This window comes from Ovis canadensis, chromosome 1 (genome assembly GCF_042477335.2).
Source record: "Ovis canadensis isolate MfBH-ARS-UI-01 breed Bighorn chromosome 1, ARS-UI_OviCan_v2, whole genome shotgun sequence".
NCBI lineage: Eukaryota > Metazoa > Chordata > Mammalia > Artiodactyla > Bovidae > Ovis > Ovis canadensis.
Genome location: NC_091245.1, coordinates 209,979,830 through 210,124,008, shown reverse-complemented (window position 1 = coordinate 210,124,008; position 144,179 = coordinate 209,979,830).

Here is a 144,179-nt window from a genome sequence, read left to right as displayed (position 1 = left end):
TGGAAACAAAAAAATAGTGCTAGATAGTTTCAGTGAAAAAAGGAGGAAAAATGAAACGTGATACGGTCATGTTAAATCCTTATCTATCAAAATAAGAAGTCCATAGATATCTAAATTTGTGAATCTTGAAATAAATATTCAGTGATCTTGTTGATATGACCTCAGATATGCGGATGACACCACCATTATGGCAGAAAATGAAGAGGAACTAAAAAGCCTCGATGAAAGTGAAAGAGGAGAGTGAAAAAGTTGGCTTAAAGCTCAACATTCAGAAAACTAAGATCATGGCATCTGGTCCCATCATTTCATGGGAAATAGATGGGGAAACAGTGGAAACAGTGCCAGACTTTATTTTTTTAGCTCCAAAATCACTGCAGATGGTGACTGCAGCCATTAAATTAAAAGACACTTAGTCCTTGGAAGGAAAGTTATGACCAACCTAGACAGCATATTAAAAAGCAGAGACATTACTTTGCCAACAAAGGTCCATCTAGTCAAGGCTATGGTTTTTCCAGTAGTCATGTATGGATGTGAGAGTTGGACTGTGAAGAAAGCTGAGTGCCAAAGAATTGATGCTTTTGAACTGTGGTGTTGGAGAAGACTCTTGAGAGTCCCTTGGACTGCAAAGAGATCCAACCAGTCCATCCTAAAGGAGATCAGTCCTGGGTGTTCATTGGAAGGACTGATGCTGAAGCTGAAACTCCAGTACTTTGGCCACCTCATGCCAAGAGTTGACTCACTGGAAAAGACCCTGATGCTGGGAGGGGTTGAGGGCAGGAGGAGAAGGCAACAACAGAGGATGAGGTGGCTGGATGGCATCACTGACTCGATGCATATCAGTTTGGGTGAACTCCGGGAGTTGGTGATGGACAGGGAAGCCTGGCGTGCTGCGATTCATGGGGTCGCGAAGAGTCGGACATGACTGAGCTACTGAACTGAACTGATCTCGATGAGAGATAGACAGACTATCACCAGAGATTTTAAGATAAAATTAGTTTGAATGACTACCACCTGTTAGATGCACTTCAGTGGAGGGTGATAGGGGATAAGTTGGTTAATATTCTTTATTTTTCTTCGGAATTCTAATATTTAACCTTGTGCATATATTTACTCTGAAAAAAACCTGCAACTCAAAGACTATGTAAAACAGAAAGACAATGAGAAAACTATATAAAGAATATATGGAATGTGGTACAAAATGAATTCAGAGTGAAAGCAATAGTCTTAAAGACTATATTAAATAAGAAAGAATTAAAATAAATGAAAAATAATTCAATGCAAGTTAGAAAAATATGACTAAGGAAACCAGAAAGAAGGGGGTAATAATGATACAACAAAGAATTACAAATTAGAAAAAAATAAAATTATAAGTGGATATAATGTATCTGACACTATTGTCAACCACAAATTGGCACTTGCCATTGGCGCTTGTGTCTACAGGATTAAATCATGCGCTTTTACAGATGCTGATTTTTAACACACCCTGAAAGGAGTTCAGAAGGAGATTAGAATTGAGGCACTCGTGCTCAGGAGAAATCTGGCAGAACAGGTCTTTAGACAGATACTTTCAGGATCCAATTATATGAGCCCAATTCTTGTATCTCCTCATATGGAGAAAAGCCCTACAAATCTTCATGGTGAGAACTGCTCCTTGTATCTAACAGAAACCTTCTGAAAAAAGTAAGTACTTGATTGCATCTACTCTCCCTTCACCAAAATCACATATATATATATTAACCAGACTTTATTTTTCTGGGCTCCAAAATCACTGCAGATGGTGACTGCAGCCATGAAATTAAAAGACGCTTACTCTTTGGAAGGAAAATTATGACCAACATAGATAGCATATTAAAAAGCAGAGACATTACTTTGCCAACAAAGGTCCATCTAGTCAAGGCTATGGTTTTTCCAGTAGTCATGTATGGATGTGAGAGTTGGACTGTGAAGAAAGCTGAACGCCAAAGAATTGATGCTTTTGAACTGTGGTGTTGGAGAAGACTCTTGAGAGTCCCTTGGACTGCAAGGAGATCCAACCAGTCCATTCTGAAGGAGATCAGCCCTGGGTGTTCATTGGAAGGACTGATGCTAAAGCTGAAACTCCAGTACTTTGGCCACCTCATGCGAAGAGTTGACTCATTGGAAAAGACTCTGATGCTGGGAGGGACGGGGGACAGGAGGAAAAGGGGACGACAGGGGATGAGATGGCTGGATGGCATCACTGACTCAATGGACATGAGTTTGAGTGAACTCTGGGAGTTGGTGATGGACAGGGAGGCCTGGCGTGCTGCAATTCATGGGATCGCAGAGTCGGACACGACTGAGTGACTGAACTGAACTGATTAACCTTCCTTCCTACACCTTTTTTTTTTTTTTAAAAAATTACTTATTTTTAATTGGAGGATAATTGCTTTACAATGTTGTGTTGGTTTCTACCATATATCACCATGAGTCAGCCATAGATAGATGTATGTCCCCTCCTTTTGAACCTCTTTCCCACCTCCTTCCCCATTCCACCCCTCTAGGTTGTTACAGAGCACTGCCTCGAGCTCTCTGAGTCATACAGCAAATCTCCTCTGACTATCTAATTTTACACATGGTATTGTATATGTTATGGAGCAGTTTCTCAGAGTTATCTGAGGTGCTGTCTCAGGCTGCAAGCCATACTTTGCTCAAAATAAAACTTAACTTACAGCTCAACACTGCATTTTTTTAAGCAGACACTATTTAGAATGTTTCATTTGTTTTAACTTTTTTAATCTTCATAAAAAATACTATGAGGGAATCATACTATTATGCTCATTTTTAGATGAGTACATTGAAGCACAGATAGATAACTTGCCCAGAATTATCTAGTAAACAACACAGGAAGAATTCAATCTAGTAGTGTTCTGGTAAATCCTTCACAATGATTGACAAATAGCTTTGCTTTCACAATTCCCAACCCCGACAAAAAGCCTTGTTTGTAGTGTTTGCAAGAACTTCCACCATGATCAATTTCAAGTTACTGAAGAACAGACATTGAGTAGAGTTGGAAGGAGAGAAACACAATTAGCTTTTATAAGCCTGTTTGAGCAGGCTCCAGCACACCACTGATTGAAATTCAAGCAATCTGGTCCTAAGGATTTAAGTAGAAACCAATATTGATGGCATTCTAAGGATATTTTCATTACTATTATTTCTAAGAGACAGATATTCTGCCATTGTTAGATTGCCAATATTACCATAAACCACTGTACCATCAGTTCAGTTCAGTTCAGTCACTCAGTCTTTGATACCCCATGAATCACAGCATGCCAGGCCTCCCTGAGTTTACCCAACTCCCAGAGTTTACCCAAACTCATGTCCATTGAGTTGGTGATGCCATCCAGCCATCTCATCCTCTGTCGTCACCTTCTCCTCCTGCCCCCAATCCCTCCCAGCATCAGGGTCTTTTCCAATGAGTTAGCTCTTTGCATGAGGTGGCCAAAGTATTGGAGTTTCAGCTTTAGCATCAGTCCTTTCAATGAACACCCAGGACTGATCTCCTTTAGGATGACTGGATATCCTTGCAGTCCAAGAGACTCTCAAGAGTCTTCTCCAACACCACAGTTCAAAAGCATCAGTTCTTCAGTGCTCAGCTTTCTTCACAGTCCAACTCTCATATCCATACACGACCACTGGAAAAACCATAGCCTTGACTAGGCAGACCTTTGTTGGCAAAGTAATGTTTCTGCTTTTGAATATGCTACCTAGGTTGGTCATAACTTTCTTTCCAAGGAGTAAGCGTCTTTTAATTTCATGGCTGTAATCACCAGCCGCAATGATTTTGGAGCCCCCCCAAATAAAATCTGACACTGTTTCCCCATCTATTTGCCATTAAGTGATGGGACCAGATGCCATGATCTTCGTTTTCTGAATGTTGAGCTTTAAACCAACTTTTTCTCTCTCCTCTTTCACTTTCATCAAGAGGCTTTTTCGTTCCTCTTCACTCTCTGCCATAAGGGTGGTATCATCTGCATATCTGAGGTTATTGATATTTCTCTTGGCAATCTTGATTCCAGCTTGTCAGCTTGTGCTTCTTCCAGCCCAGTGTTTCTCAAGATGTACTCTGCATGTAAGTTGAATAAGCAGGGTGACAGTATACAGCCTTGATGTACTCCTTTTCCTATTTGGAACCAGTCTGTTGTTCCACGTCCAGTTCTAAGAGTGGCTTCCTAAGCTGCATATACATTTCTCAAGAGGCAAGTCAGGTGGTCTAGTATTCCCATCTCTTTCAGAATTTTCCACAGTTTATTGTGAATTACCGCTATTATTTAATGCAATGAAACAAGTTATATAGTTGCCAAAGTGGCAAGAGTGACATTTAATTTCAGCCAAGTAAAGGAGGGATTTAGTCAATATACGACACTGGATCACTGGCAAAGGCAGTCAGCTTAGAGCCCTACCTTATATCAAAATAAATTCCAGAGGAATTAAATCCCTAAATATTAAACAAACAAACAAACATGGTTCTAGAACAAAATATAAAGAGAATATTTCTGTAGTTTGATATAGGGAGATTTTTCTCAGCAAGCCACAGAATGAGAGACTGTTAGCGATGTTTGAAAATAAGATAGATGTTTGAAAGTAAATAGATAAGAAAATGTATAAAAAATAAATTAGCAACAAATGTGATTATTTAGCGGCTGGGATTGTATGTAGGTTATAAATCTACATCTATATATGGATACTTGGTGATTTTCAGTTTGTTGTGTTTTGGTATTTTTCAAAGAAAATATAGTTTATGATAGAGGAATACAACCTACAAATTTGGACTGAGTGTATGATTTTCTGGGTAGTATGTACAAATTGAACAAGAAAAATTAGAAAATATAAATAGACCCAAAGCAGAGAAAAGCAGAAGAACTCAACAAATTCCCTCTCTCATTCCTTACTGCTCCATAAAAAGCTTCACGTTTAATATGCATTGGATACTGGTCATTTTAACTTTCAAAAGAACAACTAATTCTTAAGGTATTTATTCAGTTTTTACAGAAGAAATAAGAAAAGTTTCTAATTCAATTTATGTATTCTTTTAACAAGTACTTTTTGGGTATCTACTCTATTAGATTCCAGGGCTCCAGTACTGAATGAGAGTTTCAAGGAGAAAATATAATCCAGAAAATAATAATAAAATCAAGCTATTATCAGTTCAGTTCAGTTCATTTCAGTCGCTCAGTCGTGTCTAACTCTTTGCGATCCCATGAATCGCAGCAAGCCAGGCCTCCCTGCTCATCACCATCTCACGGAGTTCACTCAGACTCACGTCCATCGAGTCTGTGATGCCATCCAGCCATCTCATCCTCTGTCGTCCCCTTCTCCTCCTGCCCCCAATCCCTCCCAGCATCAGAGTCTTTTCCAATATAGTTATAATATCAAAATCAGACAAAGATAACAACAAACAATAACAAAAAACACAGAATAATCTGAAGGATACTGCTGCTAAGTCACTTCAGTCGTGCCCGACTCTGTGCAACCCCACAGATGGCAGCCCACCAGGCTCCCCTGTCCCTGGGATTCTCCAGGCAAGAACACTGGAGTGGGTTGCCATTTCCTTCTCCAATGGGTGAAAGAGAAAAGTGAAAGGTAGATGCAAAATAGACACAAAGAAATCTATTAAATGTTAAGTAACTGATTTAGCAGTATATCAAGAGACAATTATACCAAAGCCAATTAGTTTCTATTTCAGACGTACAAAGATGATGCACCATTGAAATAATAAGTCACTAATAGCATCAGTGGAAGTTCAAAGGAAAAAATATACATGATCTATCCAATATCTGTTTCTTCACTTAACAGAAGCTTATTTAACAAATATTTGTTGAATACTAATTCCAGGTGCTCCACCAGGCAATAGGTATAAAACAGTGAAAAAAATAGAAACTATCTCTGGTTATATATAGTTTACATTATAGTGGGAAAGACAGGGCGGTAATCAAGTAATTGTATTATAGAGTTCAAATGGCTTTGTTAGCAAAATACAGGAGATAACCGTGGGCTACATATCAAAAGTATGTCTCTTGGAAGGCTTGCTGAGCAAAGAATAGGAGCTAGGCAGCAAAGAAGGAAAAAAAGTGTTTTGGGCAGAAGAAATAATTTGGACAAAGACTGCAAATTGAGAGAAAATAGAATACTGCTAGAATGTAGAGGTAAATGGCTGGTGGTGAGAGATAAAGCCTGGAAAGCTAAGCTGGGCCAGAAGACTGAGTTCCTTACAAGCCATATTAAAGAGTTTAGATTTTATTCTAAGAGGAATAGAGGCTTAACTAGGAGGTGACATAATGAGTTTTGCATTTCAAAAATTCATTTGAGCACAAGTATGGAAATGAATTGGAGAGGTTCCGCATCAGCAGATACTTAAAATTTTATATGATAATAGAAGAAAAAGTATAATAGTATTAACTAAAGAGATCCAACCAGTCCATTCTGAAGGAGATCAACCCTGGGATTTCTTTGGAAGGAATGATGCTAAAGCTGCAACTCCAGTACTTTGGCCACCTCATGCAAAGAGTTGACTCATTGGAAAAGACTCTGATGCTGGGAAGGATTGGGGGCAGGAGGAGAAGGGGATGACAGAGGATGAGATGGCTGGATGGCATCACAGACTCGATGGACGCGAGTCTGAGTGAACTCCGGGAGATGGTGATGGACAGGGAGGCCTGGCGTGCTGCGATTCATGGGGTCGCAAAGAGTCGGACACGACTGAGCGACTGAACTGAACTGAACTGAAGGCAGTAGAAGAAGACATCCAGGGAAGATTTAAGAGATATTGAGGAGGTAGAATTGTAAAGTCTTAGTGATGACTGATTATGGAAAGGGGAAGGTAAAGGGAAGGGTCAAGAGAAGTTAGGGTGGCAGTGCCATGATTTGCTGAAAGTTCTCACTGTGTTATCACTTTCTAAAAGTCATAAATGCTATACATTTGAACCTGCCAAATTTATTCTTAATAATTAAACATCAGAGACATGCCTATGAAAATCTGTAACAAGAGAACAATGCCTGTTATTACTATCATTATTTAATGCTGTATTTCAAATAATGGTGTAATAAAGTAGGAAAATGAATAAAAATAACTCCTGGAAGCCAAACAAATATTATCATTATATGCAGATAATATGTCTACATATAAAGAAAATTTAAGTGAATCAAGAATTAACAATCTGTACAATTTTAAATTATAAATTGAATTAAAAAAAATCAGTTTCCCACTGTATCATCAAAAACACAATCAGTTCAGTTCAGTCACTCAGTCGTGTCCGACGCTTGGTGATCCCATAAATCGCAGCACGCCAGGCCTCCCTGTTCATCACCATCTCCCAGAGTTCACTCAGACTCACGTCCATCGAGTCCATGATGCCATCCAGACATCTCATCCTCGGTCGTCCCCTTCTCCTCCTGCCCCCAATCCCTCCCAGCATCAGAGTCTTCTCCAATGAGTCAACTCTTCGCATCAGGTGGCCAAAGTACTGGAACTTCAGCTTTAGCACATTCCTTCCAAAGAAATCCCAGGGCTGATCTCCTTCAGAATGGACTGGTTGGATCTCCTTGCAGTCCAAGGGACTCTCAAGAGTCTTCTCCAACACCACAGTTCAAAAGCATCCATTCTTCGGTGCTCAGCCTTCTTCACAGTCCAACCCTCACATCCATACATGACCACAGGAAAAACCATAGCCTTGACTAGATGGACCTTAGTCAGCAAAGTAATGTCTCTGCTTTTGAATATACTATCTAGGTTGGTCATAACTTTTCTTCCAAGGAGTAAGCGTCTTTTAATTTCATGGCTGCAGTCACCATCTGCAGTGATTTTGGAGCCCAAAAAATCAAAGTCCAACACTGTTTCCACTGTTTCCCCATCTGTTTCCCATGAAGTAATGGGACCAGATGCCATGATCTTCATTTTCTGAATGTTGAGCTTTAAGCCAACTTTTTCTCTTTCCTCTTTCACTTTCATCAAGAGGCTTTTTAGCTCCTCTTCACTTTCTGCCATAAGGGTGCTGTCATCTGCATATCTGAGGTTATTGATATTTCTCCCGGCAATCTTGATTCCAGCTTGTGTTTCTTCCAGTCCAGCGTTTCTCATGATGTACTCTGCATAGAAGTTAAATAACCAGGGTGACAATATACAGTGTTGACGTACTCCTTTTCCTATTTGGAAGCAGTCTGTTGTGCCATGTCCAGTTCTAACTGCTGCTTCCTGGTCTGCATACAGATTTCTCAAGAGGCAGGTCAGGTGGTCTGGTATTCCCATCTCTTTCAGAATTTTCCACAGTTTATTGTGATCCACACAGTCAAAGGCTTTGGTATAGTCAATAAAGCAGAAATAGATGTTTTTCTGGAACTCTCTTGCTTTTTCAATGATCCAGTGGATGTTGGCACTTTGATCTCTGGTTCCTCTGCCTTTTCTAAAACCAGCTTGAACATCAGGGAGTTCACGGTTCACGTATTGCTGAAGCCTGGCTTGGAGAATTTTGAGCATTACTTTACTAGCATGTGAGATGAGTGCAACTGTCAATTCTTTGCCATTGACTTTCTTTGGGGTTGGAATGAAAACTGACCTTTTCCAGTCTTGTGGCCACTGCTGAGTTTACCAAATTTGCTGGCATATTGAGTGCAGCACTTTCACAGCATCATCTTTCAGGATTTGAAACAGCTCAACTGGAATTCCATCACCTCCTCTAGTTTTGTTCGTAGTGATGCTTTCTAAGGCCCACTTGACGTCACTTTCCAAGATGTCTGGCTCTAGATTAGTGATCACATCATCATGATTATCTGGGTCGTGAAGATCTTTTTTGTACAGTTCTTCCGTGCATTCTTGCCACCTCTTCTTAATATCTTCTGTTTCTAAATAAAATTTAAAAAATTCTTTTTCAAAATAAAATTAAAACATGAAATATCTAAAAACAGGTTTAAGCATTAACCAGTATTGATATGAAAGAAATATAAAATTTTACTAAATAAACAGGGATTCATATGAAGTTCTTGAATATGGAAACACCAACAGAAAAAGTCAAGTTTCTTAAATTGATTTATAAAGTTTATATAACTTGATTTTAGAGTTAATCTTGAAAGTGTAAGAACAGCCAGGAAAATTTTTGAAATTTTAAAAAAGAATTCTGATTAGGAATTACACTGCCAGATATGAAAATATATTTTAAAGTCAGGATAATTAGCAGTCTGGTACTGTTACATAATTAGATAGCACAGCAGGATAGATTAGAATGCCTCAAAATATTGCCAATTATATGCCAATTTTAGTGTATGGTGAAAGCAGTATTTAAACTAGAGAGAAAAAGATGGGAATGTGATTGAATAGATACATTTATCTCTTCTCCTTATGAAAACTTTTCTAAAATATCAGTAAAACAGTTTTTAAAAAGCATAGAACTACAGGTACAAATGGATCAGAAGAGAAAGCAAAAGGAGATGAGAAATTATACAAGTTTTGGAAAACAAAACTCAAATGGAGGAATAGTAACTAACTCAGCAAGGGAAGGAAGCTATAAAACCTATGTGCCTGCAGAGAGTGACACTAAAGTGTGGTCCAGACACAGTGGATGGAACAGGAGGACTGGGGCATATCTATTTCCTGAATCATGGGTATCCTCCAACATCTTTCCCTTAACAGCCAGTCAATTATAAACCCCAGGCTGAATAAAAGAGGATTACTTTCTTGGGAAATTGAGAAGAGCCCCCAATGTCAGTTATTTAGACTCCATATCTAAAAAGTTATCTTCCTACTTGATTGCTCTAAAATAAAGCCTACTAATTTAAAAGTTCATCTTTTCTCTCCTTTCCACTAGAAAAATTCCAACCATATTTTTGGAGCCTCTCTTTTAAATGTGCATGATATATTAGAAAATTAAGCAAAAGCTCCAAAAGAGAACAAACAAATAAAACCTTCGGAGGGAACATGACAAAAACAAATACAACCCTGTAATTTGTATGCTCAGAAATATAAGAGAAGACGTTGCATCCATAAAATAGTAATAGGATGATATGTAAAAGGAAATAACTTTTAAAAAATTAAAAAAAATTAGAACAAGAACAACAAGAATAACAGCAAATCAATAAAAGGTTTGTAAATAAAGTTAAGGAAATGTTTTAAAAAAGTAGAACACACCAAAAAAAACCAGAGATAGGGTGTACCAAAGATCTAGTCTTGAGAAACAGGTGTGATCATCATAGGCATAGAAGTAGGTCAGTTGTGTAAGAAGGTATGCCAAGTAAGATGAGGAGTAGGGCACAGAATAGAGCAGCTCACCTATGGTTGCATGATAGTCTACTGTAGATTAATACTGTAAACTTATGTTGCTAAATTATGTTACTCTTGTCAGACCTTAAGGTTTCTCTAGTTTTAAAACTCTTGCAAACAATCTTGCAGTAAGCAATGTTACCCAAAAATCATTGCTTACATTTCAGTTTATGTTCTTAGGACAGATACCAGAACTGCAATTACTTTGAAGTGATGAGGTACTTAGGAAATCAGTTGAATATTTAAATATTTTATGAAATAAATGAGGGTGTGAAATGGTCAAGAAATGATACTGGCTGATCAGCTCTTTCTAGGGATAATGTACTTGTGAAAACAATCTTTTCACACCTTACTAGGAGAAGGTTGGGCCTCTTTCAAGCCTCTCAAATGTTAAAAGTTATTGGAGGAGTATTTGGGGTCATCAGATAGGCCTTAAAAGCATATTCACCAGAAACCTGTGAAGAAGAAACCAAGGGTTCTCTCCACAGCTTTTCCAGGAAGAGAAGAATGGATATGAATTTGAAGCTAAGAACATGGAGGACAATTCAGTTCAGTTCAGTTGCTCAGTCTTGCCCAACTCTTTGTGACCCCATGAAACACAGCACACCAGGCTTCCCTGTCCATCACCAACTCCCAGAGTTTACCCAAACTCATGTCCATTGAGTCGGTGATGCTATCAAACCATCTCATCCTCTGTCATCCCCTTCTCCTCCTCCCTTCAATCTTTCCCAGCATCAGGGTCTTTTCAAATGAGTTAGCTCTTCACATCAGATAGTCAGTATTGGAGCTTCACCTTCAACATTAGGCCTTCCAGTGAATACTCAGGACTGATCTTTTTTAGGATGGACTGGTTGGATCTCCTTGCAGTCCAAGGGACTCTCAAGAGTCTTCTTCAACACCACAGTTTGAAAGCATCAGTTCTTTGGCACTCAGCTTTCTTTACAGTCCAACTCTCACATCCATACATGACTACTGGAAAAACCATAGCCTTTATTAGACAGATCTTTGTGGGCAAAGTAATGTCTCTGTTTTTAAATATGCTATCTAGGTTGGTCATAACTTTTCTTCCAAGGAGTAAGCGTCTTTTAATTTCATGGCTGCAATCACTACCTGCAGTGATTTTGGAGCCCCCCAAAATAAAGTCAGCCACTGTGTTCACTGTTTCCCCATCTATCTCCCATGAAGTGATGAGACTGGATGCCATGATCTTTGTTTTCTGAATGTCGAGCTTTAAGCCAACTTTTTCACTCTCCTCTTTCACTTTCATCAAGAGGCTTTTTAGTTCCTCTTCACTTTCTGCCATAAGGGTGCTGTCATCTGCGTATCTGAGGTTATTGATATTTCTCCCAGCAGTCTTGATTCCAGCTTGTGCTTCTTCCAGCCCAGCGTTTCTCATGATGTATTCTGCATAGAAGTTAAATAAGCAGGGTGACAATACACAGCTTTAACATACTCCTTTTCCTTTTTGGAACCAGTCTGTTGTTCCATGTCCAGGTCTAACTGTTGCTTCCTGACCTGCATACGGGTTTCTCAAGAGGCAGGTCAGGGAGTCTGGTATTCCCATCTCTTTCATAATATTCTACAGTTTATAGTGATCCATACAGTCAAAGGCTTTGGCATAGTCAATAAAGCAGAAATAGATTTTTTTTTTTTGGAACTCCCTTGCTTTTTCAATGATCCAGCAGATGTTGGCAATTTGATCTCTGGTTCCTCTGCCTTTTCTAAATCTAGCTTGAACATCTGGAAGTTCATGGTTCATGTATTGTTGAAGCCTGGCTTTGAGAATTTTGAGCATTACTTTGCTAGATGAGTGCATTGTGCGGTAATTTGAGCATTCTTTGGCATTGCCTTTCTTTGGGATTGGAATGAAAACTGATATTTTCCAGTCCTGTGGCCACTGCTGAGTTTTCCAAATTTGCTGGCATATTGAGTGCAGCACTTTCACAGCATCATCTTTCAGGATTTGAAATAGCTCAACTGTAATTCCATCACCTCCACTAGCTTTGTTCGTAGTGATGCTTTCTAAGGCCCACTTGGCTTCACATTCCAGGATGTCTGGCTCTAGGTGAGTGATCACACCATCATGATTATCTGGGTCATGAAGATCTTTTTTGTACAGTTCTTCTGTGTATTCTTGCTACCTCTTCTTAATATCTTCTGCTTCTGTTAGGTCCATACCATTTCTGTCCTTTATCGAGCCCATCTTTGCATGAAATGTTCCCTTGGTATCTCTAATTTTCTTGAAGAGATCTCCAGTCTTTCCCATTCTGTTGCTTTCCTCTATTTCTTTGCACTGATCACTGAGGAAGGCTTTCTTATCTCTCCTTGTTATTCTTTGGAACTCTGCATTCAAATGGATATATCTTTCCTTTTCTCCTTTGCTTTTCTCTTCTTTTCACAGCTATTTGTAAGGCTTCCTCACACAGCCAGTTTGCTTTTTTGCATTTCTTTTTCTTGGGGATGGTCTTGATCCCTGTCTCCTGTACAATGTCATGAATCTCCATCCATAGTTCATCAGGCACTCTGTCTATCAGATCTAGTCCCTGAAATCTATTTCTCACTTCCACTGTATAACCATAAGGGATTTGAAATAGGTCATACCTGAATGGTCTAGTTGTCTTCCCCAGTTTCTTCAATTTTAGTCTGAATTTGGCAATAAAGCATTCATGATCTGAGCCATAGTCATCTCCTGGTCTTGTTTTTGCTTACTGTATAGAGCTTCTCCACCTTTGGTTTCAAAGAATATAATCAATCTGATTTCAATGTTGACCATCTGATGATATACATGTGTAGAGTCTTCTCTTGTGTTGTTGTAAGAGGGTGTTTACTATGACCAGTGAGTTCTGTTGGCAACACTCTAATAGACTTTGTGCTGCTTCATTCTGTACTCCAAGGGCAAATTTGCCTGTTACTCCAGGTGTTTCTTGACTTCCTACTTTTGCATTCCAGTCCTGTATAATGAAAAGGGCATCTTTTTTTGGTGTTAGTTCTAAAAGGTCTTGTGGGTCTTCATAGAACCGTTCAGATTCAGCTTCTTCAGCATTACTTGTCATGGCATAGACTTGGATTACCATGATATTGAATGGTTTGCCTTGGAAACAAACAGAGACAATTACCCAGTGAAAAATACGGTATTGCTCTCTTCCTGTAATAATCTTTTCTTTATTCACCTGTGTCTAGATCTCATTACACTTTGGCTAAAGCTGCTTTGTTACTCTTTGTTATTCTTTCTTCAAGGCATCTTGGGAAGATGCATGAGCTTCAGATTTACAAAAGCCTGAGGATGTTATTTAGTTCTTCCACTTATTTGATGGTGTTCCAATTATTTATTGCTGAAAAACAAACCACCTCATGAAAGTGCAACTTAGGGTTTGGCAGGGACAGTTTGTCTCTGCTCCACTTAGAATCCGCTGGCCTGGCTGAAAGACTGCAGGCTGGAGTCATTTGAAGCAGGGTTTCTCTATCTCAGTACTGTTGTCATTTGGGTTGGACATTCTTTGTTGTAGGGGACTGTGAATTGTAGGATATCTAGCAGTATTCTGGTCTACTACTTACTAGCTATTAGTAGCATTCCTTTCCAAGTTGTAACAGTCAAACATATCTCCCCAAATTGTCAAATGTTCCCTTCTAAGGGAGTAGGGAGGCAACATTGTTCATGTGGGAACCAATGTACTCGCTTCCACATATGTGGTAGTTGATGATGGCTATTGACTGAGATTTTAGGGGAGACTAGTATGTAGGCTGGAACACCTACACATGATCTATTCAAAGTAATGTGCTTTCTCATTATGTGGCAGCTGAGTTCCAAGGGCAATTATCAAGGTGGGGCTGGGAAAGTCATATTGCTTTTTATGACATAGCACTGGATGTTATATAGCTTCACTTCTATTGCATCTGTTCAACTGAGCAGGAACAAAGCCCATTCTCAATTTCAAGTGCAGGAAAAATAAATTCTACCTTTTGATGAGGGTCTCTGATTTACTTGTAATTGTTGATATTATATATTTGTGGTGGTGTTGGAGAAGACTCTGGAGAGTCCCTTGGACAGAAAAAAGAACCAATCAGTCCATCCTAAAGGAAATCAGTCCCGAATATTCATTGGAAGGACTGATGCTGAAGCTGAAATTCCAATACTTTGGCCACGTGATGCAAAGAACTGACTCACTAGAAAAGATCTTGATGCTGGGAAAGATTGAAAGTGGGAGGAGAAGGAGGCGATAGAGGATGAGATGGTTAGATAGTATCACTGACTCAATGGACATGAGTTTGAGTAAACTCTGAGAGTTGGTGATGGACAGGGAGGCCTGGCATGCTGCAGTCCATGGGGTTGTAAAGAGTCAGACTCAACTGAGCGACTGAATTGAACTGGACTGAACCCTTTCTAGGGCTTCCTAGGTGGCGCTAGTGGTAAGAATTCACCTGCCAATGCAGGAGACATGAGATGTGGGTTCAAGTCCTGGGTCCAGAAGATCCTCTGGAGGAGGGAGTGACAACTCACTCCAGTATTTTTGCCTGGAGAATGCCATGGACAGAGGAGCCTGGTGGGCTCCAACACTCCAGGCTTCCCTGTCATCACCAACTCTCAGAACTTGCCCAAACTCATGTCCATTGATTGGGTGATCCCATCCAACCAACTCATTCTCTGTTGCCCCCTTCTCCTCCTGCCTTCAATCTTTCCTGGCATCAGGGTCTTTTCCAATGAGTTGGCTCTTCCCATCAAGTATTGGAGTTTCAGCTTCAGTATCAGTCCTTCCAATGTATATTCAGGGTTTATTTCCTTTAGGATTGACTGGTTTGATCTTCCTGCTGGCCAAAGGACTCTCAAAAGTCTTCTCCAACACAACAATTTATAAGCATCAATATATTATTATTTATATTATATATTTATATATATATTTATATTATAATGAAAGCTCTACTTCTTAAGGCTCCCAGTGTGGTAACTAACCTCAACTATTCCTGAACTGCAAGGTAATGGAAAGCTTTTAAGAACTCCTGTGTTATTTTAAGAATTGGGTATTCAGGAGGAAGTAGCAACAACTACAAAAGTGAAAATGTTTGACTTGGATTGCATGAATGCAGTTGGTTTTCATCAAGATTGAGCTCATCTATTTGAAGGCACACCTTGTTCCAAAATCTAAGCACAGCTTTCCTGGGGCTACTTGATCTTTATCAGGTTTTTCTTCCACAGAAACCTGCTCTTGCTGAGCAACTTCATTGCCTTCTGGGAAAAGATGTTCTACAGCATAGTCTTCGCCAACCAGAGAATGCTCCCTGGAATAGCAAGTAGTAACTGACGTCTGAGTCTTCGTGCTGGTACATTATGATAAAAACAAGACATCTTCCTGACTCCTTGCTTCACCTTTTTAAAATTGGGTCCAGTCACAAAATATGGGATGGTCGAAATATTAACAGCTTAATTAAGATCAAAGTCACTTAATGGTACAATGGGAAAAACTGACCAAATAAAATACAGCCTTTGCTATTTGTAGAGAAGACCCCTTGGCAGCAGGGATGGAGGGCAATAAGGTCTTGCTCTTGGCTTCAATAGGATTGTTCAACACAATAGGATTCTTAACATTTCACCAAGTTAATTATGCCCTGGGGTTCTAATTGATAGAAGTTCATTTCAAAATAAAGAAAGTAAAAAAAAATCCTGTTTCTAAAAGAGATATATATCGCAAACTTTTATATATATTCTATAACAATGTAAAAATCCAGAAAGAGAGTAATTACTATAGAAAGTGGTCTATTTACTGGATGGAATATAGTATGTTATTAAAAATATTTGTCATAAAAAGCAGGCAATATACTTGGGGATAATGCTAAATGAATTTAAGGATATCTAAAATTATATGAATATTATAATTCTTTGTTCCAATATTGAATAAATTCCACAACAAATACAATAATTACATAATAAAATTCAAATACATTCATACAATCTCATTAAAATAAATAAACTCTAAGAAGTAATAATACCTCTTTATAACTTTAATTTTATTCATTTCTAGATGTAGTGATTGTTAACAACATGGTGCATTTCCATTCTCACTATACATTTCTATGTTTCATTTCTTAAGTAATGAGATTATATTAAATCTATTGTTCTATAACATATTTTTATTACTTAATGATATTTATTGGAAACCTTTTCCATAACTGACATTGCTATTGTTATTCTTGCATAACAATTTTAAATATCTACTGATGTTCATTCCCCAGGATGAACATGTTGTAATGCATTTAACCATTTTCACTGATATAAATTCAGATGATATTTGTTTTTTTTTTAATTCTACAAAAAATGATTCAATGAGCATTGTTGCATACATATTTTTTGTACCTGTCTGAATATTTCTGAAGGATGATACCTTAAAGTATAATTTTAATAGATACAGCAAATTACCCCATAATCTTTTTCAATTATATACTCCAATAAGTGGAATATAGCTGTGCCTATATTCAAAAGTGAATATTTTCAATCTGTTGAATTTTTGCCAATAAATGATGCCTCATTGTTTTAATTTCAATTTTTCTGATTACCAGTAAAGCATGTTTATTGCCCATTTATATTTCTTCTATGGATTGCCTGTTTGCATCCATTATGAATTTTATTTCAATGAGGAAAAATAATGAAATGATGAAAAGAAATATATAAAGATATTTATCATAATTGTATTAGAGAGTAGAACTGTAGGTAATTTTTTCTCTAATAATTTAAAAAATGTTTATGTAGTTACAATAAAAGGTTTTTTTTGTTGTGTTGTTTATTTTTTAGTGAAAGGAAAAGTCATAAGTACTCTGTGCTTATTCCTTCAAAAGTCTCTGTGGACTGTTTACTAAAAATAAGCCTATGCCCTAATTGGCCATGGGAAAAAAATCTAGAGCAGTTTGTTCACTGTTTGAGGCTTCATGCTTTTAAGAAGCTTAAAAAGCAATACTGGTTGTTGATTCTCAATCTTCTGCTATAGTGGATCCCATATTCTATTGTGTCATCTCCACTGAAAATTGGCATCATCATGCTTTTAGCTGGTAAAATTGCATAAATTAATCTCACAAGAAATGGTTGAAAGACTCAGTGATAACGATGAACGATCTCATAAAGAACATATTTTACAGTGAGAAATGATTTATTATTTCATAAAATTGTCATTTGTCCCTTGTCTATTCTAGATAAAGCACATCTGAGAACTACAGCAACTCTGTTTGGTGATCCTTAACAAAGTCTGATATTGAAGAATGTAATGGGATGAAGTACATGCTAGCCTCTAGTCCTCATATTGATTTTAATTCTTTCCATATTGTTCTTTGCTCATGCAGGAGGAAGCTACAAACATTTCTGGGGATAGATGACAAAGCTTGGAGTCGGGGAGAGGACTGAAGCAAGGACCCTGGTTACTAGGCTCTTTGCAGTGATCTGAACATGAGGTGGCAACAAACTCAAAGTGGATTTAAGTGAGGAAGATCCAACAGCAGAAGTTGGGTTTCAAAGTTGAATAAGCTTGGGTTCAAATCCTGACTTGGTCTATTTCTAGTTGTAAGAATTTAAGCAAGGAATAGCTATTTTAGTATTAGCATTTTTTTCCAACCTAAAATGGGGACAAGAATATAATCAGCCCGTGAGAGTTATAAGAATTAAATGAGATAAAGGTTTGTAAAGTGCTTTAAACAGCATGTGGTATAAAGATACTGCTCAATAAATAGCGGTGCAACATTGATCTTATTTTATTTTATTTTTTTAAGTTTAGTAAAGCCAGAATCAGGGTAGGGATCCAATCATGGAGACTTGTGTTGAAGTTTGGAATCCATGCCCTGGAGGGCCTGAGGGAACTATTGTTTTAGACTATCATTACCTTTGTTCTTTGCTTGCTCCTTGATTCCTGCTAGTTCCTCAATGACTCGGAATCTGTACAGGTTCACAGATGTTTAAGATGAAACATTAGATTATTTGGCTTATGTCTGTTTAAATTCCTCTAGTCTAATGGCAAGACTGGCTTCACATCTTAGAGTATGGTAAGGTGGACCCCTGCAAATAATCTCTTGCTTATACAAGGTGTCTCCAAACGATTAAGTTTCTGATGTGGATGACTTATAAGGAGTTAATAACTGAAATATACAAACAGTTCATACAACTCAACATAAAAAATGCCAATTAAAAAAATGAGCAGAAGACCTAAATAAACACTTTTTCAAAGAAGAGATACAGATAGTCAGTAGGCATAGGAAAAGATTCTCTACATCACTAATCATCAGAGAAATTCAGTTCAAAACCACAATGCGATATTATCTTATACCTGTCAGAATGAATATCATCAAAATGTTGGCTAGAACATAGAGAAAAGGGAACACTTATACACTGTTGGTGGGAATATGTCAGTGGAACCACTATGGAAAATAGTACATAAGTTTTTCAAACAACAACAAAAGAACTACCATATGATCCAGCAATCTACGCCTGGGTGCATATCTGCAGAGAACAAAAAAGTTAATTCAAAAAGATATGCCAATGTTCACTGTGGCATTATTTCATAGCCAAGATATGGAAGCAACCTAAGAGGCCATCAACAGATGAATGGATAAAAAATTATATATATATATGATATATAAGTATCATATATATCATATATGTATATATAAACACACACAACAGAATACTACTCTACCATAAAAAAGAATGAAATTTTGCCATCTGTAAAATCACGGATGGACCTGGAAGGTATTATTCTAAGTGAATTAAGTCAGACAGAGAAAGACAAATACTGTATGCTTTTACTTATATATGGAATCTAAAAAATACAACAAACTAGTCAAAATGAGAAAATGTAAAAGACTTACAGATATAGAGAGCAAACTAGTGGTTATCAGTTGGGAGAGGGAACAAGGAGTGGCAAGATAGGGTAGGGGATTAAGAGAAAAGTAAAGTGACAGTGGTTCATTGAAGTATCTTCCTAAAATGTCAATTTTACTATACTCTTTAGATGAAGACATTTTATACTCAATAAGCATTTATGTGGAAATGTCTAGATTCATCACCATGGAGTAGAAACTATGGCATCCTATATCAGAACCCCAGAGTATAACAACTCTGGGATCACTACCTGCCAACTCTGTCAGGATGTCCAGGCTTTTCTAGTGGCTCTTGATATGTTTGAGGGTCTCAAGGGGTTCCCTTGACTTCAGAGGGAGTGTCCTATCTGCTATAATCTTTCACTAGCCAATGCGAATCTCAGATGTTCTCTTTTGAGGATGGAGATCAACGCAAATGTGGCCCTGGAAGCTGAATATGTAAGAACCTGGTTAGACTGTGTGACTGCTGCTACTCAGCCTTAGCATGCGTGCCTAGTTCAGCTGCTTTCTGTCTGTCTGAGCCAAATTATTCTGCAGCCTAGCACTCTATAGATTTCCTATTCAGGAGAGGGGTGCTACTCTCTTCTACACTGATTCATCCAAGCATCTCCAGGTTCTTCTCAGAGTCTAAGGTCTTTCACCTCGTGTAAAAGGAACCTTTGATCTCTCTCCAGGCATGCCCCATATCACTTACAGACAGGAATCTGACCATGGGTAGCTTCTGTCCCATGACTGGAGTTTATTCAAGTCCTCTTCAAATAACTGGCATGATCTCCTTAATCAAAATGCAGATACACTTTACAAATAGGTGCACTTTTTGTTTTTTAAATCAATTGTTCATGTTCTGCAACTTCCTCTAATTCATTCAACACTTATAATGCCTACTCTGTCCATAGGGATTAGTCCCATCTTTAAATGCCAAGAAAATAAATGTAAAAACCCAATTAACTTATCAGCACCATTGGCTGAACTGCCAATCTTCAACCAATGTTGCTGTGGGATTCTAATCTCACAGGTGCTTGCGCAGGCACAGTGATACACTTGCTGGTATTGTGTGCAATGGTGTCCTGTGCTTGGCTCCCAAAGTTATTGCTGTCTTAGTTCGTGCTTCTAAAATCAGCCACTTCTCCCCTAAATATGACTCCATGCCTGGTTGATGAATTTGGACTAGCTGTCAAGTTAAAAAAATATTTGGGCCCAATTCACCTTCCTTTTATTCTCATGGTTAATTACTTTGGCTAACAGGGCAACTGATATGTTTCCCAAGCAGCTGATGCTGGGAAAGATTGAAAGCAAAAGGAGAAGAGGGTGGCAGAGGATAAGATGGTTAGAGAGAATCACTGACTCAATGAACATAATTTGAGCAAACTCTGAGAGATAGTGGAGGACAGAGAAACCTGGAATGCTACAGTTCATGGACTTCCCTGGTGGTTCAGATGGTAAAGAATACACCTGTAATGCAGGAGACCTGGGTTTGATCCCTGGGTTGGGAAGATCCCCTGGAGAAGGGAAAGGCAACCCATTCCAAAATTCTTACCAGGAGAATTGTATGGACAGAGGAGTCTGGTGGGCTACAGTCCATGGTGTTGCAGAGTAGGACATGACTCAGCAAATAATACTTTCACTTTCACAGGGTTGCAAAGAGTTGGACACCACTTGGCAACTGAACAACCACAACAGGGCTTTGTTGGGGCTACCTTAACCCAACAAATTTTTAGAATAATTTTGAACATCAAAATCAGAAAGGGCTCATTAGTTTTTCAGGAAATCTTTAAAATTATTCAGTTTGGCTCCACTCAAAAAGTTTTGCATATTGAAGAATATTATCATGACAAGGAAACTTTATTAAGCATATGTCACCTCTGACTCAGGAGAAATGTGCTAAGTCACATTAGGTGTTCCAATCTCCCAATCTAAGGATATCTGAGGATAGATTTAAGTTCTGAGTGCAGCTGATTCCTGCCTCAGAAAGGGAACAAAGTTTCACTTTATTTAATATCTAGCTTCCTATTTCATACTCTTACCTTTTCAGTACAACAGATAGTGAGAACATAGCTTTTTCTTTTTCCCAGAAGAAAAAGCCCACACCTGAACTCTGTTATTTCTAAATTCTGAGTTAATTTATTTTATTCATGGTTACCTGATTATACATAGATGTCTTATGGATTTTAAAGTAAAACTCCTCTTATTATTTATACATAAAACATGAAATGACAACAGGATTTTAAGTTTAAGGTGAGTAGTTATGTGTTGAACTCCCAGATTCACAGCATTTAGGGGTACTTTGGAGGGAAAGTTGAGAACACTCCTAGGGCTCCAAGAGTATACACATTGTTAGACCACAGGTCTTCTATTAGACCTTAAGAAACTCTATGTCCAAAGTTTTGAATTCCCATGTTATATAACATGCATTAATAAAATATACACTATTACTTCTCTGCAAGAGTGGTTAGTGTAACCTGAACTCTTATAAATGTACAGGACTATCAGACTTTATAAGGAGTCAAGTAGAAACAAATGAAACCAGTCAGAATTCAGTAACAGCTCTATTACAATACATTCATATATGAAGAGTTTCTGTCAAAGTAAACTATAGTGATGGTTGATATTATACCACATAAGATACTGCATAAACTGCTAATAGAGCAATTTTGAAGGTTAAAATATTGAATAATTAAAAACTAAGAAGATTTTACTCTGAACAAAAATGTTGATAACTATGAGAATAAAATAAGATAGAAAAGTCTTAGGTGAGAATATAATGAATATTAGAGTATGTTTCCAATTTTGCAACATGACAAAGGGGGCAGTTTGGAGAACACAACTGGCCTCCCCTCCCCCAAACTTCAGCTCTAGAGATCATTCAGTGTTTGATCCAAACTGGTGGATTATTGGCCAAATCCTCTGACTGACATATTTACTTTAGCTACCACAGTATTGTAAACATTTTTAATAAACTACCAACATTAAAAAAAAAAGTACAACTTAAAAAGAGATAAATTCCTGAGTTTCTTAAAAAAAAAAAGAAAAAAGAATTGGTAAAAAAATTTCTCCAAAGAAGATATATGGATGGCTAACAAACGCATGAAAAAATGCTCAACACTGCTCATTATTAGAGAAATGCAAATATAAACTACAATGAGATATTAGCTCATACTGGTCAGAATGGCCATCATCAAAAATCTACAAACAATAAATTCTGGAGAGGGTGTGGTGAAAAGAGAACCGCCTTGCACTGATGATGGGAATGTAAGTTGATACAGCCACTATTGAGAACAGCATGGTAATTCCTTAAAAAGCTAGGAATAAAACCACCATACGACCCACTAATCCCATTACTAGGCATATACCCTGAAGAGACCAAAATTGAAAAAGACATATGTATCCCAACGTTCTTTGCAGCTTTATTTATAATAGATAGGACATGGAAGCAACTTAGATGTGCATCAACAGATGAATAAAGAAGCAGTGGTACATATACACAACGGAATATTACTCAGCCACAAAAGGAATGCATTTGAGTTAATCCTAATGAGATGGATGAACATAGAACCTATTATACAGAGTAAAGCTAAGTCAGAAAGTGGAAAACAAATGCTATATACTAACACATATACATGGAATCTGGAAAGATGGCACTGATGAAACTATTCGCAGAGCAGCAGTGGAGACACAGACACTGAGAACAGACTTATACACATGGCTGATGGGGAGGAAGCAGAGGTGGGATGTATGGAGACAGCAGAATAGACAGCCATATATAAAATAGACAGCCAATGGGAATTTGCTGTATGACTCAAGGAACTCAAGCTGGGGCTTGGTGACAACCTAGAGGGGTGGGATGGGAGGGGAGATGGGAGGAGTGTTCAAGTGGTGGTGCCATGGGTCAACCTATGGCTGATTCATATTGATTTTTGGTAGAAACCAACACAATAGTATAAAGCAATTATCCTTCAATTAAAAATAAATAAATTTTTAAAATGTGCAACTTAAAAAAGAAATTTCTGAATTTCTTTTTAAAAAAAGAAAAAAGAATTGGTAAAAATTCTGTGTGGCATATAACGCCATTAGGACCACCACTCTCCATGAATAAAGGAAATGTCATCTGTATGGATTCTAAGTTGATGATGCATAGTTGAGTTGCACAGTATTTTGGTCTTCAACTCCTCTTCTAGCATTTATGTTACCTAGGCAACCCATGTTTAAGGATTCTACTTGCTATAAACCATGTACAGTAATCAGTATTACTCTTCCTTTCCCTATGGAAATGGAAATCATCAGTGTCTAAATGGAGCTCATGTAAGATAACAAAAGAGGTGTTAGAAAGAGACTCACCACAGAGATGTTTCAGGGTTGGTCAAAATAAGCACAGAGGAATAGTCATGATGAATGATCACAGTTGTCTAGCAACAGATATTGTTCCAAATCCAAGAAAACAGTTGAACTCTAGGGAGTCTGTCTGTACAGAAAGGGAATTAACATCAGGACTAGGTGCAGGGAGAAATCTCTAATTCTGAGAAACAAGGAAGGATTCTCTTATCCTTGTAGAAGCTGGAAAATTGAGCAGGCAACCAAAGTTGAGGTTCAGTTGCTGGTATCGCCCTGTGTGCAAGAAACATTGTTATGCATCAGTGTGAAACCAATATCAAGGCAAATCTGGTACTAAGTTCTCCAACTGGGAATCTTGGGTTTGCTGAATTACATGCGTGGATAGGAATGGGGCTGGTAAAATTCAGGAGAGGAGGTACATACACAAACACATTGAGTTCTACATGGTTATACTGCTATGGGGGCTGGTGATAAGAGACAAAGGGTCTAAAAAACTATTAGAATCAGACTAAAAGAAAGTGCTGATGACTCTAAATGCCTTGAAATAAATTGTTAGAGAAGAAAGGCCAACATTCTCTAATTCAATTCAGAGGGTTGAGTGATTTTTTATCGCTTAATACATTTCTTCATAACCACATTGAGTCAGTCATCCTGAATTAAATATAGAACCATGGATCTCTATATCGGTAAGTCTGTTTCTGCTCTGCAAATAAGTTCATCTCTACAATTTTTCTAGATTCCACATATAAATGATATTATATGATAATTGTTTCTCTTTCTGACTTTCTTCATTCTATATGACAATCTCTAGATCCTAAAGGCTACCAAGGGGGGAAAAGGAGGTAGGATGTGTTGGGAGACTGGGACTGACATATATACACAATCATGTATAAAATGGATAACTAATGAGAACCTACTGTGCAGCACAGGAAAAAAATCTAAAAATGAGGGGATATATGTATACATATGACTGATTCACTGTGCTGTACAGCAAGAAATTAACACAACATTGTAAAGCCAATAAAAATTCATGCAAAAAATAAATGAAAATAGAACCATAGGTCAAGGATTTTCAAAAGATTAAAAATTTTTTTTCCAATCCAGAATTAATCATCCTTCCTTATTAGGCATACAAGAATCTGTCCAGATGCTATCCTGTCTGTACCCACGCTTTGCTAGGAATTATGGAACTAGATTCAATGTCACACAAATGTCGTGAGAAGATGGCACAGCATGGCAGCACCTTGCTGGCCAATTGAGAAGGCAATTGTCTCTGGGCATATGAAAATTATAATCTTAGCCATAGCTCTACCATATGGTACTGATCTTACAGTTGCATTTTCTAAACACTCAGCAAAATGATGAATGAGCCAGTGATTCTTTCCTTGTCAACTAATTACTTTACGGAAAGTCACTAGGTACTTCTACACTCATCCAAGTGATGTTCCAGGACATGGCATGACCAATTAGAATGAACTGGACAGTGTAAGAAGGACCAGGTCCTAAACTGGGGCAGAGAAAAAAAAAAAGGTCTAAATTACATCTATGTAACTATGATTATTCTATGATTATTCAAGCATAGTTTTAAAAAATAGTGGCAACTAATATCAATAACCTCAGATATGCAGATGACACCACCCTTATGGCAGAAAGTGAAGAGGAACTAAAAAGCCTCTTGCTGAAAGTAAAAGAGGAGAGTGAAAAAGTTGGCTTAAAGCTTAACATTCAGAAAACGAAGATCATGGCATCCGGTCCCATCACTTCATGGGAAATAGATGGGGAAGCAGTGGGAACAGTGTCAGACTTCATTTTTTTGGGCTCCAAAATCACTGCAGATGGTGACTGCAGCCATGAAATTAAAAGACGCTTACTCCTTGGAAGAAAAGTTATGACCAACCTAGAGAGCATATTGAAAAGCAGAGACATTACTTTGCTGACTAAGGTCCGTCTAGTCAAGGCTATGGTTTTTCCTGTGGTCATGTATGGATGTGAGAGTTGGACTGTGAAGAAGGCTGAGTGCCAAAGAATTGATGCTTTTGAAGTGTGGTGTTGGAGAAGACTCTTGAGAGTCCCTTGGACTGCAAGGAGATCCAACCAGTCCATTCTGAAGGAGATCAACCCTGGGATTTCTTTGGAAGGAATGATGCTATAGCTGAAACTCCAGTACTTTGGCCACCTCATGGAAAGAGTTGACTCATTGCAGAAGACTCTGATGCTGGGAGGGATTTGGGGCAGGAGGAGAAGGAGATGACTGAGGATGAGATGGCTGGATGGCATCACTGACTCGATGGACATGAGTTTGAGTGAACTCTGGGAGTTGGTGATGGACAGGGAGGCCTGGCGTGCTGCGATTCATGGGGTCGCAAAGAGTTGGACATGACTGAGCGACTGAACAGAACTGAACTGAACTGATTATTACTCAGGTCACCTATTATTGACCACATATTAAATTTGTATTAATATTCCAAATCTCATTTAAACAGTAATGGCACAAGACTACTTATCTGAAAATTTTTCTGGGTTTAGCAATCTGGTTATAGGGGATTGGGAGTAGGAGTGGAATATGTCCTTTTGTCATTTGCGAAGGTTTTATCTAAAAGCAGGAAATGAGGTAAAAAATTGGGACGCATGTTGCTTTTCCACTATCTAATGAGGGCACTGTTTAACAGATGCACCCTAAGAAATTTAGGAGAATATATTTTGTCCAGACTTTTAGTGAAGATATATGTTACATGTTAATTTATAGATGTTTGGTAGAAATACAAATAATTTCTGCTCATTTGTGAAGATAACACTAGGAGTTATACTTCATGTTTTGTAGGCATTTTGTATCTATTAGCAAATTCATTTTAATCATTTCTTTTGTGTTATTGACTGTGTAACTCTATTTTTAAACCTTCTTTGCACCAGCCTTACAATCTTGCTGATTTGCTTATTACTTATCAAACTGATTAAAATATTTGACCATATGAAGTCTATATTTACATTAGAGTCATATTCTTAACTTTTAGTAAATGAAAGCAAATATTCTGGAGACATGGCCATTGCTGCTGTTGTTGGGACCAAGCAACAGCTGCAGTCCTGCCAAATATTACTAAAACTACCACATATTCTTCTGTATCCCATAGCTGACAGCTGCTGCAGCTGAATGTACTACTAGAAGCAGAAAAACAATAGCTTCTCTCTTCCGTCCAACTTCCCAGCCCTTTGCAGAGCCAGCAGAGCCTTCTTTTGCACAAGGTAACCAAAAGAAGGTTGGCCAGAGTCCAGAAAGTTTGTATTTCTTGCTGCTATGATATTTGGAAGAAGACAAAAAGGAAGAGATGGAATCCAGAACTAAAAGGCAAACAACTAAAACAAGAACAAATAAATGTAGATGGAAGGGGGCACTAAAAATACTCCCTATATTATCTATAAGTACATGGAAGGCACATTAATTATAAATCCTATTTATAAGAAATACAAGTGCAGAGAAGTTAAGTAACTCACCCAGAATCACACAGCTGTTGTGTGTCAGAACTGGGATTTGGATGTAGGCTTAATTCTAAGACTGACTATTTTCCCACTAGGCTATATTGCCTCCCACCTTACAAGGTGGGAGACAAACAAGAATAGTTGGTAGTTCAATAGGGTAGTAAGTATTGAGAAGATTATAAACAAAAACTGATGGATCCAGGGTGATGGAAATCCAGGAACGAACAATATTTGGAAATCTGAGCAAGCAGGCAAAAATTTGTGGTCCTTAAGACATCCCAATCCATCATTCCAAAACTTTGATTCCAGTTCCAGACTTTAGAGGACTTAAGGAAAAATGAAGGGGAAAATATGAGGTATTAATTACTACATAGAAATTCAGTCACAAAACAAGTCAAGAATACTTTATTAGCTAAGTCACAGGATCAAGGTTAGAAAGCTACAGGGTGAAAAAACAAAAAAAAAGAAAGCTACAGGGTTCAGGCTATAAGATTTAATTAACTAGCTGAAGTCTGTATTGGAAATTCCAGAAGATATCATAATTGCATCTTAGATGGTTATTTTTCCCCTCCCTCTCATCATTATATAATGATTAAAGATAGGATGAAGTTAGATGAGTGTTTGCTCTCCCCAGAGAATTGGCGCTAAAGGCTTGCTCATCAATTGCCTGGTCTCTAATAATATACATGAAACTCTAGAGAATGAGCTTAAATTAAAATACAGGAGAATGTGTACATACCCAATTCAACTTTAGAGAATGCTGATCAGTGAGATCTTTTATCACTTACTTATCTTTCACACACCCATTAATTCATTTAAACACATAAATTAACCACTGGACTAAATCCCGGGAACACAAAGATGAATCAAACTCATTCCATGACTTTAGGGTTCTTATCAACTGGAGAGGAGTCAAATATGTATTGGCAGCTACCTGTACTATAAAGCAGAATTAAATAAATAAACAAGCAAAGAATTGCAGGATAAGAGAAAAGAATGGCTCAAATTCTGAGGGGTGAGGCAGGCTGCTTTGTGGTGATTCTTAAAGCAGGATTTCACTACATATATGAGAATTGTGTGTATTTAAAAAATTTTATATTTTGAGGACACTAGGAAATGTGGATGTACCACCTCTTTTAATAGTTGTTTTTGCACTTTTAAATTTATATTGCTTGCCCAACCCCCACCCCCCTCCCCCACCACACACATGTTTGCTTTTGAAGTGGGGTGAAGTGAGGAGTGAGATGAACAGATGTCTTGTATTTTTTGGTTCATATAGTATTATTCTGATTGATATTTTTAGGATAAGCATGAAATATCTTTATAATAAATGATCTTTCATAAAAAACACTTCCCCTTTTCTAGATCAATGTGATTCTGACAGGAAAAGCATGGTTGGACTAGGGGTAGAAGAAAGGAAATGGAAGACAGTATACAGTTTTGAAGCAAAGAATTATAGATCTTGAGGATAATGTGTTGGGTCCTAAGGGCTTGAGTATTCAGAAATCTTTTAACAGAAAGCAATAGAAAACTGGACTTAATCTGGCTTAAGCACAAAGGGGAATAATTATCCAAAGTAAGTGAAAAGTCCAGAGGAGATGTCTTTTTTCAAGCATAGCTGAATCCAGGTGCTTAAGCACTAAATTCAGAAATAATGGCTTGGCCAAAATGTGGCCTTTTGGGCCACTTTGGAAAAAGACCTTATGGAATATTCCAAACAAAGTTTTTGGCCAACCCAATATTTATTTCTTCATTTATTGCCTCTACTTTTCTATAGCTGGGCTTATTTTCAGGCATGCAAATGATACTGGCAGCCCCAGGCTATTATCCTATTGTATATTACCTGAATAGAAATAAATCTTTACATTTCCCCAGATTCTAACAGAAATCTCAGAGCCAGCTCTCGTTAGTCTGACTTCATCTATGCCCCTGTGAAGACTTGCTAGTTTGCAGGGAGCTGAGGGCTGCATTCATTGTGCTTGCCTCATTTCCCCACTTCAAGAATGTCTTCCCCTGAAAATAAGACATGAGCAAAAAGTTTAAGGGACGTACTTAAGGAAGTTATCAGAAGAGGGAATAGATTATGGGCAGAAAACACAACAGAAAAGTCATGTCAAGGGATTTTTGGATTTAAGGAATAGAGGTATGAAATCTATAAAGCCCTTAACATAGTGAGAAATGAGAAAGTCCAGCCTATGACATACAACTACAGTGTGGGGAATGATGTGTTCCCCGCATGCATGACAAAAATGACTTTGGAGACCATAGTAGATGATGAGTTATTCATAAGAAAATATCACTCTGGTTGTTTTCGGGAGAGTAAAAAATCATATTGCAAGATACGAATACATAGTCCCAAAGCAGGTAATTTGCTTATAAGGTGATCCTTCCGTATTAAGAGAGTAAGAAGTGCATGCAGATGACCCAAAGACTCACTGTCACTGAAACATGTAATTCTTTTTCTTTAAATTAATCAGAATGTGCTGTTTGCCCATGAGCAGCAGCTTATCTTCTCAGAGCTTTCTTTCTAGCTCCTTCTTCTGCTTATTCATTCTCCTCCCTCACCCCTGTTATTGATTAGCTAAAATGACATTATTTTTGCTATTACTGCAGAGTCTTGTAAAGTGAGTAGTATATGCTTCCATTTGGCATCTGCCTTTTTTGGCTGATTTTGAGTCTACGTCTCTATCACCTTGGTTTCAGTCCTGAGTGCTTTTTTCTCTCTGTTTCTTAATGTTGGTTTCAGCACTGGCAGCAGCTTTGTTGAAGGGGGCTAAGAACTGTGTGTCTGCTAAAGCATTTCTCATAAGGGAGTGTGCCAGAAAGAAGTCTGAAAGACTGAAAACACACACACACACAGTTATGGAATAGAATCTGGGCTCACCCATTGCCTCACCATTTCCCCATCCGTGCCATCATTATGACTTCAGATATGATGCTGGTTCAATAAGAGCTGCCATAGTTTTGTTACTCATTGAAGTCTAGAATATATAAAGTATCATCCATTATGTAGATTAATTATAGGGGAATAAATACACCATGCTCACATTTGTATATTCTTCAATGTCTTGATTTTCTGTCTAGATACCTGTTGTGGAGGGGATGTGGGATTGAATGACATGAGCTTTAAGATTCCTTTCAACATATTTAATACTGAAATTCCAATGGATCTATGATTTTATGAATTTACATCAAAATCTAGCTTTGCTTTATTCATCAGTGAAAACACAGATAACTTCTTGCCACTCCTAAGGTGTTACACTGTTTTTCAGAAAATAAATCACAGAATGTTTCCTGTAGTATCATGAATAGTTAGAAATAAAATAAATTTGTTAAAATAAATAAACAAGCTTTGCTTTATGAGCTAGTGTTCTTTAGTTTTTTTTTTCTGTTTTAAATATAGTAGTGTTTTATTTTTTTTATTTTTTATTTATTTATTTATTTAAATTTTAAAATCTTTAATTCTTACATGCGTTCCCAAACATGACCCCCCCTCCCACCTCCCTCCCCACAACATCTCTCTGGGTCATCCCCATGCACCAGCCCCAAGCATGCTGCACCCTACGTCAGACATGGACTGGCGATTCAATTCTTACATGATAGTATACATGTTAGAATTCCCATTCTCCCAAATCATCCCACCCTCTCCCTCTGAGTCCAAAAGTCCATTATACACATCTGTGTCTCTTTTCCTAATCTCAAAAATATACAAGCAACTTATGCAGCTCAACTCCAGAAAAATAAACGACCCAATCAAAAAATGGGCCAAAGAACTAAATAGACATTTCTCCAAAGAAGACATACGGATGGCTAACAAACACATGAAAAGATGCTCAACATCACTCATTATTAGAGAAATGCAAATCAAAACCACAATGAGGTACCACTTCACACCAGTCAGAATGGCTGCGATCCAAAAATCTGCAAGCAATAAATGCTGGAGAGGGTGTGGAGAAAAGGGAACCCTCCTACACTGTTGGTGGGAATGCAAACTAGTACAGCCACTATGGAGACAGGGTGGAGATTCCTTAAAAAATTGCAAATAGAACTACCTTATGACCCAGCAATCCCACTGCTGGGCATACACACCAAGGAAACCAGAACGGAAAGAGACACATGTACCCCAATGTTCATCGCAGCACTGTTTATAATAGCCAGGACATGGAAACAACCTAGATGTCCATCAGCAGATGAATGGATAAGAAAGCTGTGGTACATATACACAATGGAGTATTACTCAGCCGTTAAAAAGAATTCATTTGAATCAGTTCTGATGAGATGGATGAAACTGGAGCCAATTATACAAAGTGAAGTAAGCCAGAAAGAAAAACACCAATACAGTATACTAACACATATATATGGAATTTAGGAAGATGGCAATGACGACCCTGTATGCAGGACAGGAAAAGAGACACAGATGTGTTCTTTAGTTTTTAACCATATATCTATATGATGAATTGTAAATACCCTAATATGTAGGAAAGCTACTTGTTATTAATTAGGAATGGCAAGTGGATATAATATAGCATTTTATACTGTTACATTTTTACCTCAGTATTGGTTCCAACTTTGGTTGCTTTTACCAGATGGGCAGCCTTGAATGAATATAAACCTCTCTAAGTCCTGGTCTCCCCTTTCCCAAAATAATGTAGCTACTAACTTAGCACAATTGCACTCATCTCACACACTAGTAAAGTAGTGCTCAAAATTCTCCAAGCCAGGCTTCAAACAGTTCATGAACTGTGAACTTCCAGATGTTCAAGCTGGTTTATGAAAAGGCAGAGGAACCAGAGATCAAATTGCCAACATCCGCTGGATCATGGAAAAAGCAAGAGAGTTCCAGAAAAAATCTATTTTTACTTTATTGGCTATGCCAAAGCCTTTGACTGTGTGGATCACTACAAACTGTGGAAAATTCTGAAAGAGATGGGAATACCAGACCACCTGACCTGCCTCTTGAGAAACCTATATGCGGGTCAGGAAGCAACAGTTAGAACTGGACATGGAACAACAGACTGGTTCCAAATAGGAAAAGGAGTACATCAAGGCTGTATATTGTCACCCTGCTTCTTTAACTTATATGTAAAATACATCATGAGAAACGCTGGGCTGGAAGAAGCACAAGCGGGAACCAAGATTGCTGGGAGATATATCAATAACCTAAGATATGCAGATGACACCATTCTTATGGCAGAAAATGAAGAGGAACTAAAAAGTTTCTTGAGGAAAGTGAAAGAGGAGAGTGAAAAAAGTTGGCTTAAAGCTCAGCATTCAGAAAACGAAGATCATGGCATCTGGTCCCATCACTTCATGGGAAATAGATGGGGAAACGGCGGGAACAGTGGCAGACTTTGGGTTCCAAAATCACTGCAGATGGTGATTGCAGCCATGAAATTAGAAAACACTTACTCGTTGGAAGGAAAGTTATGACCAACCTAGATAGCATATTGAAAAGCTGAGACGTTACTTTGCCAACAAAGGTCCATCTAGTCAAGGCTATGGTTTTTCCAGTGGTCATGTATGGATGTGAGTGTTGGACTGTGAAGAAACCTGAGCACCGAAGGATTGATGCTTTTGAAGTGTGGTGTTGGAGAAGACTCTTGAGAGTCCCTTGGACTGCAAGGAGATCCAATCAATCCATTCTAAAGGAAATCAGTCCTGGGTGTTCATTGGAAGGACTGATGTTGAAGCTGAAACTCCAATACTTTGGCCACCTCATGAGAAGAGTTGACTCATTGGAAAAGACCCTGATGCCAGAGGGATTGAGGGCAGGAGGAGAAGGGGACGACAGAGGGTAAGATGGCTGGTTAGCATCACTGACTCGATGGACATGAGTTTGGGTGAACTCCAGGAGTTGGTGATGGACAGGGCGGCCTGGCGTGTTGCAGTTCATGGGGTCGCAAAGAGTCAGACACAACTGAGAGACTGAACTGAACTGAACTGAACTTAGCATATATGGCAGGATATTTTGAACACTAATCACAGAAATGTAAATTAAAAGATTTTGCTAAATTATAAGCTACATATAATTTTAAAATATAAAGTATATACAGCTATAGGATTTGGTTTGAATGCAGACCATAAACTCTTTAAGAGTAAGGGTATAGTCTATATTATTTGTAACAGCACCTGGCATAATAGAATAGATACTCAATAGATACAAATAAATAATTGTAAATGGATAGTGAATGACTACATCTAGACTACTTAACACTAGGCCAGTGTTATAGATTGAATTATGTTTTGCTCAAAAAGATAACACTGGGACCTCAAAATATGACCTTATTTGGAAATAAGGTTATACCAGATTAAGTTGGGCCCTAATCTAATGACTGATGTCCTTATGAGAAGAGAGAAATCTGGATTCAGAAACAGAGAAGACCATGTGAAGACAGATGGAGATATTGGGGTGGTGCATTAACAAGAGAGTGAATGCCAGCAGCCACTAGAAACTAGGAGTCAAATAAGCATCCTCCCCCAGAGCCTTCAGAAAGATCATGGCCCTGCCAACACCTTAATTTCAGACTTCTGGCCTGTGAGAGAATGCACTTCTGCCGTTTTAAACCACTTACTTTGGTTTTGTTTTGGCAGCCTTAGGAAACAGATACAGTCAGGATCCTGAGCAATGTGGCACATGTTTGTGATGATGAAAGTGATCACTGCTTGATTTCAGTCTTCATATTTAGAAGGTTTATTTTAAGAGAATTTGATTTATCTTAATTTATATGAATGCCTGGAACAATTAACTATCACAACAGAGGTTTCTCTATTACTGTAAGGGAAAACAGCAATATCTATTAGTAATCATTCTGTTCTGGGTAATTTTAAATCCACCCAACTGTCTAAATCTCCTGTTTTCTGCTAGACAATTACTTCTATCTAAATTATTTCTCAACACTATCAATACTTAGATGTTAATAGTTCTTCGATTCCTAAAAGATAGATGGTTTATTATTGAACAAGTGATATTTCCAGAAAGAAATATTCTCTTTGCCATATACAATTTTCTTGCTATAGTCTGTTATTTGCATAACTGGCATAGTCAACTACTGCTTGCCTATAGAGTTTAAATTCATAGCTTGTGGGCTATGGGGAAACTCTATCTCAAAATATTTAGTGAGCACACAGAAATGTGAAACCTGGAATAGACTTCCAAGAGAGATTACTTTTGATCCACAGATTTTGCAGAGCAATGGAACTGGTGCATCTATGTTGTGGATATCATTAAATGATAAATGATATATTTGTTGTTGACAATTTTAAGCCCCATATCAACAGCTTAAAATCATTATTAGGATACAACACTTCCCATTTTCCCAAAATCTATAAAATATACTTGTGATTCAAAAATCATTCTTATGAGGTACTCCAGCTCTTCAATTTAGTCTTTTCATAGGATCACATACTTTACATTGCAAAATCCCTAGTGGATATTTCTTTCTTTTTATTTGCAAGACATTTCTGAATTATTATACAAATATGAAAAGTTTTCTTTTCGAAGTTCATCATAGGACAGAAAGTATAGTATAGCAACTTCTATCTGGCTGCTCCTGCTGCTGCTACTGCTGCTAAGTTGCTTCAGTCGCGTCTGACTCTGTGCAACCCCATAGATGGCAGCCCACTAGGCTCCTCTGTCCCTGGGATTCTCCAGGCAAGAACACCAGAGTGGGTTGCCATTGCCTTCTCCAATGCATGAAAGTAAAAAGTGAAAGTGAAGTCACTTTCACTTCTATCTGGGCACCTAATTAATATTCAAGGACATTTCAAATATGCCAGGATTTATTATGAATTATGCATTGTTTTAGATTTTTATAATCTCCTTAGTTTCTTTGAAATATGTGCTATAAATCCTGCTCTGATTCCTCTAGTTTCTGATATAACATTTTTATTTGAATCATTTTTCTGTTCTAGCTTTTTTCCAAGGAGCAAACACAGTATGATGATTTGTTAAAATTAGAATGAAGCTTTTTAAAAACCTCAAAACACCATAAGTTGCACAAAGTTGTTTTTGTTGTTTTTCTTTATGTGCATAGGTGCCAGTACTGTGTAATGGCATTTTATTTTTAAATTTTTGTGCACAGGATCGTCTAAGGTTTGCTCAAATATGTTAGGTTTCATTTTCTTGGACTCTAGTCAGAAAAACAAGAGTCTCCATGCCAACAGCCAAGCTGACCCCAGTAAACTCCATTAAAAATATAGCATATTATTGTATTTTTGTCCCAACAGCCAATGTCAAACAATGGTAAAGCTTTATTTTTCATGTTATTTTGGAGACATCCATTTACCTGTACCTGGAACTCTAGGCAAATGCATTTGTGCAAGATACTCCAATGAAAAAAGTGGGACAAGGATAATGTCAGATAGAGTGGAAAGAGTGTTTTACAATTTATCATTAGTATGATTATTAGTTTCTCATTTAAAAAAACACTGCCTTAAAAACATTTGCTATAATGCTATCATTCAAAGAAATACTTGCGTAATCCATATTTTGGCAGGAGAATATGAAAAAATCATGTCTGGAAAATGAACAGTATATCTGATATTATAATTTAAAACTTTTTGTTTTGTTTAATCAATGCTGAAATAGATGAAGTTCTGCTTAATTTTCTCATTTTTGGAATCACACTAATAGATAAAAAAATTAGAGATGTTTTGATTAAACCATTATTCTTCCTGAAAAAGAAAGTATCTTTGGTAAATTTTATTCATTAGAATTTAGCAAACTGGATTTTTAAAACCTATAGGCTTTAGTATAGAAAAAAATCTCAATTCATTAGATCACAAGAGTAATTGTGAGAGATATAATATGTAGATGTATTTTTGTAAGACTTTGTTTTGTTTTGCTCATATGGACTTTTCCATTAAATTGATTGTATATCCTTAAGTCACCTCTGTTTCACCGTTTCTCTTGGTGTTCTAAAGTATATGACCATTTATCCAAAATTTAAGCTGCTTAAAGGCAAAAAGGCATAGTAAAACCTTAGCCAAAATTAATCTCTTCTAGTTCTTAAATGTCAGCCAATTTATACAGGTATATATTTCTAATAAACTATGAAGTGCAAGAGTATTCTACAAAATCTCTCCACTTCTCCATTCCAGTAGACCTTATGTCAAAATTCATTTTTCCTGTTGTCTTTTGGCCTGTGTTACTCTTGGTTTCCACTCTGCCCCATTTTTATTTTTCTCATCTTTATAGGTAAAGACTCCCAGACTTAAAGAGGTTTAAATAACTTGTAATTTACAAGTTATGTAAATAACAAGTAATTTTTTAATGGCATCTTTAGGATTTTCTATGTATAGTATCATGTCATCTGCAAACAGTGAGAGTTTTACTTCTTTTCCAATCTGGATTTCTTTTATTTATTTTTCTTCTCTGATTGCCATGACCAAGACTTCCAAAACCATGCTGAATAGCAGTGGTAAGAGTGGGCACCTTTGTCTTGTTTTTTGCCATTGAGAATAATAATTGCTGTTGGTTTGTCATATATGGCTTTTATTATGATGAGGTATGTTTCTTCTTTGCCTACATTTTGCAGAGTTTTTATCATAAATGGGTGTTGAATTTTGTTGAAAGCTTTCTCTGTGTCTGTTAAGATGATCATATGGTTTTTACCTTTCAGTTTGTTAATACAGTATATCACACTGATTGACCTTGCATCCCTGGGATATAGCCCACTTGATCAAGATGTATGATCCTTTTAATGTGTTGTTGGATTCTGTTTGCTAGAATTATACTGAGGATTTTTTCATCTATGTTCATCAGTGATATTGGCCTGCAATTTTTTTTTTAAATATCTTAATCTGGTTTTGGTATCAGGGTGATGGTGTCCTTGCAGAATGAGTTTGGGAGTTTAGTAAAGTTGCAGGATATAAAATTAATACACAGAAATCGCTTGCATTACTATACAGTAACAATGAAAAATCAGGAAGAGAAATTAAGGAAACAATCCCATTCACCACAAAAAGAATAAAATAACAAAAAGAATTTTTTAAAAAGTAACAAAAAGAATAAAATACCTAAGAATAAACCTACCTAAAGAGACAAAAGACATGTATGCAGAACTATAGGACACTAATAAAAGAAATCAAAGATGACACAAACATATGGAGAGATATACCATGTCCTTGCATTGGAAGAATCAATATTGTGAAAATGATTCTACTACCCAAATTGAATCTAAAGATTCAATTGCAAACCCTATCAAACTACCAATGGTATTTTTCACAGACCTAGAACAAAAAATTTAATGATTTGTATGGAAACACAAAAGACTTGAATAGCCAAAGAAATCTTGAGAAAGAAGAATGGAGCTGGAGGAATCAACCTTCCTGACTTTAGACTGTACTACAAAGTTACAGTCATTAAGACAGTATGGGACTGGCACAAAAACAGAATTACAGACCAATGGAACAAGATTGAAAGCCCAGAGATAAACCCATACACCTATGGGTACCTTATCTTTGACAAAAGAGGCAATAATATACACTGGAGATAAGACAGTCTCTTCAATAAGTGGTGCTGGGGAAAGTGGACAGCTAGCTACATGTAAAAGAATGAAACTAGAACACCTCTTAACACCACACACAAGAATAAACAAAATGGATTAAAGACTTAAATGTAAGGCCAGAAACTATAAAGCTCTTAGAGGAAAACATAGGCAATAAGCTCTTTGACATAAATCACAAGATCCTCTTTGATCTACCTCCTAGAGTAATGGAAATAAAAACAAAAATAAACAAATGGGACCTAATTAAACTTAAAAGCTTTTGCACAGTAAATGAAGCAATAAACAAGATTAAAAAACAGCATTCAGAATGGGAGAAAATAATTGCTAAGGAAACAATTGACAAAGGATTAATCTCCAAAATATATAAGCAGTTCGTACAGCTCAATATCAGAAAAATAAACAATCAAAAAATGAATCAAACATTAAAAAACAGACATTTATCCAAAGAAGACATACAGATGGCCAATAAACACATGAAAAGATGCTCAATTTCACTAATTATTAGAGAAATGCAAATCAAAACTACAATGAAGTATTACCTCACACTAGTCAGAATGACCATCATCAAAAAATCTATAAACAATATATACTGGAGATGATGTGGAGAAAAAGGAACTCTTGTACACTGTTGGTGGGAATGTAAACTGATACAACCATTATGGAGAATAATATGGAGATTCCTTTAAAAAGTAGGAATGAAACTACCATACGACCCAGGAATCCAACTACAAGGCATATACCTTGAGCAAACCAAAACTGAAAAAGACACATGTACCCCAAAGTTCACTATAGCACTAAGGAAATGGCAACCCACTCCAGTGTTCTTGCCTGGAGAATCCCAAGGATGGGGGAGCTTGGTGGGCTGCCGCCTCTGGGGTCACACAGAGTCGGACATGACTGAAGTGACTTAGCAGCAGCAGTAGCAGCAGCAGCAGGATATGAAAGCAACCTCTATATCCATTGACAGATGAATAGATAAAGAAGCTATGGTCATATGTACAGTGGAATATTACTCAGCCATAAAAAGGAATGCATACAATCCAGGAATCCCACTAGTGGCCATATGCCCTGAGAAAGCCACAATTCTAAAATACACACGTACCCCAATGTTCATTATAGCTCTATTTACAATAGCTAGGACATGGAATGGAGAAGACAATGGCACCCCACTCCAGTACTCTTGCCTGGAAAACCCCATGGGCAGAGGAGCCTGGTAGGCTGCAATCCATGGGGTCACTAGGAATCGGACACGACTGAGTGACTTCACTTTCACTTTTCACTGTCATGCACTGGAGAAGGAAATGGCAACCCACTCCAGTGTTATTGCTTGGAGAATCCCAGGGACAGGGGATCTGGTGGGCTGCCGCCTCTGGGGTCACACAGAGTCGGACACGACTGAAGTGACTTAGCAGCAGGACATGGAAGAAATCTAGATGTCTATCTGGAGATAAATGGATGAAAATGTGGTACATATACAATGGAATATTACTTAACCACAAAAAAGAATGAGTTGGAGTCAGTTTTAGTGACGTGGATGAACCTAGAGCTGGTTACACAGAGTGCAGCAAGTCAGAAAAAGAAAAACAAATACCACATGTTAACACATATATATGGTATCTAGAAAAATGGTACTGATGAACCATTTGCAGGGAAGAAATGGAGATGCATATGTAGAGAATGGATGATGAACATAGTAGAGTAAGGAGACAGTGGGAAGAATGGAGAAAGTAGCATCAATATATATACACTATCATGTGTAAAATAGATAGCTGATGAGAAGTTGCTTTATAATACAGGGAGCCTAGCCTGGTGCTCTGTGATGACCAAGAACTGTGGGGTGTGAGGAGTGGAGGGAGGCTCAAGAGGGAAGGGATATTTGTATAATTGTTGCTGATCTGCATTGTTGTACAGCAGAAACCAACACAACATTGTAAAGCAATTTTCTTTCAATGGAAACAAACAAAAAAAAAAACTTGCCCAAAGTCTCAAAACTAGGAAGTGTTAACACCAGTCTGACACCTAAACTCTTATTCTTTCTTCTATTTCAAAAATTCCTCCAGCAAGAGTGATTCCATGTACACTTACATGCTGGTTACTGAAAGTAAATATATTAGAATAATGCTTCTCAAATGTTAATGTTCCTACACATAGACTAGTGACGTTGTTAAACTGTGTATTCTGACTCAGGGAGGCCTGATCTTCTATATTTCTCACTACCTCCCAGGGGTTGCCAAGGCTCCTGTATTTTCAGTAGGAAGGCCTGTACAATATAGCAGATGTTTGATGTTATTAATAAAGCTACTATTGGATTTTGCTTACTACTTTTCTTATAAACACTCCATAGTTTTTAGTGTATATTATCTTATTCATTCTTAAATATTTTAAAATGATGATCACAAGTCAAATATTTTGAATTTATTGTTAAAATAAATGAGATTCAAATAAATTAATAATCAGGATTATTGGCTAATTTGTCAGTTCATGTCCTTAGTGGAAATGGTGAAGCCATAATTAATAAATGAATTGAATATGATCTAGTCCAATAGGCCATTTTCTCAAGAGACGCAATGAGAATTATGTGGACAATTTTGAACATGTACTGTGTATTGCCCCTCCAACATTTTTATCTAGGTGAAAATGCATTCAAGGAATATGACAAATAACCATGAAAGTGAAAGTGAAGTCGCTCAGTCGTGTCCAACTCTTTGCGACCTCATGGACTGCAGCCTATCACGCTCCTCCGTCCACGGGATTTTCCAGGCAAGAGTGCTGGAGTGGATTGCCATTTCCTTCTCCAGGGGAACTTCCTGACCCAGGAATCGAACCCAGGTCTCCCACATTGCAGGCAGATGCTTTACTGTCTGAGCCACCAGGGAAGCACAAATTCTCAAGGGGTAGACAGAATAACAGGTATGATAGTAGGAAGGGGGCTGTTCTTGAAGGGGGACAGGATGGGGACAGAGTTTCATGAACCAGACAAAGTTAAGTTGGAATCATGGCTTGCCAGTTACTAAGCATATGACTTTGGGTAAGTCATTTATCCTTGCTAAGTTTAGTTTTCTAATCAGTATACATCTACCTTGCAATATCATTGTTATAATATAACAGAATGATGGATGTAAAAGGACCTAACACAGAGTAGGTAAGCCATAGATTGATATTGTTTTCTCATTTCTGTGTGAAGTTGAGCTGCTAAGTGCAAATTTTAGGCATACATTCTTGAGGGGGTTTTCCCAGCTTTTTCTTTCCTGTCCCTTCTTTGGAGTTTCTCTTCAGTTGTCCTTAGGCCCAAAAAGCATCAAAGAACAATGTCTAGTAGAATTAATCTAATCCTAGACAAGGCACTTTCAGTGTTATCTGGGTCACTCAACATCCCACTTATATTTGCACATACATTATGATACTGTGGGTCATAAATATTTTACCAATTAATGCAATTGGGACTAGGCCCATCACTATAGTCATTAAGTTAAGTCTGCTTGGTTTGGTCAAAAAGCATTACTTGACATACTTGTGCGAAATAAATCTTGTATGTGTTTTTGATGAGGAGAGAAGTTTAATGCAGAAAGTTTAAACAACCAATTAAAATTCTGAAAATAATGAATTTTGCCATTTTTTAAGCAAATCCTTTGGTGAATTTCTATTAGCATTTGACATTTAGATCTTTAGTCTTAGCACAAAGTTTCTCAGCACCAACCTCCACTTTCCCAAATCTCTGACAACCAAATGTAGTAAGTACTTCAGAGCTATTTTAGACACCATTTTAACCGGTAAGTAATGAGGCATGAAGAGCAGGGTGAAGTTAGGAAGTTAGGTCTAGGAGTCTTCAATATGCTCAGCAATACGGCAAAGTGATTTGAATTTTCCTATCTTGATACTATTTGGGGAGACAATGGGAATTTCTCAGCCTCTGGATTAGGCGGTTTGAAGTGAAATAACCTTTCTGGGAAGATACATTCATCTCTATAGATAAGATGGCAGCAGGGCCTATTTTAGAGCTTTTGGTCTGTGGATAAGGTAGGTGTTTCTGGGTGTCCAGCAGCCGAGAGAATTCAATATCACTAAATACATTTCCTGCTTCTAATTAGCTGATTTCTCTATTTCCTTAATAGCCATTATTCTCTACCTTCCTTCATCTCCATGGTTATCTAGCCTGGATTCCACAGCCCAGTATCACAATTAGCCCCTGACCCTCTCCTCTGTAACACATCTCCCTGACAAAATCCCATTCTGAATGAACCCATCACTCATATCTGTTGAACCTTCACCAGAGCAGCTATGTACATGGCAGAGAAAAACTACACTGCTGGATAGACTTAAATTGTTAATTTGTCTCACCTCAGTCCTTGACACTGCCCAGAAATCTCTTCTTCTTTTTTTTAAAAAATTTATTTATTTTAATTGGAGGCTAATTACTTTACAATATTGTATTGGTTTTGCCATACATCAACATGAATCCGCCACGGGTGTACACGTGTTCCCCATCCTGAACCCTCCCTCCCACATCCCTCCCCATACTGTCCCTCTGGGTCATCCCAGTGCACCAGCCCCAAGCATCCTGTATCCTGCATTGAACCTAGACTGGCGGTTCATTTCTTATTTGATATAATACATGTTTCAATGCCATTCTCCCAAATCATCCCACCCTCTCCCTCTCCCACAGAGTCCAAAAGACTGTTCTATACATCTGTGTCTCTTTTACTGTCTCGCATACAGGGTTATCGTTACCATCTTTCTAAATTTCATATATATGCATTAGTATACTGTATTGGTGTTTTTCTTTCTGGCTTACTTCACTCTGTATAGTCGGCTCCAGTTTCATCCAGAAATCTCTTCTTAAAATGGACTTGATCTTCCATCCATAGTAACTTCCAGTTCATATCTTCTCTATTCTCCTCTGACCTCCCATCCGCTCCTCCATCATTGCCATTTCTTTGCTAATGACATTGCATAAGACATGTTAGAGGAAACAGAAGTTATCAGAAGTTTCCTTGTACTTTGCCACCAAAATTACAACGTAATTTCCTATCCCACTTCCACCCATCTTTTTTCTGGATGACCACTGAGAATTCACTAGGGGCTGAATTGTGTCCTCCTACAACTCATGTAATTGATGTCCTAACTTCTACTACTTAGAACGTGGCTACATTTGGAGACAGAGCCTTAAAGACCTCCCAATATAAATTAAGCTTTGTTATTATATTTTGATAAGGTATTTTTCTCCATAGTATTTGCCACAATTAGCAGCGCTTTATTTATTTACTGTCTATCTTCCTCACTAGATTTTGGGGTGAAGGGCAGGGCCATGGACAGTATCAAAGGATGGGAAGGTGGTTATGTACTATTTAACATCTCCCTGCATTACTTGATATGCACAATTGGCATTTCATCAGTGGTATGTCAAGTGTTGCACAAAAAAAGATTCAAGACAAATGTCCTGCCCTTCTTTCAACCAGTTTTTACTTCTAAGCCTCTTTTGCATGGAAATTATAAAACTGATTCTCACTAGGACAATGTTTCTGGTTCCTAGTACTTGTATTCCTAGTGCCTAGCACTATACCTGCTAGCATTTGGTCAACAAATTTTTCTGGAAGGAAGGAAAGAATGAAGGGAGGCTCGGAGGGAGAGAGAGGAGGGGAGGTAGAAGTAGTAGCTGGGACTGTAAGGAAAACCAATTACTTATGTCTCAGATACAGCTAACATAATGTAAGTTGACAGCTTTCCATTCAGGGATTTTAAACTTGGTGTTTATGGATATAAGTACCAGCATATCTATCAAGTTCCTTGTGATCACGGATTAATTGAGGGATCTGAAATTTCATTAGGTAATTGTTTGCCTGGTTCTTTTTGTTTTTGCTTCTGGATGTATTATGATCTTTTAGACTGTGATGATTAACTTCATGTGTCAACCTGATTGAGCCATTGGGTGTCCAAATACTTGAATAAACTAGATGTGTCTGTGGAATGAAATTGACATTTGAATTGGTAGACAGAGTAAAGCAGATTGCCTTCCCCAATGTGGGTTGGCACCATGCAAACCACTGAGGGCCTAAATAGAGAACAAAAGGTAAAGTGAGAATATTTGCTTTCTGACAGAATTGGGACATTAGACTTCTACTGCTTTCAGACTTAGACATGGGATACAACTTATACCATTGTCTCCACTTGGTCCCCAGTCAATTCCTTACAAAAAATCACTATCTATTTATCCAACCATCTATTTTATCTATCTTATTACTATATGCTACAAAGGTTCTTGAGAATTTTGTGTGTAATGGTCCATATATGCATTTATGTATATGTAGCCATACATGTTTCCAAAGAGAAGCTGCTAGGTTTTCATCAGTTTCTTCAAAGAATTTTTATTATGAAAAAATTTAAACATACAAATATAGAGAGAACAGTATTATAAACCTGTATGTAACTATCACCAACTTTAACAATTATTAACTCATAACTGATCTTACTTCGTCTTCACTCTCTCCCACTATTTTGAAAGATATCCCAGACATCATATCATTTTATGAATAAATGCCAAACAGCTAATTTACAAATACATTTTAGAACACAATCCTCTACTTATTTGAATATTGGTTGTATTTACACTTTGAGTCAAATAATTATTTATTAATTTTCTATTCTCTTTATGAGGTTCTTCCGTGTTTGGGAAAAAAAAGGCTCTCTACCAACTACTTTTCTACTTATGTAGACTATTTTGAGTAGAGAGTCAAATTTTGGTTCTGTTACTAAGTATAAACTTTGGGCAAGATTTTAGCTCTCTATATGTTCATCTATAAAATGCAAAAATGCATGAGGATTGTGCCCATGACACAGCATTCACAATGCTGACTGAAAAGCGGGAGTGAAGTCTCTCCGGTCGCGTCCGACTCTTTGTGACCCCGTGAACTGTAGCTTGCCAGGCTCCTCTGTCCATGAGATTTTCCATGCAAGAACACTGGAGTGGGTTGCCATTTCCTTCTCCAGGGTATCTTCCCGACCCAGGGATCAATCCCAGATCTCCTGCACTGCAGGTAGACTCTTGACCATCTAAGCCCCCAGGGAAGCCCAATGCTGGCTTTATTATTATTATTTAATGTGACAATTAGAGCTAGAATATGCAGGTGAAAGTGATGACTCTGTAGTTAGTAACTCTAACAGTCAAGTATATACAGATGCTCACAAAACGCCACCAAGAAGCAAATAATTCACCTTTCCATCTTAGAGAATGCCAAGTGTCCTTGTGTGCCCTTATAATAGCTTTCTCCCATGCCAAAGGATAACAGGGCAGATTGATACCCTCTTTAATGGCACACAGTCTCAGCTTATGTCTGGTGATAAATAATGAAGCAAGGTAACGGATCCTGCCTGTAGTCAATTATCTCAGGTCCCTGTTTCTTAGTCTTCCCAGGGGCCCTCAATAGGGACTTACATAGCCACAGAAACAAGAGAAGAATGGAGAAATAAAGAAAAAACAATTCCATCTGTCAAACTAAAGATGGATGCTGTCCAAACCTGTGAACAAAACCTGAAGTGCTAATTCTATGCACTGCTGATGCTTTTAATTATGTGACTTTGACAGATGGAGAGATCATCATGCAGTTTTTATTTAAGAAGCTCATGCAAGTGTAGCTATTGTGCCAGGGGTAATCACTAAAGAATCTGTCAAAATTAAAATCTACCTTATTTATAGCTTACTAGGTCCTAATTATGGTTCTTAAATGACCAGTCACATAATAAGGCAAATACAAAATATACACAACTGCAAACTACTACAAATTACTAAACAGCAGTTACATGTCAGAACAGGTTTCCATTTCAAACCACAAAATACTTTTCTGGCAATATGCAGCAAAAACACTTCAGATAATACCTTATTGAGGCAGAATTCCAAAGATCTGAAATGATATTTTTCCTCAGTCCTGGTTTCAGCAAGACTTTCAGAAAGCTACAGAACAAAGATTGTTTGCCATACACACATGTGGGCACACATACATGCACACTCATTTCTCTTTGTGCAGAAAAGCAAAGGAGAAAAGGAAGGATATAAACATCTGAATGCAGAGTTCCAAAGAATAGCAAGGAGAGATAAGAAAGCCTTCCTCAGTGATCAATGCAAAAAAATAGAGGAAAACAACAGAATGGGAAAGACTAGAGATCTCTTCAAGAAAATTAGAGATACCAAGGGAACATTTCATGCAAATATGGGCACAATAAAGGGCAGAAATGGTATGGACCTAAAAGAAGCAGAAGATATTAAGATTAGATTAGATTAGATTAGATTCTATTCTTGGGAGAAATGGGGAAATACTGATGAAAGAATATAAACTTTTCAGTGATAAGATGAATAAGTTCTAGAAATCTAATATACAACATGGTCATTATAGTTAACAGTACTATATTATTCTTACAAGTTGCTAAGAGAGTAGATCTTAAATGTTCTCACCACACACATACAAAAAAGGTAATTATGTGATATGATGGTAATCATTCTGCAGTATGTAAGTGTATCTAATCAACACACTGTATTTCTTAAACTTTCACAGTATTTTATGTCAATTACATCTCAATACAGATATTAAAAAATCTCATTTGTTTCTCTTTAATCATTTGAAAAATGAGATTAATACATCTCACTTCACCAACTGTTATAAGAATTAGCGGTAATACACGTAAATAAACTAATACTTAACGATATTTCAGAGCTGACAGCTCATTTTTGTGATTGACATGTACAATCACCTGACAAAGTGGGCAAGGCAGTTATTTTCATTTCTATTTCCATTCTTCAATAGCAACTGAAGCTCTGGGAAAATCAAAATGGAAAATACAGTCACTAATAGGTAGTGACTTAGGTTTGAATTTAAGCTTTTGATTTCCAGCCCACCTTTTTTTTTTTTTTTCTTCTATCTGTTCTGTCTCCTTTCTTCATTCCTGCACATGGAAGCAGGGAACTGGCCTGAAGATGAAGGTGTTGGAAGATGAAGAGTCTAATGTTTCTGCCTGTGTGCTCATGTGTATCTATACATTTGAAACAAGGAAGTAGATAAATATAGTCTAAAACACCCCTTGCACTCTTTGCTTAGCTTACCTTTAGTGCTTTTTCTGAAGGGCTTACAATGTAGGTGACATCTCTATTCCTATTAATGTGGATGCTTTCCCCCCCAAATATACCAGGCATTTGTATTGTCTTTGATCTGTTAGCTTCTGAAATATACTTCCCTATCACATTCTTTGCCCTGTAAACAAAACAGAAACCTGGCCCCCTCAAAACAAAATATCCTACAAAAACCCTGAGCCCAAACCAAAGACGTCTTTGCTCTAGCTTCCCCTTCCCCTTTCCAAAGAGAAAAGATTCCCTCTTTATTTGTCCTTTTGCATCTGTAGTTACATTATTCTCACATTTTGGAACGGGTTTCTTTTGCATATTTGTATCACTTTCTTGCCTATGAGCTCTTAAATAAGGGGAACACGTGCACGCCACTTTTATAACCAGTGTCTGGCATGTTGTCTGGTAGTATTAATACATTGTATTTTCTCCACAAATGCAGGTTGATGTAAATTCAATTGAATTTGTTCTTCTGAGAGAATATAAATAGTGAAAGAAATGTAACTTGCCTATATATAGAATAATTAGAGACACCAACAAAAGTGTTTAGCATAAAACTGGCAACTGTGGAATTATGATGTTGTTGCTGTATCTTTGTTTGCAAATGATATAATAATAATATATATAAATTCATACATCTGTTAAAATACAAATAATACAGCAAAGTACAGAACATAGATGCTGAGATTTGGAATTTTCTTACCATTTTGGACTTTGCTAAAAAAAATACAAGAGCTATATTAGGAGTGTTAAGTTGAAATTGCCAGACTATCCAGTTATTGGGGGAACATGGTAAGATGTAAAGTTATGTAAATGAACACAGGAAATTGATCAAACTTAAATAATGAACAAAATAGAAGAAAATGAAACTTGCTGCCCAAAATGCCATCAAGGTCCTTGCTTTGCTCCCCTGGGGAATTTTTTTTGTCCCTGCAAGATACCCTGGGACCAAGTAACAGATAATTCATTTTAAAATGAGATGGCCTATTTTTGGAGTACTGCCCTGAATTTTTCCTTTTGCCTATAATAATCTATTGTCCTGGATACCAAAAATAGTTTGGGGCAGGGATTATTTAAAGCTCTTTAGCAGAAGGCAGTTATGCAGCCTGCTGAACTTCTTAGAACAAAAGAGCTAAGTTTCAGTTAAAGAGAACTTTGAAATAGTCTATAGCAGTGGAGCCACGTGTACTGGTACCATCGGTATTTCTGTTTTCCTTTATTTTCTCAGAGTTGGAGAAAGTTCCCAAGACCAGACAGGGTAGAAATTTGACATCATAAATATGAGTTGATAGGCTTTAGTTGAGAAAACCCACCTCAAAAACAAATAAGCAAAACATAGGGAACCATTTTAGAACAGAGATATTTATATAAGTTGGATGATGCTGGGCACCAGGAAGTGCCACTGCTTTTTGCTTAAATATTTTTAAACAAGAGTCTCAGTCCTTTTGGGCTACATGATTCTTTATTGAGAGGCTTGAGAAGCTATAATGCTCTTCAACTATTTGAAGTATCTTTTTGTTTCCTAACACTGCTGTAAAAGATTACCAAGACCTTAGTGGAATTAAACCTTTAAAAGCTTAAGCCTTTAAAACAGCACAAATTTTTACTATTAGAGTTCTGAATTTCATAAGTCTGAGATCTGATTCACTTGGCTAAAGTAAAAATCTAGGCAGAGTAGGGTCTTTTTAGAAGCTCTGGAGAAAGAATCCATTAATTTGCCTTTTCCAGCTTCTAGAATCCACCTTCATCTCTTGGGGGCTTCCCTTGTGGCTCAGTGGGTAAAGAATCTGCCTGCAATGCGGGAGACCTGGGTTCAATCCCTGGGTTGGGAAGACACCCTGGAGAAGAGAAAGGCTACCCACTCCAGGATTCTGGCCTGGAGAATTCCATGGATAGCCCATGGGGTTGCAAAGAGGCAGGCACAACTGAGAGACTTTCACTTCATCATTTGGATGGTGGTTCCTTCCCTTTTCTTCAAAGCACATCACTCCAGTCTCTGTGTTCATCATCAGTTTGCCCTCTCCTCTATAGGCAAATATCCCCCTCTCTCTGCCTTTTAAGAATATTGTGATTATATGTAGGTCCACTTAAAGGATCCAGGATAGTCTACCCATCTCAAGATTCTTAATTAGACCTGCAAAGTCGCTTTTGCCATATAAGATAACATTCACAACTTCTGAGAATTAGGATGTGGATAACTTCTGGCAGAGGGTAGGGGATATTAGTCAGTCTACCACAAACAGTTATCAAGTAGAAGAGGAATTAAACTTGTTTTGTGTGACCCTGACTGCTAGACCATTCGGGTATGACCTAAATCAAATCCCTTATGATTATACAGTGGAAGTGAGAAATAGATTTAAGGGACTAGATCTGATAGATAGAGTGCCTGATGAACTATGGACTGAGGTTTGTGACATTGTACAGGAGACAGGGATCAAGACCATCCCCATGGAAAAGAAATGCAAAAAAGCAAAATGGCTGTCTGGGGAGGCCTCACAAATAGCTGTGAAGAGAAGTGAAAAGCAAAGGAAGAAAGGAAAGATATAAGCATCTGAATGAAGAAATCCAAAGAATAGCAAGAAGAGATAAGAAAGCCTTCTTCAGCAATCAATGCAAAGAAATAGAGGAAAACAACAGAATGGGAAAGACTAGAGAGCTCTTCAAGAAAATTAGAGATATCAAGGGAACATTTATTGCAAAGATGGGCTTGATAAAGGACAGAAATTGTATGGACCTAACAGAAGCAGAAGATATTAAGAAGAGGTGGCAAGAATACACAGAAGAACTGTACCAAAAAGATCTTCATGACCCGGATAATCACGATGGTGTGATCACTCACCTAGAGCCAGACATCCTGGAATGTAAAGTCAAGTGGGCCTTAGAAAGCATCACTATGAACAAAGCTAGTGGAGGTGATGGAATTCCAGTTGACCTATTTCAAATCCTGAAAGATGATGCTGTGAAAGTGCTGCACTCAATACGCCAGCAAATTTGGACAACTCAGCAGTGGCCACAGGACTGGAAAAGGTCAGTTTTCATTCTAAACCCAAAGAAAGGCAATGCAAAAGAATGCTCAAACTACCACACAATTGCACTCATCTCACAAGCTAGTAAAGTAATGCTCAAAATTCTCCAAGCCAGGCTTCAGCAATACGTGAACTGTGAACTCCCTGATGTTCAAGCTGGTTTTAGAAAAGGCAGAGGAACCAGAGATCAAATTGCCAACATCCGCTGGATAATGGAAAATGCAAGAGAGTTCTAGAAAAACATCTATTTCTGCTTTATTGACAATGCCAAAGCCTTTGACTGTGTGGATCACAATAAACTGTGGAAAATTCTGAAAGAGATGGGAATACCAGACCACCTGACCTGCCCCTTGAGAAATCCATATGCAGGTCAGGAAGCAACAGTTAGAACTGGACATGGAACAACAGACTGATTCCAAATAGGAAAAGGAGTAATTTAAGGCTGTATATTGTCACCCTGCTTATTTAACTTCCATGCAGAGTACATCATGAGAAATGCTGGACTGGAAGAAACACAAGCTGGAATCAAGATTCCTGGGAAAAATATCAATAACCTCAGGTATGCAGATGACACCACCCTTATGGCAGAAAGTGAAGAGGAGCTAATAAACCTCTTGATGAAAGTGAAAGAGGAGAGTGAAAAAGTTGGCTTAAAGCTCCACATTCAGAAAACGAAGATTATGGCATCCGGTCCCATCACTTCATGGGAAATAGATGGGGAAACAGTGGAAACAGTGTCAGACTTTATATTTTTGGGCCCCAAAATCACTGCAGATGGTGACTGCAGCCATGAAATTAAAAGTCACTTACACCTTGGAAGAAAAGTTATGACCAACCTAGACAGCATATTCAAAAGCAGAGACATCACTTTGCCGACTGAGGTCCGTCTAGTCAAGGCTATGGTTTTTCCTGTGGTCATGTATGGAAGTTAGAGATGGACTGTGAAGAAAGCTGAGCGCCAAATAATTGATGCTTTTGAACTGTGGTGTTGGAAAAGACTCTTGAGAGTCCGTTGGACTGCAAGGAGATCCAACCTATCCATTCTGAAGGAGATCAGTCCTGGGATTTCTTTGGAAGGAATGATGCTAAAGCTAAACTCCAGTACTTTGGCCACCTCATGTGAAGAGTTGAGTCACTGGAAAAGACTCTGATACTGGGAGTGATTGAGGGCAGGAGGAGAAGGGGACGACAGAGGATGAGATGGCTGCATGGCATCACTGACTCGATGGACATGAATCTGAGTGAACTCCGGGAGTTGGTTTTGGACAGGGAGGCCTGGTGTGCTGCGATTCATGGGGTCACAAAGAGTCGGACACGACTGAGCGACTGAACTGAACTGAACTGAATGTAATCAGCCATGGCAAGATACATTTTTTAAATTTGAAAAGACGTATTTTAGATTAACACTTTCCATTGGGTGTATGAAAAGATGTTAAACTGGGATTACAAAGATGGTACCACAATATAATACTTTGACATTCCAAAGAAAAGTGCTAGACATAGACAAATACACAGATTTTCAATGAAAATGACTTCATGAGGCTACTCTCAGCAGGTCAAGAATTGGACATGGGAAAGGATTTCAAAAAGATTTTTTTACAGCGATATTATCTCTCTTCTCTTTTCCACACAGGGAATGAGGCAAGGGTACTCTCTCCCTTATGCCCAGCCTAGAGAGAATGGGCTTCAGAGAGACCATTCTAAAAGAGAGGAGCGTTGGATTGGGGTGTGACCAACAAGAGGCTTTGGCCATCAGTCTCAATGGGTAGAGCAAAAAGAAACAGATCCTCTGTATTGGAAGAAATTGCTCTGTCTCTAATAGTGAATCAAAGATGCTGAGACCCAGAGAACATATTTAAGAAACTTTAGTAAAGTGCTGTTTAAGAGGATATCTACTGAAATGTGAAGGGAGTCCAGTGGAGGGTCTGGATGAGGAGGATCACAGGACAATCAGAAGCTGAAAAGGAGGCAGAGTAATAAGCCACAGGGAGGGACTTCTTATATCCTGGGAGTCACCTCAGAAGGGCCCATCAGGAGAGCCTAGGAAGAATCTGCCAACTTCATATACCCAGGAACTATCAGTTTTAATCATCAGCCAGAATCATGGGCAGTGGAGCCAACTTAAGGCAGCACTTGTGACTCCAACTTTCATGAATTCTTAAATTAGTAGATATTGAGAGGCTGTTTTCAAGAAAAAGAATAAAGCATCACAAACAGAAAATTAGCTAAAAGGCATGGAAGAGTTCTTTGCAAATGAAGAACTCTGAAGCTTGATTTCAGTTCTATGGTTAAGTTCATGAAGAAAGAATTTTCTGCTGCCTATTCCCCTTCTCTCTCTCTATACTCCAAATCCAGGAGTCTGAAGAACAAGGTTAGCTAGGAAAGCCAAGAAGAAAGGGAAAGATTACCCACTAAAGGTAAGAAGAGATTTGTGTCTAGAAGAGATTTGTGTCTCTGTATGGCAACCCACTCCAGTGTTCTTGCCTGGAGAATCCCAAGGATGGGGGAGCCTGGTCGGCTGCCATCTATGGGGTTGCACAGAGTTGGACACGACTGAAGTGACTTAGCAGCAGCAGCAGCATGAATACTGAAATGTTGAAAAATATATTGGATTGAGTATTTGATTACAAAATTGAAAATGGACTTTTTTGACTTAAAAAGACTGTAGCATTCTATATTAGCCATGAGTGACCAGAAACCACTAGTTCTACCCATTTCTATCTAGAGGCTGAAATAAACTTCTCCCACAACTATCTATTAAAGTGACAATGGATAGTGAAAATTTGTATTTTGATTACACTCCATGAGCTGTCCTTATTCAGCATACAGGCTGTAGGCATTGGTGAGCTCAGCATCAACAGTATGCACCAACGGTGATAACAGGGATATTGCAGAAGAGCTTGAGGCATGTCAAGTGGATTAAACTAAGTGATCTTTAAGGTCATTTTAGTTCTGATGATTTCTGGTTCTTCTGTGCTCCTCAACCACTGAAAATAGAGCCTTTCCTAAAAAAGGTTTTGATAGAGAAGATGAGAAGCAAGTGAAAAGGCAGGAAGATGGTGTTTGGTTGATTATGTAAGTTTATATAGGCATATAAAAAGAAAGGAGAGTGAAAAAGTTGGCTTAAAACTCAACATTCAGAAAACTAAGATCATGGCATCCAGTCCCATCACTTCATGGCAAATAGATGGGGAAACAATGGAAACAGTGAGAGACTATTTTTTGGGGCTCCAAAATCACTGCAGACAGTGACTGCAGTCATGAAATTAAAAGATGCTTGCTCTTTGGAAGAAAAGCTGTGACTGACCTAGACAGCATACTAAAATGCAGAGACATTATCTTGCCAACAAAGGTCCATCTAGTCAAAGCTATTGTTTTTCCAGTGGTCATGTATGGATGTGAGAGTTGGACTATAAGAAAGCTGAGAGCCAAAGAATTGATGCTTTTGATCTGTGGTGTTGGAGAAGACTCTTGAAAATCTCTTGGACAGTAAGATCAAACCAGTCAATCCTAAAGGAAATAAGTCCAGAATATTCATTGGAAGGACTGATGCTGAAGTTGAAACTCCAATATTTTGGCTACCTGAAGTGAAGAACTGACTCATTGGAAAAGACCCTGATGCTGGGAAAGATTGAAGATGGGAGGAGAGGGGGACGACAGAGGATGAGATGGTTTGATGGCATCACCGACTCAATGGACATGAGTTTGCATAAGCTCCAGGAGTTGGTGATGGACAGGGAAGCTTGACGTGCTGCAGTACATGGGGTTGCAAAATGATAAGTACATACTATATATGATTATACATAAGTGAAATGAATGACTGAAATGACAAGGGACAGGAAGGACGAATTAGGATTATACTGTTATTACAAGGTAGTGAAATGTCATAGTGTTATTTGAAAGTCAACTTGGATTAGCTGTATATTGTAGACTCCAGGGCAACTACTAAAAGAAAAAAAAAAAAGAAGTATAACTGATATATTAAGAAAGCTGAGAAGATGAAATAATAAAATTCTCAAAACCACAAATGGCAGAAAAATAGAGGAAGATAAAAATAGGAATAAAGAGTAAATGCAAAAGACAGAAAATTACCACAAACGTAAATTATCTATCTATATCAATAATAACTCTGAACATCAATGGTCTAAATACTCTAAGTAAAAGACAGAGATTGCCAGAGTTGATACAATACTCAAATATCTATTGTTTACAAGACACTTGCTTTAAATTTAAAGACACAAATGAATGGAGAAAGACATATCATGCTAACACTAATCAGAAGAAAGCATGAAAAGTTACATTAATTTCAGACAAAGCAAACGTCAGACGAAGAGTCATCAGTAATAAACAGAGGCATTACGTAATGATAAAGGGGTCAATTATTCAAGAAGACATAAGAATCCTAAAGGTCATATGCCTAACAAAGGAGCATCAAAATATGTGAGGCAAAAACTGACAGAACTGCAAAAATAAAGACGAAACGTTTACACGCAGAGACTCTAACGCCCCTCTATCAGAAATGGACAGATCTGGCAGTCAGAAAATCAAGGGCATAGTTTAATTCAACACCATTGTCATTGGCCTAGATATCATTGACATTTATGGACTATTTTATTCAACAAGGGCAGAATACACATTCTTCTCAAGCTCACACGGAACATTCACCAAGATAGAGCACATTCTGGGCCATAAAACACACTGTAACAAATTTAAAAGACTAGGAATAATTTAATACTTGTTGTCAGATCTTGATAGAATTATACTAAAATTTGATATCAGAAAGATAGGTGGAAAACTCAAAATATAATTGGAGACTAGACAACATATATCTAAATAAAATAAGGGCAAAGAATAAATTTCAAGAGGGATTTTTAAATATTTTGAACTAAATGAAAATAAAATATAACTTATAAAAATTTGTAGGATGTAGTGAAAGCAGTCCTTAGAGGAAAATAATAGCATTAAATGCATATACTAGAAAAGAGGAAAGATCTAAAATTAACAGGAAACTAGAAAAATAGAAAAAGAACAAATTAAACTAGAAGAAGAAGAGCAAATTACATTCAAATGATCAGAAGTAAAATATAGCAAAATGTAGAACAGAAATCAATGAAACTGAAAATAGTTCGTAGAGGTAATCAGTGAAGCCAAAAGTTGGTTCTTTGAAAAGTTCAATAATATTGATAAGCCTTTAGTCAGGTTGACCAAGAAGAAATGAAAAATGAAAAATTACTAATATCAAAAATGAAAGTGAGGACATCACTAGAGATCCTATGGACTCTAGGAATAATCAAAGAATTAGAAAAGAAAATAAAAGAATTCAAAGAAAAGGATAATCAAAGAATTAGAAGAAAACTACAAGCCAATGTCTCTCAAGAATTTAGATAAAAATTCTCAACAAAATATTAGCAAATTGAATTAAACAAGGTATAAAAAGAATTTATACCACAACCAAGTGGCATTTACTTGAGGTGTGTAAGGCTGGTTCAACATTTTAAAATCTATTTATGTAACATATCACATCAACAGCCTAAAAACAAAAATCACATGGTATCAATAGGTGCAGGAAAAGCATCTGACAGAATCCACCAGTCATTCATAATAAATGCTCTCAGTAAACTAATAATAAAGGATAACTTCAGCTTGATAAAGAATATCTACAAAACCCTGACAGCTAACATCAGATTCAGTGTTGAGAAAGTTGAAGCTTTCTACTAGGATCAGGGACAAAGCAATGATGTTGTCTCACCACTTCTTTTCAACATTGTACTACATGTCCTAGTTAATGTAATAAGATAAGAATCTGCCTGCAGCACAGGAGACCCGGGTTCAATTCCTGGGTTGGGAAGATTCCCTGGAGAAGGAAATGGCAACCAACTCCAGTATTCTTGCCTGGAGAATCCCATGGGTGGAAGAGCCTGGCAGGCTACAGTCCATGGGGCCACAAGAGTCAGACATGATTTTAGTGTCTAAACCACCACCACTAGGATCAGGAACTGAGCAATGATGTTCTGTCTCACCACTTCTTTTCAACATTATACTGGATATCCTAGTTAATGCAATAAGAAAAGAAAAGGAACAAAAGGTATACAGATAAGGCAGGAAGAAATAAAACTGTCTTTGTTCACAAATGACATGATTGTTCATACATAAAATCTGAAAGAACTGACCAAAAAACAAACAAACTAATAAACTGGAATTAATAAGTGCTTATAGTAAGGTTGCAAGACATGTGATTAATATACAAAAGTCAATCACTTTCCTATATGCATACAATAAATAAATGGAATTAAAAAAAAACAAATATATATCCAACCAGTCCATCCTAACAGAAATCAGTCCTGAATATTCACTGGAAGGACTGATGCTGAAGCTGAAACTCCAGTACTTTGGCCACCTGATGCGAAGAGGTGACTCATTTGAAAAGACCCTGATGCTGGGAAAGATTGAAGGTGGGAGGAAAAGGGGATGACAGAGGATGAAATGGTTGGATGGCATCACTGACTCAAAGGACATGAGTTTGAGTAAACTCCAGGAGTTGATGATGAACAGGGAAGCCTGCTGTGCTTCAGTCCATGGGGTCGCAGAGTCAGACATGACTGAGTGACTAAACTGAACTGATCATTTATATTAGCAATCCCCCCTAAAAATACTCAGTTATAAATCTCTTTCTCTCCCTCCCTCTCCCCCGTCCCTCTCTATGTGTGTGTGTATGTCTGTGTGTGCTCAGTGGTATCCACCTCTTTGTGACCCCATATCCTGTAGCCCACCAGGCTCCTCTGCCCATGGAGTTTTCCAGGCAAGAATACTGGAGTGGGTTGCCATTTCCTACTCTAGGGGATCTTCCTGACTCAGAGACCAAACTCAATTCTCTGGCATCTCCTGCAAGGACAGGAAGATTCTCTACCACTGCACCACCTGGGAAGCTCACATAGATAAACAGAGAGATATAGATATGTAGTCTATATGAAGAAAACTACAAAACCCTGATGAAAAAAATCAAATAACTAAATGAACTGAGAGCTATTTTATGTACAGGAAGACTCAATATTGTCAGCATATTAGTTCTTCCCAACTTGGTGTATAGATTCAATACAATCCCAATCAAACTTTCAGCAAGTTATTTTATGGATATCAACAAACTGATTCTACAGTTTATACAGAAAAGCAAAAGACCCAGAATTGTTAACCTAAAACTGAAGGAGAATAGCAAAGTACTAGAGTACTGAAACAACTCGACTTTAAGACTTACTATATATTAAGCTATAGTAACCAAGAGAGTGTGATATTGGTGAACTAATGGACAAACATATTAATGGAATAGACTGGTGAACTTAGAAATAGACCATATAGGTAGAGTCAACTGATCTCTGACAAAGGAGCAAAGGCAATATATGGACTAAAGATAGTCTTTTAACAAATGGTGCTGGATGCACTGGCCATCCATATGCAAAAAATTAAATCTAGACACAAACCTTATACCCCTCAAAATTAACACAAAATGGATCATAGAAGTAAACTTAAAACTCTAAACTATAAAACTCCTAAAAGATAACATATGAGAAAATCAAGATTATCTGGGGTTTGGTGATGGCTTTTTTAGATAAAATACCAAAGGCATAATTCATGAAAAAAAGAATTGAAAAGCTGGAACTCATTAAAATTAAAAAAAAAGTTCTGCTCTGCAAAAGACATTTTCAAGAGAATAAAAAGACAAGCCACAGACTGAGAGAAAATACTTGCAAAAGACATATTTGATAAAGGACTATTATCTAAAATATATAAGAATTCTTAAGACTTGACAGACAACTAGAAAACAATAATCTGATTTTAAAAATGAGCCAAAGACTTTAACCGATACCTTTGTTGCTGTTGTTTAGTCACCAAGTTATGTCCGACTCTTTTGCAACCCCATGGATGATAGCCCACCAGCCTCCTCTGACCATGGACTTTCCAAGGCAAGAATACTGGAGTGGGTTGCCATTTCTTTCTCTAGGGGAGCTTCCTGACCCAGGGGTTGAACCCAAGTCTCCTGCATTGCAGATGGATTCTTTACTGCTAAACCACTAGAGAAGCCCTAACAGACATCTTACCAAGAAAATATACAGAAGGCAAATAAGAATATGAAAAGATGCTCAGCATAATATGTCATTAGGGAAATGCAAATTAAAATAACAATGAGATACCACTACATATCTATCATGTGACCAAGCTTGGAAAAATTGATAAATAGCAAATGATGATAAGGATATGAAGCAACAGGACCTCTCATTCATTGCTAGTGAGAATGCAAAATGTCCCAATCACTTGGGAAGACTGTTTGGCAGCTTTCTACAAAACTAACATCCTCTTACCACATGATTCAGCAATTATGTTCTTTGGTATTCAACCAAAGGAAGTGAAAACATATCTACACAAAACCTATACATAGATATTTACTGCATCTTTCTTCATGTTTGCTAAAATTTGGAGGCAACCAAGAAGTCCTTCAGGTGGTAAAAGGGTTAAACTTAGGTATATAAGAAAATGAAATATTATCTGCTGCTAAAAGTGCTATAAAAACATGGATGAACCTTAAATGCATATTTTAAGTGAAAGAAGCCAGTCAAAAAAAGCTGCATATCACATGATTCCAGTATGACATGCTAGACAAGACAAAAGTATGGTGACAGTAGAAAGATCAGTGGTTGCCAGAGGTTGGGTCAGGAGAAGGGATGAATAGGCAGAGCACAAAACACATTCAAAGCAGTGAAATACTCTGTCTGGTACTATAATGGTAGATAACGTCATTATAAACTTGTCCCATTCCAAGGAATATACAACACCAAGGTGAACCCTGTGTAAACTAGGCTTTGATGATCATAATGTGTCAGTGTAGGTTCATCAGTTGTAATAAACATGCCAGTCTAGGGGGATATGTTAATAATAAGGAGGCTACACAGTGTGGGCAATCTCTGTATCTTCTGCTTAATTTTGCTGTGAAACTAAAACATTTCAAAAATAAAGTCCATTAGGAAAGTAATTAAAAAATACTACTGCCCACATTCAAACATTTGCATGCCTTTGTGGGGGCACCTGTTCAAAATATATGCTAATATGGAAGAATAAGTTTACAGCCAAAATTCACTTTTAAAGTTGGTTTATCTCCAAATGTATGAGTGTTTTATTACTGTTATTATAAATGTCCTTTAATGCAGGCCTTCTCATTCATTAGCTTAGAGAGTTCCAAAGTGAAATGAAAAACAACAGTTTCTTGACAAGCTTACAGACTTTAAAGCCTTTAGAGTGGGTGGAAGAAATGAGTGTTGCAAAGCTTTATAGATATTTGATAGGATTGCTTTATTCTGAAATGATGACATAAATAAGCCTCTTTAAAGGCTTCACAGAGTCTATCATAGAAATTTCCATGTAAATTTTGGGAACTTGATAAGCTTTGGAACTTGGGCATTAATAATGTATTTCCCAGAAAAACTTGAGACAATACTTTTATTGGCATGTTCACAAATTTCTAAAGTGTCACAGTGGCAATTTCCAAAAGGGCAAATTAAGCTAACATTTTTTATGTGCATATAATTGTCTGATTTGAATTGAGGAAATACATTTTCTCTTAAGAAAGTAGGAAAGATTGATGTTTAATATTAACTGTGTGCCCAATACTTAAGCTATCTCATTTTATCCTGACAACAAATTGACTGTCAATCCTAAAGGAAATCAACCCTGAATATTCATTGGAAGAACTGATTCTGAAACTCCAATACTTTGACTACTAATGATGAGAAGAGTTGACTCATTGAAAAAGACCCTGATGCTGGGAAGGATTGAGGGCAAGAGGAGAAGGGGACGACAGAGGATGAGATAGCTGGATAACATCACTGATTCAATGGACATGAGTTTGAGCAAACTCTGGGAGATGGTGAGGGACAGGAAAGCCTAGGGTATTGCATTTAATGGGGTTGCAAAGAGTTGGACAAGACTTAGTGATTTAACAAACAACAACAAATTGGTAAGGTTAGTATTGTTATCTCTTTGAGATATAAGGAAATTAAGAGGCACTGAGAATAACAGTAGCTAAGGTTTAAATGACGCTATGTATCAGGGAATGTTCCAAATATTTTTGCATATATGGATTGATTAATAGTTCTTCATGACAACTTTATGGAAAAGGTCAGTTTTCATTCCAATTCCAAAAAAGGGCAATGCCAAAGAATGTTCAAACTACCACACAATTGCGCTTATTTCACATGCTAGCAAGGTAATGCTCAAAATTCTTCAAGCTAGGCTTTAGCAGTGCATGTACTGAGAAATTCCAGATGTACAAGTTGGGTTTTGAAGAGGCAGTGGAGTCAAAGATCAAATTGCCAATATCTGTTGGATAATAGAAAAAGCAAGGGATTTCCAGAAAAAACATCTACCTTTGCTTCATTGACTATGCTAAAACCTTTGGCTATGTGGATCATATACTGTGGAAAATTCTTAAAGACATGGGAATACCAAACTACTTTACCTGTCTCCTGAGAAACCTGCATGCAAGTCAAGAACCAACAGTTAGAACCAGACATGGAACAACAGACTGGTTTAAATTGGGAAAGGAGTATGTCAAGGCTATATATTGTTACCCTGCTTATTTAACTTATATGCAGAGCACATCATGCGAAAAGCTGGGCTAAAAGTGAAAGTGAAAGTGCAGTTGCTCAGTCGTTTCTGACTCTTTGCGACCACATGGACTGTAGCCTACCAGGCTCCTCCATCCATGGGATTTTCCAGGCAAGAGTACTGGAGTGGGGTGCCATTTCCTCCTCCAGGGGAACTTCCCAACCCAGGGATTGAACCCAGATCCCCTGCATTGCAGGCAGACAATTTACTGCATGAGCTACCAGGGAAGCCCTAAAGCTGGGCTTGGATGAATTATAAGCTGCAATCAAGACTGCTGAGATAAATATGAATAACCTCAGATATGCAAATACCACTCTAATGGCAAAAAGCAAAGGGGAACTAAAGAGCCTCTTGATGAGGGTGAAAGAGGAGAGTGAAAAAAATGGCTTAAAACTCAATATGCGAAAAATGAAGATCATGACATCTGGTCCCATCACTTCATGGCAAATAGAAGGGGAAAGTGTGAAAGCAATGACAGATATTCTTTTCTTGGTCTCCCAAGTCACTGCAGATGGTGACTGCAGCCATGAAATTAAAAGACTCTTGTTCTTTGGAAGAAAACTATAACAAACCTAGACAGTATATTAAGAAACAAAGAAATCACTTTGCTGACAAAGGTCCATCTAGGCAAAGCTATGGTTTTTCCAGTAGTCATGTATAGATGTGAGAGTTGGATCATAGAGAAGGCTGAGCAGCAAAGAACTGATGCTTTTGAATTGTGGTGCTGGAGAACACTCTTGAGAGTCCCTTGGACAGCAAGGAGTTCAAACCAGTCATTCCTAAAGGAGATCAGTCCTAAATATTCATTGGAAGGACTGACACTGAACCTGAAACTCCAATATTTTGGCCACCTGCTGTGACAAGCTGGCTCATTGGAAAAGACCCTGATGCTGAGAAAGATTGAAGGTAGAAGGAGAAGGGGCATCAGAGGATGAGATGGTTGGATAGCATCACCAGTTCAATGGACATGTCCAAGAGATAGTGAAAGACAGGGAAATCTGGTATACAGCAGTCCATGGGGTCGCAAAGAGTCAGACATAATGTACCAACTAAACAACAACTCAGTTCAGTTCAGTTCAGTTCAATCACTCAGTCACGTCCAACTCTTTGCGACCCCATGAATTGCAGCATGCCAGGCCTCCCTGTCCATCACCAACTCCCGGAATTGACTCATACTCACGTCCATTGAGTCGGTGATGCCATCCAGCCATCTCATCCTCTGTCATCCCCTTCTCCTCCTGCCCCCAATCCCTCCCAGCATCAGAATCTTTTCCAATGAGTCAACTCTTCGCATGAGGTGGCCAAAGTACTGGAGTTTCAGCTTTAGCATCAGTCCTTCCAAACAACACCCAAGACTGATCTCCTCTAGAATGGACTGGTTGGATCTCCTTGCAGTCCAAGGGATTCTCAAGAGCCTTCTCCAACACCACAGTTCAAAAGCATCAGTTCTTCGGCACTCCGCCTTCTTCACAGTCCAACTCTCACATCCATACATGACTACTGGAAAAACCATAGCCTTGACTAGATGGACCTTTGTTTGCAAAGTAATGTCTCTGCTTTTGAATATGCTATCTAGGTTGTTCATAACTTTCCTTCAAGGAGTAAGCGTCTTTTAATTTCATGGCTGCAATCATCATCTACAGTGATTTTGGAGCCCCCAAAAATAAAGTCTGACACTGCTTCCCCATCTATTTGCCATGAAGTGATGGGACCATATGCCATGGTTTTCTGAATGTTGAACTACAACAACTACGACTTTAAAAAGGCAGGAACCATTATTATGCCCTTTTTGCAGATGAGAACACTGAAGCACAGAGACATCAGTACTTGTTCAATGTAAGTGATATAAACTAGGATGGAGATGGTTTTTGAAGGTAGTCTGGCTCAAATCTGACCCTTTAACTATGAAGATGTAGCCTTAAAAATAACAAAACATCTTAACAGTAAGGCAATGGCATGGTTATTTTTTCTTATCTCTCTAACCTCTGAAGTCTTTGTCTTTCTTCAGGGCTCAAGTTTCCACTAAAATGAGAGTCATTATTATACCTTCACTCTTAGGGTGCTGTTGGGATAATTGTTTTTCTGAGCTGCCATAGCCATATTATTTGTAGTTCTACTTAGCAAGTATTTAATTCTGATTTAACTGTTTATATGTAAGCTCTTTGAAGATAGAGAATAATGTTTTATTATCACTAAGCAACCAACATTTATATAGTAGTGGCTGCTCTGGACATTTTGAAATGAAAAAGAGGACTATTTATTGCAATTTTTAAGCAACAGTATTGTTTTTCTTCTTCTGCTTCTGCTTGTTTTTTTTTTTTTTTTAGCTTCATACTAAAGGCGTAAATATAACATGAGTGAAAAGGTCTATAGCTGATGATATATAGAGGATTGAGTAGTTTAAGCCTGAATTGATAACATTCACAAGGAAAGAATATCAGCTAAATGACAAACTTCAGCTAACAGAAGTAATGCCATTTAAACTGATAGAAATTTCACAATACACTAAGCAATAAAATTACTGACTTCTGTACACAAACATAACTTCTCTTAAACCACACTGGCCAATGGATAACAATGAACATGTGTTCTTGAAATATGAGCAGCCAGGTGGAGCCCTGAGCCACTCACTGGGTTACTGGGTGTACATGGCTGTTATCATCAAGAAAATAATCACTTTAGATTCTTCAGAGCTGAGATGCAAAGCCCGGTTCCCAGAGACAGAGACTTCCACCTGCTTTGAGTGATTAGGCTCAAGTGGGTTGGCCCAGGAATGTTTGTTGTAGCACTGAACATGAAATCATATGATCTGGGCTTACAGCCCAGTCCTGAAACTCCCTGGTTGTGTGCTGTTCTGCAGTTCCTTCATTTGCATAACTGTTGTAAAAATACTGCCACACTGTGTTGATTAAAGGGTTGATTGAGTTTGTTTCTGCAAGTACCTTGCCCGTTAATCCTCTCAGTATTTGGGGAATGTGAATTCTGTCCGTTCCTGTCTTGGCTACCTCTGACACGCACTGTTGCTCTAGCTGCTGTAACCTAGGCTGTCACCACTCTGGCTACCTAAGGTCTTCAGTCTACTCAGTGCTGACTTCAACTTAAGAAGACACCACATGAGGCTTGAACTTTCCTGCACTTTGGCCAGAGTTCTCGACTTTGCTGCTGCCATTGGTTCCCTCCTAGCCCCCAGCATGTACCTTACTGCAGATTTCATGTTTTTTTTTCGGACTTTCTTGAGTCCCCTGTCGCTGTCATCACCACCTCTATGGAGACCTTCCCGCTTTGTCTGTCTTTAGCGAGTTAATACTTATTTCCCAGACTCAATGTTCAGCAGTCAAGTGCTCCCCAAACATTAACTGAAGGACCTACTGGCCTATTAAGTACCAGGTCAAACATTGGAGTTACTGGGTTGTTGTCCTCAAGGAACTCAGAATTGAGAAGGAAAATAGACAGACAAACCAACCATAACAGTACAGAAGAATATAGAGAAGCAGAGACTAGATTTCATCTGTAGACTCTGTTCCTCTACAGTTCTAGTTTTGCCACCAGGACAGTCCTGTGTTTAAGGCTTGGGATGCAGGAGAAAGTGACCACAGATCCCAAAGACTGACCTTAAAGAGGCCTTGCAGGCTGTCATTATAACTTTCTGTGCTGTGTCCTGAGGGTGGGAGTAGATACGGTATGTTCATGTTCCCTCATGCTGACAACACACTTTGCTTCCTAAGCCCCACACTGGAAGCAATCATGTGTGTGATATCTACCCCTGGTGGCCTCTCTCCTGCTAATATGAGTAGGCCTCTCATGCTCCTTGGGCTTCCCTTGTAGCTCAGTCGGTAAAGAATCTGCCTGCAATGCAGGAGACCTGGCTTCGATTCCTGAGTCTGGAAGATTCCATGGAGAAGGAAATTGCAACCCACGCCAGTATTCTTCTCTGGAAGATCCCATGGACAGAGGAACCTGGCAGGCTACAGTCCATGTGGCTGTAAGAATCAGATACCACCACATGCTCCTTAGGCTCTACCATGCACAAGCTCATTTATTCATCCATAAACATTGATCCTATGGTATGAAAGCTTTACAAAGGGCCTCATGGTTAAATAATAATTCCTCTATGAGACCTGATCTTTTCCCATCAGTGAAGGTGCATTTGGGCTGATACTCAACTCTCTCACTTGCTTCCTGTGCAACCAGTGGGAGACATTCACAAACATCACTCACAAAAGATTAGGGTGTGAGCTCTTTACAAGTCATGTGAAGATACTGGCCCACAAGAAGACTGAGCTCAGAACCTTAATTTCATTAGAGGTAAGGAGCAGAGGCTGAACTTTGCTGGAGCAGCTGTGAAGAGATACCCCACGTCCAAGGTAAGAGAAACCCATGAAAGATGGTAGGTGTTGCAAGAGGGCATCAGAGGGCAGACACACTGAAACCATAATCACATAAAACTAGTCAATCTAATCACACTAGGACCACAGCCTTGTCTAACTCAATGAAACTAAGCCATGCCTGTGGGGCCACCCAAGACGGGTGGGTCATAGTGGAGAGGTCTGACAGAACTGGTGGTCCACTGGAGAAGGGAATGGCAAACCACTTCAGTATTCTTGCCTTGAGAACCCCATGAACAGTATGAAAAGGCAAAATGATAGGATACTGAAAAAGGAACTCCCCAGGTTAGTAGGTGCCCAATATGCTACTGGAGATCAGTGGAGAAATAGCTCCAGAAAGAATGAAGGGATGGAGCCAAAGCAAAAACAATACAGTTGTGGATGTGACTGGTGATAGAAGCAAGGTCCGATGCTGTAAAGAGCAATATTGCATAGGAACCTGGAATGTCAGGTCCATGAATCAAGGCAAATTGGAAGTGGTCAAACAGGAGATGGCAAGAATGAACATCGACATGCTAGGAATCAGCAAACTAAAATGGACTGGAATGGGTGAATTTAACTCAGATGACCATTATATCTACTACTGCGGGCAAGAATCCCTCAGAAGAAATGGAGTAGCCATCATGGTCAACAAAAGAGTCTGAAATGCAGTACTTGAACAATCTCAAAAACAACAGAATGATCTCTTCATTTCCAAGGCAAATCATTCAATATCACAGTAATCCAAGTTTATGCCCCAACCAGTAACGCTGAAGAAGCTAAAGCTGAATGGTTCTATGAAGACCTACAAGACCTTTTAGAACTAACACCCCCAAAAGATGCCCTTTTCATTATAGGGGACTGGAAAGCAAGAGTAGGAAGTCAAGAAACACCTGCAGTAACAGGCAAATTTGGCCTTGGAATACAGAATGAAGCAGGGCAAAGACTAATAGAGTTTTGCCAAGAAAATGCACTGGTCATAGCAAACACCCTCTTCCAACAACACAAGAGAAGACTCTACACATGGACATCACCAGATGGTCAACACCAAAATCAGACTGATTATATTCTTTGCAGCCAAAGATGGAGAAACTCTATACAGTCAACAAAAACAAGACCAGGAGCTGACTGTGGCTCAGATCATGAACTTCTTATTGCCAAATTCAGACTTAAATTGAAGAAAGTACGGAAAACTACTAGACCGTTCAGGTATGACCTAAATCAAATCCCTTATGATTATACAGTGGAAGTGAGATATAGATTTAAGGGCTTAGATCTGATAGATAGAGTGCCTGATGAACTATGGACTGAGGTTTGTGACATTGTACAGGAGACAGGGATCAAGACCATCCCCATGGAAAAGAAATGCAAAAAAGCAAAATTGCTGTCTAGGGAGCCTTACAAATAGCTGTGAAAAGAAGAGAAGTGAAAATCAAAGGAGAAAAGGAAAGATATTTCCATCTGAATGCAGTTTCAAAGAATAGCAAGAAGGGATAAGAAAGCCTTCCACAGCGATAAATGCAAAGAAATGGAGGAAAACAACAGAATGAGAAAGACTAGAGATCTCTTCAAGAAAATTAGAGATACCAAGGGAAAATTTCATGCAAAGATGGGCTCGATAAAGGACAGAAATTGTATGGACTTAACAGAAGCAGAAGATATTAAGAAGAGGTGGCAAGAATACACAGAAGAACTGTACAAAAAAGATCTTCATGACCAAGATAATCACGATGGTGTGATCACTCACCTAGAACCAGATATCCAGGAAAGTGAAATCAAATGCGCCTTAGAAAGCATCACTATGAACAAAGCTAGTGGAGGTGATGGCATTCCAGTTGAGCTATTTCAAATCCTGAAAGATGATGCTGAGAAAGTATTGCACTCAATAGGCCAGCAAATTTGGTAAACTCAGCAGTGGCCACAGGACTGGAAAAGGTCAGTTTTCATTCCAATCCCAAAAAATGGCAATGCCAAAGAATGCTCAAATTACCACACAATTGCACTCATCTCGCACACTAGTAAAGTAATGCTCAAAATTCTCCAAGCCAGGCTTCAGCAATATGTGAACCGTGAACTCCCTGATGTTCAAGCTGGTTTTAGAAAAGGCAGAGCAACCAGAGATCAAATTGCCAACATCCGCTGGATCATGGAAAAAGCAAGAGAGTTCCAGAAAAAGATCTATTTCTGCTTTATTGACTATGCCAAAGCCTTTGACTGTGTGGATCACAATAAACTGTGGAAAATTCTGAAAGAGATGGGAATACCAGACCACCTGACCCGCCTCTTGAGAAACCCATATGCAAGTCATGAAGCAACAGTTAGAACTGGACATGGAACAACAGATGGGTTCCAAAAAGGAAAAGGAGTACGTCAAGGCTGTATATTGTCACCCTGCTTATTTAACTTCTATGCAAGGTACATCATGAGAAATGCTGGGTTGGAAGAAGCACAAGCTGGAATCAAGATTGCTGTTAGGAATATCAATAACCTCAGATATGCAGATGACAGCACCCTTATGGCAGAAAGTGAAGAGGAACTAAAAAGCCTCTTGATGAAAGCGAAAGAGGAGAGTGAAAAAGTTGGCTTAAAACTCAACATTCAGAAAACTAAGATCATGGCATCTGGTCCCATCACTTCACGGGAAATAGATGTGGAAACAGTGTCAGACTTTATTTTGGGGGGATCCAAAATCACTGCAGATGGTGACTGCAGCCATGAAATTAAAAGACGCTTACTCCTTGGAAGAAAAGTTATGACCAACCTAGATAATATATTAAAAAGCAGAGACATTACGTTGCCAACTAAGGTCCATCTAGTCAAGGCTATGGTTTTTCCAGTGGTCATGTATAGATGTGAGAGTTGGACTGTGAAGAAAGCTGAGTGCAGAAGAATTGATGCTTTTGAACTGTGGTGTTGGAGAAGACTCTTGAGAGTCCCTTGGACTGCAAGGAGATCCAACCAGTCCATTCTAAAGATCAGCCCTGGGATTTCTTTGGAAGGAATGATGCTAAAGCTGAAACTCCAGTACTTTGGCCAGCTCATGTGAAGAGTTGACTCATTGGAAAAGACTCTGATGCTTGGAGGGATTGGGGGCAGGAGGCGAAGGGGATGACAGAGGATGAGATGGCTGGATGGCATCACTGACTCGATGGACGTGAGTCTGGGTGAACTCTGGGAGTTGTTGACGTACAGGGAGGCCTGGCGTGCTGCAAAGAGTCGGACATGACTGAATGACTGAACTGACTGATGCTTTAAAACCCTGGCCTAAAACAAAGTCATTATTAACTCAGAGGACAGTTCAATATATGGACACAGGGCCACAATTACTTTCATGATACGGAACTGGTGCGTCAGTTCTCAGAAGTACACTATAAAGATGAGTCTGTGCATATTCTTAATAGTTTCCATCAACTAATGGATTAACAGAATGGAATAATTGATAAAACAGTATATGAACAAAAGAGCCATGTTATGAGAAAGACATTCATGCATAAAAAAATTTGAAAACTTGGCCTTTGAGTCACAGGTTCTTGAGGGAGGGACATCATTTCAGCTCTGTATTCTCAGAACCTAGGAGGTGGTTTTTTGAACATTACTTAATAAATGTTACATAAAAGAGCTCACAATTACTTGCCAAAAATTTGGAATAATGAAGCTATGGTAAAGGTGTCAGTTGGATGAAAGTATACTCAATATAGTAAGTCAAAATCAGAATAAAATATAAATTCATCTTATAAAATGCATATAAATACATTAGATGAGATACTACTATAAGTACAAATTGAGAACATAAAGGATATGAACCAAGAGTTGGCAAGGAAGAAAGATCTACAAATGCTTTCAAAGTTGTTGAAAATGTTTAGTAGCCAATTTTTTACATAGTCTGTGACTAAAAAGACAACACAGCAATTTACAACAAAGGGAAGGGAAGAAGAGCTTAAAACTTGCTGAAAATATTTATTTCCCTCTGTCTGTTGTGAACTTATCAATCCCAAAGATATTTTCATATTTTTAATTTCCCCATGTAATCTGTAGAAAATATGTGTCAGCTGGACTTTCCGAGTAACAAGATCTTTAAAAATTATTAAAAATTATTTTCATTGTTGTTCATTAAAGTAGCCATTTCTAGATTGTTAAATTACCTCTGGCTACTAAATAGGATTATTCACAAATATTTCATTTTGGTTCATTGAAATTAATTCCTTTATTGCTCAAAAATAAAACAGTCATTTAAAACCAATAGTTTTCTTATAAAATAAAGTACCAAGAAAATTTAAAAATAAATAAAAGAGCCAAATAAGAAAGTCCTTTGTAAGAGACTACTGGACGCTGCAACAGGACACTTGCCCCTCCTCTCCTACATTTTGCAGTGCCTCTGGCCCCCAGAGCCTGGGCATAAATGACCCGAAGTAGCCCTGATGCAGCATTCCTGTCTCCAGCCAGTCATCCCTCTGCCTGACACTGCCACAGCCAGAAGGTGATTGGCATGCCCTCTGGCTGCCTTCTAACCGTTCTAACCACAGCCTAAGTGTGCATTGTTTAATGCCTCCACCCAACTGCTCTCTAGAACTTGCTGGATGAAAGCTGCTACCAATCAATGACTGGGATCCATTACCTCCTTGAGCATTTATGCCCAGGGTGAGAAAGCCTGAATTTAGACATGATAAGGCAGACTTTGAGCAATACCGTAGGAAGGAAGTGTCTTCCTAGTTTTACACGCTCCCCAGAGAGCTACTGGGAATGAAAGGGGAAAGAAGAAAAGAATCTGAAATGTTTATTTCAGACCTCAAAATTAAACTAATTACTTGTTCATTTTGCTGTTGCTATTTTTTTTTAATTAGAATATTATCCCAATGAGGGTTAAAACCAAACACACTTTGTCACAGAAATGGAGATGAAATCACATAATACGTAACTTATTTCATATTAAGCTTAATGGTTATTTTTAAAATGTAGGTACTGGTTTTCTTAAGAAAGAAGTACTTTGAAAATTTTGAAAATAATCTTTGTGCACATATACTTTGATTCGTCTTCGTTCATCCATTACCATGTATTGAATACTTATGGTAGCCCCGTAGCACTATCCCAAGAAAAGCAGAATGATGTAGAGACCCTTGCTATTCAAAGTGTGGTGCAGACCAAAATATGGATATCAGCAGGGAGCTTGTTAGAAATGCAGTCTTACCATATCAGACACAATGAATCTGCATTTTGCATTTAACAATCTTCCCAGGTGATTTAGGTACTCTGGGGTGGCTAACTACATAGAGTAAGAGATGATCCCACTCGTGACCAAGCAAGTCCCTCACTCCTGCTGTGTCAGTGTCACTCAAGGCTGTGGAATAAATTTCAAGGAGATCACACTGAGGACTGTGTAGAGAAGATTAGGAGCTGGCTGAGGAGCAATGTGCTGGTGGTGGCTGCAGCAGCCCTGGGCATTGCCTTTGTGAAGTTCCTGGGTACTTCTTTGTCTATAAATCATAGAGAAAAATCATGGGCTATTTACTGCACATACAGAGAGAATAATGCTGTCTCCACCTTAACAAAACATCCTAAATATCCCAAATAGCTTGTGTGTCTTCTACCCATTTTCCTTGTGATCAATCCTTGTGGATGGCTTAATTCTGTAGAAGGGAAGTCTAACTTGTTCATATGCAAACAGTTGGTAAGTAAATGGAGGCTATTTTATTTGGATAGCATTTCATCACTGTCATTTCATTAACTTCTTAAGAGCTGCTCAATACAGTAGTGAATAGGCAAATCTGGCTATTTAAGTTATTTAAAATAAAAGAAAATAAATCAGTCATTCAGTCAAACTAACCACATTTCATACTGTTCTGGAGTTATTTCTCCACTCTCCTCCAGTAGCATATTGGGCACCTACTGAACTGGGTATGAACACTATGACAAGACAAAAAGACATGACAGTGAAAGATGAATTCCCCAGGTTGGTAGGTGCCCAATATGCTACTGGAGAAGAGTGGAGAAATAACTCCACAATGAAGAGATGAAGCCAAAGCAAAAATGAAACCCAGTTGTGGATATGACTTGTGATGAAAATAAAGTTCAATGCTGTAAATAACAATATTGCATAGGAACTTGGAATGTTAGGTCCATGAATCAAGGCAAATTGGAAGTGGTCAAACAGGAGATGGCAAGAATAAACATTGACATTTCAGGAATCAGTGAACTAAAATGGACTGGAATGGGAGAATGACCATTATATCTACTACTGTGAGCAAGAATCCCACAGAAGAAATGGAGTAGCCTTCATAGTCAACAAAAGAGTCCAAAATTGAGTACTTGGGTGCAATCTCAAAAATGACAGAATGATCTTTATTCATTTCCAAGGCAAGCCATTCAATATCAGAGTAATCCAAGTCTGTGCCTCAACCAGTAATGCTAAAGAAGCTGAAGTTGAGTGGCTCTATGAAGACCTATAAGACCTTCTGGAACAAATACCCGCAAAAGATGGCCTTTTCATCATAGGGCACTGGGAGGAAAATGTAGGAAGTCAAGAAATATCTGGATTAACAGGCACATTTGCCTTGGAGTACAGAATAAAGCAGGGCAAAGGCTAACAGAGTCTTTCCAAGAGAACACACTGGTCATAGCGAACACCCTCTTCCAAAAAACACAAGAGAAAACTCTACACATGGACATTGCTAGATAGTCAATACCAAAATCATACTGAGTATACTCTGTGCAGCCAAAGATAGAGAAGCTCTATAGAGTCAGCACAAACAAGACTGGGAGCTGACTGTCCCATCATAAACTCCTTATTGCCAAATTCAGGCTTAAATTGAAGAAAGTAGGGAAAACCACTAGACCATTCAAGTATGACCTAAATAAAATCCCTTATGATTATACAGTAGAAGTGACAAATAGATTCAAGGGATTAGATCTGATAGAGTGCCTGAAGAACTATGGATGGAGGTTCATGACACTGTACAGGAGGCAGTGATCAAGACCATACCCAATAAAGAAATGCAAAAAGGCAAACTGGTTGTCTGAGGAAGGCTTACAAAGAGCTGAAAAAAGAAGAGAAGCTGAAGGCAAAGGAGAAAAGGAAAGATATGCCCACCTGAATGCAGAATTCCAAAGAATAGCAAGGAGAGAGAACAAAGCTTTCCTCAATGATCAGTGCAAAAAAATAGAGGAAAACAATAGAATGGTAAAGAATAGAGAGCTCTTCAAGAAGATTAGAGATACCAAGGGAATATTTCATGCAAATATAGGCACAATAAAGACAGAAATGGTATGGACCTAATGGAAACAGAAGGTTTTAGGAAGGGGTGGCAAGAATACACAGAATAACTGTATGAGAAAGATCTTCATGACCCAGATAACCATGATGGTGTGATCACTCACCTAGAGCCAGACATCCTGGAATGTGAAGACAAGTGGGCCTCAGGAAGCATCACTATGAACAAAGCTAGTGGAGGTGATGGAATTCCAGTTGAGCTATTTCAAATCCTAAAAGATGATGCTGTGAAAGTGCTACACTCAATACGCCAGGAAATTTGGAAAACTCAGTAGTGACCACAGGACTGGAAAATATCAGTTTTCATTCTAATTCCAAAGAAAGGCAATGCCAAAGACTGTTCAGGTTCAGTCGAGTTCATTTCAGTCGCTCAGTCGTGTCCAACTCTTTGCGACCCCATGGACTGCAGCATGCCAGGCCTCCCTGTCCATCACCAACTCCCAGAGTTTACTCAAATTCATGTTCATTGAGTCAGTGATGCATTCCAACCATATCATCCTCTGCCAGCCCCTTCTCCTCCCATCTTCAATCTTTCCCAGTATAGGGTCTATTCAAATGAGTCAGCTCTTCACATCAGGTGGCCAAAGTATTAGAGTTTCAGCTTCAACATCAGTCCTTCCAATGAATATTCAGGACCAATTTCCTTTAAGATGGACTGGTTGGATCTCCTTGCAGTCTCAAGAGTCTTCTCCAATACCACAGTTCAAAAACATCAATTCTTCTGCACTCGGCTTTCTTTGCAGTCCAACTCACATCCACACATGACTACTGGAAAACCATAGACTTGACTAGACGGACCTTTGGTGGCAAAGTAGTTCAGTTCAGTTCAGTTGCTTAGTCGTGTCCGACTCTTTGCGACCCCATGAATCGCAGCACGCCAGGCTCCCTGTCCATCACCAACTCCCGGAGCTCACTCAGACTCACGTCCATCGAGTCAGTGATGCCATCCAGCCATCTCACCCTCTGTCGTCCCCTTCTCCTCCTGCCCCCAATCCCTCCAAGCATCAGAGTCTTTTCCAATGAGTCAACTCTTCACATGAGCTGGCCAAAGTACTGGAGTTTCAGTTTTAGAATCATTCCTTCCAAAGAAATCCCAGGGTTGATCTCCTTCAGAATGGACTGGTTGGATCTCCTTGCAGTCCAAGGGACTTGCAAGAGTCTTCTCCAACACCACAGTTCAAAAGCATCAATTCTTCGGCACTCAGCCTTCTTCACAGTCCAACTCTCACACCTATACATGACCACAGGGCAAACCATAGCCTTGACTAGATGGACCTTAGTCGGCAAAGTAATGTCTCTGCTTTTGAATATACTATCTAGGTTGGTCATAACTTTTCTTCCAAGGAGTAAGTGTCTTTTAATTTCATGGCTGCAATCACCATCTGCAGTGATTTTGGAGACCCCCCCAAAATAAAGGCTGCCACTGTTCCCACTATTTCCCCATCTATTTCCCACGAAGTGATGGGACCAGATGCCATGAACTTCATTTTCTGAATGTTGAGCTTTAGGCCAACTTTTCACTCTCCACTTTCACTTTCATCAAGAGTTCCTCCTTTTTAGTTCCTCTTCACTTTCTGCCATAAGGGTGGTGTCATCTGCATATCTGAGGTTATTGATATTTCTCCTGGCAATCTTGATTCCAGCTTGTGTTTCTTCCAGTCCCGCGTTTCTCATGATGTACTCTGTATAGAAGTTAAATAAGCAGGGTGACAATATATAGCCTTTACATACTCCTTTTCCTATTTGGAACCAGTCTGTTGTTCCATATCCAGTTCTAACTGCTGCTTCCTGACCTGCATACAGATTTCTCAAGAGGCAGGTCATGTGGTCTGATATTCCCATCTCTTTCAGAATCTTCCACAGTTTATTGTGATCCACAGAGTCAAAGGCTTTGGCATAGTCAATAAAGCAGAAATAGATGTTTTTCGGGAACTCTCTTGCTTTTTCAATGATCCAGCAGATGTTGGCAATTTGATCTCTGGTTCCTCTGCCTTTTGTAAAACCAGCTTGAACATCAGGAAGTTCATGGTTCATGTATTGCTGAAGCCTGGCTCCAAGTGGCAAAGTAACCTCTCTGCTTTTTAATATGCTGTCTAGGTTGGTCATAAGTTTCTTCCCAAGTAGTAAGCATCTTTTAATTTCATGGCTCAGTCACCATCTGCAGTAATTTTGGAGCCTAAAAAAATAAAGTCTGCCACTGTTTCCACTGTTTCCCCATCTATTTGCCATGAAGTGATGGGACCAGATGCCTTGATCTTTGTTTTCTGAATGTTGAGCTTTAAGCCAACTTTTTCACTCTCCTCTTTCATTTTCATCAAGAGCCTCTTTAGTTCTCCTTCACTTTCTGCCATAAGGGTAGTGTCATCTGCATATCTGAATTAATGATATTTCTCCTGGCAATCTTGATTCTAGCTTGTGCTTCATCAAGCCCAGTGTTTTTCATGATATACTCTGCATATAAGTTAAACTATTACACAATTGTACTTATTTCACATGGTAGCAAAGTAATGCTCAAAATTCTCCAAGCCAGGCTTTAACAGTACCTGAAGCATGAACTTCCAGATGTTCAAGCTGGATTTAGAAAGGCAGAGGAACCAGAGATCAAAATGCTAACATCTGTTGGATTATAGATAAAGCAAGAGAATATCAGAAAAACATCTACTTCTGCTTTATTGATTATGCCAAAGCCTTTGACTGTGTAGATCACAACAAACTGTGGAAAATACTTAAAGAGATGGAAATACCAGACCAGCTTACCTGCCTCCTGAGAATCCTGTATGTAGATCAAGAAGCAACAGTTTGAATTGGAGATGGAACAACAGACTGATTCCAAATCAGGAAAGGAGTAGGTCAAGGCTGTATATTGTCACCCTGCTTATTTAACCTATTTGCAGAATACATCTTGCAAAATACTGGGCTGGATGAAGCACAAGCTGGGATCAAGATTACCAGGAGAAGTATCAATAACCTCAGGGATGCAGATGACACCACCCTTATGGCAGAAAGCGAAGAACTAGTAAGCCTGTTGATGGAAATAAAAGAGGAGAGTGAAAAAGCTGGCTTAAAGCTCAACATTCAAAAAACTAAGATCCTGGCATCCAGTTCCATTACTTCATGGCAAATAGATGGGGAAACAATAGAAACAGTGACAGACTTTATTTTCTTGGGCTCCAAAATCATTGCAGATGGTGACTGTAGCCATGAACTTAAAAGACGCTGACTCCTTGGAAGAAAAGCTAAGATCAACCTAGACAGCATATTAAAAAGAAGAAACATTACTTTGTGTCAAAGTTCTATTTAGTCAAAGGTATGGTTTTTCTAGTAGTCATGTATGGATGTGAGAGTTGGACTATAAGGAAAACTTAGCACCGAAGATTGATTCTTTTGAACTGTAGTGTTATAGAAGACTCTTGAGAATCCCTTTGACAGTAAAGAGATCAAACCAGTCCATCCTAAAGAAAATCAATCCTGAATATTCATTGGAAGGACTGATGCTGAAGCTGAAACTCCAATTCTTCGGCCACCTGATGCAAAGAATTGATCCATTGGAAAAGACCCTGATGCTGGGAAAGATTGAAGACAGGAGGAGAAGGGTGACAGAGGATAAGATGGTTGGATGGCATCACCGACTTGATGAACATGAGTGTGAGCAAGCTCCAGAGTTGGTGATGGACATGGAAGCCTGGCATGCTGCAGTCCATGAGATCGCAAAGAGTTAGACACAACTGAGCGACTGAGCTGACTGAACTGAACCACATTTCAAATGCTCTAGTGGCTAGTGTGTTAGATAGGGCAGTATAGAATATTTCCATCATTTCAGAATGTTCTATTAAACAAAACTATTCTAGAGTATGGCTTTTTTCTTTTAAAGATATTGTCTTTGGTTATAAACTGAATATTTCCCAGAGTTAGTACTCCTAATTTTTCATAGCAGCAAATTACTGAATATGTCAGTGTTGTGTTTGTGTGTTCATTTGTGTCTGACTTTGTGATCCCATGGACTGTAGCCCACCAGGCTCTGCTGTCCATCACTGAAGCCCAGATGAGATAGATATACAAATATGCATATATTCAGATACATATGCAGATATGGATATAGAACTAGATATGAATATTTATTCTATACAGGTACTAACTCCTGACATTCATTTTTAAGGAACAAAAGAGTCAGTCAATTAGTTAATTAACACAATTAACCCTCTGAACTTTAAATCTGAGTGGGTGACAGTTTCAGCAGTTCTTTGTGGCTTTGATACTACGATTGAATTTTTCCTGGCTCGTGTACTCTCAATGGTGATTTTGTTGGAAAGTATAAAGTCTGTAATTACTGCATTAGCTCACAGAATTAGACAGGTTATGTGCTTTGTAAATGTCATTTGATATTTGCATGTGGCATTTAAATTCTTCCCAGTGTTAATGCACTACCAAGATTTTTGTATTGTTTCTGAGTTGTTTCTTTTGTTAATTTTGATTCTGCTTGCAGCAAGCATCTTAAAAGTTACTGGAAAAGTTAGACTTTTGTGTTTTATAATACCACTGACATTCAGTAAGCTTAATAAAGAAATGAGAACTCAAGAACTATGTGAGGAGATTTTAATCTCTGATATACTGTTTCCTTGAATTAATTACTGGAGAAAGTAGAATAGGTTCCCAAAATCCGATTCTCTGAGTTCAAGGAAGGGGAAGAAATAAAACAAGTACAGATGAACATATTGAACAGCATTACAAGTGGATTAAATGTCATATTGAATACATGTCCCATGTAATCTTTTTTAAAATTTTACTATTATGGTTTCTATTAGTGTGTGATTAGGATGTTAAGTTTCCCTTTACTTGAGGAATTTTCCTCAACTTTGTAAGTGATTCATTCTAGCTCTGGGCACTATTTCTTAATAGTATCTTTAACAGTCAAGCATTCTTGAATCTTCATTGTTATTAAAATAGGCATATATTTTCATGAATGAAACTCTTCATCTTATAAATCTTATTTGACTTTGAATATTTTTAAATTATACAGATGCTCTGGGTTTGTTTCTGTCATATAAGCAGGGTTGTGCATATAGTGACCGCTGGACAACTTTGGCACTTCTCTGTTTTATAAAATCCTCACTGGGGCTCTTAATCATGTACTCATCTGCATATGTTCACCCCCACATCCCCTTTTAATTAATAATCCAGTGTGATCTGACAGAATACACTCAAATTGTATAACTTCTAGTGGATTGCCTTTAAAAAGTTTATTATGGTTTTAAAATTGCAGTTCAAAACAAAATTAAAGAACATAGATAAGCAAATTTTTATTTCCTTAAAAGGAATATTCATAGTCTCTTCCCTGCCCTGCAATGATAGGCACTGTGAACATCAGGGTGAGGTCCTTTTCTCAATGTATGCACATTTTTCACAAATATAGGCTCACATATGCTATTTTATAATGTGGATTTTTTTAACCAATTATCCTATCTTTCCTATCCTGTAATCTCTTAAGAAATGATAAACTATTCTAGAACATCATTTCTAATGTAAATACATAATTTACTGAACTATCCATATCACTGGATATTGTGCTTGTCTCTGACATTGTACCTTTATTGTCAATAACCTTTTCATTTGTTCACTCTATTATATATTTACTTTTTATATTAGTAAATTTCTGCAAATTATTAGAAATAACCAAATGTTAGTATTCTTATATTCTTTTATAACAATCTACATTAATTTTGCTCATCCAATAATTCATACCGTATTTGATTAAGCCCTGTGAATTTGTACATTGTCTCAGCATTCGGTTCCTCAACTTTTTACCCACTTGCCAACACCTCTTTCCTATACTCCCTCTTCCTCTCATCCTCTATCTTCCTAAAAACCTACTCCTATGTAATTTATTAGCAGGGAGGCACAATTAATTAAAAACAATGACTTGAATTGTTTAAACATTCAATAACAATAATAAAATTGAATAAACATCCCTGAATTTATTTGCATTTTAACAAAGATCAAACTCTTATATTAACAAGATGAAGCTCTAATGGAAGAATTGTAGGCATCCACCAGAAGATTGGAGAAGACCCCTATAAACAAGTCTTATGATAGGTTGCTTATTTTTCTTATTTTAAGGTTTTGGGAGTAAATGTTACCTGCTCTGTTTATTCATTTTAAACCACAAATATGCTTTATATATATCAAGTCATTCACACCTTCATTTATCAAGGTGACAAAATAGAGAGTTCGCAATTTTAGGCCCAGATTACCTGCTGTTGTACTGCTGGGATGCCTAGCATAGTGTCAAGCATACAACAGATGCACAACAACTCTGTGTTGTTTAATTGATCAACAAACAGGAGAGGCAACCCACTCCAGTATTCTTGCCTGGGAAATCCCATGGACAGAGAATCTGGAAAATTATAGTCCATGGGGTCGCAAAAGAGTTGGACACTACTCAGTGACTAAGCAACAACAACACTGATTCCTAGATTGCTGACTTTATTTGCTTTTGCTGCCAATCCCTGCAATTCTTTACATGCAGGAGATATTTGTGAGCTATATTCAAGATTCCTTCATATTTAGGAAAAAGAATGGTCCTACAAAATCAGGAACATTTGCACTGAGTCAAGGGGAAGGAATAAGAAACTGTGTAAATTATCCCCATTATGCAAAAAAAAAAAAAAAAAAAAGAGCAAGACATGGTTCCACCAACAGTCCAATAAGGGAGATAATTGTTTAAATAAGTCACTATTACAAATGCAATAATAGAATAATATGCATGGTAAAAACTGCACCAAAAGAATGAGCCAAGAACTTTTCCTGGAAAGGTCAGGGAAATCTTTACCCAGTAGACACTGCTTAAGCAAGGTCTTAAAGGACAAATAAAAGTTTGTTAGGTATATGGGAAGAGAGGAAGGAACATTGTATTAATACAAAAGGGTGAAAAAATGTATCAAGCTCAATAAATGGTAGATATTATGATCACATGGTAGAAAAGTAATGCTCAAAATTCTCCAAAGTAGGCTTCAATGGTATGTGAACTGAGAACTCCCAGATGTTCAAGCTCGATTTAAAAAAGGCAGAGGAACCAGAAATCAAATTGCCAACATCCATTGGATCATAGAAAAAGCAGGAGAATTCCAGAAAAAATATCTACTTCTTCTTTATGAACTATACTAAAGACTTTTAACTGAGTGGATCAAAACAAACTATGGAAAATTCTGAAAGAGATGAGAATACCAGACCACCTTACCTGCCTCCTGAGAAACCTGTGTGCAGGTCAGGAAACAACAGTTAGAATTGGACATGGAACAATGGACTGGCTCCAAGCTGGCAAAGGAGTATGCCAAGGCTGTATATTGTCACCCTGTTTATTTAACTTATATGCAGAGTACATCATGAGAAATGCCAGGCTAGATGAAGCACAAGCTGGAATCAAAATTGCCAGGAGAAATATACTAATTTCAGATATGCAGATGATACCACCCTTATGGTCGAAAGTGAAGAGGAACTAAAAAGCCTCTTGATGAAAGTGAAAGAGGAGAGGGAAAAAGTTGGCTTAAAGCTCAACATTCAGAAAACTAAGATCGTGGCATCCAGTCCCATCACTTCATGGAAAATAAATGGGGAAATGATGGAAACAGTGACAGACTTCATTTTCTTGGGCTCCAAAATCACTGCAGATGGTGACTGCAGCCATGAAATCAAAAGACACTTGCTCCTTGGAAGAAAAGCTATGACAAACCTAGACAGTGTACTAAAACGCAAAGAAATCACTTTGCTGACAAAGGTCCAAATAGTCAAAGCTATGGTTTTTCCAGTAGTCATGTATGGATGTGAGAGTTGGACCATAAAGAAGGCTGAGCACAGAAGAATTGATGCTTTTGAACTCTGGTTGTTGGAGAAGACTCTTGAGAGTCCCTAGGACAGGAAAGAGATTAAACCAGTCCATCCTAAAGGAAATCAGTTCTGAATATTCATTTGAAGGACTGATGCTGAAACTGAAGCTCCAATACTTTGGCCACCTTATGGGAAGAACTGACTCATTGGAAAAGACCCTGATACTGGGAAGTATTGAAGGAAGGAGGAGAAGGGGATGACAGAGGACAAGACAGTTGGATGGCATCACTGACTCGATGCACATGAATTTGAGCAAGCTCCAGGAGTTGGTGGATGTAAGGCTCGGAGGGCAGCACTCTGAAGGGGACACTCGGGGACACTCAGGGGCAGCCTCTAGTGGACTGACAAATTTTATTATCCAGCTTTCGCAGATATATGGTCTCAGGGAGCAGAGCATAAAGCAGACTTGCACGTAGCCTTTCTCGATAAAACATCAAAGCATTCAAGCATAAAATACAGTTCCCACCGCCCAAGCCATAACATAGCTTTGGCGAAACTCTAAAGGGAGTCTTATCATGAAACAACAGTCCTTGCTCCGAGAAACAGGTGGTCAGAAGGAAGCCTCTGAACACTTCAAGGCCGGGTGTATGACCCTTCGTCATCCGTTCCCAGCCTTGGGCACTCAGTGAATGCTCATAATCCTTTGTTATGTTCGTCCTAGCTTCCAACCTTCATCATGAGTGGAGCAAATGCATTTTCAGTATTTGCTTAAAGCCTTCCAGCTCCTCTATATGTGAAGGACAGGGAAGCTGGCATGCTGCAGTCCATGGGGTTGCAAAGAGTTGGATATGAGGGAGTGAACAATAACACTTATGACCCTAGAGCATAAAGTAGCAGGCAGAGAGTAGCAGAGAATTAGATTTGATTTCTCACACTGGAATTATTATAAAGGGTTTGTGTACTGTGCTTAGTTCTGTTCTCTAGGCCAGTGGTTCATCATCCCAGCTGCACAGTATTACTGCCTGGGGAGACTTTTTTAAGTGCAAATACCCAAAACTCACCTACATGCATTTGAGGGGGTAGCAGAAATGTTACCTCACCTTTGAATGTGACTAGTTGAGGATATCTGTGAGGCATTGAAGATGGAGATGTAAATAACCCATGAGTGTCAGGATACATGAGCCTGGAGTTTTGCATAAGGCCATGAGCTCTCAATTTTTGTGGGTACAGAGCACATGGTATGTTAGCCTAAGTATGGGTAAAGTTGTGCTTGAGTCTCAACCTAGCAACATGGCAGCTCTCTTGGGCAAATGACTTCTCTTTGAGCCTCAGTTTCCTAATTTGCAAATGAAGATGCTATGGAGCCAAATGAGAGGTAAATGAGACTTTTGTAGATTATTATATGGCTGCAGAAGGAAATGGCAACCCACTCCAGTATTCTTGCTTGGAGAATGCCATGGGCAGAGGAACCTGGCAGGCTATAGCCCATGGGTTCTCAAGGAAATGGACACGACTGAATGAGTAACACACACATGCAGTTTATTATTATCATTAGTGACTTGTGTATATATAATGAAAAATTTTTATTTGTATGTACATGGTTCAGAAGAAAATATCAGACCAGGAACGAGTGCTTCGTCTTCAAGCCTCAAATTTTTCACTCTGTTAGGTACTTTACATCACTTATACTTCAACATCCATAAAGTGAAAGTTGGATGAGATTAGTGGTTTTGAAACTTCACTAAGTGGAGCCTCAGCATCTTTCATTGAAATGTAGGGAGACTACAACAGTTCTACTTTCAGTTGGCTTATGTGTTGGATTTTTCTGTAGAGTTCTTTAAAAGAAATGTTTTAAGGCCAAAAATAGAAAAGTGTGAAAACTTTGGAGTTAAACAATTTCAAAGGAACTTTACTTTTGGAACATCCTATGGTTCCACAGTATTATGAATGATCCAGTCTCCAAATCATGGCCCTCTCCACAAGGTTTTCTGGAGGAATAGTTATGAAAAGGCTCCCAAAGCTGTAAGATAAGTCTCTAAACTTGTTTATTAACACTATTCAGATACCAAGTGAGACTATGCTCACATCCACAGTGTTGCTTAACTGAATATTTTATTCTTTGCTTCCTTGGTGTCTCAGATGGTAAACAGTCTATCTGCAATGCGGGAGACCTGGGTTTGATCTCTGAGTCAGGAAGATCCCCTGGAGAAGGAAATGGCAATCCACTCCAATATTCCTGCCTGAAGAATTCCATGGACAGAGGAGCCTGTTGGGCCACAGTCCATGGGGGTTGCAAAGAGTTGGACATGACTGAGCAACTAGTAGACATGTATAAATATTACAGGACATGGGTGAAAATACTCATTACACATGCCAAGTTTAGTGGCTGCCCAGACCCCACAATGACCAGGTTTCAGTGTCTGCATTTGGGTTTTCCAGTAAAGAATGCTGTGATCAAATGTTAATTTCTAACATAAAGCATAGAAAAAACATAGGCACATATATTAGTATTTTTCATTCCTTTTAGAAGCAAAAATTTGCTTCCTGTGTGGCCAGTACTGTTTGATTCCAAAACAAGCCTCTGACTTTCACTTTTGCATACAGGGCTTTTGTGCCCATGGGAACTACAACTAAATTTCACAGCCAAACTCTCTCCTGTGACACCAAGGGAGTTCTGTTCTATTAAAAAGAAGTCTTATTCAATAAATGTAAGGTAACTTCTTTGGCCTGATAAAAGGCACTTTAGTGGTGAAAGACTTACTCCTAAAGTCAGGAACAGGGTAAGGATATCTAACCCCACCATTTCTATTTAATAATGTACTGGATATTCTCACCAGCATGATAAAGCAATAAATGATTAAATGTTTCTGGAAATGGCCAGAATGTATAAAGAATTCTTACGCTCCAGTAGAAAGAAGATAACCCAATTTAAAAATGGGCAAAAAGATTTTAATAGACATGTCAAAGAAGATATATAGATGTCAAATACACACACACAAAATATGCTCAATATCTTGAGTTATTGGTGAAATGTAAATAAAAACTACAATGATATTATCCCTACATATCCACTTGAACAGCTAAAATAAAGACTGTTTACACAAAATGTTGACAAATACACGGAACAACTGTGGACAGAAATGTAAAATGATTTAACTACTTTTGAAGGTATTTTGACAGCATATTTAAATACATACCTACCATATTACTCCAATGTTTAACTCACTCTAAGGTATTTACCCAAGAAAAACAAAAGCAGATGTTCACTCAAAGACTTTTACACTATACTCATTGTCACTTTATTTTTAATAGCCCCAAATTGGAAAACCCAAAAGTACATATTTACATCTGTCTAGGTAAATGAATAAACTAATTTTAGTATAGCTATAGAATGGAATATTTCTCATCAATAAAAAGGTACAACTACCGATACATGCAAAAACAGGGATATATCTCAAAATAATTTTATGAAGTGAAAGAAGTCAGACAAAATAAATACTATATAATTTTATTCATAAAAGTTCTAAAAAGTGAAAATTAAACTATAGTAATAGAAAGCCAGATCAGTGGTTACTTTGGGACAAGGGTGGGATAGAAGGGACAAAGGAGCAGGAGGAAAAAATTATAAAGAGATATGAAAAAACTTTCTGGGGGTGATAGATATGTTCATTATTTTGACTGCAGTGATGGTTTCAAGAGTCTACACATATATAAAAACTCTTAATGTTTAACTGTATGGAGTTTGAAAGTGAAAGTGTTAGTCACTCAGTCATGTCCAACTCTTTGTGACCCCATGGACTGTAGCTGGCCAGGCTCCTCTGTCCATGGGATTCTCCAAGCAAGAATACTGGAGTGAGTTACCATTTCCTTCTCCAGGGGATCTTTCTGACCCAGGGATGGAACCCAGGTCTCCTACATTGCAGGCAGATTCTTTACCATCTGAGGAATCAGAGAAGCCCATGTAAAGTTTATTGTATGTTAATTAGACCTCAATAAAGTTTTAACAGAAATTAACTACCTGTCATTTTTGGTGACCATCAGTTCAGTTCAGTTGCTCAGTCGTGTCTGACTCTTTGCGACCCCATGAATTGCAGCCTGCCAGGCCTCCCTGTCCATCATCAACTCCCAGAGTTCACTCAGACTCACATCCATCGAGTTGGTGATGCCATTCAGCCATCTCATCCTCTGTCGTCCCCTTCTCCTCCTGCCCACAATCCCTCCCAGCATCAGGGTCTTATCCAGTGAGTCAACTCTTCTCATGAGGTGGCCAAAGTATTGGAGTTTCAGCTTTAGCATCAGTCCTTCCAATGAATACCTAGGACTGATCTCCTTTAGAATGGACTAGTTGGATCTCTGTGCAATCCAAGGGACTCTCAAGAGTCTTCTCCAACACCACAGTTCAAAAGCATCAATTCTTTGGTGGTCAGCTTTCTTCACAGTCCAACTCTCACATCCATACATGACTACTGGGAAAACCATAGCCTTGACTACCATAGTAGTCTTTTATTTTTACTTCATTAGAAAGAAATTCATGACTTGCTGTGGAACTTGAGCAAGTTATGAACATTATGGGGATGGATTCATTTTTTTCAGTTTTTAGAAAGAGTTGACTTCTACAATGACAAAAGATCCCTTCCATCATCTCTGATCTATGATACACACATTACATTCAAGAAGATGGAGGAAGTCCTAAACTCTGATACTTAAATTTTAATGATAAAAACAATTGCTGGAATAAGGAAGGGTGGCAGTATTATAATTTGACATATAGACTCTGACTATGGCTCTTGTACCATCAGCTGCTATGGATCCTTTTATTGAATTTTCAGTTTGTGAGGCATCTGTGGAATATTGTGCCTGAACCCAGGCTGAGCTGGTTCCAGGGTGATAATCAACCAACAGGAGGGTTGAGGTATCTGAGTGCCACAGGGTCAACTGAGATTTCTTTTTAGACCTAATAAAATTAATATAAATTTGTAGTGACCATGAGATTGAAATTGATGTGGGCTGAAAAGTCAGAATGCTTTAAAATTCTGTTCTAAAAATCCTTACGTGATTATAGACAATGCTTTCTGGAATTATAGGACTTGAAAGGAATGTAAATAACTTTATTAATACTAATGCTTATTTTTAAATAATAATGTAAAAACCTAATAAATAATGTTAGCATTCATTGAGTGCTTATTTGGCCAGGAACTCTGCTTAATGCTTTGCATATATCATTTAACCCTCAAAACTATTCAATGTTATATTTACTTAAAAAAAAAAGGATGCCACTACTTAGATAATGCCCAGTGCCACATAGTTAGTGAAGTGCCAAGTATTAACTATTTCACCACAGTATTTATAGATCATGAATTTAACTTGAGTCATGTAGGTTTTTGATTGTTTCATTCAATTTCTAACTTACAGACTGGCCTTCAGAAAGTCACTAACCTTCTTCATATTCTGGTGCCTGTGATTTAAAAATGAAGATAATAATTTTCTTATAAACACATGGAGGACATGAGAAATATGGCATAATCAGATGGCACAGAAATCTTATTTCCATTGATAGCACCATCTTCTATAAAAACTTTAAAAATAATTTTATAGGTTTAGTATTTTTCACTCATAAGTATACCAAAATGTCAACAAAATTAATCTTCTTTTTTGTTTAAAGATTATCATAAAATTGATTCAACCCTCTTATCCTTTTAGGAACTAGAAAACCTACCCCCTTCCCCCACCATCCAGCCTTCAGAGAGTTATCTACTGACTGGTGTTTTCATGGACAGCAGTAGTTCTCATTTCCAATTCCAGATGAACTCTCGAGTTTCTCTCTGTTATTTCTTCCCCAATGACTATATTTTTTGCTCTGTCTTACACAAAATTGGAAGGCACAAAGACTTTTTCTTGATTCCAAAATAGTGTCCATTTGTATAGATGACTCCTCTGAAACTTTAAGGCAATGGAAGAGTGGAGTGACAGCACAAAACTACATAGAAAACCTTTTAAAACAGAGCATTAGATAATTCTTTTCTTAAAACTCTTCCACTACCTCTGTTAGCAGATATTCACCAATTTACTCTCTTTGAGCACGAGTCTTCTGCCATATAATCTGAGCACTTCTCCTGTCTGACGCTTACCTCTGTCATTTTTCTCTTCCTCATTGAAATACCCAAATTTGTGATAACTTTCCATGATGAACAGTTTAGCTAATACTTTCATACATTTCCTTCCAAACTATAATTCTTCATCCTCATTTTCTACACTAAACAGGTAGTTTCTTTTTCAAAAACATTTGTCTCCCTAAGAGAAATTCAGAGGCCATCCACTGACATACACTTTTTAAAAACTTCATCTCATATTTAATATACCAGTACCTTGCTAATTTACAGTTACTTGTCTGTTAACCTTAATACAAACCAGAAAAGAAGCATATATGGATCTCAGGGAACCACAGTCACTATCTCATGCAACTTATTTATAAAAATAAAATTGTGTAAGTAGTAACAGTTATGATCAAAATGGTAAGAAAAACATTCAAAGAGTTCTTCTTACAGCTACATGTAAATCAATGAAACTATAACACTCCCTTACACCATATACAAAAATAAACTCAAAATGGTTTTATGATCTAAATGTAAAACATGACACCATAAAACTTCTAGAAATGAATACAGGCAAAACCTTCTAAGACATAAATCATGGCAACATTTTCTTAGGTCAGTCTCCCAAGGCAAGAGAAATAAAAGCAAAAATAAACAAATGGGACCTAATCAAACTTAAAACTTTTGCACTGCAAAGGAAATCAACAAAATGAAAGAACAACCTTCAGAATGGAAGAGAAACATTTGAAAATTATGTGACTGACAAGGGGTTAATATCCAAAATATACAAACAGTTCATACAACTCAGTATGCTAAAGCAAATAGCCCAATCAAAAAATGGTCAGTAGACCTAAATAGATGTCTCTCCAAAGAAGACATACAGATGGCCAACAGACATATGAAAGGATGCTCAACATCGCAGATTGTTAGAAAAATGCAAATCAAAACCACAATAAGGTATCACCTCACATCAAAAGTATACAAATATTAATGCTCACATGGGTGGGGAAAAGGGAACCCTTCTACACTGGTGGTGAGAATTAAAACTGGTACAGTCATTATGGAAAGTAGCATGGAAGTTCCATAAAAACTAAAAACATGATCCAGTAACCCCACTTTCGGCATATATCCAGAGAAAACAAATTCAAAAAGATATTATGCACGCACCCCAATATTCGTAGCATAACTATTTACAATAGCCAAGACATGGAAACAACCCAAGTGCCTGTCAAAAGATGATTGGCTTAAAAAGATGTGGTAAATATAAACAATGAAATGCTGTGTGTGCTGTTGTTTGTCGTGTCTGACTCTTTGGGAGCCCATGACCTATAGCCCACCAGGCCCCTCTGTCCATGCGATTCTTCCCAACCCAGGGATTAGAACCTGTGTTTCTTACGTCTCCTGCATTGCCAGGCAGGTTCTTTACCACTAGTGCCACCTGGGAATACTATTGAGCCATAAAAAGAATGAAATGCCGCTATTTGCGGCAACATGGATAGACCTAGAGAATATCACACTAAGTGAAAAAACAGAGAAAGACATATATTATATGGTATCCTCTATGTGGAATCTAAAACATACAAATGAATCTATATACAAAACAGAAGTAGACTCACAAATACAAAAAATAAACTTATGGTTACCAAAGGGGAAAGAGAAGAGAGGGAGGGATAAATTTGGGGTATGAGATTAACAAATATAAAGTACTATATATAAAACAGAAAAGCAAAAATAATTTACTATATAGCACAGGGAACTACATTCAATGTCTTGTAATATCCTACAATGGAAAATAACCTGGGAATATATATATATATATATATATATATATATATGTGTGTGTGTGTGTGTGTGTGTGTACATAACACTGAATCACTTTGCTGTACACCTGAAACTGACACAATATTGTAAATCAATTATGTTTCAATCAAAAATTTGATTGTCTTAAATGTAAAACAAAAGAACCCTCAAAAGTCAAAGATTCTTTAGTAACAATGTTTACTTCCATTATTTAAAAAGATGAGCATAATTAAGGAATATGAGAACAGTTCTGGTTATGACATGCTCTCAGGTATGCCCATAATATATTAATGAATTAATTTATGATGTGGTGAATAATTAGAAAATAGCAAATATAATAAAATAAGGTATGCATGAAGATAAGCCAACTTTGCCACACAAATAGGAAAGCAAAAAGCAACCTGAGGCACTGTGTAGGAAAAAGGCAAAAACAAAAAATAACCAGCACTGGAATACAAAAGCCTAGAATTTTCTTTTTAACCAATAACTAGTAGAGGCAGTATGAAGTTTTAATTCAAATACTTGAAATTCACAGCTAATTTTAAATCCAATACCTTCAGCTAGAATGTGAAATAAATTTTGTAAAAGAGAAAAAAAGGTTGGAATAGTTACATATTTGAGCATAAGATTTTAATAAATGTAAATAAATAGATTATTAGTCCTACTTTGTACAGCACAATCTTTAAGAAGGAAACACTACTGACTTAGACTTTAAAGGATGAATAACATTTACTAGATTTAGAGCCATGACACTCCAACTGCAGGAAGCACAACAGCTGACGCACAAATGTGCCGATTACTTTTTATTCCATCAGAAAGACCCTAAGATCATGATGAATGTGTAAAATGTAGCTCCTGGAATAAAAAGCTGAGAGGTCACTACTCCAATGAAATGAGTGGCAGAATGATTAATTAATTAATTAATTTTTCAGAATGATTAATTTAAATTAAGATAAGTATTGATATTTCTTTGGAGTATGTGTGGAGTGAATAAAAAGGCGTGAATTTCTTTTTTTTTTTTTAAGATGGGTTAGAGGGGTTTGAGGAAGGGAATTTAACACTGAGGCTAGTTATTAACAAAAAACATATGCATTTAACTTAAATTTACAAATTAGTCTTATGATGTGACTAATACCATTGTCTAGTACAAATGTTTGAACACTTTTTTCTATGTGCTTATATTAGAATTTATTATTTCTTTATTATACATATGTTATGTTACTTATCAAGGAACCCCAAACTCTGGAATATCTAAACTTTATATGTAAGGAAGTAAAAACTTACTTGAGCAGTCTAGTGTGCATTCCAAGGGAAAAAATGCCTTTACCATGTCCCCCAAATCTCAGGCTATTTTTACATTTTCCTCCAAAGATCTTAACTAACCACAGACTGAGAACCACTTAAAGAAGTTAGAACTACTCCAGGGAATTTTATCTTTAACACCTCACCTAGGTCACTAGTCTCTGTCCATGTCCCATATTTTAATATAATATGCTAATGTCTGAACATTGTTTTCCAAATAATAGTTTTCTTTGAATCACCTAGCCACAAGTACACACCATATTAGCAATTCATTATGTTTAATTTAGACGTCATCAGTGCCTCATGTCAAGTTCTAACAAGCCACAAAACACTATATTCTGAAAAGTATTGGGTTCTACCTTTTGATATTTTAAGGGTGCATTCCTTTCTTTTAAGAATTCAAAAGTTGTACTTTCTGGGTTTAACCTCTGTCTCAAGTTGTCAAGATGATAACCATCTGTTTGGTAATCTTTTTTTTTTTTTTTACTATGTTTGCATACTTTTGTTTCTAATGACTTATTCTTCTTAACAATTGTATGTGGTGATCAAAATATTTAATACGCAAGTTTCCTATTTGCCTTCAATAAGATGGTATAAACTATGCTCAAAAATATATTTTAAGTAGTCCTTATAAGACCATGTTATGAACTTTGTACATGAAAAATGTATAAAAGATCTAGGAAACTGGCTCTTGTTCCCATAAAACTTTAAAAATAAGATTTAAAGTATATACTAAAACAATCTTTAAAAATACACACGAAAACAACTGAACTAAGATTAGGAAAAAATAGAAATTTGATGACCAGCAAAGATTTTCAGCCAAAGAATTGATGCTTTCGAACTGTGGTGTTGGAGAAGACTCTTGAGAGTCCCTTGGACTGCAAGGAGATCCAAGCACTCCATCCTAATGGAAAGCAGTCCTGAATATTCATTGGAAAGACAGGCGGAAGCTGAAACTCCAATACTTTGGCCATCTGATGCGAAGAACCGACTCATTGGAAAAGACCCTGCTGCTGAGAAAGACTGCAGGCAGGAGGAAAAGGGGATGACAGAGGATGAAATGGTTGGATGGCATCACTCACGTGATGGACGTGAGTTTGAGTAGGCTCCAGGAGTTGATGATGGATAGGGAAGCCTGATGCACTGCAGTCCATGGCGTCTCAAAGAGTCAGGTATGACTGAGTGACTGATCTGAACTGAGAGATTTTCATAGTGAGCTCAGAAAAAAATCAAGTTTCAGTTTGCCAAACAAAATAAAACCTGTAAGGCAATTAAAGTTTTCACAGGTGGATTGCTCCAACTATCACCCTCCTCCTCCTCCATCTTAGTATGTAGAGGAATAGTAGTGAAAATTCTGCAGAGATTCTTTATACATTGTGAAAACTGCCTAATTTTCAGCTTTTGAAAAGCTATAGAATCTAAATTACCATCATAGCTTCATAGGATTTGGAATCCAATTGATCCAAATTTTGTCCAGACGCCATTGGTATGTGGCAAAATAAACCAGACTAGTTTATGTCTTTCTGAACTACACATTTAAGCTTCTGTACCAGAAAAATGTATCCTAACACCCCAGCCCCCTAAATCCCCTGCACAGTGGTGCTAACAGGATTTTCATGGAGAAGTACACAGGCTGCTCCTCAACAACCAACTATTTCATAGACTGACTTTTTCCTCAGTTTTGGCTCCTGATGCCATAGCACCCACCTGAGCAAACATATCCTCTATCTTCCGATGAGAGAGATAAACAAACTCCATAGAGAACAATATGAATCTAAGATAGAAGTTGAGGAGGAAAATAAAACCTCTTACTTTTTTAATTTAACAGGACTAGAAAAAGTTGTGTGTGTGCTTACTTGATGGCAGTGAGCTTGCTCCCTGTGCCAGTGAAATTAATCCTCAAGCTTCACCTGACTTCAGAATGGTAGCTCCCCCTATTGTCTGACAGCATCACCCCTTTAGAGAGTCTCTGGGTTTGCACTGTGGACATCTGCTTCCTGCAAAGATAGTTGATTGGATAGTTTGACTTTGTGAAGGTTGGGTGAATCTAATGACATTTCCCCCCATGTAAGTTGCATGCATGTGAGTTGAAATGAGACATGATTAAGAGGAGTCTTTTCTGCCCATCTACCCTTTGCATCATTTACCAGGTGCAGATATCTTAGGAAAATGCAATACAATTTTTTAAGTTATTTTGGATGCTGAAGTAAGTTCTGGATGAACATGAAGGTTGGATGAGTCAACTAGAATTTTAGGCTTGGCCAGACATTCTTGGGAGCTAGGACTTGCAGCTGGCAACTGGGCAGTGATTCAAGAGGTAGCTGATGCAAAAAGGAAAAAAAAAGAAAAAAGAAAGTATAAGACTTACATGCTTATAAGCAGCTCCTAACCTCTTTTAAAACACCCTTAATTTCCCTTGTGGTGGTTTCTTTTTCCATCCAAATAGTTTCTGGATGTTAATTTTAAATGATTTCATTAGGATGCCAACGTGGAGAGAATAAAGGGTAAGGCAGGTGAGAAGCTGAGCGATTTTTATCTGAGCTTCAATCAGTCACTGGTGCCTCTGGCTAAAAACACCAGAAAAATGAAAATGATGGAAATAGCTAAAAGCAAATTTAAGAAGAACAGCTAGAATGCTCAAGTCTAAAGGTGGTTACTAGAGGAAGGAGAAACTCAGAAATTAATATGCAATTAATGCATAATGGCGAGAAGCTGGTAGAAGAAGAGGTAGGAGACAGGAGGGAACATGGAAGAAGAGAAGGGAACAAGGTATGAACTTCATTATTTGATTAGAGCTAGGTCCTCAGCTTCGAAGAAGGCAATGGCAACCCACTCCAGTACTCTTGCCTGCAAAGTCCCATGGATGGAGGAGCCTGGCGGGCTGCCGTCTATGGAGTCACACAGAGTCAGACATGACTAACTTGACTTAGCAGCAGCAGCAGCAGCAGCAGCAACAGACTATAGCTTGCCAGGCTCCTCTGTTCCATGAAATTTTGAAAGCTGAACGTGAGCGTGGTATCACCATTGATATCTTCCTTTGGAAATTTGAGACCAGCAAGTACTATGTTACCATCATTGATGCCCCAGGACACAGAGACTTCATCAAAAACATGATTACAGGCACATCCCAGGCTGACTGTGCTGTCCTGATTGTTGCTGCTGGTGTTGGTGAATTTGAAGCAAACAACTAATCTCAAAAATATACAAGCAACTTATGCAGCTCAATTCCAGAAAAATAAAAGACCCAATCAAAAAATGGGCTGAAGAACTAAATAGACATTTCTCCAAAGAAGACATACAGATGGCTAACAAACACATGAAAAGATGCTCAACATCACTCATTGTCAGAGAAATGCAAATCAAAACCACAATGAGATACCATTTCATGCCAGTCAGAATGGCTGCGATCCAAAAGTCTACAAGCAATAAATGCTGGCGAGGGTGTCGAGAAAAGGGAACCCTCTTACACTGTTGGTGGGAATGCAAACTAGTACAGCCACTATGGAGAACACTGTGGAGACTCCTTGAAAAATTGCAAATAGAACTGCCATATGACCCAGCAATCCCCCTGCTGGGCATACACACCGAGGAAACCAGAATTGAAAGAGACACGTGTACCCCAATATTCATTGCAGCACTGTTTATAATAGCCAGGAGATGGAAACAACCTAGATGTCCATCAGCAGATGAATGGATAAGAAAGCTGTGGTACATATACACAATGGAGTATTACTCAGCCATTAAAAAGAATACATTTGAATCAGTTCTAATGAGATGGATGAAACTGGAGCCAATTATACAGAGTGAAGTAAGCCAGACAGAAAAAAACACTACTACAGTATACTAACACATATACATGGAATTTAGAAAGATGGTAATGATAACCCTGTATGCGAGACAGCAAAAGAGACACAGATGTATAGAATGGAATTTTGGACTCTGAGGGAGAGGGAGAGGGTAGGATGATTTGGGAGAATGGCACTGAAACATGTATACTATCATGTAAGAAATGAATCACCAGTCTATGTTCGATACAGGATACAGGATGCTTGGAGCTGGTGCACAGGGATGATCCAGAGAGATGATACAGGGTGGGAGGTGGGAGGGGGGTTCAGGATTGGGAACTCATCTACACCCATGGTGGATTCATGTCAATGTATGGCAAAACCGATACAGTATTGTAAAGTAAAATAAAGTAAAAATAAAAATTGAAAAAAAAAAAAGAATACTGGAGTGAGTTGCTATTCCCTTTTCCAGGGGATCTTCCCAACCCAGGGATCGAATCTGCGTCTCCTACACTGGCAGAATGATTCTTTACCACTGAGCCACCTGGGAAGCCATGACAGTTCCGAGCAAACTAAAAAAGGCTAAAAAGTGGGTGGTGGTCCAATTCCTGGAAAATCCTCACCTTTCCCCAAAGTAGCAAAAATATTGCTCCCACTTGTTAGCATGTGATATTACTCAGACCATAAAAATCAATTCTCCTGCCATGGGGCCACCCTGACTTTCTGAGACAGTCAGCATTCTGCCTATATCTCTCTAAATAAACTTGGTTTTCCTTTTCTTTGGCTCCATCTGGAATTCCTTCCTGCACAAAGCCAAGGATCCTCACTTGGTGATCTGCCCTAAGGACTTCTCCATGTCCCAGGACATGACATTTCCTTCTCCTGCCATAGTAATGCTGCTGCTGGGCAGCTGATTGTCTTCACTCAGGATTTTGACTGATAAACCAAGAGGCATTAATGGAGGTTTCAGAGGGAAAATAGCATGACAAAATCACAAGACAGAAGCTCATAGGGACACACTTCATCTCTATTCACATTTCATTTGTCAAAGAAAGTCAAACGGCCAAGCCTGACATCAGTAGGGTAGAAATGTGTATTTTGAAAATACAGACTCATCAAATAATTTATAATAACTAAAAATCTTCACAAAGAAAGATGCCATTTCTTCCTTCTTGGGAGTACTGGTCAGGACATTTTGTAGACTGTCCTTCAGTTTACATTTTTCTGATGTTTTTCCTCATAATTAGATTGGGGTTTAGGGGAAGAAGACCACTGAAGAGAAGTGTCATTCTCAGCACAGGATATCCAGGGTAGGTACTATCAGCATGACTCATCACTGTTGAAGTCAACCTTGGGGAGGACTTGTCAGACTTCTCCATTGTAAAGTTGCTTGTTTTTCTGCTTTTCCGTACAGTATTCTTGAAAAGGAAGTCATTATGCACAGACCACACTGAAGGAGTAGAGACTTTTGTAATACTGTCTGAGGGCATTTCATTCTTTTTATTTGGGTTTTTTTACTTAGGCATTCATCTGGGCTTCCCAGGTGGTGTAGTGGTAAAGAATCCGCCAGCCAATGCAGGAGACATGAGACATGGGTTTAATCCCTGGGTCAGGAAGATACCCTGGAGTAGGAAATAGCAACACATTCCAGTATGTTGCCTGGAAATTTTCATGGACAAAGGAGCCTGGTGGACTCCTGGTCCATGAGGTCACAGAGTTGGACACAACTGAGCACACAAAAACTCTTTTTACAGGTGAGCAAACAGGTTTGGAGCATTTATGCCCAAGTTAATATAGTTAATTTAACTAAGTGGCATCAAGATCGAAACTCACATCTCTCTGACATAAAACTATTCTTTTTACAATTCTACACATAAATTAGCACAAAAATAGGGAAATGGTTAGAAAAATAGAAGAATATATCTATGCGTTTGTTTTAACAAAGTTATGTTGAGAGGCAAGGTGTTCCCAGTGGCTCAGTGGTAAAGAATCCACCTGCCAATGCAGGAGACACAGAGATGAAGGTTCAATCCCTGGATCAGGAAGATCCCATGGAGGAGGAAACAGCAACCAGCTCCAGTATTCTTGCCTGGAAAAATCCCATTGACCGAGAAGCCTGGCAGCTATAGTCCATGATAGAGACACAAAGATAATAATTCCTTAATTGGCATTGGGACAAGAAAGTTATGCTCTTTGATGCTGATAACACTATATAACACTATCCAATTATTGTATGAATAAGACCTAATTATTAATCTTTCTGAAAATGTGCCCTGACTCCATTCTAATCACTAAGCCATTTTTCAAAATTGAAACTAAGTTCTCTGAGTGTTGTGAGTGGAAGGTATAGAATGAAGATGATTTTATCTGCCTTATCTGCCCTTCTTATGGCTTCTAAGCAGTGTGGTGCTTTCTTTTTTTTTTTTTTTCTTAGAGAGAGAGAGTTGTAACTCCAGATCTGACTAATAAAGAGAAGGCATGTTTCTGTCACAGAAATAGCTTTTGTACAAATGGGAAACTGTCACTAAGGCTGAAAAGCAGAGCAACAGGATCTGTCTGGTGGGTAAAAATTGTGTGAGGTTTTTCCTTCTTACCATGGTGATATAATTTAATGTTGACATTTTAAGTCAATATCTAGTTTTATTTTAAAGTGTCATTGAAAATGCAATTCAAAGACAGAAATGACCATGTAACTGCATTCTGTGTTTTCTGAACTAGGATCACATCTCTCTTCTGACAAAAAAATCCAGTTACACAAAATGTATAAAAATAAAACAGAGTTTGTGGACATTCTCTATATTTTACATGAAGATGGAATTCTCTATCCATTTTTATAAGCAGATTAGAGACCACTTGATGCCTGAGTCACATACGCATACCATACATTTAACTGTAAAAAATACTACTGAACATGATTAGTTTAAAAATTCCCAGGTGCAGAAATTTCTAAGTTGACTAAGCTCTTGGCTGGCAATCAGGAAGTCAAGTTATTCACCTCTATTTCTCATACTATAGAGACATGTATATTTTCAGAAATAATTTTCTCCTTCAATTGCTGAAATTATCTGGACTTTCTGAGGCTGTTATGTAAATCCTACAAAATGAACTTTTAGGACAAAAACTGTTTTGTTTACCATTGTGTCCCAGCACATAGTGCATTCTAGAACACTGTATACACTTAGTAAATGTTGGTTAAATGAATTGAAGAAGTGTTTTTAAGAAAGAAGCACTGTGTAAATTTAAGATAGTCATAAAGTACATAACCACTTCTAAAATGAAAGGTCATGTTTAAAGTCTAAGATCATTAATTTCCTTCAGCTCAGAATAAAGCTTATTTTTAAGACAGCAAACATGATAAAGTCTGTATAACATAACTTGTATAATGGCACATTTTCTTCCAAATATCCTGATCAAAGACAAAAACCCCAAACATGGATATTAATAATTGACTTCTATGAAATACCTTCAGGATGTCACTAAAATTTTTAACTATTAGGCAACAATTCATATGAACAGAATCTAATTTTTCTTTTGATAAGTCAATTAAATTCTATTTTCTTTATACCAAACAAAATTGATTGAAGAATAATAAAATTGATGAGAGTATGTTGAGAGATTACTCTACTGCTGCTATGAGAGTATTTTGATACATTTTTTTCTGCAAAATAATCTGGGAATATATACAAAAAGCCTTTAAAGAGTTCATAGACATTTTTAAACAAAGGAATTCTACTTTTATATGTTTATGTAAAATAAATCTTCAGAGATTTTGTCAGGGATTAATCTTTTAAAGTATAAGGATGTTTGTTACATAATAATACTGATCATGAGCAAGTGTCTAATTTAATTGTGTTCTAATAATGGGGGCAATGTTTATTTCTTAATTCAGTGCTAATTTTTTATCACAGTTACACATGATCATAATTTAGAGAGTCAAACTGCTGTACAAGACTTATTACACAAAAAAGCAGAACTCTGACTACCTCTTTTCAATTTCTGTTCCCTAGAGGTAGCCACTTTCATTTCTTTTAACAGACTCTTAGCATGTTTTCCTCCATATTCCCATCAATCTAAAAACAAAGAAACAGGTGGTGGTCCTAAGATGGTGGAGGAACAGGATGGTGAGACCACATTCTTCCCCACAAATTCATCGAAAGAACATTTGAATGCCGAGCAAATTCCACAAAACAACATCTGAATGCTGGCATCATGCACCCAGAAAGACAGCCCATTATCTTTGAAAGGAGATTAAGTGCCTAACAGCAACTCCCAGTGGAGCAGCAGCCCAGACACTCGCATCCCCCACTAGCAAGTGGGGGCTGGACAGGGAGGCACGGGCTGCATTGCTAAGGGTAAGGACTGGGCCTGAATGCCCTGAGGGCAATCTGAGGGGACTAGCTTGAGAAAGCAACCCAGAAAAGCCCTAACCTAAGACACCACCAGGCCCACTCACAGAAGAAAGGACTGAGCAGATCAAGCTGGCTGCGGATGGGCCCATTCCCCATCAGAGACAGGCAGGTGAGGGCAGCCAGAGCCGGAAGGGGGCAATTGCAGCCCCAGAGAGGCATCCTAAAGCAAACTACAAGCAGACTTCATTGCTAACCAAAACTTCTTAGGATTCAGGATGGTCGACATCCACCGGGAGGGTCACAGCCAGAGATCAGCTCCCCAGAAGAGACACATGGCACACCTGAGAAGGTGTGCCAGTTGTACACCCAGAAAACCAAGCGGCTGGGACAGGGGTGGCGATAAGTCACAGCCTTCAACTGGGGGCAACTGTGCTCGCCAAGCAACTGGTCACCTGAGCTGCTTGGACCTGGAACAGGCACAAAACGCAGGACCAACCCAGCCTGCGCCTTTGTGGAGTACCTGAACCTGAACCTGAGTGGCTTGACCTGGAGAGTGCGTGCAACCCAGGGCCAGCATCAGACAGTTCCTGGCATAGAAACCTAGAGCCTGAGCAGTGTAGACTGGTAAAGAACACATGCCATGAGCGGGGGCAAACCCAGTGTGGCTGAATCACTGTGAGCACACGCCAGTGATATTTGTTTGCAGTGTTCCTCCCTCCCCACAGCACGACTGAACAAGTGAGCCTAAAAAAAGTGTCCACCACCGCCCTCCTTGTGTCAGGATGGAAAGTAGACACTGAAGAGACCAGCAAACAGAAGAAGCTAACATAAACAGAGGGAACCGCTTTGGAAGTGACGGGTGCAAGAGATCAAAACCCTATAGTTAGCACTGACTACATAAGAAGAGGCCTATAGACCTTGAGAAGTACAAGCTGGACCAAGGAACTATCTGAAAATGAACTGACCCCACACTGTCCACAACAGCTCCAGAGAAAGTCCTAGATATATTTTTACTATTATCATTTTTTAATTAAAATTTTTTAAAAAATTTTCAAGTCCCCTATTACTCCTTTAATTTTTATTTTTAGAAGCTACTATTACCTTGCAAAAAAAAGACCCTATTTTAAAAGCAAACTTTGTATATATATTTTGTAATTTTTGTGACTTTTTTTTAAATATTGTATTTTTGAGAATCTAACCTCTACTCTAGATTTCTAATCTTTGCTTTTTGATATTTGTTATCAACTTTGTACCTTTAAGTACCCAGTCTTCAGTACCCATTTTTACTTGGGAGCGAGATCACTGGTCTGATTGCTCTCTCCCGCTTTTGATTCTCCTTTTTCTCCACCAGGTTGCCTCTTTCTCCCCTCTCCCCCTTTTCTTCTCTACCCAACTCTATGAATCTCTTTTTGTGTTCCAGGCTGTGGAGAACACTTAGGGAACTGATTACTGGCTGGATCTGTCTCTCTCCTTTTGATTCCCCCTTTTATCCTCCTGGCCACCTCTGTCTCATTCCTCCCTCTTCTTTTCTCTGTGTAACTGTGAACATCTCTGAGGGATCCAGACTGTGGAGAGCACATAGGAAAGTGATTACTGGCTAGCTTGCTCTCTCCCTTTTTGATTCCCCCTCTTCTCCTCCTGGTCACCTCTATCTACCTCCTCTGTCTTCTCTTCTCCATGTAACTCTGTGTACCTCTCTGGGTGTCCCTCACTGTGGAGAAACTTTTCATTATTTACCTAGATGTTTTACCATCAGTGCTGTATAGACAGAGAAGTCTTGAGGCTACTGTAAGAATAAGACTGAAAACCAGAGGCAGGAGGCTTAAGTCCAAATCCTGAGAATACCTGAGAACTCCTGAATCCAGGAAACATTAATCAATAGGAGCTCATCAAATGCCTCCATACCTACACTGAAACCAAGCACCACCCAAGGGCCAACAAGTTCCAAAGCAAGACAAAGCATGCGAATTCTCCAGCAACACAGGAACATAGCCCCGAGCTTCAATATACAGGCTGCCCAAAGTTACATCAAACCCACTGATATCTGAAAACTCATTACTGGACACTTCATTGCACTCCAGAGAGAAGAATCCAACTCCACCCACCAGAGCACTGACACAAGCTTCCCTAACCAGGAAACCTTGACAAGTCACCCATACAATCCCTCCCACAGTGAGGAACCTTCATGATAAAGAGGAGCCACAAACTGCCAGAATACAGAAAGGCCACTGCAAACACAGCAATATAAAAAAGATGAAAAGGCAGAGAAATACCCAGCAGGTAAAGGAACAGGATATATGCCCACCAAACCAAACAAAAGAGGAAGAGATAGGGAATCTACCTGATAAAGAACTCCAAATAATGATAGTGAAAATGATCCAAAACCTTGAAAACAAATTGGAGTTACAGATAAATAGCCTGGAGACAAGGATCAAGAAGATGCAAGAAATGTTTAACAAGGACATAGAAGAAATAAAAGAGTCAATATATAATGAATAATGCAAAAAAAATGAGATCAAAAACATTCTGGAGGGAACCAACAGTAGAATAACGGAGGCAGAAGATAGGACAAGTGAGGTAGAAGATAGAATGGTAGAAATAAATGAAACAGAGAGGAAAAAACATTAAAAGAAATGAGGACAACCTCAGAGACCTCTGGAACAATGTTAAACGCCCAAACATTCAAATCATAGGAGTCCCAGAAGGAGCAGACAAAAAGAAAGACCATGAGAAAATACTTGAGGAGAGAATAGTTGAAAACGTCCCTAAAATGGGGAAGGAAATAATCACCCAAGTCCAAGAAACCCAGAGAGTCCCAAACAGAATAAACCCAAGGCGAAACACCGCAAAACACATATTAATCAAATTAACAAAGATCAAACACAAAGAACAAATATTAAAAGCAGCAAGGGAAAAACTACAAATAACACACAAAGGGATTCCCATAAGGATAAGAGCTGATCATTCAATAGAAACTGTTCAGGCCAGGAGGGAATGGCAGGATATACTTAAAGTGATGAAAGAAAATAACCTACAGCCCAGATTACTGTACCCAGCAAGGATCTCATTCAAATATGAAGGAGAAATCAAAAGCTTTACAGACAAGCAAAAGCTGAGAGAATTCAGCACCACCAAACCAGCTCTCCAACAAATGCTAAAGGATCTTCTCTAGACAGGAAACACAGAAACTCAAACCCAAAACAATAAAGTAAATGGCAACGGGATCATACTTATCAATAATTACCTTAAATGTAAATGGGTTGAATGCCCCAACCAAAAGACAAAGACTGGCTGAATGGATACAAAAACAAGACCCCTATATATTTTGTCTACAAGAAACCCACCTTGAAACAAGGGACACATACAGACTGAAAGTGAAGGGCTGGAAAAAGATATTCCATGCAAATAGAGACCAAAAGAAAGCAGGAGTAGCAATACTCATATCAGATAAAATAGACTTTGAAACAAAGGCTGTGAAAAGAGACAAAGCTGGACACTACATAAAGATCAAAGGATCAATCCAAGAAGGAGATATAACAATTATAAATATATACGCACCCAACATAGGAGCACCGCAATATGTAAGACAAATGCTAACAAGTATGAAAGGGGAAATTAACAATAACACAATAATAGTGGGAGACTTTAATATCCCACCCACACCTATGGATAGATCAACTAAACAGAAAATTAACAAGGAAACACAAACTTTAAATGATACAATAGACCAGTTAGACCTAATTGATATCTATAGGGCATTTCACCCCAAAACAATGAATTTCACCTTTTTCTCAAGAGTACACAGAACCTTCTCCAGGATAGATCACATCCTGGGCCATAAATCTAGCCTTGGTAAATTTAAAAAAAATTAAAATCATTCCAAGCATCTTTTCTGACCACAATTCAGTAAGATTAGATCTCAATTACAGGAGAAAAACTATTAAAAATTGCAACATATGGAGGCTAAACAACACGCTGCTGAATAACCAACAAATCACAGAAGAAATTAAAATATGCATAGAAACAAATGAAAATGAAAACACAACAACCCAAAACCTGTGGGACACTGTAAAAGCAGTGCTAAGGGGAAGGTTCATAGCAATACAGGCTTACCTCAAGAAACAAGAAAAGAGTCAAATAAATAACCTAACTCTAAACCCAAAGTAACAAGAAAAGGAAAAAATGAAGAACCCCAGGGTTAGTAGAAGGAAAGAAATCTTAAAAATTAGGGCAGAAATAAATGCAAAAGAAACAAAAGAGACCACAGCAAAAATCAACAGAGCCAAAAGCTGGTTATTTGAGAAGATAAATAAGATTGAGAAACCATTAGCCAGACTCATCAAGAAACAAAGGGACAAAAATAAAATTAACAAAATTAGAAATGAAAATGGAGAGATCACAACAGACAACATAGAAATATAAAGGATCCTAAGAGACTATTATCAGCAACTATATGCAAGTAAAATGAACAACTTGGAAAAAATGGGCAAATTCTTAGAAAAGTACAACTTTCCATAACTGAACCAGGAAGAAATAGAAAATCTTAACAGGACCATCACAAGCATAGGAATTGAAACTCTAATCAGAAATCTTCCAACAAACAAAAGCCCAGGACCAGAAGGCTTCACAGCTGAATTCTACCAAAAATTTAGAGAGGAGCTAACACCTATCCTACTCAAACTCTTCTAGAAAATTGCAGAGGAAGGTAAGCTTCCAAACTAATTCTATGAGGCCACCATCACCCTAATACCAAAACCTGACAAAGATGCCACACACACACACACACACACACACACACAAAGAAAATGACAAGCCAATATCACTGATGAACATAGATGCAAAAATCCTTAACAAAATTCTAGCAAACAGAATCCAACAACATATTTAAAAGATCATACATCATGACCAAGTGGGCTTTATCCCAGGGATGCAAAGATTCTTCAATATCCACAAATAAATCAATGTAATACACCACATTAACAAATTGAAAAATAAAACCATATGATTATCTCAATAGATGCAGAGAAGGCCTTTGACAAAATTCAACATCCATTTATGACAAAAACCCTCCAGAAAGCAGGAATAGAAAGAACATACCCCAACATAATAAAAGCTATATATGCCAAACCCACAGCAAGCATTCTTCTCAATGGTGAAAAATTGAAGCATTTCTCCTAAAGTCAGGAACAAGACAAGGGTGCCCACTCTCTCCACTACTATTCAACATAGTTTTGGAAGTTTCGGCCATAGCAATCAGAGCAGAAAAAGAAATAAAAGGAATTCAGATTGGAAAAGAAGAAGTAAAACTCTCACTGTTTGCAGATGACATGATCCTCTACATAGAAAACCCTAAAGACTCCACCAGAAAATTACTAGAGCTAATCAATGAATATAGTAAAGTTGTAGGATATAAAAGCAACACACAGAAATCCCTTGCATTCCTATACACTCATAATGAGAAAACAGAAAGAGAAATTAAGGAAACAATTCCATTCACCATTGCAATGAAAAGAATAAAATATTTAGGAATATATCTACCTAAAGAAACTAAAGACCTATATATAGAAAACTGTAAAACACTGATGAAAGAAATCAAAGAGGACACAAATAGATGGAGAAATATACCATGTTAATAGATTAGAAGAATCAATACAGTGAAAATGAGTATACAACCCAAAGCCATCTATAGATTCAATGCAATCCCTATCAAGCTAGCAACAGTATTTTTCAGAGAACTAGAACAAATAATCTTACACTTTGTATGGAAATACAAAAAACCTCAAATAGTCACAGCAATCTTGAGAAAGAAAAACGGAATTGGAGGAATCAACCTGCCTGACTTCAGTCTCTACTACAAAGCCACAGTCATCAAGACAGTATGGTACTGGCACAAAGACAGACATATAGATCAATGGAACAAAATAGAAAGCCCAGAGATAAATTCATGCACCTATGGACACCATATCTTTGACAAAGGAGGCAAGAATATACAATGAGGAAAAGACAATCTCTTTAACAAGTGGTGCTGGGAAAATGGGTCAACCACTTGTAAAAGAATGAAACTAGAACACTTTCTAACACCATCAGTTCAGTTCAGTTCAGTTGCTCAGTCGTGTCCGACTCTTTGCGACCCCATGAATCGCAGCATGCCAGGCCTCCCTGTTCATCACCGACTCCCGGAGTTCACCCAGATTCACATCCATTGAGTCAGTGATGCCATCCAGCCATCTCATCCTCTGTCGTCCCCTTCTCCTCCTGCCCCCAATCCCTCCCAGCATCAAACTCTTTTCCAATGAGTCAACTCTTCGCACAAGGTGGCCAAAGTACTGGAGTTTCAGCTTTAGCATCATTCCTTCCAAAGAAATCCCAGGGCTGATCTCCTTCAGAATGGACTGGTTGGATCTCCTTGCAGTCCAAGGGACTTGCAAGAGTCTTCTCCAACACCACACTTCAAAAGCATCAATTCTTTGGCGCTCAGCCTTCTTCACAGTCCAACTCTCACATCCATACATGACCACTGGGAAAACCATAGCCTTGACTAGATGGACCTTAGTCGGCAAAGTAATGTCTCTGCTTTTGAATATGCTATCTAGGTTGGTCATAACTTTCCTTCCAAGGAGTAAGTGTCTTTTAATTTCATGGCTGCAATCACCATCTGCAGTGATTTTGGAGCCCCCCAAAATAAAGTCTGACACTGTTTCCACTGTTTCCCCATCTATTTGCCATGAAGTGATGGGACTGGATGCCATAATCTTCGTTTTCTGAATGTTGAGCTTTAAGCCAACTTTTTCGCTCTTCCCTTTCACTTTCATCAATAGGCTCTTTAGTTCCTCTTCACTTTCTGCCATAAGGGTGGTGTCATCTGCATATCTGAGGTTATTGATATTTCTCCCAGCAATCTTGAGTCCAGCTTGTGTTTCTTCCAGTCCAGCATTTCTCATGATGTACTCTGCATATAAGTTAAATACCCAAATATAAACTCAAAATGGATTAAAGATCTAAACATAAGACCAGAAACTATAAAACTCCTAGAGGAAAACATAGGCAAAACACTGTCTGACAGAAATCACAGCAGGATCCTTTATGACCCACCTCCCAGAATATTGGAATTAAGAGCAAAAATAGACAAATGGGACCTAATTAAAATTAAAAGCTTCTGCACAACAAGGGAAACTATAAGCAAGGTGAAAAGACAGCCTTCAGGATGGGAAAAAATATTAGCAAACAAAGCAACAAAGACTCAATCTCACAAATATACAAGCAGTTCCTGCAGCTCATTTCCAGAAAAAGAAATGACCCAATCAAAAAGTGGGCCAAAGAACTAAACAGACATTTCTCCAAAGAAGGCATACAAATGGCTAACAAACACATGAAAAGATGCTTAACATCACTCATTATCAGAGAAATGCAAATCAAGACCACAATGAGGTACCATTTCATGCCAGTCAGAATGGCTGCGATCCAAAATCTACAAGCAATTAATGCTGGAGAGGGTGTGGAGAAAAGGGAATCCTCTTACACTGTTGGTGGGAGTGCAAACTAGTACAGCCACTATGGAGAACAGTGTGGAGATTCCTTAAAAAACTGGAAATAGAACTGTCATATGACCCAGCAATTCCACTGCTGGGCATACACACTGAGAACACCAGAATTGAAAGAGACATGTGCACCCCAATGTTCATTGCAGCACTGTTTATAATAGCCAGGACATGGAAGCAACCTAGATGTCCATCAGCAGATGAATGGATAAGAAAGCTGTGGTACATATACACAATGGAGTATACTCAGCCATTCAAAAGAATACATTTGAATCAGCCCTAATGAGGTGGATGAAACTGGAGCCTATTATACAAAGTGAAGTAAGCAAGAAAGAAAAACACCAATACAGTATACTAACGCATATATATGTAATTTAGAAAGATGGTAACAATAACCCTATATGTGAGACAGCAAAAGAGACACAGATGTACAGAACAGTCTTTTGGACTCTGTGGGAGAGGGCAAGGATGGGATGATATGGGAGAATGGCATTATCAAATGTGGAAAGAATCACCAGTCCAGTTCAATGCATGATACAGGGTGCTCGGGGCTGGTGCACTGGAATGACCCAGAGGGATGGGATGGGGAGGGAGGTGGGAGGGGGACTCAGGATGGGGAACACATGTACACTCATGGTGGATTCATGTCAATGTATGGCAAAACCAATACAATATTATAAAGTAAAAAATAGATTAAAAAATAAAAAATAAAAACCAAGTAATAGCTTAATTTTTCAGTTTTAGGCATTACATATTGATTTTCTACTATGGAAAATACAAATTTAGGTGTCTTTCACTGCTTCTGTCCCCATCTCCAGCTTACATGTACACACTTCTCTTTCCCTTTCTCAGCAGAGTTTCATCATAATTTTGGTTTACCATTACAGTGTGTATAGTATTATGACCTTATAAACATGAGAACTTGCTGAGTCACATTGGGTACTGTTATTACTTTTCCCTTTCTGAACTAGTTTTGGTTTTCCTTGTTGTTATTTTTTTTTTTAATTTTTAGGTGATGCTATTGTTGTCTATTCTTAACTTCCTATATAGTTATAGTTCACTATCCCAGTTGTGCAAATCTCCTTTCACTATATACATAGACATTAAGCATCAATATTATCCTCCTAAAAACAAAGTCATGAGCCTTTGACTTTCCATTTCTGCATGGCTGAAGCTTAGCTCTTGTTTGACATCTCCTTTCACGATGATCCGGGGGATTTTCTTTCCATCTTTTGCATAATTTTTTTTCCTGGATTCTATGCCTTCCTCTCTTAGTTTTATTTATTTTGGTAGAACATAGATTCCTGAGGAGCTGCACATAAGAGGAAAAAATTTTTGATACTGTGCACTCTGAAAATTTAAAAATTTTACTCTCATATTTAATAACTGACTGGGAATAGAATTCTAGACTAGAAAACATGTTCCCTCAGAATTATGATGTTTGATCTATTGCCTTCTAGCTTCTAGAGTTGCTAATAAGAGGCTCAGTAATAAAGGCTAACATTCTCTCAGCACCAAATATGTGCCAGTCACATGTCCATATGTATTTATCTTTATTATCTCATGTAATTCTCACAACAAACCTATAAGTTGGGTATTACTTTAATTTCCTTTTATTACGGGAAACTGAGACACAGGGTTGCAATGACTTTCCCAGAGTTAGAGGGCTAGTCTGGGACTTGAATTCAGCTGAGTTTGATGGCAAGCTCATGCTCTTAGCCTCTATGCCATACTGACAAATTGATTAGTAATCTTCTTAATGAATTGTGAACTTTTAATCTAAGTACTTCTCTTATTATTTTTATTATTCTGAATTTAGTATTCTGAAATTTCACAATGCTATGTCTTGTGGTGTACTTTTCTCATTCCTAATCATAAAGACACAGTGAGCTGTTTTAGTCTGAATATGACGTGCTTCAGTTCTTGCAAAAGTTCTTGAATTATTTCTGTGTTGGTTTCCTCCATTCCTCTTCCTCTGTTCTCTGCTTCTAGATTTCATGGACTGGTCCTACTAATTTATCTATTCGCTGCCTATTTTATCTTCCATAACTTTACCTTTTTGCTTCACTTTCGATAAGCTTTCCTCAACTTTATCATCAAGAATTTCTATTGAATTTTTTATTTTTGCTATTATATTTTAACATCCAAGAGCTCTTCTTTGTGACCCTTGAATGCACTTCTTTAAAACATTCTGGGTTCTTTTTTCCCATAGGTTTATCATCTTATGACTCTCTCATATATTCATATTCACATCAATCAGAATATTTTGAGTCTTTAAAAAATTTATCCAAGTTGCCATTTTTGTATTCACTTGTATTTTGTCTGTGTATTATCTGGTGGCCATAGGGTATTTGTATTAGAGATTTTACTGGAAGCTTTGTACACGTGAGTGGAGTTTGTTGACTGGGTAGTGAAATGCCTGGCCTGTTTCATTAGGGAATTCTTGATGTCAGGGTCTTTCAGCTTGGGTTAGTCTGATTCCTGAGATAAGTGTTCCAGTCTCCTCCCTGAATGGGAAGAATCTGGCTGCCAGCATTTGGAAAAGCACTTCAATGAACACATGTATCTAATGCCTCTGCTTTTGACATAGCATCAATACCCCTGGATATGCTGGTATCTTCTGTGTGAGGGACCCTCCATTTTACTCTTTCCCTGGATTAAACCTCTAATATCCTTCTGGGGAAGGATGGGAAGAGGAGGAGAAGGTGTTTCCATGTGTGGAGCAGGATTCCAGATATGGGGCTTCAAAATTATCAATGATTTCTCCAGTTTTCAGCCCCATCTTCTCTGGCAATTTTCGGTGCTCTGTTGAGTTCTGAGGTCAATAACAAATGGAAAAATGAGTTGCTTTTCAAATTTTCTCACTGTCAGTTTAGAACTCAACTTTCTTGGATTCAGTCCATCAATTACATTTGTCTATTTGCTTTTTACTGCTCTTGTACTCTTAGTTTCAGGGTGGATAAGCCTTTTCATTTAGTAAGGTTTGAGGAGTTCACAAAGGCAAAAAATGTATGGTTGGGGGAGGGCGGTGTTAGTGAGAGCAGTAAACCTACCATTCCTAAACAGTACCTTCTGTTCAAGAGCTTTAAGCTTGAGTTTCCTCATATGCAAAATTAAGATAATAATACTTATCTCTTAGAGTTGATATAAAGATTAAAAGACATTAAATGAGATAAATGAACATAAAATGTTTGGAATAATTTCTTTCACTTAGCAAAATGAAAGCAAGTTAGTCATTATTAGCACATATTTATATGGTATCTTAAGAACAGAAACATATGTAAATTAATTTTAAAATATGTCTAGAGAAAAGATACAGAGAAGTGTTTTGGAATCCATTTGGAGGAAAGATAGAAAGATCTCCCTGCAACTGGAAATGCCTCTGGCAACTATTCTTTCTGTCTCCCCTCTCTTCCTGGACGCAGAATTGTTCAGTTTCTTACTTCTGCTCCTTTCTGGGTACCTCTTCCATTCCTTTGTTTTTCCTTTCAGACAAGCTTTCTTTGCTTAATGGGCCCACTGTTGAAAATGGCCTCAAGCTCCAGTACAGTCCCCTGAATGCCTGATTCGTTTTCTGTTCCTCAGTTTCATTTTCTTGGGCAAGGTTGGTGGATTGGCCTTACTTAGCAGAGAGTCCATTCTTGTTCAGTGAGTCAAGAGGTGGTTTCATGATATCTTAATGTTGTTCCTTGCAGGCTATGGGGTGGGGTGCCAGGGAGTGATAAGTAATTCTAGTGCACATGAAGTACTGCTCATAATGTAATCTTTAGAGATGAGAGAGGGATTTAAAATGGACATACACATGAATGTTACAAAGTTTAGTATGTGTGTATCTATGAATATATGTATGCTAAATACTGATTAATATATGTACACTCATTCAGGAGGTTGTTGAGTTATATGAGAAATGTATGTAAAGTATTTAGCTTAGTTTGTGACACAGTAAATTCAATGTTGCTATTATTATATTTAAATACATAAAAAAACTGCTATTTAGAAATTTACCAAAATAGTAATTGTGAGTTTTTTATAGAAGATGTAGAATGGGTAATTATTATTTACTTATCTACATTTCTTTGCTATTTATTTTCATAATGAACTTGTATTTCATTTTAAGCAATTTTTTAAAAGTTGAAGTATAATGAATTTACAGTGCTGTGTTAGTTTTAGGTATACAGTAAAGTGATTTATTTATACATATATTATTCTTTTTTCAGATTCTTTTCCTTATAGGTTATTATAAGATATTAAATATAATACCCTGCACTATATAGTAAATCCTTGTTACTTTTCTGTTTTATGTATAGCAATTTGTATTTATTACTCTCATACTCCCAATTTATCCCTCTATCCCTTCTTTTTCCCCTTTGGTAACCATAAGTTCTTGTTCTATATCTGAGTCTATTACTGTTTTGTAAATCAGTTCATTTGTATACTTTTTTAGATTCTACATATAAGTCATATCATAGGATATTTGTCTTTCTCTGTCTGACTTCACTTAGTGTGATATTCTCTAGGTCTATCCATGTTGCTGCAAAATGGCAATACTTCATTCATTTTTATGAGTAGTATTTCATTGTGTGTATATACCATATCTTCTTTATCGATTCATCTGTCAATGGACATTTAGATAGCTTCCATGTCTTGGCTATTGTAAATAGTGCTACTATGAATACTGGGGTACATATATCTTTATGAATTAGAATTTTCTCAGGATATATGTGCAGGAGAGGGATTACAGAATCATGGTAACTCTAATTTTAGTTTTATAAGGAACCCTCATACTGTTCTCTATAGTGGTTGCACAAATTTACATTCCCACCAATAGTGTAAGAGAGCTCCTTTTTCTGCACATCCTCTCCAGTATTTGTTATTTGTAGAGTTTTTAATGATGGCCATTCTGACTGGTGTGAAGTGATACCTCATTGTAGTTTTGATTTGCATTTCCTGAGTAATTATTAATACTTTAAGCTTGAGTTGGCCATCCATATGTCCCCTTTGGAGAGATGTCTATTCAGGTCTTCTGACCATTTTTTGATTGGGTTGTTTGTTTTATTGATATTAAACTGTAAGAGCTGTTTGTATATGTTGGTAATCAATCCTTTGTTGGTAGCATTATTTGCAGATATTAATATTTTCTTCCATTCAGTAGGTTGTCCTTTTATTTTGTTTATGGTTTTCTTTGCTATGCAAAATCTTTTGTTTGCCAAGGCCCTATTTGTTTATTTTGTTTACATTTCCATTACTCTAAGATAGGGAACCAAAAAATATTGCTGTAATTTATGTCAGTGTGTTCTGTTTATGTTTTTCTCTATGAGTTTTATAGTATCTGGTCTTATATTTAAGTCTTTGATCCATTTTGAGGTTTTTATTTTGTATTTGGTTAGAGAATGTTCTAATTTTATTCTTTTTAAAAAATTAATTTATTTATTTTAATTGGAGGCTAATTACTTTACAATGTTGTAGCGGTTTTGCCATACATTGACATGAACCAGCCATAGGTGCACATGTGTCCCCCATCCTGAACCCCCCTCCCACCTCCCTTCCCATCCCCTCCTCCCTCAGGGTTGTCCCAGTGCACTGGCTTTGAGTGCCCTGTTTCATGCATTGAACTTGGGCTTGTAATCTATTTCACATATGGTAATATACACATTTCATTGCTACTCTCTCAAATCATCTCTATTCTTTTATCTGTAGCTGTCCAGTTTTCTCAGCACTACTTGGTAAAGAGAATGTTTTCTTTTTATTTCTCCACTGTGTATTCTTCACTGCTTTGTCATAGATTAAGTGTGCAAGTTTATGTCTGGGCTGTCCATCCTGTTCCATTGATCTGTGTCTGATTGTGCCAATACCATAGTGTTTTGATTACTGTAGCTTTGTAGTATGGACTGAAGTCAGGGAGCCTGATTCCTCCAGGTCTATCCTTCTTTGTCCAGATTGTTTAGGCTATTCAGGGACTTTTGTGTTTCCATGCAAATTATATATATATATATATATATATATATATATATATATATATATATATATATATATTTGTTCTAGTTCTATGAAAAATATCATTGTCAATTTACTAAGGATTGCACTGAATCTATAGACTGTCTTGGGTACTATGATTATTTTAACAATATTAATTTTTCCAGTCCAAGAACATTAACATGGTATATCTCTCCATCTGTTTGTGCTGTTTTCCATTTCTTTCATTCATGTCTTACAGTTTTCAGAGTACAGTTTGTTTCCTTAGGTAATTTTTTTCCCCAGGTATTTTATTCATTTTGATATGATGGTAAATGGGATTTCTTCCTTAATTTCTCTTTCTGATATTTCATTTTAAATATATAGAAATGCAATAATAGATTCTGTATATTAATTTTGTGTCCAGAAACTTTACTGAATTCATGGATGAGCTCTACTAGCTTTCTGGTAGGCAAAATAATTCCATAAACCTGTTGATATAAAAAAATGTATATATGAAGGCAGAACAGTTGTCTTTATCTCCCAGCAAGTAGATCTTTTACTTATTTGACAGCTTGAAATTTACACTTTCCTTTTTATGTTCTTATTTTTTTCCAGGTTTCTAAACTTTTTTTTCCAGTTTTCTAAATTTTGAGTGTGTGGGTGGGCCTTGTAATGGATGGGAGGATTTGAAGAGTTTGATTTTTCAGCTGCATGTACCAGTACAGTTTTCCAATTGATGATACTCTGAGCAAGAAGTCAGAAATGAAGAGTTGCAATATAGGAAAAACTATGTCTAAAATCTTTATACAAAAATTAAACATTTTAAAATATTATAGAATTAATACATTAAGGCATTCAGTGAGCCATTGTTATCTTTCTGGTACTCTGGCACTCACAATCATACTGAACACTGTTTCCCTTTTTCAGGGCAACCCGTTTTGTTTATCTGAGTCCAGAGTATAAGTGCAAACAGATTCTCACAGCTAACAAGGTAGATTAAATGTCATTTACTTCAAAATCAGAATTTTTCAGATGAAAAAGTATAGACTAAGAAAGTTTCTCCCTTTTGGGGTGATTATAAAACTAGTATTAAACCACGGTGTCAGATACTTTCAAATTTTAGCTTGATATCCCTTTTGTTCATCATAAATTTCTAGGTCATCACCCACCAAGTCAAGTCATATTGTCTCTGCTTTTTGAAAGTGCCTATTAAGTCACAGGTGATCTTTGTGGCAGCAATAGATTATAAAGGTTGATTCTCAGTTTAAAGACTCATTACCAAACTGATAACCATGGTATTTTAAGTGGGAAAAGGAAAAGGCCTACACCATTCAAGTTGTATTTACTTATAACGAATGTATTTCTTAGGGGGAAAGAAAACACAACCAAAGAAATTCCTATATTATCTGCTTTTATAAGATTGTCACAGACTCAGGAATTGTTTCCTTTGGTAGGGGCCCTATTGGAAACTCAGAACCAAATCATGAACAAACACATCTCTAGCACGATCTTTCAACAGTTTTTTTTTTTTTTTTTGTAATATCATTGCCTCTCAGTTTTGAGATCTCTGCCTACCTTCACTTTCCCTTTAAATTCATTTCCTTAGTCATATTTTACTGACATTGCTTCATAAATAATTTCAAGTATTTTTTTGAATAAGGCATTATAAAGACAAACAAGTGAAGCAATTTTTGTACACTTCATTCAATGTACCAGCCGGTATAGGTACATATACTTTTTTTAAAACTTGTTCCATTTTATTGAATAACAAGACTATTTTCATGTTTATTCAGTGTTCACTGTAGAAAGGCCCCGTGTTACCCACTGTGAGGTTATGAAATAAAATTAATAATTTTAAGACTTAGACAGTTTTTTAGCTTATGAATCAGCACTACCCTTGAATCTCCATTCAGTCTAATTAAGCCATATCTTTATCCATAGTTTTTGACAGATATTTATAATCAAAGCAGAATTTATATAATGTTATGTGACAGAAAGAGACATATTAGACATACAGACATATATGCACATACACATCTTCAAAGATTGTCACAACTTACCTAAATAGAAATTACATAATTTGTATGGGTTGGCCAAAAAGTTTGTTTGGGTTTGTCTGTAAAATGTTATGGAAAAACCTGAATGAACTTTTTTGCCAACTCAATATTTATGCAGGCATCTCACTGGAAAATTATCAAAAATTATCTAGGTATCAGAGGTACCTGGAAAAATTTTTGGTTAATAGTGAATGCTCAGATTAAATCACCCACTGAGACCTTTTCTAACCCACTAGTTCTCATAATAGAAACTCATCAATGGTTGCCGTGTCTATTTACTTACATCAGTAGGACATAATGATTATTGTGACACGTCATTTTATTTGTGTTGGACTTCCCTGGTGGCTCAGACGGTAAAGCATCTGTCTACAATGCAGGAGACCTGGATTCGATATTGTGACACGTCATTTTATTTATAATTATGTGCATACTGAGATTAATATATGAGAAAATTATAACCTTAATTCCAGGTAATGTGCAATTTTGCAGTTCTTAGTGTAAAAAGGTTGATGAACTTTTATGTATGTAATCATGCCACTAACATATATATATGGTATGGCCTAATAAGGAATGATTCTTGTATAACCCACATGTTATTCATATATTTACCTTTGTATGATATATATTTTGTATATATATATGGTTTGCATTATATCTATAATATAGTTTTTATTGCTCCATTACCCTGGAAGTATTTCCTATTTATTATTTTATCAAATCCTTTAAATAGTCCTACAAGTTTCAGTTTTGACACTGCTTCAGATGTATGGAAACTGAATTCCAGGGAAATCGTGGGATAGAAGGTTACACAGTAGTAAAATGATTTCACAGTACTGTGTGACCAGGTGGGCAGTTCTCCTCATTCTCAGTTCAGGGTGTTTCTAATGTAACCATTATAGCTTCCAAGCTTCTAAAAATCAATACCAGCTTCTCCTCAGATCCCCACATAGCTCCTTATGAAGCTGACCTCATCCTGTTCTAACCCTTGTTAATATTAAACACCAATAGCTGAAGGAATGGAAGGGCTTGCATATCCATCCTTTACTACCAGTGTTCCCACACTGTGTTTTCTTTGGGTGACTATCAGACCCCTTTTCAAAACATTAAGGCCTGGGCTTTCTTGGAGTCTTGATACTTTTAGTTTGCACAGAGGAACTTTTCATAAAATTCCCTTTACACATCAGAACATTATCTAATACAACATAGCTTTGTATATGAATTCAAAGAACACAAGTTTTTTGAAATAAGGTGGGCTTAAAGCTAAATAAAAATATGAAGTAAATACATTTATAAAGAAAAACTACAATGTTAATAGGTATTTTCCTTTGAATTAGAGCACTCTAAGATTTTTTTAATGTTTTTATTTATTCCCTTGAAAATTCAAGTCCAGCATCTCAAATTTACATTTAATTAGAACTCTTGAATTTCTTCCCTTCCCACCACACAAACCAGACAGATGCACTCTGCCCAGCTATCCTAAATTATTAATGATCTCTCCATTTTCCTTATGCTCAGGCCCCAAACTTAGGAGTCATCCTTATTTCCTTTCTTTAGAGCAAAATACTTCCTGAATTTGACCACTTCTGATAAGCTCTATTGCCATCTTTCAAAATCTTATCTAGATTTACTTCAATACTCCTTATTACCAAATTCAGACTTAAATTGAAGAAATTAGGGAAAACTGCTAGACTATTCAGGTATGACCTAAATCAATCCCTTATGATTATACAGTGGAAGTGACAAATAGATTTAAGGGCCTACATCTGATAGATAAAGTGCCTGATGAACTATGGAATGAGGTTCGTGACATTGTACAGGAGACAGGGATCAAGACCGTCCCCATGGAAAAGAAATGCAAAATAACAAAATGGCTGTCTGGAGAGGGCTTACAAATAGCTGTGAAAAGAAGAGAGGTGAAAAGCAAAGGAGGAAAGGAAAGATATAAGCATCTGAATGCAGAGTTCCAAAGAATAGCAAGGAGAGATAAGAAAGCCTTCTCTAGCGATCAATGCAAAGAAATAGAGGAAAAGAACAGAATGGGAAAGACGGGAGATCTCTTCAAGAAAATTAGAGATACCAAGGGAACATTTCATGCAAAAATGGGCTCGATAAGGACAAAAATGATATGGACCTAACAGAAGCAGGAGATATTAAGAAGAGGTGGCAAGAATACACGGAGGAACTGTACAAAAAAAGATCTTCACGACCCAGATAATCATGATGATGTGATCACTAATCTAGAGCCAGACATCTTGGAAAGTGACGTCAAGTGGGCCTTAGAAAGCATCACTATGAACAAAGGTAGTGGAGGTGACGGCATTCCAGTTGAGCTGTTTCAAATCCTGAAAGATGATGCTGTGAAAGTGCTCCACTCAATATGCCAGCAAATTTGGACAACTCAGCAGTGGCCACAGGACTGGAAAAGGTCAGTTTTCATTCCAATCCCAAAGAAAGGCAATGGCAAAGAATGCTCAAACTACTGCACAGTTGCACTCATCTCACATGCTAGTAAAGTAATGCTCAAAATTCTCCAAGCCAGGCTTCAGCAATACGTGAACCGTGAACTCCCTGATGTTCAAGCTGGTTTTAGAAAAGGCAGAGGAACCAGAGATCAAATTGCCAACATCCACTGGATCATAGAAAAAGCAAGAGAGTTCCAGAAAAACATCTATTTCTGCTTTACTAACTATGCCAAAGACTTTGACTGTGTGGATCACAAGAAACTGTGGAAAATTCTGAAAGAGATGGGAATACCAGACCACCTGACCTGCCTTTTGAGAAATCTGTATGCAGGTCAGGAAGCAACAGTTAGAACTGGACATGGAACAACAGACTGGTTCCAAATAGGAAAAGGAGTATGTCAAAGCTGTATATTGTCACCCTGCTTATTTAACTTCTATGCAGAGTACATCATGAGAAACGCTGGACTGGAAGAAACACAAGCTGGAATCAAGATTCCTGGGAAAAATATCAATAACCTCAGATATGCAGATGACACCACCCTTATGGCAGAAAGTGAAGAGGAACTAAAGAGCCTATTGATGAAAGTGAAAGAGGAGAGTGAAAAAGTTGGCTTAAAGCTCAACATTCAGAAAATGAAGATCATGGCATCCGGTCCCATCACTTCATGGGAAATAGATGGGGAAACAGTGGAAACAGTGGCAGACTTTACTTTTTTGGGCTCCAAAATCACTGCAGATGGTGACTGCAGCCATGAAATTAAAAGACACTTACTCCCTGGAAGGAAAGTTATGACCAACCTAGATAGTATATTCAAAAGCAGAGACATTACTTTGCCGACTAAGGTCCGTCTAGCAAGGCTGTGGTTTTTCCAGTGGTCATGTATGGATGTGAGAGTTGGACTGTGAAGAAAGCTGAGCACCAAAGAATTGATGCTTTTGAACTGTGGTGTTGGAGAAGACTCTTGCAAGTCCCTTGGATTGCAAGGAGATCCAACCAGTCCATTCTGAAGGAGATCAACCCTGGGATTTCTTTGGAAGGAATGATGCTAAAGCTGAAACTCCAGTACTTTGGTCACCTTGTGCGAAGGGTTGACTCATTGGAAAAGACTTTGATGCTGGGAGGGATTGGGGGCAGGAGGAGAAGGGGAGGACAGAGGATGAGATGGCTGGATGGCATCATGGACTCGATGGACATGAGTCTGAGTGAACTCTGGGAGTTGGTGATGGACAGGGAGGCCTGGCGTGCTGCGATTCATGGGGTCGCAGAGAGTCGCACATGACTGAGCGACTGAACTGAACTGAACTGAGCCACAGATTGGCTTCTTGGATTCCATTCTTGCCCAATCCTTCTCCCCACGCAACTCCCCCAGGTCAATTCAATGCACCACAGCTAGAATAGTTTTAGTAGTACACAATTCAGACCATGTTGTTCTGCATTTCTTCTCCAATGGCTTCCTCACATCTTTCCCTGGGCTGTGGGAGATCTGGTTCTGCCCTACTTCTCCAGCTTTTGACCACCCACATCTTACACTTGTTCATCTTTGAAGTGATCATGATTGTTCCCACCTTTGCATTTGTTAGTCCCTCTCCCTGGCACACACTTGTCCAGGTTCCTTCAGATATAGTTTCTCAATTCATTCCTGTCCCAACACAATGTCAAATTCTTAGAGAGAGTCTCCTGATTCTACCTAGAATATTACCCCTTCAACTCTCTGTTCTTATCTGTTTTCTCCTGCTACTTTATTTTCCTTTATAGAACTATCACTACCTCACTTCAATGGAATGTATATACATGTATATACATTGAATGTATATCAGTTCAGTTCAGTTCAAGCACTCAGTTGTGTCTGACTCTCTGCAACCCCATGGACTGCAGCATGCCAGGCTTCCCTGTCCATCACCAACTCCCACAGCCTACTCAAACTCGTCCATTGAGTTGGTGATGCCATCTAACCATCTCATCCTCTGTCATCCCCTTCTCCTCCACCTTCAATCTTTCCCAGTATTAGGGTCTTTGCCAATGAGTCCATTCTTCCCAACAGGTAGCCAAAGTATTGGAGTTTCACCTTCAGCATCAGTCCTTCCAATGAATATTCAGGACTGATTTTTTTTTTTAGGATGGACTGGTTGAATCTCCTTGCAGTCCAAGGGATTCTCAAGAGTTTTGTCTAACACCATAGTTCAAAATCATCAGTCCTTCAGTGTTCAGCTTTCTTTATAGTCCAACTCTCACATCCATACATGACTACTGGAAAAACCAGAGCCTAGACTAGACAGATCTTTGTTGGCAAAGCAATATCTCTGCTTTTAAATATGCTATCTAGGTTGGTCATAATTTTTCTTCCAGGGAGTAAGCGTCTTTTAATTTCATGGCTGCAGTCACCATCTGCAGTGATTTTGGAGCCCCAAAATATAAAGTTTCTCACTGTTTCCATTGTTTTCCCATCTATTTGCCATGAAGTGATGGAACTGGATGCCATGATCTTAGTTTTCTGAATGTTGAGTTTTAAATTCTCCAAGCCAGGCTTCAGCAGTATGTGAACAATAAGCTTCCAGATGTTCAAACTGGATTTAGAAAAGACAGAGGAACCAGACATGAAATTGCCAACATCTGCTGGATCATCAAAAAAGCAAAAGAGTTCAAGAAAAACAACTACTTCTGCTTTATTGACTACGCTAAAGCCTTTGACTGTGTAGATCACAAGAAACTGTGGAAAATTCTTAAAGAGACGGGGATAACAGACCACCTGACCTGCCTTTTGATAAATCTGTATGCAGGTCAAGAAACAACAGTAGAATTGGACTTGGAACAACAGACTGGTTCCAAATTGGGAAAGGAGTATGTCAAAGCTGTATATTGTCACCCTGCTTATTTAACTTATATGCAGAGTACATCATGAGAAATGCTGGGCTGGATGACACACAAGCTGGAATCAAAATTGCTGGGAGAAATATCAATAACCCCAGATATGCAGGTGACACCACTCTTATGGAAGAAAGCGAAGAAGAACTAAACAGCCTCTTGATGAAAGTGAAAGAGAGTGAAAAAGTTAGTTTAAAACTCAACATTGAATGTATATATGTACATTTATAATCTACCTTCCCCTTAAGATGTAAGCTTCACTGAGGATAGGGGCAATGTTGTTGATTGCTTCATCACCAAGCTTACAGCAGTTCCTGCTCCATAAATATTTTCTTTCAAGTTATAAGGTAGTACTTTATAATCAGAAATAAAATACATACCTTTGCCTAATCATGAACCAAAACACCAGTTATAGACTGAGAACATTTTGCAAATTACAGCTTTGACAAAGGAAAAGCTGTCGGGAGAATTGAGAGGTTAAGTGAAGAAAGTGGAAGTTGAGCTGACCCTGACCTGAACCAAGGCATCACAGAACTAAGAAGATGAGAAACAATGGGAGAAAGAAAAATAAGACTGCAATTAAAAATAGCAACGTTACTGAAGGCCAGCTTCCACTTCCAAGTGCCTAAGTACCAGAGAGAACCAAATTCTATAATGGGCTGCAGAAAGGGGTTTGGCATCTGACACTGAGATGCCAAGGTTATTATTCTGTAACAGAGTTCTGTGGATCATTTAGTGATAACAGAAGGCACTCTGTTAAAAGGTTAGCTGCAGAGGGCATTTGAGATGGAAAGTGAACAGCAAAGTGCGTGACACAATATGGCTTAAATCTAGTAACTGCACCCGCAAAAGACTGAAATGTTTGTTGTGTGGAAACTGTAAACAGAATAGGCACCTGAGACAGGGCCCCACCTGTTTTCAATGATCAGGTTTACTAGAATCCAAAATGAAGTTAACTCTAAAATATCCACAAAAAGAAAATAGTCCAGGCCAGAAAGAAATGGAGAAGAAGACAGGGGTTCCTATGTATATGCATTAACCACCCTTATACACATAATGTTGTAGGGGAAACAAGAAGAAATCTGAATGGAATCAGACTCTTTCTTGCTTCTTTTTATTGTATCAGTATGAGATGATGGACATTAACTATACTTATTGTGGCAATCATTTCACAACATATGTAAAGTCAGACCTTTATGGTATACATGTAAAATTCATATGATGCTATGTCAATTATAAAAACAGAAGAAATATTGCATAAATTCTCTCTCTCTCTCTAACATGGTATTATACAGATGAACATATCTGTGTGGAACCAAAATAAGATCTATTAATAACCATCTGGTAGCACTGTGAATCAATGTCAGAATACCTGGAGTCTGGAACAGGTTAGATCACAGATTGATCCTATGTGAGTCATTTCACTCCTTTAAGCTTCACTTGTCTCATGAGTAAAATAAGAGAATTTAACTAGACAATTCCAAATTGTGGGCACACTCATCATTTGGTCATGTTTGACTCTTTGTAACCCCATGGACAGTAGCCTGTGAGGCTCCTCTGTCCATGGAACTTTCCAGGCAAGCATACTGGAGTGGGATGCCATTTTCTTTTCCTGGGTTGTAGATGATGGCTAAAGTCCATTCTAGTTCTTAAAATCCTTATCATTGTAACCATGGATAATGATTTGAACTAAATGAAGTATATCATAAGTTCCTAAAAATTGAGTCACTTCCCTATTCTGCATGTACTTAATCAAATATCATTCATTCATCATCCATATATCCTTCATACAGTGACCATTTATTGAATTACTATGACATGCAAAGCACCACCCTAATAATTTCAACAAAGTCCTTGTCCTTAAAGAATTCTACCAAAAGTTTGACACTATAGTTTTTAAAGGTTAATTTGTTTTCAAGACTTAGATAGGACTCGTTTAGTCAACAGAGCAAGACTGGTTAATTTGCCAATATGTAGATTTCGGTATAAATGTATTTGTATCTATGTTCTCTTATGAAACAAATGTTAGAATTTATCTGCAAAGTTTGTATAAATGCCTATACCAAGTATGTATATACATCTTATACATACCCATGTTTTTTCAAGCTACTGAAGTTGGTTATCTATACTGGTGGTGATAAACATGCTATTTCCAGCTCAGTCCTACCAATTACTTCATAGGACTCTAGTCTCTCTTAGGCTCCACACTTGTGTGATACTACTGCTTGTGCAAACAACTGCAGGAGTCATTGTGTTCACATTGAGGTGAGCTCACTGGATGGCTCCCACAGAGCAGAGCCTCTTCCCAGAGAGTTAGGTTTTGTATCAGTCCCTCTTAAAAGTCTGTTCATTTCTGACACTGATGCTTGTTTATTAAAGAATGAATTCATTTTTCATTCTCTCCTCTCTTGAGGATGGTCCCCATCACTTGAGGCTTTTTTTAAAAGCAGTCATCTCTGGAAATTCATCTTCTCGTTTTTCTGGTTTACCACATATCCCTACCATTCACTCACTCAGTTTTACCAGGACTTTATGTTTCACTCTGAAGCATTAGTTATCAGAAAAATAACTGATAACTGTTTAAGAAAACAGCCAAACAAGACTGTTTTGGAATTTGTGCCTCCTTTTTTAAGGAATGTAAACAGATACCCCAAAGGGCCTGCATTCTTTAACACAACCACCACCTACTAAATAAAAAACTCACACTTATTAAAGAGCCAGATGGTTATTTCCTCCTGTCCTGTTCCACCTAGTAACCTAGAAATATGTGAATTTAAAGATAAACCTAAACTTGTAATCAAGAACATCATTCTACTTAACTTAAAAAGAAAAATATACAAATATTGAATAATAGATGAATTATTATTTTAGCATAAATCATATTTTTTTATTATTTTGTGAGAGATGTTTAAAATAGCATCCCCCAATCACTGAGATGGAAATGCACTGCTCAGCTCTGCTTTCAAGGAAGGACTTGCTGTCACATGCAGGAAATGTGATCAGCAGGGAGCCTCTATCCATTGGTCTTTTAGGATCTGTGTTGGCAACAGAGAACCCAGGGTGCTACTCTTCTCAGGGCTGTCTCCATCCAATGACTCCACAAGGCAGGGTGTAAGTGGACAATCATCTTGGCCCAAGGTGAGACATTCAGATGGGCTTAGATCCCTCAGGAATAAGGGTTTGTGTAATGCTACCAGTTATGCTGTAGAGAAGAGTTGATGTAGTACTTAAAGTGAGGAGATCCTGGAAAGTAGAGTGGAGGATGGAGACTGTGAGTACCAGCTGTTGGTACCTACTTTAGCTATGGCAGCTACAGTTTGTACTACTAATGTCTCTTTTCTAAGTTTCTCTCAGGAAACAGGCCCAACAAAATCCCCGAGAATCTGCTGCCAGAACAAGTGGAGAAGGAGATCCAGGAGGGACTATGATAGACTCAGAAATGAGCTGCCCATATCCTTCTTCCAGGAATGAATTTCCCCCTTGCTGTAGGAAGCAATCAAGAGTAGAAAGCCTCAAATCACTGACTTCTTCAGAGTTTGCCTCAACTGCAGACAGCCAGGGCCTCACTCTTCCTGGAAAAACTGGCAGACAATGACTGAGCAAGTTGGGAGGATATTTCTGCATAATTCAGAATTCCTCTGATGGTCAATATTTGCTCTGGAGCTCCACAAAGTTGGCAGAGATCATCCCAGACTTGTATCATGATCTGAAATCTCCCCTTCCCCAATCTTGCTTTCTCCCCCTTCCCTTTCTTTCATAGATGTTTTGATATCTAGGGACTTGCTTCTAGGGAACACAACCAGTGGCATTCACCCTTTCTCCCACTTACATGTAACAGGGCCTCTAACTTTGCCTCCTCACCTCTTATGTTAGTAGCACAAGAAATGGGAGTGGTGGCCAGCAGCATAGAGATCTGATGGTCAGAGTCTGAGGTAGTGGGAAAGGGCAGGAATAAAATTATTCTAGTGCTTTTTCACTTTTCTTCTCAGTCCTGAGATACAGGTCCCATCATTAATGGCATGAGACACATCCACAGCTCGACGTACAGTCAGTTTGATGTACAGTATACCTTGCTGCTTATGGTAATAGACAAATCTTCAAGAAATAAAATGTTCTGAGGGTACTGATTATTAAAGGTATTTAAAAATAACTCCTTTAGTCAACAAAATAAAGGCATTTTAGCTTATTTTAAAACCACAGATTTTCATATGTTCAGATCAGTTCAGTTCAGTCGCTCAGTCGTGTCCGTCTCTTTGCAACCCCATGAATCGCAGCACACCAGGCCTCCCTGTCCATCACCAACTCCCAGAGTTCACTCAGACTCATGTCCATCGAGTCCGTGATGCCATCCAGCCATCTCATCCTCTGTCGTCCCCTTCTCCTCCTGCCCACAATCCCTCCCAGCATCAAACTCTTTTCCAATGAGTCAACTCTTCACATGAGGTGGCCAAAGTATTGGAGTTTCAGCTTTAGCATCATTCCCTCCAAAGAAATCGGGCTGATCTCCTTCAGAATGGACTGGTTGGATCTCCTTGCAGTCCAAGGGACTCTCAAGAGTCTTCTCCAACACCACAGTTCAAAAGCATCAATTCTTCAGTGCTCAGTCTTCTTCATAGTCCAACTCTCACATCCATACATGACCACAGGAAAAACTGTAGCCTTGACTAGACGGACCTTAGTCGGCAAAGTAATGTCTCTGTTTTTGAATATGCTATCTAGGTTGATCATAACTTTTCTTCCAAGGAGTAAGAGTCTTAATTTCATGGCTGCAGTCACCATCTGCAGTGATTTTGGAGCCCCCCAAAATAAAGTCTGCCACTGTTTCCACTGTTTCCCCATCTATTTCCCATGAAGTGATGGGACCAGACGCCATGATCTTCGTTTTCTGAATGTTGAACTTTCAGCCAACTTTTTCACTCTCCTCTTTCACTTTCATCAAGAGGCTGTTTATTTCCTCTTCACTTTCTACCATAAGGGTGGTGTCATCTGCATATCTGAGGTTATTGATATTTCTCCCGGCAATCTTGATTCCAGCTTGTGCTTCTTCCAGTCCAGCGTTTCTCATGATGTACTCTTCATAGAAGTTAAATAAGCAGGGTGACAATATACAGCGTTGACGTACTCCTTCTCCTATTTGGAACCAGTCTGTTGTTCCATGTCCAGTCCTATCTCTTGCTTCCTGACCTGCATATAGGTTTCTCAAGAGGCAGGTCAGGTGGTCTGGTATTCCCATCTCTTTCAGAATTTTCCGCAGTTTCTTGTGATCCACACAGTCAAAGTCTTTGGCATAATCAATAAAGCAGAAATAGATGTTTTTCTGGAACTCTCTTGCTTTTTCCATGATCCAGTGGATGTTGGCAATTTGATCTCTGGTTTCTCTGCCTTTTCTAAAACCAGCTTGAACATCAGGAAATTCATGGTTCACATATTGCTGAAGCCTGGCTTGGAGAATTTTGAGCATTACTTTACTAGTGTGTGAGATGAGTGCGATTGTGTGGTAGTTTGAGCATTCTTTGCCATTGCCTTTCTTTGGGATTGGAATGAAAACTGACCGTTTCCAGTCCTGTGGCCACTGCTGAGTTTTCCAAATTTGCTGGCATATTGAGTGGAGCACTTTCACAGCATCATCTTTTAGGATTTGAAATAGCTCAACTGGGATTCCATCACCTCCACTAGCTTTGTTCATTAGAAGTATAGAAATTATATTTTTTAGAAAACTAAAATAAAACAGCTATTCTGACTGATGCTACCTCAAGGTTTGGTCTGGGGAAGGTAAGAAAACTGCCCTTTTATTGTTGTTTACTTACCCAGTCATGTCTGACTCTTTTGACCCCATGGACTGCAACATGCCAGGCTTTCCTGTCCCTCACTATCTCCTGGAATTTTCCTAAGTTTATGTTCATTGCGTTGGTGATGCTGTCCAACCATCTCATCCTTTGAAGCCCTCTTCTGCTTTTACCCTTGGTCTTTCTCAGCATCAGGGACTTTTCCAATGAGTCATCTGTTCACATCAGATGACCAAAATACTGGAGCCATGGCTCCAGCATCGGTCCTTCCAGTGAATATTCAGAGTTTATCTCCCTTAATATTGATTGATTTGATCTCTTTGCTGTCCAAGGCACTTTCAGGACTCTTCTCCAGCACCACAGTTCTAATGCATCAATTCTTTGGCATTCTGCCTTCTCTACTGTCAAGATCTCACAACCATACCCCTGACCTCTGGGAAGACCATAGCCTTGACTATACTGTTCTTTGTCATCAGAGTAATGTCTCTGATTTTCAACACATTTTCTAGGTTTGTCTTAGCTTTCCTGCCAAGAAAATTTGCCTGTCTTCAGATTTAATGGCTGCAGTCACCATTCACAGTGATTTTGGAGCCCAAGAAGAGGAAATCTGTCATTACTTCCACATTTTCCCCTTTTATTTGCCATGAAGTAATAGGATCAGATGCCATGATCTTAGTTTTTTAATATTTAGTCTTATGCTGGCTCTTTCACCTCCTCCTTCACCCCCAAGAGGCTCTTTAGTTCCTCTTCACTTTCTGCCATTAGAGTGGTATCATCTGCATATATGAGGTTGTTGAGGTTTCTTCCACCTATCTTGATTCCAGCTTGTATCCAGCCTGGCATTTCTCATGACGGGTAAACAAGCAGGGTGACAGCAGACAGCCCTGTCATACTCCTTTCTCAATCCTGAATTAATCAGTTATTTCATACAGGGTTCTAACCATTGCTTCTTTACCCACATACAGGTTTCTCAGGAGACAGATAAGATGGTCTGGTATTCCCATCTCTCTAAGAGCTTTCCACAGTTTTCTTGATCTACACAGTCAAAGACTTTAGCATAGTCGATGAAACAGATATAGATGCTTTTCTGAAATTCCCTTGCTTTCTCTATAATCCAGCGAATGTTGGCAATTTGACCTCTAGTTCCTCTTCCTTTTCTAAACCCAGCTTGGACATCTGGAAGTTCTTGTTCCACATAATGCTGAAGCCTATCTTGCAAGATTTTAAGCATGACCTTACTACCCTTGTAGCTCAGTCAGTAAAGAATCTGCCTGCAGTGCAGGACACCCGGGTTTGGGAGATCCCTGGGTTGGGAAGATCCCCTGGAGAAGGAAATGGTAACCCACTCCAGTATCCTTGCCTGGAAAATCTCATGGACACAGGAGCCTGGTGGGCTGCAGTCCATGGGGTCGCAAAGAGTTGGGCACGACTGAGCAACTAACACTAACTCACTACCATGTGAAATAAGTGCAATTGCCCAGTGGCTAGTATACTCTTTGGTACTACCCTTCTTGGGGGTTGGGATGAGGATTGACCTTTTCCAATCCTGTGGCCACTGCTGGGCCTTCCAGATTTGCTAACATAATGAATGTAAAACCTTCTTGGCATCAATCCTTAGGGATTTGAATAGTTCTGCTGGAATTTCATCACATCCACTAGCTTTATTAACAGCAGTGCTTCCTAAAGCCCATTTGACTTTGCTCTCCAGAATTTCTGACTCTAGTAACTAACCACACCATCATAGTAATCTGGTTGATTAAAATATTTTTCATACAGTTCTTCCATGTATTCTCTCCATCTCTTCTTGATCTCTTCAGTGTCTACTAGGTCTGTGCCATTTTTATCCTTTATTTTGCCCATCTTTGGGCAGAATGCTCCCTTGATGTCTCACATTTTCCTGAAGAGATCTCTAGTCTGTTCCCTTTTGTCATTTCTTCTGTTATTAAACACTGTTCATTGAAGAAGGTCTTCTTATCTCTTCTAGCCATTTTTTGGAATGATGCATTTAATTAGATGTACCTTTCCCTCTCTCCCTTTCTTTTCACTCCTCGTCGTTCTTCTGCTATTTGTAAAGGCTCTTCAGATAATCACTCTGCCTTCTTGTTTTTATTTTTCTTTGAGATGGTTTTGTTTGCCACATCCTATACTATATTATGGACCCCTTCATAGTTCTTCAGGCATACTTTTAATTAGATCTAGTCCCTTGAATCTACTCATTACCTTTACTGCAAATTCATATGGGATTAGATTTAAGTCATACTTGACTGGCCTATCACTTTTCCTGGTTTCCTATAGTTTAAACCTGAATTAACATCATCCTTATGGCAGAAAATGAAGAAGTAAAGAGCCTCCTGATGAAAGTGAAAGAGGAGAGTGGAAAAGTTGGCTTAAAGCTCAACATTCAGAAAATGAAGATCATGGCATCCAGTCCCATCACTTCACGGCAAATAGATGGGGAAACAGTGGAAACAGTGTCAGACTTTATTTTTTGGGGCTCCAAAATCACTGCAGATGGTGACTGCAGCCATGAAATTAAAAGACACTCCTTGGAAGGAAAGTTATGACCAACCTAGATAGCATATTTAAAAGCAGAGACATTACTTTGCCAACAAAGGTCCATCTAGTCAAGGCTCTCGTTTTTCCAGTAGTCACGTATGGATGTGAGAGTTGAACTATAAAGAAAGCTGAGTGCCAAAGAATTGATGCTTTTGAACTGTGGTGTTGAAGAAGGCTCTTGAGAGTCCCTTGGACTGCAAGGAGATCCAACCAGTCCATCCTAAAGGAAATCAGTTCTGAATATTCATTAGAAGGACTGATATTGAAGCTGAAACTCCAATACTTTGGCCACCTGATGCAAAGAACTGACTCATTTGAAAAGACTTCGATGCTGGGAAAGATTGATGGTGGGAGGAGAAGGGGACAACAGAGGATGAGATGGTTGGATGGCATCACCAACTCAATGGACATGAGTTTGAGTAAACTCCGAGAGCTGGTGATGGACAGGGAGGCCTGGCATGCTGCAGTCCATAGGGTCGCAAAGAGTCAGACGTGACTAAGTGACTGAACTGAACTGAAGCCTGAATTTTGCTATGAGAAGCTGATTATCTGAGCCACAGTTAGCTCCAGGTCTTGTTTTTGCTGACTGTATACAGCTTTTCCATCTTTGGCTACAAGGAATGTAATCAAGTTTACTTCGGTTTTGACCATTTGGGGATGTCCATGTGTAAAGCTGTCTTTTGTGTTTTTGAAAAAATGTATTTCCTATGACTAGTGTATTCTCTTGGCAGAATTCAGTTAACCTTTGACCTGCTTCATTTTGTTCTCCAAGGTCAAACTTGCCTGTTACTCCAGGCATATCTTGACTCCCTACTTTTGCATTTTGATTAGTTAAAGGTATTTTATAATAACTCCTTTAGTCAACAAAATAAAGGAATTTTAATCTATTTTTAAAAACACAGAATTTCATATGTTTGAATTATATAAATTGTATTTAAGAAAACTAAAATAAAGCAGGTATTTTGACTGATGCTACTTCAAAATTTGGGCTGGGGGAGATAAGAAAACTGCTCTTAGAGTTATCAAAAACTGTGTTTTTATTGATAAAAAATATGTGGACTTCCATTCAACAGTCACTGTATGTTGAAAATAGCATTCCTTTCTCTTTCCCAACCCTTTAACCTATTCCCACTCCCATTTTGTTTATGACATTTACTCTTTTTTTAGTGGGAATTAGCCCTACCCCCTTGGCCTGACACACAGAATTCTGGAAAGTGACTTAGAGTGCTGGCTTTGCCCCAGGACCATGACAAGGAGGAGGAGGACCAGGCCAGCTGGTTCTTGCCTTTCTGTGGTGTGGCTGAGAACCACACAGATGGAGAACAGCTTCTCTCCCCCTGGGCTTTTCCACTTCTACAAAAAACACTCCAAGTGAGGACTGAGGAGGCTGATCACCTCTCCTTGTTTGTTTCTTCATCTCTACATTGAGGACCCTCACAAGCACAGGCTTCCTGTGAAGTTTAACTGAGATGGCAAATAGGACAAGGTCTAGACAATGACTAACACAGGAAAGCTGCTCAAAAAGTGGGTGTGTGTTCATACATGTATTCGCTTATTCCTGACCTTCTATCAGGAATCAGAAGATATGACAATACTCATATCTGAGTATGTGTACCTATGCAGCTAGCAGAGTAAGAGGAGAAGAAATCCTTTAGGAGACAGGATTTCCTTATGGACTTAAGCTGTTTTGTCTCTACTGCTCTGCTCTAAACTGTCCCCCTACCCCAATCCCTGGTGATTCCAAGTTCTGCATTATAATAACTCCCAGGTGCCCCTAGTTCTAAGGGGATGTGTAAACAGCACTCAAATACCTACTCTGGCTTTTTTTAAAAACTTCTTTTTTTAAATTTTATTTTAATTTATTAATTATTATTATTATTTTTACTTTACAATATTGTATTGGGTTTTTCCATACATCAGCATGAATCCACCGTGGGTGTACACGTGTTTCCCATCCTGAAACCCCCTCCTATCTCCCTCCCCGTACCATCACTCTGGGTCATCCCAGTGGCTTTAAATGAAAACAAACCATAAAAAAAACAAATGTTCATAGCCTTTGAGTGTTTGAATGGCACTTACTATAATCAAAAACACAAAAGACTCACTGGTTTGCAAAATATACCAATTACTTTTTATTTGCCATTTATTGATGATTTACTATATGCTGGGCACTGGCACTTTATATACATTCTTTTAATTCATCTGTCATATAACATGCGGGATAGATTCTAGGGAAGTTGTGTATCTGCTGTGAGGTCCCTAACTACCCCACAGGTGATTTTCTATGAAGTTGATGCAGGTTAGGCTTTAGCTCCTTTACTTCAAAGGCTCTGTGAGAAGTCATAGCATGCATTCATATGGTCATATTTTCACTAAATCATCAAAAGTAAGGAATTTTAATAGAAACCAGTTAAGACTGTTTTCTCTTTCCACTACAACTTCCTCAACACCACACAATCTCTCTCATGGGACTGGGGTGGCCATAAACTTTTTGGGGAGATGGATACAGGCAAGTTGAGAGCTGTACTTAATTTGGGACTTCCCTGGTAGCTCAGTGGTAAAGAATCCAGCTGCCAAAGCAGGAGACTCAGGTTCGATCCCTGGGTCAGGAAGATCCCCTGGAGAAGGAAATGGAAACCTACTCCAGTATTCTTGCCTGGAGAATTCCATGGTCAGAAAGGAGCCTGGTAGGCTATACAATCCATGGGATTGCAAAGAGTTGGACACAACTTAGCAACTAAACAACAACAAAGCAACAGAGGAGAGGCAAGTTTTAAGGTCTACAGATACAAAAGCTAGTCTGTGGGAAATGCTTCCAAATCACATATGGGAAGATTAACACAGGTTTTCCCAAATTTGCCAAAAACTCTACAAATCTATATGACAATATCAATAATGACTTATGAAGGCAAAAGGCATTTTTCTTAGCAATTCAAAACGTTTATAGCAACCATGCTATATGAAGGATTGAATTGCATTTCTATTCTTGTAATAGATAATGATATTGCTAAACTACTATATGAGACGAAATGGCTAAAGAATTTTATTTCCTATAGAAATGTAGGAAAGAAAGCATTATGGAAATCACGTAGTGTATATAGTTAGGTAGTTAGTAAAATAAATATATATACATATATGTTGTTATCTTTCTGAAAATTGGAATGTTTTTGGTATTTGTTAGCTTTAAATTTTTTAAGTGTATTATAATTTGTTCAAAATAAAAATTCACATTGGTTCTAATTTTAGTTTCATATTTTGTATTATTTTTCTTTTTTCCCATTTTTTGATGCATAATTGATGTATACATTGTGAAATAACTGCTACAACCAAGCTACCTGACAGCTACCATTTTCTTTGTGCATGTGTTGTGAGAACACTTAGATTTATGCTATTAGCAAATTTCAAGTATACAGTAAAGTATTGTTAACTGTATTTGAATTGCTGTATAATTGTCATATCTACCTGTTGGACTGACCTCTTAATCATTACATAAAGATCTTCTTTGTCTCTAGAGGCAGTTTTTAACTTAATATCCATTTTGTCTGATACAAGCATAGCCTCTCTTCCCCTCTTTTTGGTTACCATTTGTATGTAATATCTTTTTCAATCCTTTCACTTTCAACCTGAGTGTCTTCAAATCTAAAGTGAGTCTCTTGTAGACTCTGGCTCTTTAAAAAAAAAATCCATTTGGCTACTTTATGCCTTTTGATTGAACAGTTTAATCTATTCAATATAATTATTGATAAGTGAGGACTTACCATTTCTGTTATGTTAATTGTTTTTTGTTTTGCAGCTGTTTTATTCTTCTCTTCCTATCTCGCTGTCTTCCTTTGTTATTTGATGATTTTTTGGGGGGCAGTGTTGTGCTTTGATTCTTTTCTCTGTATCTTTTGTGTACCTATTACAGGTTTTTTTTTTTTTTTCCCGTTGTGATTAGCTCCAGGCTTGCATAAAATATCCTGTCATTATAACTTTCTATTTTAAGTTGATAATAACTTAAGTTCAGTTGCACTGCAGATGTTCACAGTGTGAATGCTGCCGGGAATAAGTTACTGCCAAGGGGCTCTTTCTTGGTGCCAAGGTCAGGGACAAAGGTATATGCACAGTGATAGCAATGCTAGCATCTGGGACATGGGTGCCCATGCTGTGGCACCAGGACTGAGTAGACCGCAGTGAGGGAGGGTAGGGTGTGGCAGCTCTGGCCCTAGAGGGATGCAGTGACAGCTCTTTCTTAGTAAACATACAGATGCATACAGCTCTTACTTAGCATGACTCTAAGACGTTCTGTCAGCTGGGATCAGCTGTTCTTGGTTGTGAAGATTGCTGGGGTCCTTCTGGTTTCCTTTACTCCCATGAGACAGTTTTCAGTCCAGGGGATCCCTTTTGGCCCCAAGCTGTGCCAGGATGGAGGATGTGGGGTGCAGGTAAAATGCTTTCCAGTTGCAGCCATCCTAAGCTTTCAGTTCAGTTCAGTCGCTCAGTCGTGTCCGACTCTTTGTGACCCCATGAATCGCAGCACGCCAGGCCTCCCTGTCCATCACCATGTCCCAGAGTTCACTCAGACGCACGTCCATCGAGTCAGTGATGCCATCCAGCCATCTCATCCTCTGTCGTCCCCTTCTCCTCCTGCCCCCAATCCTTCCCAGCATCAGAGTCTTTTTCCAATGAGTCCTCTTCGCATGAGGTGGCCAAAGTACTGGAGTTTCAGCTTTAGCATCATTCCTTCCAAAGAAATCCCAGGGCTGATCTCCTTCAGAATGGACTGGTTGGATCTCCTTGCAGTCCAAGGGACTCTCAAGAGTCTTCTCCAACACCACACTTCAAAAGCATCAATTCTTCGGTCCTCAGGCTTCTTCACAGTCCAACTCTCACATCCATACATGACCACAGGAAAAACCATAGCCTTGACTAGGCGGACCTTAGTCAGCAAAGTAATGTCTCTGCTTTTGAATATGCTATCTAGGTTGGTCATAACTTTTCTTCCAAGGAGTAAGCGTCTTCTAATTTCATGGCTGCAGTCACCATCTGCAGTGATTTTGGAGCCCCCCCAAAATAAAGTCTGACACTGTTTCCACTGTTTCCCCACCTATTTGCCATGAAGGGATGGGACCGGATGCCATGATCTTCATTTTCTGAATGTTGAGCTTTAAGCCAACTTTTTCACTCTCCTCTTTCACTTTCATCAAGAGGCCTCAACTTTAGTGCTCAACTATTCTGCTACAGTTTCTTAATCGTAGTCCATAGATCTCCCGAGCTCTTTTCATCTATGAGTAGTTATTAAAATATTGTTTTTGTGGAGGCATAAGACCTATGAGTTTTTCATCTTGCTAATGTCACTCCTTATATTATTCTTCTTAAAGTGGGATTCTAAAACTGGATCAACCCTGCAGCTTGTAAGTGACAGAGTCAGATTCAAACTCAAGTCTGTCTGATTTCAAAACTACTGCTTGCTGTAGTTTTTTTCCTTCTCATTCATTTATAGCTTAATTCTGTTCCTCCCTGACCATCTCTTCCATGATCCTCTGCTTTCTCCTTCTATTGAAACCCTACCCCATTGCCAGGAAACAATATTCGGTCACTCTTTTTACTTTCTCCCCCAAAATGAGATGGTACTTTTTAACTAACAATTCCATTTCCTTGACAAGTCTATTTCCTTGAGGCAACCCATTATGCTCTTTATCAAAATTCTCAAACCAAGGATAAGCTTGTTATTCTTTACTACCATCCCTATATATAACTAACCTGTACAACAATCTCCTACCTCATCTCCTGGTGTCCTCTACAGCTACATTCCTTGGTAACTTTGTATCTTTGCCCATTGGCATCACAGTTCCTTGACGTTCTCAATACATATGGCTTCATCTCCAACTTAAACCACTCACAGACATGACCACATCCTGCATCTTAGGTTCCCACAAAATAGCTCTATATCCAAGATCTATGAAGCTAAAATTTCCCTTCTCCTTCTCCTACTTCTATGCTCTTTTTGATTCTTCATTTATCCTAAAGCTATGATTTACCTTCTTAGAGAAGAGCAATAGGCAATAAGCTGGTTTATTTTGTTCCACAGTGGGTTCTTGCTGACTCATATCTATTAACTCTTAAATCTACTTGGTATTTTTAAAAATCATCCACATTTGTCTACATATGACATCTTTGGAGAGAACATTTTCTCAATTGTTTTCTCCCTCATTACATGTAATTTATTGCTATTCACTTCCTGAGTAAAACCTTATCACATACTTTACGGGAAAGATTGAGGACCCCAAGTCATATGATCTTTTCTCTCCTTCCCAACAGTTTGCTTTTACAAGCTTTTATTTGATCTCCACCTCAGAGTAAGAAATTCTTTTTCAAGGCATCCCTGCAAAGATGACCCCCAAACCTTCTAGTGTTATCTCACTCTTTCTAACACTTTGCACCATCTATTTTTCTTATTTCCTATTGGTCCTTCTCCTATCCCTCTATCTCTAGAATGTTCTTTCTATTACTCACTTGAAATAACTAACCAACTTTCTGTGGCATCTGCTAGGATTGAAGGTGCATCTTGGACCTTAACGGTGTCAATATTTCCAAATCTTAATTAAATATCAAGGAGGATACAAAAGTTGATAGGGGAGATTTCAACAAGGTTCCAGAGTACAGAGGAATACAGGACTGACACAATCTTTAAAGTAAGGATGGTAAGTAACAGAAATTCATCCAAAGTTGGAATGATTAGCTCCACCAGTTTTTAAGTTTCAAGACATAGATTTGGGTCATCAGGAAGGAAGGTGCCAAAGCTACTGCAGAAATTCCCAGCTGAGAAAGATTATTGGCAATCTTCTTGGACCTCAGCCAAGGTATATAAACACCTTTGGGGAAGAAAGCAGGTGTAGGAACAGAAGCACCACTACACACAGGTGTCTCCATCTTAGAACACATTTATGTTTCCATATATCATTTTCAAAAAGTTGTAACTAGAAACACTTGAGATTCATCTAGTCCAGAGGTGAGTAATAGCTTTGGGCTCTATTCTGCTCATTGTGGATAACCCTTCCTTGGATCATACTGTATTTTTCGTAAAAATTGTACCAACACATTGAAATCTAAAGGTAACTTAAATATCACGTTTTGGTTCTCAGGAAGATTTGACAGCATGAGCTTGAAATTTCAGCATGGCAATCCTTGGTTGGATCTGAGTAATGTCCACCCCTTTAGACGGGGTATGTGCTCTTCAGTTTGGCATCATCATTCTCATTCATTCAGGAGGCACTGGCATCCAACTTACAGCTTAGTCCAATGTCCTAATATTACAAATGATGAAACTGGGACCTGAGAAATTTTCATGGCAACTCTAAACTCATAAAAGTTAGTCAAAGTCTTTTGCACTGAGTCCAAGTGCAGTGGCCACCTGCAATGTTGCTTCACAAAGCTGCTTTAGGCTGATATTTTCGATGTGCAGAAGCAATGAGCTTAATCCGAACAGAAGTGCAAAACTCGGGTAACACATTTTGCCATTATTAGCTTTCTACCATCTTTTTGGTATGGTCAGTCAGGAAGTCTTGTCACTGGGCAAATCAATAGCTCTGACCTACTTCATTATGTAACTTGCAATTGTGTTTCCATTATAAAACTCATTATCTAGTAAGGCAAGGAAAAAAATCCTCACTTACCTTTCTTAGAATCCTTTCTCAAACACTATATGCTGTTTGAGGTCAGGGATCCTTACCAGCTATGTAGCAACTTTTTGGCTTTTGACAGTACAAGGAAAAATTTAAAAGAATGTAACTCTGATTCTATAATAAATTCTGATCGCAAATACCTGAATTGATGTTTTAGACAGCATTATGTGTGCCATCCTGGGAATTCTTTATTTCTTTGCATCTGTGTACATTTTATCTGTATTTTGCTGCCAAAAGAGGTAAAAAGAAGGGAGACTTCTCTATTCCAAGACATGACATAGGGTGCATCTTTCCCTTCCACTCCTCTCCTTTCCCTTCCTTTTTCTTCTATGCATTTCTTGTTCTTTCCTTTCTATTCCTTTCCCTCTTTTCCATCCTTCTTCTATTTCCTCCCTTTTCTTTAATCATTTATTAGTTGCCTCACTGCATACTAGTCATTGTATGGGAAAAGTCAAGGGGAAAAGTCAAGGTGAAAATCAGGTGAATAAATGCATAAATGATTACACAGAAGTATAAGATATGAGGTCTTCCCAGGTAGTGCTAGTGGCAAAAAACCTGCCTGCCAATGCAGAAGATGGAAGAGGTCTGAACCCTGGGCCAGGAAGATCCCCTGGAGGAGGGCATGACAATCCACTCCAGTATTCTTGCTTGGAGAATCCCATGGACAGAGAAGCCTAGAGAGCTATAGTTCGTGGGGTCACAAAGAGTTGGACATGACTGACGCAACTCAGGACACAGGTACACATAAGACATGAATAGCATACATGCTTAGCACTCCACCTTGTTCCTTTAGCTCCCCTTACCACACATCAAGTAGACTTCAAACAACACTGGTATCTTTGTAACACTGGTATATTTGTTGGTGGGCTGCCCTTAGGCTTCCAGAACACACTATGCTTATGTGAACCACAAGCCAGAGTGCCTGTAAAGGTACAGGAGTAATTGTAATCAATGACTAGTTATTGTAGAAATAAAAATACTCATCTCAGATCCCATTTTCTTGTCTGGGATAATTCTGAGTACTAAGTCTTGAATGGTTTTCCAGTTTCCCTATGGGATAGTAATTACCAGTTACTCATGACGAGTTGACTTAATAATATATCTCTTAAAGGCTGCCTTTCCTTTCTTGATTACTTCCTTCCTTATCTATACATGTTCTTTGCACCTCTCCAAAGACTGCTTGACCCAAATCCTATCTCTGTTAGTCTGCTTTGGGAGAAACCCAGACCAAGACAGAGTAACTCATAACACTTGCTTAGTGGGAAACAGATCATTACAAGACCAAAGTCATATGAGAACAAGGAGAAAATTCTGTCTGGCAGAGTTAGATATCAATTTGAGGTGATATCTGAACCAGGGTCTTAAAAAATAAATAAGAATTTGCCAACTGGAGGTGATAAGATTCAATAATATTGGCAGCTATACACTGTACATCTGTTTTCTCCTTTTATTCTTAGAAAAGTTTTATGGATTAGATGCTTACTAATATCCTATTTCTTACAAGTGAAGAAACTGGGACTTAGAGAGATTAATCAATTTACATAAGGCTAGTCTGCCTGTGAATGGTAGGGCTAAGATATAAATGAAGTACCATATGGTTCTGGTGACTCAGATGGTAAAGTGTCTGCCTGCAATGAGGGAGATCCAGGTTCGATCCCTGGGTTGGGAAGATGCCCCAGAGAAGGAAATGACTACCCACTCCAGTACTCTTGCCTGGAAAATCCCATGGATGGAGAAGCCTGGTAGGCTACAGTCCATGGGGTGGCAAAGAGTCGGACACGACTGAGCGACTTCATTTTCACTTTCACTTTCTTTTTCACCATTATGGTTCAAGAGTCACAGTTCTTCACAAGACTATACCACACAGTAGGAAGAACACAGGCTTTCCAGGCAAAAGGATCTGAGCTTAGATCCTCCTTCATATTAGCTGTGGGTCATTGAGTGAAAGTTAACTTATAAGTTTGTTTTCTCCACTGAAATGACGTAATTACTCTGAAGAAAGCTTTTCTAAGTAAGATCTAACTGAATATAATATGAATATGTATCCACTACAATGCTTGTCATCAGTGGGCACTCAGGAAATAGAGCGGTAGTTGTTGTCATATGTCATATAGTATGATTATTATGGGCAAGTGAAACTATTCATGTGAAAATTTTATGTGTACTCTGAACACCAGCCTCTATTACTTCACGATATACTTTAGTGTGCCTAGAGTACAGTGTTCATGGTGAAAAGGATAAATGAGGTTACAATGGAATGTTAGGACCTGTTATTTAAAAGATATGTATGTCAAGCTGAGGTTAACTTTATCCTAAAGGAAGACATCAAATGACATCTTTAAATCTGCATTTTGGGGTCAAGTAGGAATTGAATTGAATTGTTCGAATGTGTGTGGGGTATTTTAGTGTGGTGGCTAAGATGAAGTCACTGCTGCTGCTGCTGCTGCTGCTGCTAAGTCGCTTCAGTCGTGTCCAACTCTGTGTGCCCCATAGACGGCAGCCCACCAGGCTCCCCCGTCCCTGGGATTCTCCAGGCAAGAACACTGGGGTGGGTTGCCATTTCCTTCTCCAATGCATGAAAGTGAAAACTGAAAGTGAAGTTGTTCAGTCATGTCTGACTCTTAGTGACCCCATGGACTGCAGCCTACCAGGCTCCTCCATCCATGGGATTTTCCAGGCAAGAGTACTGGAGTGGGGTGCCATTGCCCTCTCCGAAGATGAAGTCACTAAGAATGATCAACTAGAGGAAAGTGAGTCTGAGGGCAGGACCTTTTAGTAGACATTTGGGATCTGTTGTAGGATTTTTTTTTCCATTCATTGGTCTCCAACAAAGAACAAAAAAAAATTACTGAGTGTGAGTAAATTCAAAGATTGTGTGAGAGAGAGACAAAAAAAGAGCGAAACAAAGTAGTTAAGGGAAGGAGAGAGAGAAGGATACCTTAAAACAGCTTCTCAGTCAGTGCCACTCAAGGGTAATGTCCTCAGATTTGCTCTGGACACTGAAGATCTATCTACTCACTTGGGGTCCACAGTAGGGAACGAACATTCCAAGTAACACTTCTCATTTTGCTCTCAGACTTCTATCCTTGACTATTCTTGTGGAATGGGAATCTTCAGTCTAGTTCACTTGATTTCCAACATGGACCTAGTCTGTAGCTTTGACTTGGTTTGGAGAGTGTTCCCCTGAGCCTCAGTTGGTTCATCTATAAATGGGCAGTAATAACTATCCTGCTCTCCACGTAGAAACAAATGCTTTTCCACTCCAAACAAGGCAGTCTCCTTCCATTTAAAAATTATTACTTTGAGATGAAGTATTCCCAAAAGCTAAATCATTATTCAGTTAAATTGTTTCTTTACCTAAAAGTTGCAATCTCTACTTTTATATTTAATCTTGTGGTAGAAGTTAAAAAAGGCCATGAAAATCACATAATTCAACTTTAACATTATTTTTTTTAACATGGGTTTTAGGAAACAAGTTACTCAATTTTGGCCCTTTTGGACCATGAATTTTCCAAGTTGGTTACCTGTCCATGTCCAGTTTTATTACTCCACTTTCTTAAAATGATTTTTAAATAATAATTGTTTCTTTTCAAAGCCATAATAAGTAATAATAGTAATAACTTCATCTGAGTCCTTTAGTTCTCCTTCAGTTTATATCACTCTGCCTCTTTTACAAATGCTGGATTCTGGCACCTCGAAAATGCTGAAGGGGATGGTTCTTGGCCTCAGGGCTTTTACTTGCACTGTTCCATCTTGACCTCCCAAAACCCCTTTCTTTCTGTCAAAGTTCTGCCTAAAATAATAGGGGAGACTAATTGGGGAAAACATAGGAATTCTCTGTGCTATCTTAACAACTTTTCTGTTCATCTGAAACTACTCTAAAATTTTATTTTTCTAAAAAATTGATGATTCCAATTTGAAAAATCATGTACACACAATTTATATGTGGATGCTAGTTTGTGTGTGTGTGTGCAAGAGAGAGAGAGAGAGAGCACCAATAGGAGGCAGGAATTTGGGCTTAGCTAGCCTAAAAAGGAATATTTTAAGGTGAAACTGGAAAGCACTCTGGTTAGTCTGGCAGTAATCCAAAGGGTCACCATTTTCTCTAAGGGAATTAATATCTAACTCTGGTAGGCAGCCTCCAAGATAGCCTCCAATGATTCACATTTTCTGGTATTTACCCTGTTGTATTGGAGAAGGAAATGGCAACCCACTCCAGTATTGTTGCCTGGAGAATCCCATGGACAGAGGAGTCTGGCAGGCTACAGTCCATGTGGTCACAGACAGTCGGATACAACTTAGCAAACGACTAAACCACCACCACCCTCTTGTATAAATTATTTTCACTTGAAATCAGGGCTGTCTCTAGTGACCAGTAGAATATAGTGGAAATGGTGGTATGTGAATTCCCAGGCAAGCTCATAAATGGTGCTGCAACTTTCACCTTAGTTTCTTGGGAACCAAGGAGCCACTCCAGGGGAGTGGAGGAAAGCTAGCCACCATATCACGTGGGAAAGTCTTCACAGAGAGAAACCAAAGGCCCCAGCCAACTACTAGGACTAAGCTACTAGCTATGCAAGTGAGTTTCATCACTTCTTCTACTTCTTTCAGATAACTGCAGCCCAATTTGACAGAGGACCCACTGAGCTCTTCTTAACTTCTTGATCCACAGAAGCCAGGAGAAATAATAAATCACCCTTGTTGTTTTAATGTATTAAGTTCAGGTGATTTATATGATGCAAAAACTAAAGCATCAGTGGTAAAGAACCCACCTGCCAATGCAAGAGATGCAGGAGATGCAGGTTCTATCCCTGGGTCAGGAAGATCTCCTGGAGTAAGAAATGGCAACTCACTCCAACATCCTTGCCTGGAAAATTCCATGGACAGAGGAACCTGGTGGGCTGCATTACATGAGTGAGTCAGACATGACTGAGCATGAAGGCACTCGGTATGTGCCAGGAATTCCACTAGGTGCTTTTGCAAACATTATTTCTGTAGCCAGTCTTTTGGCATAGATTTATTTAGGTTCATTTCACAGATTTAAACAAATTCAAAACCAAGATAATTTAGGGTGGAAGCAGGTAGGAGAGATGGAAGAAAGTAGGACAAAGGGAGAAAAGCACTATTTGGATTAGAATCGGTAAAGAGTTTTGAAGTAAAAATGGATTTGCCATGAGAGGCAGCTGGGAACTCACTGCCTATTAATAATTTATTTGAGTTCCTCTTCATTTAATGAAGGCTAGAAACCCTAAAAAATAATACAAATGAATCTATACAGACTCACAGACATAGAAAACAAACTTACAGTTACCAAAGAGGGAAGGGAAGGGGAGAGAAATTAAGAGAATGAAATTAATAGATACAAACTACTATACCTAAAATAGATAAGAAACTAGGATTTATTTCCCTATATAGCACAGGAAATTATATTCAATATCTTATAATAACTTATAATAGAAAATAATCTGAAAAATGAATATATTTATATGTAACTGAATCACTTTGCTGTACAACTGAAACTAGCACAATATTGTAAATCAACAGAAAATTTAAAAAAAGCATTTTGTTGGCATATGTGTGACTGGATTAAACCAGAGAGAAAATACAGGTAACAGTGAGTTAGTCAATGCCTAAACTAGGATGGTGGTTACAAAAATATTTTAACTGATAATCTCTGCTCCTAAGAAATTATTTATCAAGTTTAAGAGCTTGGTCCTTCTTCAAAATTTCATTAATAAGATCTTTTCTGCCTTTCCTTACCAAGAATTCTCATTCATGTGACTTTTAAAGCTCCAGGAGCTTCATAAATATTCACATATACAAACAGAGTACTGATAGAGTCACATAACTGCATGCATGAGGCAACACCTTGGAATCTATTTCCATAATCTTCAATTTTTAAGCCAAAGAACAGTTTGTTTTCTTATCAGCTCAGTAAGCTTTTAAAAGTATGATTGATTAAGTCCTTTTTCTGGTTTACAACCAGTAACAAAATTGTTTCCAGTTTAAAAAAAGAAAAGCATAAGATTGAAGAATGAAAGCTTCTTGCATTAAGAATTATACCATAACCTATAATTGTATCTCTGGATAGAAATTCTTTTTGATAGATTATCTACCTTTAGTTAGTACCTGAAGACATCAATTCATGTGGTCTTGAAAGGACACCAAATGTTTATTTTCACCATTTGGAGAAATGGTTATATGTCTCTTTTTAAAAAATGTATCTTTTTACCAACTGCTTGAAAATGATGATCTGTGACCTGATCTCAGAAACATTTCTTTGAGAGGTATTTATTTTGACACATCATTTTGGGATAACTATTGTAAACTTTAGAGTCACTTAACATAACAATTTGACTTAATCTTTATTTCTTTTATAATATATACTACAGTTCTGAACTATGTAACTATTTGACTTTCCATTGTTAACTATTATAATTGGCCTAAAAAATCATCAATGCATAAATTTATGAATTAGTTCACTTGGGAAGCTCTTAGCTTTCTGGGCTGTTATATAATATATAATCCCAGTGGACAGAATTTTCCCAATCAGCAATTATTGTTGGAAAATTACATATAAATGAAAAAATATGACTGTGAGATTGAAGATGCTTTTAAAATGTTTAGTGCTTTTTGTGAAAAGCTTTTGATAGAACCAATAGGACCTTCAATTTATAAGCAACAAGTCTAACCAGTTGTATAGGTAACAGTAGCTACTGTAAGAGATCAACCCCCGTATCTCAGAGGCTTAGCATGAGAGAAGTTCATTTCTCACTTAGAAAATCCTAGGCAAAATCCTGATTGACGAGTAACTTTCTACCAAATGGTCCAGTGACCCAGATTCTTCTATCTTGTGGCTCTATAGTTTCAACTTGGGCTTCCAAGGTCACTCTGTCCATTGCATCAAGCCGGAAGGGGATACAAATTATGCATGAGAGACTTTATGGACCAGTTGTTGAAGGATATACATCATCTTTGATTGTATCCTATTGGCCAAAATTCACTCATATGGCCACATCTAACTGAAAATGAGTAAGAAATATAGTCTACCTAAGTGTCCAGCAAGAAGAGAAAAGATTTGGCTACAGCAGCTAGCAATTTCTACAATAAGAGCTAAATGCTTTATTCTTTTTAATGTCAGCCTTAGAATCTGAGTACAAAATTTATGTTTACCAATATTTTGGGTAATACAAAACCACCAGCACTCTTTTTTCCAAGTGATCTGATTTCTCATTGTCTGGCTTTAGGGAGTGAGAATGACTGTTACTCTGATTTCATACTGGTATTGACATAATTATCCATATTTATCCATTTATTTTTATTTGGCTAAGCCATATGACGGAAAAGGAAATGGCAACCCACTCTGGTATTCTTGCCTGGGAAATCCCATGGACAGAAGAGCCTACGAGCTAGAGGCCATGGGATTGTAGAGTTGGACACAACTGAATGCGTTCATAGCAGTAGTAGTAGTAAGCCATATAATCATGAGATCTTGATTTGTAAAATGATTTTCATGTATCCCATTTTATCATTACTGACTGAAGTAGAACTAAAGAAGTGGTTTATGATACCAAATTATCTTATTGTGTGGATCACTGAAACCCTATCCTCAAACATGATGGCACCAAACTTGATAAACTCATTCTCCTGCCCTTCCCTTTTTAAAAAAATACCCTGATAGCTTTTTTTTTCTTCTTTTCTGCTTCTCAGTAAAACTCTGCAAATCTGTGCTATAATTAAAAGAAACAGTATTCTCTGGTAATGAGAATCATGGGAATGTTCTCAGACCAATTTGTTTTTCTGCTCAAGTTAACTGTAAGAAGCTGTTTTTGGTACAGGGACTCTCAAGGGAAATCAAGAGAACCTCAGATACTTGTTCAGAATTTCCAGGTTAAGTGGGACAGGGAAATGACAAATGGCTGTGCCACCTGCAATTTGATGAGCAATTGGAGAACCCCAAACTGAAAACACCTTCTCTACATATTCACTAATTGCCCCTCCACAAACACACACAAATATTATTCCAGCTCAGCCCATCAAAGAATCATAACTTTAGAATATTCTATTTCCTTATGATGTTAACATTGCTGTTTAAGATTTCATAGACTATCATTGAGAAATAAATTAAAGAAGAAAAATGTTCATTATATACTATGTCAAACATTTATTTATTTTCTAAGTGACCTGAGTAACAGAAGTTAGTCCTTAGACCATCCTGACTACAAAATACTTCTTAGAAGTGCTGCAGGACCTTTTGTCATAGGATTCAACTAGTAATTTTCATTTGTTGCCCTACATTAGTGATAATTAATGAAGCTTTCAAAAGGAAAGACATGCAATCTTATCATCTTAACAAATTAGCTGTTTTGAACTTTTCTAATTTATTTCTCATCCTTATTTATGTATATTTAGGGTCTTGTTATTGCTGTTAATAATGTTCTTGTTAACATCTTTTAAACTTTTTACTTCTTTTAGTGTCCTACAGAGACTGATTTTGAATGTAGTATGTATTAATAAACGTTTGTTGACAAATATTTATTCATCTCCAACTATGTACTAGATACTGTTCTGGGTCCTGGGAGACAGTGAGAAATGAGATAAAAATTCTGCCTCAAGTACTTTATGTTCTAGGAGTAAGGATGGGGAGATAGAGAATAAGATTTATGTAAAGACACAAGTTAGAGAATAAGATTTATGCAAAGACACAAGTTAGATAGTGAGATAACTATGGGGAGCTGAGATTTGAATGGTGAGAAAGAGGCAGCTGTGTGAAGATCCAGGGATGAGTGATTAGTCCAAGCAGAAAACAACAGCTAAAAAATGTGTGGATTTGGTATGTTCCAGGTATAGCACAAAGGCACTGTGGCCAAAATATAATGAGCAAAGAGAGAAAGGGAAAGAGGTAAGGTGAAGAAGTCAATAGGGAACTTTGGAGTCCCTGTAGATACTAAATATTTTAACAAGAAGCCATAGGAAATTGTTAAACTGAGGCATGCCAAGATCTAATTTATGTTTTGATTACTCCAGTTTTCATGTGGCAGTTATATAGAAAGGAGGAAAGTCTGGGTGGACAGATGAGTCTGGTTTTAAACTAATACTATATTGGGGGAGAAATTAAGAAATGTTTGGACTCTGGGTATATTTTGGAAGTAGAGGCAACAAGGTTACCATGAATTAAATGTGTGCTATGAGGAATTAAGTGGAATCAAGGAAAACTCTTTGGACTGTGGTACCATTTATTATGATAGAATTTGATGAAATTCATTCAAACATTTATTAAATGATTACTTTGTATCAGACACTATGTTAGGCATTGTGAGCAGGAAGAATCCCCTAAGGAATTCTAATCTAAGCAAGAGTGCTGAGGGCTGGTATTAAGGCAGAGGAAGAAGGATGAAGAGGAAATGACAAATTTAAGACATATGTGGGAGGTGGAATTGGCAGAATATGGTGCCTGATGTTGAGAGTGAGAAAAGATTCTAGAATGATTTGAAAATTTCTGATTTAAGTGGGTAGATGGCAATGCCATTAACATAGAGGGAATACATGTTAAGAAATGTTTGTGGAAAAAGTCCTTATTACATTAATAGTGAAAGCTAATGATCACCAATCACTTCTTATGTACCCATAACTGTGCTTAGTACCTAACACAAATTACCTCATTTAATTGTCAAAACATTATTGATACACAATTATTCCCCTCCCCTTTTTTTTCAGAGGATTTATCTGGGAATTATGGAGATTAAATAACTTGCTCAGTGCTGCATATGTAGTCAGTAGGGGAGCCAGGTCTTGGATCCATGACACAAGTATTTGTAGATGTTGGATTGAAATTGCCATAGATATCCAATTATGGGCATTTTGTACATTTATAAACATGGATCTAGTCAAGGCTATGGTTTTTCCAGTGGTCATGTATGGATGTGAGAGTTGGACTGTGAAGAAAGCTGAGCACTGAAGAATTGATACTTTTGAACTGTGGTGTTGGAGAAGACACTTGAGAGTCCCTTGGACTGCAAGGAGATCCAACCAGTCCATCCATCTCTAAAGGAGATTAGTCCTGGGTGTTCATTGGAAGAACTAATGCTGAAGCTGAAACTCCAATACTTTGGCCACCTCATGCGAAGAGTTGACTCATTGGAAAAGACTCTGATGCTGGGAGGGATTGGAGGCAGGAGAAGGGGACGACTGAGGATGAGATGGTTGGATGGCATCATCGACTCGATGGACATGGGTTTGAGTGAACTCCAGGAGTTGGTGATGGACAGGGAGGCCCGGGGTGCTGTAATTCATGGGGTCGCAAAG